This window comes from Muscardinus avellanarius, assembly GCF_963383645.1.
Source record: "Muscardinus avellanarius genome assembly, chromosome: 11".
NCBI lineage: Eukaryota > Metazoa > Chordata > Mammalia > Rodentia > Gliridae > Muscardinus > Muscardinus avellanarius.
The window spans coordinates 94,707,277-94,848,885 of NC_137797.1; the positions used below are offsets into that span (position 1 = coordinate 94,707,277).

The following is a 141,609-nucleotide window of genomic DNA, read 5'->3' on the forward strand; positions in this document are numbered from 1 at the left end:
TGGGCGGGGGGGGGGCCTGTTCCTGCCTCAGTTTCCCCTCTGCTCGTGGCCTTATTCCGCTCGTCCTCCTCGGCATCTGCAAGTCCTGGGGTTCTGCTGAGGACCAGCCTGGCTCATTAGAAACAGACCCCCCTCTCTTCCAGAGAAGAGGTTCTGCTCTCCCAGAGAAGAGGTGGAACTAATCCTTCAGTCTTGCCCGAGCTGAGCTCACTTGGACGGTGAGGCGGTGAGGAAGCCAGGAGGACGGCGCAAGCCCTGGGCCCATGGCGCCAAGCTTTCTGGAGCTTCATGGGGAAGTGGCTTCTGGGACATTGGCTTCTAGGTCCTTCCAGCAATCCCCAGAGTCAGGGACCATCGGCCAGGATGGAGGTGAGCACGGGCCTGGGAGATGATCCAATGGCGGTGAGCTGGATCCCACGCCAGGAGCTGATTTTGTAGAATGTTCTGGAAGGACCCCCTCACCAAAACGGAGGTGGCGCAGGAAGCGAGTCACCGCAGAAGCTGGGGTGGTAGCACCCAGGCACCCAGAGGCAGCAGGAGCAGGAGGGGCGAGGCCGCCGTGTCCGAGGCGCCGCCGCAGTCCTGGGCGTTCTCCTGCAAACCAAGAGCGAGGTGAGAGGGCGGTGGCTGCCTGGGTGGCCCTCCGGGCCCGGGGTCAGGGGCTGAAATGGCCGCCTTCCTTAGGCTCTTTATGGGCAGAGTAGGGGGCTGCACACTGAGCCTTCCACTTCTACCCGTCAGTCGGGAGTGGCTGTAGGGCCTGCCCCTTATAATAACTTCAGGGGAGTCCAAACTCCAACAACTCTGTGTGTGTGTGTGTGTGTGTGTGTGTGTGTGTGTGTGTGTGTGTGTGTTACTGGGAATGGAACCCAGGGGTATTCTACCTCCAAGCTACACCTCAGCCCTATTTTATTTTTATATTAATTTATTAATTTATTATTTTATTTTTTGTGGTACTGGAGATGGAACCCAGGGGCATTCTACCTCAAAGCTACACCCCCAGCCCTGTTTTATTTTTATTTTATTATTATTGTTTCTTTATTTCTTTTTATGGTACTAGGGATGGAACCCAGGGGCAGTCTACCTCCAAGCTATACCCCAGCCCTAATTTATTTTTTAAATTATTTATTTATTTATTTATTCATTCATTCATTTATTTATTTTGTGGTACTGGAGGTGGAATCCAGGGGCATTCTACCTCCAAGCTACACCCCCAGCCCTACTTTTTATTCTTTATTTTGAAGCAGGGTCTCCCTGAGTTGCAGAGGGCCTCACTCAATCCCGGTGCTGTCTACCTGGCGTTAGCATCAGATCCCGCCAGTTGGACGGCTCAGGTCCCCAGACACAGGTCGAGTGTTGAGCCTCAAGTACCAGGAGAGACTGGCTCTAAATTGAGGGTTCCAGGCTCGTTCGACGATTTGCTAGAGCGGCTCACAGCCTCTGGAAGGCACTTTATGTATCAGTACCAGTTTATTATAAAGGATACAACTCGGCAACGGGCACGTGGAGGTGCCGGGCGCACGAGCCCTGTCTGGCCACCACGCTCTCTCAGCACATGGAGCCGTTCGCCAGCCTGGAAGCTCTCTGACCCGTTGCTAGGGCCTTCCCTGGGGTCAGTATGCAGCATAACCGACTGAATCACTGGCTAATGGTGACAATTCCACCTCCAGCTCCCTCCGTCTCCAGAGTAAGGCTGGGCCAAAAGTTCCAGTCCTCTCACCAGGCGACTGGCCCCCATCCTGGAGTCCTGGAGCTGCTGAGGCCCCAGCTTGCAGTCACCTCGTTAGAACACAGAAGGTCACTCTTTTTTCCCCCCCTGGTACTGGGGATGGAACCCAGGGGCTTCTACCTCCGAGTGACACACTCAGCCTTATTTTTTATTTATTCTTTTTTTTTGGGGGGGGGGTCTGGAGATGGACCCAGAGGCTTTCTACCTCCGGGCTATACTCCCAGCCCTATTTTGTATTTTATTTGGAAACAGGGTCTCATTAAGTTGCTGAGAGCCTCCCTAAGTAGCTGAGGCTGGCTTCGAACCTGTGCAATCCTCCTGTCTCAGTCTCCCAAGCGCGGGGATTACAAACATGTGCCACCACACCCGGCTTTTATTCTTTATTTTGAAACAGGGTCTCCCTGAGTTGCAGAGGGCCACACTAAGTAGCTGAGGCTGTCTGCAAACCACAATCCTCCTGTCTCAGCCTCCCGAATGCTGGGATTACAAGTGTGCGCCACCATACCCGGCTAGAAGGTCACTCTTATTCCAAGGGTCTTAGAATTAGTTGTGTCTGGAACCAGGGACTAAGGCCAAATATAACAAAGCATGCTCTCGTCCGCGCCACCCAGGGAGGTACAAGTACAAAGAATATACATTTCTTCTTATGTTGTCATTGCACATGATATAAATGCGAGTGCACGGGTGTGAATGTTTCCCAGTGAGGCGCACACGTACAGTTGTACTCATCAGGGTCCAGACACGCTCACGTCTGCAAAGGGCACTGGCACTGGCAGAGAACTCTGGGTGGAGACCAAGCCCCACCCCGCAGCCCACAGCCACCCCTCACCTCCGGATGGAAGGCGTGGCAGGAATCTGGTCTCCGGCGGGGCTTCTGGGAACGCATCCGGTCACATTTGACAGAGGCATTATGTGCAGAACTCACGGGGTCAAGGTCAAATGCTCAGGACCTCGGCTGATTCTGGGGGCCGAGGTCTGGAAGAGCCTGCTCCTGTGGGACCAGCTGCCTTCCAAGCAGCTGCAGGGGCCGGAGGGGGCTGGAGAACAGACAGCAATGCTGGGGGAGGGGGACAGGGGGTCCGAGCCCCTCCATGAGGCCCCCTCCCTCCACCCCGCACTTCCCGGAGGGTGAGAAGGATATATTTGACTTCAGTGGCCTCCTGCAGGACTGCCGGGAAGACGCTGCAGTCACAGGTGGGGTCCGTCACCAGCAGGATCAGGTTGCTCTTGGGGACCTGCTGCATCACAAACATCCTGCGGCACAGCAGGGCAGGTGTCACGCGCTTCTCCGTGGCAGCCCCAGGAGAAGGCTCTGGGGGAAGAACCCTTGCAGACTGGCCGTGTGACACAGGGGGAGCAGGGGAAGAGGCAGCTCAGACCTGGAGCGCTCCAGGAACGGCCCTGGAAATGGCTCAGTTCTATTGGCTTCCTTTACCACAAGCGCATCTTTCCTAGCAGACTGGAGAAGGCCAGGAAGGAGCTGTTATCAGTATATACAGGACCTAAGCCTCTGTCAGGATGGTCCCAGTAGCAGGAATGGGTGGCTACCCTTGCTTGGGTGTGTGGTGGGGACGGTGCAATACCAGGATGGACCACTAGATGGCACAGTATGCCCGCACAGAGCTCAGGAGCCCCGAGAAGCAGAGGGAGCCAGCCGCCTGTTGGGTGCAGGTCTGGGTGTTACATAACAGCACTTGCTGCTACTTATGGAGTGTTTCCATGGGTGATGTTACACACGCACACACACACACACACACATTTATTTATACATGTGTGCATGCACACTTATAAACATGTATATGTTTAACCTTTACTGCACAATGGAAGGTTGGTGTTCCCATTTTGTATAAGACAAAACAGGCTGGAAGAGGCTCAGTAACTTGCCCAAGTCCCACAGCTACAGTGCAGCAGAACCCGTTTCTAGACTCCAGCCTGCCGGCTCCAGAGCTCTTGCTTTCCGCCATCACCATGGCCTTTGAAATAGGCGGGCAGGTGACAACTCGGCCCAAGAAAGCTGCCTCGCGGGGTTAGGATTTCGCCTTTTGTTACACAGAGAAGAATCCACTGACACAGCTTGCTGGGGGATGGGGGTCTTGGGGACCTCCTGGTGGTCAGCAGACGTCTGCCTAGGGAGCAGCCTGGGAGAGGCCGTTCCTCTGGCCCAGGGCAGAAGTCCATGGGGAATGGGGGCCTCTGAGGTTTGGGGGTGGGAGGCCAGCAGGGAGAACCAAGGTCAGGGCTGGCTGGATTTAGCCAGTCTGATGGGCTCCTGCCCCTAGTCTGCAGCCCGGGACCCTCCGCCAGCGCCGTCCCTGGGAGCACCCCTACACTGCTGCGCTTCTCTGCGCAGGACACTTTCGCCCTAACTTGCTTCTTCTTCTTTTTTTTTTTTTTTTGGTGGTACTGGGGTTCCTGGAAGCCCTTCTGCCTCTGGGATACACTCCCACGGGCTACACTCCCATACCTATTTTTTACTTTTTTATGTGGAAACAGGGTCTCTTAAGCCAGCAAGGCTAGCTCTGAACCAGCTTCTGTCTCCGCCTCCCAAGCACGGGGATTACAAGCCTGCTCCACCATGCCCGGCAACTTGCTTCTTTTTTCAGCTCTGGTGGGCCTTGCACTTGGGGGGGCTGGCTGAGCCTCAGTGTGAGGGGCTACGGGGAGGGGCCTCGGGCTGGGGGAGACTTGCCCACATGGGTTCTGGCCTCTGGACCACCCTTCCTCATTTCCCTAAGGGAGCCCTCAACCTAGTGTTCCCACCTGCCCCCTCCCCTTACTCTGCCCTGCCTGTTGCTGCACTGGGGGGGGGGGGCAGGGAAGGACCAAGGAAGCATGGCCTTTTCCTTACCAGTGCCAGCCCCCCATCTCCCTGGGGCAGAAACCTCCCTGGGGGTGTCAAGCCCTGTCTGCACAGCCGCCTTGCAGGGCAAGAGTGTGCCTGGCTGGGGATGGCTGCGGCCCCGGGGTCTGACCTCTGGCAGGTCCCACACTGGATGAATCCGTTGGCCTCCTGGACGGCCGGCTGGTGCACGAACACGGGGTACTCGGTGTCACAGGGCTGCAGCAGCTCCTGCTTCTTATGCTTGTGGGCTGCGGTGGACGGAGGCACGTGTGAGGAGGGCCGGTCCCCACACCATGGCCTCCTCCTCCCGGCCCACTGTAGACGGCTCCCCTGTTCTCAGGAGCCGGCGTGGTGGTGCATGCTTGTAATCCCAGTACTTGGGAGGCTGAGACAGGAAGATTGCAGGTTTGAGATCAGCCTCAAGAATTTAGTGAGGCTTTCAGCAACCTAGTGAGATCTTGCTTAAAAAAAAAAAAAAAGAAGGAGGGGGACTAGAGGTGTAGGTCAGAGGTAGAATGGCCCTGGGTTCCATCCCCAGTATGAAAGAAAGAGGAAAGGAGAGGAGAGGAAGGAAGGAGGCGTGCTCACTCTCAGGACTGTGCAGAGGGGGAGATCAGAGGATGACTGAAGCAGGGGCGTGTTGGGGCTGGGGTCATGGTGAGCTGGGCTGGCCAGTGCCCATCGCAAAGGCTCCGTCCTGCAGAGCCCCAGGTCTGAGAGAACAGAGGCAGCAGGGCCGGCTTGGTGGGGGACCCAGGCCCCTCTCAGCAGCGCAGATGCTCTGTGAAAGCAGCTTTGGAGAAGCCGGGGCCCATCCTGCCCAGCCCTGTGGCCTGGCCAAGCTCCTCCAGCCCCCGAAGCCATGGCACTGGGGACACAGAGCCCAGGGTTTGGGGCTCTTTGGTGGAAGCCCATTAAGACAAGGGGGGGATGGAATGGCCAGTTCTTAGTAGAAGAAGCTGTTGCCTGAGATGACAGAGCCCAGCAGGCGACTCAGGGTCCAGGGCTTCTCTCAAGCCTGTCCTTTGCTCCCTGCAGCCTAGCTGAGAACTAGGTGGCGGGGATCGCCCGGTCCATACTCCTGGAACCAGAGGTGTGTGACGAGACGTTGCTCCTGGCTTGGGTCACACTAGGGGTCAGTAGGAGGGTGCAGGTCTCAACCTCGGGACCCACAAAGTCCCCTTCAGACCTCAAAGCCAGTCTGCAGGCAGAGTGGGTAAGCTCCCCTCAGTGATAACTGCATCAGGGCCGCGGGCGGCTTCCCCAAGGTCGCAAGGTGGCGCCCACACCCCCAGCTGGGGCCTGGGACTCCAGGAAGCTGCCGCGAGGGAGTGGGGGAGGGGTCCCCAGCCATGTGCCCACCCTGCCATGAGACCCTGGGTCCCTGGGCACAGGAAGCAGGGCCTCTGTGGCTCCAGCTCCTGTCTCCAGTGCCAAGTAACTGAACAGCCCCCAGTGGTCCTGCGATGGCCAGCCAGGCCGTGTCCTAGAGTGGAGGCCAAAGGCCTGGGCCGGCAGGAAGGGAGAGAGCAGGAGCACACTTTTTTTTTTTTTTTGTGGTACTGGGATATTGACCCCAGGGGCATTCTACTTCTGAGCTACTCACCCAATCCTTTTTTTGTGTGTGTGGTACTGGGGTGGAACCCAGAGGCTTTCTACCTCCGGGCTATACTCCCAGACCTTTTTTATATTTTATTTGGAAACAGCTTCTCACTAAGTTGCTGAGAGCCTCACTAAGTAGCTGAGGCTGGCTTCGAACCCGTGTGATCCTCCTGTCTCAGCCTCCCAAGCGCGGGGATTACAAGCATGCGCCACCACGCCCGGCTCACCCAATCCTTTTTTAATTTTAGATTAAAAAAAAATTGTTTTGAAATCAGGTCTTGTTAGGTTGTTGAGGGCCTCGCTAAGTTGCTGAGGCTGGCTTCCAGCTGGGGGTCCGCCTGTCTCAGCCTCCCAAGCATGGGAATTACAGGTGTGCCCACCAGGCCTGGTAAAATTATTCTTTACCAGGAAACCCAGCGCTGAGCAAAGGATGAGGACCAGGGAAGAGCTGCCCACGCCTGGGGAAGTTCCAGAGCCCCATGGGAAAGGACACAGAGTGAAACCAGCTCGAGGGAGGCGGCCTGTGTGGGCTGCTGGGCTTTGTGTCAGGACCTTCTGGTCACATTTCTGCTTTGGGGGAGTCAGTCCTTGGAAAAAGGTCATCTCCCAGCTATACCCTCAACCCAGTTTCTTTCTCTCTCTCTCTCTTTCTTTTTCTTTCTTTTCTTTCTTTCTTTCTTTCTTTCTTTCTTTCTTTCTCTCTTTCCTTTTTCTTTCTTTCTATCTTTTTTTCTTTTTGTAGTACTGGGGATGAAACCCAGGGACATTCTGCCTTTTAGAGACACCCTCAGCCCTAACTTTTTTATTATTTATTTTTGAAACAGGGCCTCACTAAGTAGCTGAAGCTACAAACAGTAATCCTCCAGTCTCAGCCTCCAAAATGCTGGGATTACAAGCGTGGGCCACCACCACGCCTAGCTTGTTCTTTTTTTTTTCCCCCAGTACCCGGGGTGGAACCCAGGGGCATTCTACCTCCGAGTGACACCCCCAGCCTTATTTTATTGTATTCTTTCTTTTGAAACAGGGTCTTTCTGAGTTGCAAAGGGCCTAAGTAACTGAGGCTGTCCGAGAACCATGATCCTCCTTGTCTCAGCCTCCCAAATGTTGGGATTACAAGCGTGCACCACCATGCCCGGCTTTATTCTTTATTTTGAAACAGGGTTTCACTAAGTGGCCGAGGCTAGCTGCGAACCTGCAGTCCTCCTGTCTCAGTCTCCCAAGTACTGGGATTATAAGTGTGCACCACCATGCCCAGCTCAATTGGTGTGTTAAACTGGATGAGGGACTTGGGGTCCCCTGAGTCAGAGGTGTCCCAAAGGAGAAGAACTTGGGCTTCCTCCTGGGATGGAGACGTGAGGGCAGGCCCTTTGCAGCTCCCCAACCCCACAGTGGCCAGCCAGCATCTCCTCAGCCGATGCTACTTACAGTGATGGAAGACAGCTTTGGCTGCCCAGGACGGGAGCCGCACAGGGTGGACACGGCACAGGAAGGGCATGGCGTCACACAAGGGCAGGAGGTCGCAGGGTGGTGGTGAAGTCACATGGAATGGAGGTGGAATGGTGTCACAGAGCCGTGAGGGGGGACAAGGCCAGACAAGGTGAGGTTATGAGCGATGGAGGCCTCGGAGGTCTCCCCCCCCCCCCCGCCATCGCCTGCCCAGGGGAAAGGTTGGTGAGCTGGCTGCCCTGCCGCTGGCTCGGACTCACCCTCTGCCCCTCCGCCGTTCCAGGAGCCCCAGGCACACCATTCCAGCAGGAACCTGTCGGACACCGGACAGTCTCGGGACCAGAGCCCTCCCTTCCTGCCAAGCCCCCAAAGGACCACCCCTCCTCCTGGATGCACGCTCTCCGCTGAGGGCTGGGAGGGGGTCCTCCTAGGATGGAGGTGGGGGTGTGCCAGGCCGCCCAGCCGCCCTCCTTCACGGGGTGGAGGTGGAGGCCTGGCGGCCTCTAGCTGAAAAGCCTTCCATGTGAGCCACCCGGGGGGGGGAGAGGGGGCGTCCTCCTCCCGCCAAGCCACAAGCCCCCACTCACAGCAAGACCTCATTCACCAACCACCGGGTCACCATCAGGAGAACAGAGATGGGCTGGGGACAGAGAGCACACACCTTTGTCGGGTGCCTGGGTCCAAGGTACCTTCTTCCTCCCCCAGGGGCCACCTCCCGCCCCCCTGTGGAGGAGGCGCCCCAAGGCTGGGTGAGCCTGGGAAGGGATTAGACACGGCCTTCCAGACTGGCCAGGTTCCAGCCCTGATGGGCCCAATGTGAGGACCCCTGGCCATCTGAGAGGGGCACTGGGCAGTGAACTTAGGGGCAGTCTGTTCTTCCTGCCCACGGCCCCAGTATCTCTGGGGGGATGAGAAGCACAGGCCTGGGGCTGGGCTGGGCGCCGGGCGCAGGGGCGCAGATAGAACTGGACAGAGTCACAGTGGCCCTGAAGGCGGAAGGCCCACAGCTGGGTGAGACCAGGGCCCAGGTGGCCTCCCTGGAGGGAGGCGGGGGCGACACTCACGCTGACCAGGGGCTGGGCCGCGCTGTGGTGGTGAGCCGGGTTTTTGCACATGGCCTGGTAGTCGTACATGGTCACTCTGAAAACGAGACGTGGGTGTGGCGGGGCCCAGTGCCCTGTCCTGCCCCGCCTGGGTGGGGGCGCTAGCAGGGCTGCTCCTCCAAGACCCACCAGGGCCTGCGAGAGGCAGTGGGCTGGGAGGCGGCTCGTGCCTCCTGGAGAGGCCGCTGTTGTACTGTGAATGGCGCTCTCTGGGCTGGATGGTTTTTCTCCGAGAGCCAACCTGGGGCATGAGGGTCCCTCCCAGGGATGTCCTCATGGCCTGGGCCCTTCCCCCCTCGTGCTGAGGCCCTGGATCCAGGAAGATGGCTTCTGGGGCTCTTTGAGGCTCTTATTGTGGGTTTTGAGTTCCTGGGACCTGCATGGACCATTGGGCAGTTCTGTGTCCCACTTACTGTCTGAACACCCCCATGCTGAGCAGCTGGGCCATGGCAGCGCCGTCCACCTCCCCCAGGAATCTTCCTGTCTGTGAAGAGGGAGAGAAAGGGCAGGCAGGTGAAGATGGCTGAGCTCTTCCACACTGCATGCGAGGTACCTGGGCCTTTACCTGGACCTGCCCTTCCGGGTGATCCTGATAGAGCCCATCCAGGCCGCAGCCGGCCCTAGCCGTGCAGGCTGACCACCTTGGTGCTGCCTTCCTGGGCCTTTGGCAAGGGGGGGTCTTCTAGGTGCCACGGTCTTGGCTGGAAGTGATGGGAAATGCCAGGAGGAGAAAGTCAGGTCAAAAGAAGGTGAGGCTAGGGGGAAGGCGGAGAGCAGGCCATGGAGGGAGCCCTCTGCTGTGCCATCTCCTCCTTGCTCTGGGCCTTGTATATAAATAAAATAATGACATGTGTTCTGACTACCAATGAAACAAACCACTGTGGTGTAGCCACGGAGCCCCAGGCCTGGCCGACCTCAAGAACAGCCAGGTATTGTGTGGAGCCCGCCCAGGGCCTGGGCTGGGCAGCTAAGTAGACTCCAGCAACCTCCCCTAAGGAAACACATTTATTGCAGACAAGGGTGAGTCGGCATGCAGGGCTCCTCGAAGCCTGATTAACAATCCGAGAAGAGATGATGGTGCTGTACTGGACAATTACCCCAGAGATGTTCCCTTAATTTATGATCTGCAAATGAGTGCCACAGGGTGCCAAGTGGGCCCCACCCTGGAATCTGGAATGCAGTAAAGGGAGTCACTTTCTGAACTGGAATTAAATAAGAAAATTTAACCCTTGCACCCTGTAGTATTTCTTTCTCTTCTCCCTCCCTCCTTTCTTCCTCTTCTCCTTCCTCGTTTCCTCCCTTTCTTCCTGTACTGGAGACTGAACTCAGAGGTGCCGCTGAGTTATACCCCTAGTCCTTTTTTATTTCACTTAGAGATGTGGTCTTGCTAAGTTGCCCAGGCTGGCTTTGAACACGCACTCCTCCTGCCTCAGTCTCCCAAGTAGCTGATATTTAGACATGCACCACCCTGCCTGGCTCCTACACTGTTTCTTATGTGGAAATAACTCACTTATAAAGTGTCAAGATGAGAGCTACTAAAAGTAATGGCAACACTGTAACCTCAGAAACTGACGGGCTCATGACAAAAGTAATCGGGAGCTCCAGGTCGCTTTGCCTGAATGCTCTGACCACCAAAAACGAACGTCTAACATCTTTCATTCACAAGACGCTGACTCCATAGGTGAGTACTACGCAAACATGAATGAAACGGACAGTAGTCAAGACTTGGGATGGATTTGGACAGGCGGGAGCACGTTCGCCACCACGCAGGACAGCCGGCGACCAGGGTCTCCAGTGGTGGTATGAACAGGTGGGCCTGATTGCTCAGAAGGCCTGACAGGGCCAGGCTTCGCTGAAGAGGTAGTGGGCAGAGCATGGGACGGCGGGGAGGAGTCAAGGCCACTGCAGGGACCTGTAAGCCCGTGGGAAGGTGCACGGGGCAAACGCTGCTGCTCCTGGGGGCCCAGCCCTAAAGCCACCCGAAATCCTTCCTGATCCTCCAGCTGTGTGATCTTGCTTAGCTGGGATTGTGACGGTGTAGGCATCATCCCTCCATCACAGGATAGCGAGATCCTGACGGCAAAGGCCCCGCCTCTGACCCCCAGCACCCCAGTGTCCTGTTCACATCTGCGGAAGGAATGTGTGAGAGAATGAACGAGTGACAGACGTCTGTGCTCTAGGACGGGGCAGTGGGGTGAGACCAGGCTACACTGAGGCTGGCCCAATCCCCAGGAGCCCATCCTATTCTCTTTCCTAAATTTAGGCATATTCACCAGCCACCCAGTTGTTCAAACACTTGCTTCTGAGAAGAGAGGTCCCTGACAAGTGTATCCTGAATGCAGGAAAAACGTATCCTCCACTGCAAATAAAAAGTCCATTTCCTGCAACATGTCACTCAGCCGCCTGACTTTAACAATGGCAGCGATGTGCTCAGCTAAAGGACTACATTTCCCAGAAGCCCTTGCACCATAGGCAGGCCAAGGACATGCCAACAGAGCAGGACTTTAAGCAGGAATCTGCTTAAAGGGAGAGGACTCTGCTGAGGGGTCCCCAACCAGTTTGTTGTCCTCTGGAAGGGAGGTTGGGAGGTGGCAGAGGGCCTGCGGGGTGCCACCCAGGGGCCTGGAGCAGGAAGCAGATGGGCCCCAGGAAGCTAAGAACGCAGAACTAATTAGATTCCTGCTGGCTGGGCAGTCACCCTGGAGCTGGGCTAATTTGCAGGCTGTGTGAGGCTGTAGCTCAAACATCACCTGTCCCCTGACCCCAGAGAGAAGGAGTGCTCTCAACTCTGGCGACAGAATGAAGCCTCCTTACTAAGGACAGCCTCAGTCTCTTCTCCAAAACTTGGGACTAGCCGTCCTCTTGAGGGATGTAAGGGTCAATCATATGTGATTGACCATATTACCATATTACCATATGTGAAGGCGCCGTGCCTGGCTTCCTCTAGGGATCAGCACCCGTCAGCCCCCTTCTCCTCCAGCTCCTAAACTGAGCTCTAGTCCTTTGACAAGGATTGTAGCTTGTGGTGGAGTCAGGCCGCCCTGGGAGAGCCTGCTGCAGCGGAGGGCGCGGGTTCTACTGCATGCATTTTCTCCTGAAGTACCCCGTGGGGGAGGGCCACTTGGGAAGTCAGGGAGGCACGCGGGGAGACACACTAGAGTGGAGGGGGAAAAGGGCCGGGCGCGCTCGGTGCAGAGAAAGGTGCTGGAAAGAAGAGTCTCATTTTCTAGGCTTTGCTGTCCTGTGAGAATGTGTGTGTGCATGCATGCGGGTGTGTTGGTACTAGGGATTGAACCCATGGTGCTCTACGTCTGAACTACACCTCTGGCCATTTTTATTTTTTTATTTTGAAATGGTCTGCCTGAGCTGGGCATGGTGGCACATGCTTGTAATCCCAGCATTCGGGAGGCTGAGACCATAGGACTTAGTGAAACCCTGTTTCAAAATCAAAATTATAAAAAAGCCGGGCGTGGTGGCGCACGCTTGTAATCCCCGCGCTGGGGAGGCTGAGACAGGAGGATCGCACAGGTTCGAAGCCAGCCTCAGCTACTTAGTGAGGCTTTCAGCAACTAAGTGAGACCCTGTTTCCAAATAAAAATAGAAAATAGGTCTGGGAGTAAGTATAGCCTGGAGGTAGAACAGCCCCTGGGTTCCACCCCCGGTACCACCAAAAAAAAAAAAAAAAAAAGTAAATTAAAGAATACAAAAATAGGGCTGGGGGTGCAGCTCGGAGGTAGAATGGCCCTGGGTTCTAGCCCCAGTACCAAAGAAAAAAAGAAAAGAAAGAAAGAAAGAAAAAAGAAAGAAAAAGAAATGGTCGGCCTTTGTTGCTGAGTCTTGCCACGAACCTTTATTCCTCCTGCCTCAGTTTCCCTGTACTGGGATTACAGGTGGGCACTCACCTTGCCCAGCTCTGAGGACTCCGTGAGTGGTCACCGCCCACAAACAGGTGACAGGAATCAGAATCCCCAGTCCCAGGGTGGCAAATCCACTGCCGCCTAACACTGCAGCGCCCGTGGAGCCGCGGCCCCTCTCGGCCCCATCTCAAGGGCTGTGATCCTGTGCTCGCTCCTTCTTTGTCTATGGGCAAGCCTTGAGCTGCAGGAGAGGCCTATGGGGCCAAGTGTGAAATCAGTAGGCCTGGAGCACACCAGGACCAGGAGAGAGGCAGGCGGCGCCCCGGGCGGGCGGGCTGCAGTGGCTCCCTGGGGCAGGAGCCCTGGCACGAGGAAGGGCAGGGCTTGGGAAGCATCTTTGCATAAGGAGCAGCACTGGTCTCGTTCCCTTGGATGGACCCTGCAGGGAGGAGGAGCAGCCCGCAGCGTCTGCCACTTTACCCAGCAGGAAGGTGGGAGCTTCCACTGAAGTGCGTCCAGACTGGCAGCAAGGGGCAGCAGGGCCTCAGCAGAGGGCCCGGGACGGCCTCGTGCACCCAGTCACTCCCCAGAGGCTGGTTAAAGCACAGGTGGCTGGGACGCCCTCAGAGTTTCTAGTTCCTGGGTCTGGGCGAAGGCCTGGGAACAGCTCCCAGGCGCGGAGGCCCTGTCCTCCACCACACGTGGAGTTCCAGGGACAAGGTGGGCGGGAGGCATGAATGAGGCGCAGGAGCATCACTTCGAGGCCAGGGGTCAAATCGACTCCCATCTTGCTCCTCCTGCAGGCTCCCCTGGGGCTGGCCCACTCTGGGGGTGCCGCTGCCCCGGGGCGGGCATGGCAAAGAATTGAGGTGGCTTCGGGTTAACAGCCCTGGGGGAGCTGACTCTGTTAGATTGCTCAATAGAAAAGAGCAGGTCAGGGTAGATCCGAGGGAGAAAGTTAAGCAGGCTCTCATAAACAATACGGACTCCCTGCCTAGCTGCAGTTAGAGACCGCAGGGACATCGGGAGGCCAAACTCACCACCTGCACAAGCCCTGCAGGGTTCACTTGGCGCCCACAGGAAAAGCCTCCAACACCAAAACAGCGCGGACACACCCAACTGCAGCCCTGGGAGATCTGACCCACCGACCTGCATATGCTCGAGGGGGTAAGGTTTCCAGGCTAAACCAAGCTGGCCTCGATGAACTCGGCAAGGAATGTGCCCCTCTGTTCCATCCCAAGGAAGCGGCCCTTCCTGGGCCCTTTCTCCAAAATCTCACCCCTTTATTGTGGCCATCTCTTATTATTTATTTATTTTATTTGCGGTACTGGGGATGGAACCCAGGGGCATTCTACCTCCGAGCTGCAACCCTAGCCCTATTTTTTTTATTCTTTATTTTGAAACAGGGTCTCACTGACTTGCAAAGGTCCTCACTAAGTAACTGAGGCTGTCTGCGAACTGCCATCCTCCTGTCTCAGTCTCCCGAATGCTGGGATTACAAGCGTGCCCCACCACGCAGTTTGTGGCCATCTCTTAAAGTATACCATCACCTCCTTAAGTAAGCCTCTTTCCTTGTGTGTGTACCTGGTTCTGGGGATTGGACGCAGATGCATTCTACCTCTGAGCTACACTCCCAGCCCTATGGAAACAGTATCTCACAACGTTGCCAAGGGTCTCCTAAATTGCTGATGCTGGCCTCATGCCTGCAATCCTCCTGTCACAGCCTCCTAAAGACTGGGATTACAGGCATGGGCCACCATGTCTGGCTTAAGTAAACCTCTTATGCTTCCCTATTTGTGCTTTCCCTTTGAACTCTTTCTCTCAGAAAAAGCAAGAATCCAGGAAGCCCTCTAACCACCCTATAGCAATTCATTTCTGGGAGAGATTACCACTCATTAACAAGTCCCAAGTAGCTGGGAAGTAGAGCCTTCTCCAGGCAAGCCTTGGGGTGCCTGCTGCTGTGAGGAACCCCAACCCAGACACACTCCGCTATCCAGAACCACCCACACCCAGATTCCTTACCCAGAAGCTGTGAAGCTCGATGGCTCTCACCACTAATTTTGGGGACCTTTGTTATGCAGCAGTAGATAACTGCTACAGAGCTGCTGGATGGGTGAGTTTTAAACACAGAAGAGTGGGTAGACAGACAGATGGTGGGTGGGCAGATGGACAGACAGCTGGACTGCAGCCTTGGCTTCCTACCTGGGCTTCCCATCAGCCCAGTCGGCTCACCCACTGCCATCCTGTGGTCTGGGACTCACGCTGAAGCCCATCAGCTCTCCACACAGGTATCTGCCGCGCCCCGGCCCCGCCGGTGGGGTCTCCGCCCAGATGGTACCGCACCGGTGCCCTCTCACCAGACACAGTTTAGGTCTCAGGGGCACAAGTTGTTCAGAGTGAGGGAAGAGGGACTGAACCGTGTCGTGCCGCTGCCGCTCCAGAGCCTTGGAACCCTGCCCGGGGTGTGAAGATTCCCGGCCCTCGGCTTTCAGGGTCCTGGAGTCTTTGGTCTGAAGTTCATGAGGCTCAGCCAGCTGCAGCAAAGGGAATGAACTCTGCTCCGAGCAGAGCAACGGAAGAGGCCTGGGGCTGGAGGATGGCCGCCCGGGACACTGGGCTTGCAGTCTGCCACACTCTCTCCAGAAAGGCCCTGAGATCACCACGCCTGCCCTACAGATGCTCACATCTTTTTAAATTTTGAAACAGGGTCTTGCTAAATTACTGAGGCTAGCCTTGAACCTGAGATCCTCCTGTCTAAGCCTCCCAATAGCGGGATTACAGGTGTGCACTAGCACACCCGGCTCTGTTGTGATTTTCTTTTTTGCCGTTCTTAGCGTCTGCCAGGTCTGAGGAGACCCCCTCATGCAGGAGGGAAGATGAGGCTGTGCAAGGCAGCTCAGCGCCCCTCTAGCATGCTGAGGCGGGCTTGGCGGCCAAGGTAGAATTTTCATTAAAAGAGGTCCAGAAAGTAAGATAGTGGGGTGGGGAGGTGTGGCCCCTGGGCCATTATGGCAGGAGGGGCGGGACAGGGAGTAGACAGTGGGCAGAGGGGGTCCTTGGAGGTCCCCAGGCCTCTCCTGTGTGTAGTGTGGACTCTCCCTACCAGCCAGCCAGATCAGGTACAGCTAAAATAAAGAAGTAACCTTTTCCCTGACCACTGCAGGTGAAAAGCATTCCACACGTAATCTCGCTCTGTTGACTTTGGCTTCAGGAAAAGTATTTTCTGTAGGCCTTTCTCTTGAATTTTCTGGAAGGGAGGGACGCTTTCTCCTGCCCTCCCTCCCCAGTTACTTACCTCCTGGGACCTCTCCGAGATCAGAATGAAGCCGTTGTTGTCTATGACATAGCAGTCCAGATCCTGGGGAGAGGAGGGAGGTCAAGGCCAGGCCCTGCCATGCCCCCCCTTTCCCCTGCCTGGGAAGGCGGGCCTCCACGTTGGATGAAGGACACCCCCCTTGGGAGCCCAGCGCTGCAGGGAAGGGAAGGAGGGCATTTGAGACTGAGGGGAGCGGGCCCAGGGAGGGCAAGGGCGAGGCCGCGGCCCCCTCTACTGTCCTCTCCACGGGGGCTTACACCGTCCTCGCAGCTCTTTGGGCATGGCCCTCCTGCAGCACCGCACTGCGGGGAAGAAGAGAAACCGTGAGTGGGGTGGGCCCGTGTGCGCGTGTTGTGTGGGGGTGAGTGTGCGTGGATGCGTGTGCGTGGTAGCTATTTCCTGTGAGTGAGCATCGTGTGTGGTTCCTGTGGGGTGAACGGGTTTGGGGGAGTGATGGTCTTGCACTTACAGTATCCTCGTGGCCTGCATGCAACGTGTGTCTGTACGTGTCAATATGTGAAGTATGTGTCTGTATGTGTACAGTATACGTGTGCTGTGTGTTATGTGTAGAGTCTACGCATCGTGTGTGGGAGATGTGAGAGCACAGTGTGTGTGGTACACGTGTGTTGTGTGCGTGTTATATGTGCACGGGTATGTGTCTGCATTATATAGCATGTGCTGGACGTGGGGGAATGCGAGAGCACGTGTGTGTGATATACACGTGGTGAGCATGTGTAATGCAAGTGTACAAGTGGGTGTATCTGTACTATGCAGTGTGTGTGGGAAACACAGCCTTGCTGGCTGCGGCTGCCCAGGCCCCAAGGGCCAGGCCGTGCTGTGGGGCGGGGTGGAGGGTCAGCGGATGGATCCCTGGGAGCCTCCTGGCCTTTCGGGTGGCAGGGGACCCCGTCCCTGGGGGCCTCCCTGCACTCCTGGGGGTCTTCCACCTTCATTCTAGGGCTCCCTAAGGTCAGCCGAGGTGAGGAGGAGATGCACTGCAGGGGAGTTGAGGTGGCCTGACACTGGGGGGGGCCCTGGGAGCAGTCAGGCCCCCCAGGCAGGACGAGGGGAGGCTTTGCCCTGTGTGGTCAGGGCGAGTGGCTGGGGCAGCAGAGGTGGGTGGAGTGTGGCCAGGGCTTGGCTGGGCCCCTCCCCCAGCGCTCGTCCAACGCAGTCACCTACCTGCCTGGTGGCTGCCCAGAATTGGCGCTGCAGGAATTCCACTTTCATCTGAATGCCCACCGCTATGGAGGAGCAGGAAGGACGGCGTGTTTGGGGGGAGGGTGTTGGGAGGAAAAGAGTGAGAAAAGAAAATAGAATGGAGTTAGGGAGAGAGTGAGGCCGCGGCTGAGTCAGAGGCGGGGAGAATCCCAGGCTCCTGGGAGTGGGGGTGGGGCAAGAAGCCAGGCTGGTGGCGTCCATCTTCCCATGGGAAGGACGATACCAGAACTGTCCCAAGGACGATGAGGCCGGAGAGCGGGGAGGACGTTTATCCTCACGTCTCTGGGAGCGCGGGCACCGGCGCAGGCCGGGTCCTTTCTCTCCTTTCCAACAGATGAGGGAAAGGGGCTGTTTGTGCAAGACCATGTGACCCAAAGGGGCCAGCTGAGGCTGGGATTCAGGGCGATGAGAGCGGGCAGCGCATGGGGCCTCTTGAATCTCACTCCTGGTGCGACAACCTTGTTTACATCCAGCTCCTGTCTAGGGTCTTCGCTAAGTCGGAAGAAAACCCTCCGCGCTGGAGGTCATGATTGATTTACCCAGATCTGCAGGCAGTTCCTGGGAAACTACAGATGCCACTAGTGTGCAAATATCGCTCCTGTGATGCCTCTGCTTGCTAGGCCACCCCAGCCTCTCTGGGAATCAGAGACAACCCGAGCAGATGCTTGCTCGCACACGAAGAGAAATCCGGGACAAAGAGCTCCAGGAAAACTTGGGGCCAAAGAATAGAAAGGAAAGGCAGGCTATATTGGACAGAAAAGTACAGCTATATTAGTGCTGTCCCAAATCACAGCGGGGGCACATGTGGCTCCCGAGAACATGAAATGTGGCTAGGGAGACTCAGGCCTTGCATTTTAAAAAATGTTATTTAATTTTAATTAATGTAAACAGCCACATACAGTTGATGGCCAATGTCTTGGGGAGTGTAACTGAGCAGCTGGTCTGAATTTGCAGAAGGAACCAAAGTGCCCCCGCCCGAGTCCCAGGCAATCCCGCCGGCGGCCCTGACTAGTGAGTGGCCTCCTTAGACCACTCTCTTGTGTGGAATGTCTGGGTTCTTTGGGGTCTTCTTTGTTGCCTCAAGGTCCAGGGCCTGAAGGGCTGGAGGTGAAGGAGCCAGGTGGACCACTTGTGGGTTCATGACTAAGATGAGAGATGGAGAGGGGGTCACCTGAGCAGGCGAGCATCTGCTCCCAGCACTGGTGGCCAGGGGCAGCTCACAGGTTTAAGGCTGCAGGTAGCCCATCTGCCTCTGCCTCCTCTTCCTCCTCCTCCTCCTCCTTCTTTTTTGTGGTACTGGGAGTGGAACCCAGGGGCTTTTCTACCTCCAGGCTATACTCCCAGACTTATTTTATACTTTATTTGGAAACAGGGTCTCACTAAGTTGCTGAGAGCCTCGCTAAGTAGCTGAGGCTGGCTTCGAACCTGTGCCATCCTCCTGTCTCAGCCTCCCAAGCACTGGGATTAAAAGCATGCTCCACCACCCCCCTTTTCTTTTTTTTAATTAATTTTTATTGATGCATTGTAATCATACATCACATTGGAATACAAGACTTGAGAGGATATACAAGCACACATCATCCAATTAGCCCTCATCCAGCCCCCATTCTATTCCCTCCCCCTCCCTTGATCCCATGCTTGTTTGGTGATTAACTTTGATACATATGTTTATGTACCTCCTGCTTTTTAAAGAGGCTCCATCCTCCCCTATTCCATACCCTCTGGTTGGTCACCTTAATTGCTTCACTATAGGACCCTTTCTATAGCTCGACCACTTCCTGTTGCCCCTTTCCTCCTAGTTATTGCTGATTAGGGGAAGCATCTGGTTTTAATTTTCTGCGACATTTCTCTGTGCATGCCGCGTTGAAAATACCGATCCCACTCTTGACGGCACCAGTTGTAGCCTGGCTACCCAGTGGACTGATCCAGACCTCTCTGGCTCAAGCAGTGGCCTTGCCTCATGGGAGGCCCCGATTCTGGTCTCGCTGGCCCCGACACCGGCCTAGCCCCTCAGCTGGCTCCGATCCCGGCCTTGGAGGCCCCAGCACCGGCCTTCCTCACGGCAGGCTCCGATGCTAGCCGATGGCCCCGGCATCGGCCTAACCCCTCGGCAGGCTCCAATCCAGGCCTCGGAGGCCTCAGTAGCGGCCTTGCTTCATGGAAGGATCCGATGCCGGCTGCTGGCCCTGGCACTGGCCTAACCCCTCAGCAGGCTCCGATCCCGGCCTCCAAGACCCCAGCACCGGCCTTTCCTCACAGCAGGCTCCGATCCCAACCTCGGAGGCCCCAGCACCAGCCTTGCCTCACGGCAGGCTCCGATGTTGGCCTCGCTAGCTCCAGCACTGGCCTAAACCCTCGGTAGGCTCCGATCCCGTCCTCGGAGGCCTCAATAACGGCCTTGCCTCACGGAAGGCTCCGATGCCGGCCTCTGGCCCCGGCACTGGCCTAACCCCTCAGCAGGCTCTGATCCCGGCCTCGGAGGCCCCAGTACTGGCCTTGCCTCCCGGCCTTGTTGGCCACGGCACTGGCCTAACCCCTCAGCAGGCTCCGATCCCAGCCTCGAAGGCCCCAGCACCGGCATTGCCTCACAACAGGCTCCAATCCCAGCTTTGCTGTGTCTGTCACCGGCCTCACCCCTCGGCAGGCTCTAATCCGAGCACCCTCTTCGCCCAACCATTTGTCCCACGTTCTCGAGGGTGCATGGTGGTGGTAGCATTCTGCCTCTGGGGTCATTACTTTAAAGGTTCCAGGTATAATGCTTCAGATTTCTGCCTCCCCTGAGTACTAGCCACTGCTATTGCCACTGTCTCCACCATTTCAAATCTTTCCCAAGCTCTTTTTCCACTCTGAATGTTGTCCAGTGTTTCTAAGCATGCGCGACAGTAGCATTCGACCTTTGGTGTAATTTCTCAAAAAAAAAAAAAAAATAAGGTTGGTAGGCTCTGATTTCTTCTTTTCCTGAATACAAGTCTCCACCGCCAATGCAGAGACCGCTTTCAGCACCGTCTTTCTCCTTGGTCTCCGCTAAAGTCTCTCTCCTTACAGGTGATGTCCAAGATTCTTAACAATGTAGAGAAGAAGCAGTCCTCCTTAGCGGGGAATTTTTCCAATAATTCCAGTTCATTTGGATAAGTTTTGTCTGCATCTCCAGTATCCTGGCATCCGCCATGACCTCCTTGACCTCTCTCTGATATTTTCCTTTTTTCTTTTTCTTTTCCTTTTTTATAGGTCCCTTCCAGGTGGAAAGGGGTTCGCCTAGGGGTGCCCCACCAGCACCTGCCCACCTGCCCAGGGTCCTTCCAGGTGGGGAGGGGGTCGCCTAGGGGTGCCCCGCCAGCACCTGCCCACCCACCCAGGGTTGGGGCAAGAGGCCAGGATCACAGGGTCTTCCTGGGTGGAAAGGGGGTCGCCTAAGGGTGCCCCGCCAGCGCCTCCCTACCCGCCCAGGGTCGGGGCCAGAGGCCCGGACCACAGGGTCCCCTTTTCTTTTTAAAATAAGATCAGCCTCCATGTTCATTTTGCGTGGTTTCTTTCACCTTTTGAAACAGCCCAAATGAAAGAGGGTGGCCCTCTGGGACATCGCCAGAGGGAATCGCTCGGAACCTTAGGATGTCAGCCTCTGGGATCTGAGGAAGCCATCTGACCCTGACCTTGGCCTCAGTGGTCACAGAGGTCACAGAGGTCTTTGGTTCCTAGAATGAGACTCTGCCATCCTTCTCCGGTAGCTCGGGGTCAAGTCTCATGGAATCATGAGATTTCAGGCTGGCAGAAGTTCTCTGACTCTATCACAGAAAGTATGGTGAAGGTTGGGTTAATTCTTCTCAAATCAAAGTCTGGGTTTGAGGCACTTTGGGTAGCAATGGGGGGAGTAGGGCACAAGCGGGTCTCCCCCCTAGGGCCACCTCACTGGCTGCGCCAGCAGGGCAAGCTCTGGGTCCCCTGAACCTGGTGCCCTTGTAGAACTGGGGACATCCCAACAGCCCGCGCACAGGCATGTCCACTCGGGCCAGCCACGGGCATTTCAAACATACCTTATTTAAAACCAGACTCCACTTGCTGTGCAAGGTGGTGCACACCTGTGATCCCAGTACTAGGGAGGCTGAGACAGGAGGTTTGCAAATTCAAGGACAACATCAGCAATCTAGCCAGGCCCTAAGCCCTTAGTGAGAATCGGCTTCAAAATAAATAACAAAATAGGGCCGGAGGTGTAGCTCAGAGGCAGAATGCCCCTGGGTTCAATCCTCAGTAACCACCCCCCCACACACACACAAATAAAAATAAACAAAAGATTTAAAAATTAAAAATAAAACCAAGCTCTACCCCCCCCAACCCTGACCCTCCTTGAGATGTCTCCATTTCAAGGCACGTTCTCTACCTAATGGGTATCATCTCCTTCACCCCACCCAGGTTCTACAGACCGCGGTTGCAGACTCTGTGACTCTGTCCCCTCTCCCCATGGCCTCTACCCTCAGCCAAGAAGCATCTTCTCTGCCTGGATCAGTGCAATGGTCTCCCTGCTTCCCACCTGCCCAGGAACATCCTCTACAGAAATACTGGACCGATCTTTCTGAAGGTCAAACCTGAAGGTCAGATCATACCACTCTTTTGCTTAAATGTCTCCCCATTGTCCTTAGAACAAAATCTAACTTCCTTTGTAATACCACCCACAAGCCCCCGCCCGAGTGGGCCGTGGCCTCGCGGTGTCTCCGATCTTAGCCTGATCCTCTTTCTCCCTCAGACTTGTCAAGCTCATTCCCACCTCAGGGCATTTGCATCAGCTGTTCTCTCTTCCCAGAATGCTCCTCCCTGAGAATGCTCCATGGCTGGCTCCATCTCATCATCAGATCTCAGCTCCAACATCATCTCCTGGCAAAGCCTTCCGCCCTCCTCAGATCCGCGGCCCCCTCACCATGCATTTTTCACCTGACCACTTTGTATTGTCAAAGTGGCATGATTTGCTTATTTGATTTCTTAATGTACTGTCTGTCTTCTCCCTTTGGAATGGAGCCAATAGCAGGCAGAAAGCCTGAGTTCTCCTTCTTAGTATCTAGAACAGTACCGATTACAGAGTGGGCTCAATACATATTTCTTTTTTTTTTTTTTTTGCGGTCTGGGGATGGAACCCAGCGGCATTTGACGTCCAAGCTACACCCCCTGCCCTATTTTTTATTCTTTATTTTGAAACCGGGTCTCACTGAGTTGCAGAGGGCCTCACTAAGTACCTGAGGCTGTCTGCAAACCGCGATCCTCCGGTCTCAGCCTCCCGAATGCTGGGATTACAAGCGTGCGCTACCCCGCCCAGCTTCAATATTTCTTGGTGCACACCTGTAATCCCAGTAGCTGAGACAGGAGGATTGCAGAGCTGAGGCTAGCCTCAGTAATTTAACAAGATCTGCAGCAACCTAGCAAAATAAAAAGGGCTGGCGGTGGCCCGTGGTAGCTAGCTGTGAATGCCTGTAATACCAGTACTTGGGAAGCTGAGACAGGAGGATCTGACAGGTTCGAGGCCAGCCTCAGCTACTTAGTGAGGCTCTCTGCAATTTAGTAAGACCCTGTTTCAAAATAAAGAATAAAAGATAGGGCTGGGGCTATAGTTCAGAGGTAGAACACCCCTGAGCTCAATCCCAATTATCCCTCCGCCCCAACTATTTCTTGGGCAAAATAGGTAAAATCGATTCTAGGCAGCTATTGGCTGGGAAGCACAGTTCTACGAGGCCTCACTGTCCCTGACCCCTGAGCCTCAGGGCCTCCCTGACACCGTTCCTCCCTATTAAGTCTGGCCCTATTGCTGATACTGGACTTGTCATCTTGGAGGTTTAGCTGGGCTCAGGTTTCTTGAAAACCTTTGAGGCAATCCACTAAGAAATAGATTTAAGTGAGATACAAAGAAGAACTTCCTCTGGCAAGAATGATGAGATGCCAAGGCAGGCTGGGAGGAGGCAGGTGAGGAAGGGAGGGGGCGCGCCTCTGCCCTGCCCGGGCCGAACCCCTCGCCTTTCAGATTTCAAATCCTCTGTTCAATTCTCGGTCCACATCCTGCATTACCGTCCCCGCCATGGAGGGAGTTAGGCCCTTTGTCCCAGGGTCCCTGCTCTGCTGGGACAGCCACAGAAGCCACCCAGGAACCTCGGGCTTTGTCATACTGTGTGTAGACTAGCTGGGAAAACTGGGAGCCTGAGACCCCACCCTCTGCTTCCCCCCGGGAGAAGGTGGTGGGAAGAGGGGGACACAGAAGGCATGCATCTCTTGGAATGTCACTATGACGGACAGTCACAATGTGCCAATAAAAGCATCTATAAGCAAAAGAGACCTCCCTCCTGCCTGTGCCTGGTGGGCCCCGCTTTAGACCTTGACCTCAGTTCCCCGGGGATGCATCTCAGCCAGCCTTCCTCCTGCGGCCCGTCTGCCCTCCTGGTCTCTCCACAGTGATCTGAGATCTCTCCCACAGTGAGAGAACTCCTCAGACCACCCGACAGAGCACAGGCCCCAGGCCCCAGAGGCCTTTCAACACGCACATCTTCCTCTTCCCTCCACACGCACACACACGCACCGGATACACTCACGCACACACAAAAGTGACCCGGTGGGGGCTGAGGTCTCCAGGAGTCAGACACGCACTCTTTTTTTTTTTTTTTGGTGGTACTGGGGTTCCTGGAAACCCTTCTACCTCTGGGCTACACTCCCAGACCTATTTTATATTTTATTTGGAAACAGGGTGTCTTAAGCCAGCGCGGCTGGCTTCAAACTGGCGGGATCCTCCTGTCTCTGCCTCCTAAACCCGGGATTACAAGCGTGTACCACCAGGCCCTGCAGAGACAGGCTTTTTCCTCCTTGGCCCTTCATCTGCTTGGATTCCTCCTCTGCCACCCAGCCCTGTGTGGTTAACCGAGCTCTGCCTGCAGGGTAGGAGGGGCCGCCAGGTGCTTGTGTCCTGGAAGGCCAGGGCCGAGGAGGCCGCCTCAATCCACCTGCTCATTCTACAGCCGGAAACTGAGAAACTGAGCGAGACCTGGGACTGCCGAGCTAATTACCTAGCTAATAGCTACTTGAGAGGCAATAGAATTAAGACTCAATTGAAGGCGCTGGGGCACGGAGGATGTGCCGAGGGAGGCAGGGACCCTCTTACAGCTCATGGGAAGGAAAGAAGGAACCGTGCCACTGAAGGTTCTCCGTGGCAAGAGCCACAGAGGTGACCCAGAGAAAATGCCACAGACTGTGAAGGTCGAGCCCTGTGAGATAAGCAGGGACACTTTGTAACAGAGCTGACATTCTGGCTGAGGCTGTAAGGAAAAAGAACTGTGTCTTAGGGAAAGACCTGCTCTCATGAGCTGGGCAGAGGAAGGCTTGGGAGACTTGTGTGCTTGAGGGACGGGGTTCTGGGCCTTCTGTGCAGGGTGGGAGGCAGAGGTGAAGGATGTTGTCACCTCCTCCGGGAACCGTGGTCCCACATCCACTGCTCTGGCCACCTAGCAGAGAGGACAGAAGAGAGGGTGCGCCAGGGGCACTCCCATTCAAGGGGTTCCTTAACTCCCTGCCCCAGTCCTAATGGTGAAATGAAAGAGGACACTAGTGTTGCCTGCTGAGCACCTGCCTGCCAGGCTCTCAGAGCTGGAAAGGAAGCATCATTAGGGGGTCTATGCTCCCAGCAGGGACCTGGGGTTCCTGGCACCTCTTCTTTCTTTTTATCTTGTGGAGGGGCTGGCCTCAAACCTCCCGGCCTCCGCCTCAGCCTCCTGAGTACCGTCCTTTGCTGCCCGGCTTCCTGGCTCCTCCTGTGGCTTAGCCCTGGCTCACTTTGTCTTTGGACCAGCCACTTCCCATCTCTTGAACATCCTTTCTCGGCTTGCTTTGTCCTGATTGGCTAGGAAAGAGGCCTCTGAGTTCTTGAATGACTGTCTCCCCTTTGCAGCCTCCCCGATAGATAGGAGCAGGAGCTGGAGGAGCTGGCGGGGGAGGGGCCTTGGGGACACTCTGGGAGCTCCCCCGCTGGCCCGGTCCCCAGGACCCTCGCCCGGCTGCTCTAGCACAATCCTGGCCTGGGGTGGCCGCACCTCGAGGCTTGGCGGCCTCCGTTGGCCATGTGGCCTCGCTGGCTTTGGGCGGCGTAGAGCCCCTTTGTGGAAGCCCCCTCACCCCTCCGCGCCCCCTGCCCCGCGCTGGTCCTCGCTCAGGATGAGTCAGCCTTCAAGAGAAAGGCTGGATTTTCCGCTGCCCTGCAGGACTTTGAAACAGGAGACAGACCCGGCTTCCCAGGCGGGCCTGGACCGGGGCCAGCCCGCCGCCGCCGGTGGTCTGGGTCCTGTCCCTCTTTCTCCCTTTGGAAGCGGAGAGAGGAGAGAAAGGCGGCGGCCCGGGGCGACCGAGGGCGGCGGGCGGGGCGGCTGGGAAGGAAAATGGAGGTCCGCGGGAAGGCAGCCTCCTCCCTGGAGTCGGAGCGCGAGTCCACGGGCGCGTGTCCCCCCGCAGGCTGGGCCCGCCGGGCGCGCGCCTGAGTGTGCGCCTGGTCCTCCCCCCGCGCGGGCTCCGGCCGCCCGCCCCTCCCTCCTCCTTCCCAGGGTGTTATTGACCCAGCAGCCCCGGCCCCTCAGCAGAGCCCGGGCACCCCGCCCCCAGCCCGCCCGCCTCCCGCGGCCGGGAGCGGGTCGGAGCCGCGCTCGCTCCGCGCGGGCGCATCCCGGTCTCGGGCTCGCGAGGGGAGGTGAGTGAGAGCGGCCGGTGGGGAGGGCGGCTGGAGGGGCTCGGCGGCCGGGACGCGGGGCCGGGGCCGTCGTGGTGGTCTTTGGGTCTGCAGGGCCAGCAGCGGCGCCTCCTGCCTGGGGCACTTGCTGGCGCTGGACCGGACACCTGGACATCACAAAGGTACAGGACCCTGGGAACTCTGACCCCGCGGTGCTGGGGACAGGAGGGTGCATCCGGCTGGGGAGGGGGCGGGGAGGGAGGAGGAGGAGGGCAGGTTGGTCCCAGATGACAGCTCCGGGTGACATAGAAACCGGGTCCCTGCAGCGCCAGGCGCAGCCTTGTGCTGCCTTCATGCCCAGCTCCGCGCAGGCAGCCCGAGGAACTTGGGTGCTCTGGGAAGCGGGTGGGCGGCACATCGGTCCTGCAGCTGGCGCTGGTGGCAGGGCTGAGGTGGGGTGGCAGGTCGAAGGGCCACCCTGAGCAGGGCATGGGAAGGGAGCGCGGGGCCTGCGCCTGGTCCAGGCTGGCCCGGGGCTGGGCTGCTGGCCTTCAGGTGGCCGTCCTTGTCAAGGCGCAGAGGAGTCTTTCCCTCCCCGGTACCCACACGTGCAGCCTCCCTCGTGGGGGTGTGGCCTGGAGAGGACTGGGGACTGGAGTCCTGCAGCTTTTTGCTAGAAGCCCCGGCTCAGCTTCTACCCCCCACCCCCAAGAGGGCAGCCGGACAGGTGAGCCGGGCTGTGAGAACCTGGGGGGGCCTGCGGCTGCACACCCAGCCTTTGCTGCAGAGGCTCAGGGACCTCCGCAAGGGTGTGCACTTAGCTTAGGAGGGTGGTGTGCATGGGCCTGGTCTACCTGGCTGCCCTGACCCGCAGGGGCGGGGACACCCCGACTTGCAGCTGGACAGTGGCCTTCAGCTACCCTCCCCGCCCCCCAGCTCATGTCAACTGTGCTTCTGACCAGGAATGCCGGTCACATTCCTGCTTGGGGCTGGGTTCCACCCCAGCTGTCTGCATTTGGGGGGGTGGTGGTGGTGGTGGTGGTGGTGGCGATGTTGGCACCAGGCTGTCAGGGCTCGTCGGGCATTGCCTCCTGTGACTCAGATTGACAGGCCTGCAGCTTAGATAACTACAGCAGGTGGGGGAGGGGAGGGAGCTGAGCACGTGGTGAGGGGCGGGGAAGTCCAGCTGGTAGGGAAACCCAACAGCGGCTTCCAAGCTGCCAAGAAGAGCGCAGCTCCTCCCACCCCACCTCCCCACCAGAAGTCTCGGTACTGCCAAAGAGGGGGGCCAGGAAAGCCAGGCTGGGGGTGGCGGGAGAAGGAAGGAGGCTTCTTAAGCAACTGGTCGGCTTCCTCCTGGGTTTGGCCAGGCACCAGGGCCAAGGGGCCACAGCCGGGCTGCAGGGAGGGGTGCTTATGCAATGCTGCGGGTTTCTAGGAGCTCTGGGCCTGGGGAGAGAAGGAAGGAGTCCGGAGAGAGGCAGGGTGTCCCCTCTCTCGTCTCCCTCCTTCTAACCCCCTACAGGGGGCCCAGGCACTGGCCCAGAAAGGCTCTGGCTCTTGATGGGCCCCTCCGCAGCCCTGCGCAGGTGACTTAGGGGTTCTCCAGTTCTGCTTCCCAGGGGGTCTGTTTGGGATGGGGACTATCTGACCAGGAGCTGAGAGCCGGCAGGTGTTCTGAAATGAACCAGTAGGGTATGTGTCTGTTCCAAGTACAAATAGAGAGACTGTTTTAGAACCTGCTTCCTTGCTGCCTGGGCAGTGGGTGCTACGGGGGTGACTGGAGAGAGCTGGAATGTTTCCTAGAAGGGCCTGGTGGCCAGACAGTCTGCAGCAGCGTGAGAGACTCTGGCAGCCTCCCTGCAGCCCCAGCCCTGTAAAATCCTGAACTGCTTCTGCACAGGGGGTGGGAGGCTCAGGTCTCCTTCCAGCCTTCAGGTGGGGAGTAGAGGCTGGAGAGTGCTGCCCCTGCAGGCCCACGGCCCTGTCTCTGTCTCTGTCTCTCTCTCTGCAGAATGCAGGTTGTCATGGAGTAGACTACAAAGGCCCCCTTTGCTCCCCACTTCCGTGGGTCTTCTCTTCTGGAGCAGGTGTAGGGGTCTTTGACCCCTGACCCAGGGGAGCTCCCAGGGTGGGGAGGGAGTGCACAACAAGGCCCATGAGCCTGGCCCAGAGATCAGGAGGCCTGATGGGTTCTGATGTTACATGGCTTGGACACTCCACTTGAGGGTTGACGACAGAAATGCTCACAGGAAGAGGCACCAGGCCTGGGGGGAGCTTGTTGGTTTCTAGCTGGAGTGTGAGCCAACCCCTCACCAAGAGGTACTCTCTGTGGGCAGGAGAACTGGAAGGGCAGGTGCACCCTGCTGCTCCAAGCAGGGTTGGGGGGCTGGCGCAGGCTCTGGGGAAGCAGCTCCTGCTCCCGAGGCTCCAGGGGTGCAGTGGCCACTGGGTCGCGGGAGTGCATGGAGCCTTCTGCTCCTCCAGCTGCCTCTGGTGCCATCCCGACCTCCCCCTGTGCCAGGAGGTGCCCCGAGCTCCCTCCCTTAGCACTCAACCCCAGCCAGCCAGAGAGTGCCCTCTTTAGAGAGATCCTGGCCTCCCAGCACCGCCACCAGCACCCCTGAGTCACTACTGGAGGAGTGGAGGCTGGGAGGGGCCGCCTGGCTGGCACTGGGATGCAAGTCACAAGGACCGTTCATTTGGGTGGGGGTAAGAACAGCTGTCACATCAGCTCCTCTGAGAAAACAGATGGGAAAATTTGGTGTAAACTGTAAAATTGTAAACCAGAAAAAGGTTGGGGCTCCCGGTCCTGCTCTGCTCTGGCAGGGGCCCCACCCCGTGCGAGCAGCCTGGGAACAGGATGGTCCTAGGAGCTTACAAGCCAACTGTGTCAGGGTCAGTGTTGCCAGGCAGCTCGGGTTCAGAGCTGTATTCTCCCTTGGCCTAAGCTCAAGCAATTTCCCATGCCTCAGTTTCCCTATCTGCAAAATGGTGTAAGTAAGAAGAACCTCAGATAGCCTTAGGAGCACTCAGAATGCCACGTAGGTACTTGTGGTCACGGTTTCTCACCAGGCCAAGGCTTCTCCAAGGAGGTGCTAACATCAGTGTGCTTGCCCTGCCCAGGTCACGGGCAGCTGCCCCGGGGTCCTCGGGGCTCACTCAGGCACACATTGTTTCCTGGCTGGTCCCAGACTCAGAACAGCAGAGCTCCCTAGTGGCTGTTTGTTCCTGTCTGGGAGATGACAGCTAAGAACTCCTCAAACTTGAATACGCATAAAAATTGTCTGGGATCTTGTTAAGATGTAGATTCTGATTCTACTAGACCTGAGAGTGCTTATTTCTAAAAGGCTGCCAGGTTAGACCAGTGCTGCTGGTCCACGGACCATACTTTGAGTAGCAAGGTTTATAGTCAAAGCCCTGTGTTTCTGGTTCTAGGGGTAAAGGGGGTTCCCAGTTGACTTTTTTTCCCTAGCTCCTCAGCCCATTCTCCAATCAGAAGCTCAGTGAGGGAGGCCTGGGGACGCTGCCAGAGGCCAGCACCTTCTCTAGGGTCTCCCTGTCTCTGAGATAAAATCCAGGTGAACAGTAAGAGCGGGTCTAGTATTCAGAGACAAGGAGGCTTGGGGACTGCGAGAGAGGGGATCTCCTGGCAGCACCCCCTGACTCTTTTCTGTCCCCCACCCACATAGGGACTCCTCTCATGCAGACTGAGAATTTATTCCAGCAGCTGGCCAGCGCCTGCAGTCACCGCTATTCTCCATCTCCCCAAAATAGGTCACCCCTTTCTGGAGGAGTCTCTGCTCTTCTGGGCACGGGAAAGGGTCTTGAGTTTAGAATTAGTTGTGTGGGTGGGCAGAGGGCCAAGGGACCAGGAAGTGCTGGTTTCCCCTACATCTCCTTGAGAGTCAGCAAGGCTCTGATACCTTAAAGAGAGCCCTGGGGACCCATGGAGGCAGGATCAGGCATCCAGAGAGCACAGGGGTGTCTTCATGGTCTTGGGACCTTGCTTTTTTTTTTTTTTTTTTCCGGTACTGGGGATGGAACCCAGGGTCATTCTACTTCCAAGCTACACTCCCAGCCCAATGTTTTTATTCTTTATTTTGAAACAGGGTCTCATGGAGTTGCAAAGGGCCTCACTAGTAGCTGAGGCTGTCTGTGAACAGTGATCCTCCTGTCTCAGCCTCCCAAATGCTGGGATTACAAGCGTGCATCACCACTCCCGGCTGGGACCTGCCTGGGTCTGTGTCTCAGGGCCTGGTCCGCACTGTTGCACGCGTGTGGGACATCCTATTCCAGGCTGAGGACGGGTGTCAGCGCCGCACACCATGCCCCTCTCCACTCAGTGGCTGCTTGCTGGCTAGTCCCTGGCTCAGGAGTGGGGTGACGCTGAGGGCAGCGGGAGGGAAAGGGAAGCTTGCTCAGGGCTGGAGGCAGGGGCGTCAGGTGGCAGGCAGGCCTGCAGGAAGCTGCATTTGTTCTAGCCCCCAAATTGCCAGAGCACAGCCAGGCTGGAAGTGTCCCTGTGATCTGTCTGCTGGGGCCACCTGGGGAGGCGTCTCACTCCGCCGCCTGTGTGCTGGCGTCTGACAACGGTTGGCATGCCGCCAGCAAGGCCTGTGTGCGTGCGGCCCTGCATGTGTGTGCACGTGTGCGTGTGCGTGTGCCAGCACATGCCTAGCTGCACAGCCCTCTGTGAGTGTGTGTTTGCATCGCGTGCTGAGTACGGAGCTCCAAGCACGTGTCTGGGAGGCCCGTGGGTGCACAGCCCACTCTGTGCACACACAAGCGTCTCCCGAAAGGGCCACTGCTGGGTGACGTCGCCAGGGAGTGCATGAGCGGTCTGACTCAGAAGCCTGCTTCTCCAGTGACCCCAGGCGGGTTGGTCACTGTCTCTGCACTTTGGGTGGCTGGTGACCTGCCTACTCTTTGGCAGATGCTACTGCCAAGCTCTTGATGTGAAGGTCACTGAGAGATGTCCTAGAGGTCAGGGCTTGAGGGACCTGGTGAGAGCGTTCCCTGGGAGGCTGCGAGTAAGGGGCAGAAATGCACCACGCACAGTGAGCATCCCGTGCTGTCCACAGACCAGCGGCAAGCTCAGGTCCCTGCGCTCAGGAATGGGAAGCGACCCCATGAACGAGGTTGCTGGGGCCAGGGAAGAGGGAGGTCATGCAGACCTGTTGCTGAGCCCTCCGGAGCCGAGAGGGACTGGCGACCTCTCATGGGCTCAAAGGTAGGGGCGTCCGTCTACATTTCTAAGGCCACATCTAATTAGTACACATTTACTCGCCGAGTCCACCCATTAAACTCCAAAGTCTTCACTTTTTGAGATACCAAAGGTGAGGCCCGTAGAGGTTTTGTTTTATTTTATTTTGTACTGAGATTAAACCTAGGGGCATTCTACCTCTGAGCTTCCCCAGCTCTTTTAAAAATGTTTTACTTTGAAACAGGGTCTTGCTAAATTGCTAACAGTCTTTTGAAGTTGCTAAGGATGGCCTCAAATCTGAGATCCTCCAGTCTCAGCCTCCTGGGATTACAGGTGTGTGACCACACCCACCTCGCAGCCCTTTTTATATCTTATTTTGAACAAGGGTCTTGCTAAATTGCTGAGGGTCTAAGTTCCTGAGGCTACCTTCAAACCTGCGATCCTCCTGTCTCAGCTTCCCAAGTACTGGGATTACAGGAATGTGCCTCTTGCACCTGGCTGAGGCCTACAGAATTTAAGCAGCTTGTTTGCAGGAGTCGCCAGACAGGGTTCAAAGTCAGAGCCTTCCTGCCCGTGCATCTGAGCCAGGAGCCAGGGGCCTGGCACCCAAGAGAGCAGGTGGTCAACATCAGCTGGGCTGCTCTACCTGCAGCTACGGTGGGCCACCCTGGCAGCCCCTGCGGGCTTTGCACACTGGTCCTTACATGTAGGAAGTGGGGAAGGAAGATGGGAGACAGACAGATGGATGCTCGCTCCTGCGCAGGCTGCTATGAGGAACACCAGAGTGGAGGAGGCTCGGGAGTGGGGGAGAGAAGCTGGGGGTCAAGGTGGGGCACCAGGAGCCTCAGTAGGATGCTAATGCCTGCAGGGGAGCCCACAGGCGCTGCTCCATCCACCTCCTCAGCTGTCAGCTCCCCTCCGCCTAGGGCTCCTGGAATCCAACAGGCCTACAGGAGGCGGGAGGGGGAGGCTGCAACAGGAATCACCAGGCAGCCTAGGAAGGTCAAACTCTGGGAGCCAGCTGGGAGTGGTGGGCTGGCAGAATTGTGCCCTTTGGGTGCCAGGAGGGAGCTGGGGTGTCCCCACAGTCATCCCTGGCCCCATCCGGCTTCCCACCTCCCCTGGGGAACCGCAGCCATGGTGCCTGCCTCTCTGATGGGATTGGCAGGTGGAGGCTCTGGCGGCCCATATAATAGCTCGTGGCCACATCTGGAAGGAAGCAGGGCCCCAGAGGAGGCCTGAATCACGTTTAGGAGCCTGAGTTGGGGCAGACCCTAGAAAGGGTGCGTGCCTCCTCTTGCTCCGCAGCCTGCCCCCCCATCCCGCCGTCTCACCCTCTGCTCTATACCCCTGTCTACCCTGCGCCAGCAGCTGCTGCAGCATGAACCTCTGAGCTGATGAGTCTTATTACAGACCGGCTGGCGGAAGACGGAGCGCTGCGGTTCACCTCCAGGGCAACTGTGGAGGCGGAGGCGGGCGGCCACCCGGTGCTGGCTCGTACCCCACGTGAAGGACCTGGCCTCTGGCTCCCTGGGGCCATGGTAAGCAGCAGGGGACCCCTGGGACTGGGCGGGGTGGGGGGTCACACAGGTGAGCCAGGCAGGCTCCGACCTCACTCTGCTTATCTAAGGGAGACGTGCCTCAATTTCCCTACCTGTGAGGTGGGAATGCCTGGACAGACCAGACCACATTGCAACAAGAGCATTTTCGAGATCACCATTCCAGAGCAGCAGGAAGAAGAGGCTGGGAGAGGTTGGGCAGTGACATACTAAACTCGGCTGGCCATGCCCGCATCCTCCAGCCCAGAGCCTGCCCCCAGGGCTCTTGCAGTCTGAGGCTGGAGGTCTCCCAATTCTTCCTCCCACCCAGGGAACTGTAGCTGAGAGGAACAGGAGAGGGAACAGAAGTGTAAAGAGACACCTGGGCCCTCTCCCTAACCCCGGGGTGGACAGGGCCTTAAATGCCCACCTCCCTCCTGCTCTTGCTCTCTAGGACTGACAGACCGTGCAGACCGAGGGACCGCACTCTCCCAGGAGCTGCAGGGCTTGGAGAGCCTCAGGGGGCACCATGCTGGCGCCAGGCAGCAGCTCTGAGCAGAGGACCAGGCTCGTCCTGCAGTGGAGGCAGGTGTCCTGTGAGTATGCCCCTTGGTCGCAGGGTGTGGGCGAGCGTGGCACCGAAGGATGCTTCTCAGGCTGCAGATACATCTTCCTGGGTGCCTGAGACCTTGGTCTGAGAAAGCAGGCTCATGCCCTGATAGACACCCAGAGAGACCAAAGGAGGAGCTGCTGCTGGGCTTGCATGGGCAGACCAGGAGCTGGAGGCCTGGACGGCTGTTCTTTCTCCCTCGGCAAGGCTGTCACGCCCTCCCCAGTGCATTGGCTTCCCCGATAGCAAACAGGAGAGGCGTTCTGCTGGAGAACACTCAGGCTTTCTGAGTTTTGAATAGCAGTCATAGCATCTGAATGTCCAGCCTGTGTCTAGCAGGCTGTGTGCCTGGAGCCCTCGTCTACCCAGCAGGCCCAGCTCAGGCTGAGCACCGAGGTCTAGTGGGTCCTCCTGTCTCATTTCAGCCATCAGCTGGACGAGCCTGGGGAGGCCTTTAGGCTCTTTGTGCCTCAGTCTCCCCAACTCAAATTAGAGCAACTCTGGGCTCTTGGGTATGGCGTTGGAAGGGACATTGGGGACTGGCTTCATCCCTCCTAGACGTGGGACACTGAGGTTGGTGGTGGCACCTTGTAGTTTGTCAGGGCAAAAGAAGCCCTGAGCATTCCCTTCATCTGAGGGAGAGGGACAAGGGCCACGCAGGCTGATTTGCCCAAGGCGACACGGTGAGAAGTAAGAGGTGGCCCTAAGGGACATGATCTGCCTGACTCTTGCCGGCCTTGGTCTGCCTGTGATCCAGCTGCCATAACATGAGCAGCCTGAATTATTCACCAGGCGAGAGTGGCCGATCCCCGAGCACCCCGGCTCCCATTTCAGCCTCATCCCAGGCTCACTCAACACCTCGCAATACACGATATGTTTTCTCATCGCCGGAGCTTTGATGCCGCCCTGGATTTCTGGGGTGGAGGGGAAGGAAAGGGATTGCTCATTTCAAAACACTCCCACCTGGTCCTGCTGTCACGTTCTCCTCTGGGATGGGGAGATCTTTTGAGGGGGAAGCTGGATAGGTTGAAAACATTTTTTTCCTTCCAGAGAAAGTAAATTCTGAAGGATGTTGATGCTCAGATGGCACGGTGAGGGCGGGGGTAGGGTGGGGGACAGGTGGCCCTGGCAGCAGCTGGGCTCTGGGAGGTGGGCGGTGACCCCAGCCAGTGGGGACACGGCTCCAGGGCTTCCATGACCAAACCTGTGCTCATTTTCCGCAGAGGGCAGAGGCTCAGGTATCATCCTGACAGTGAGTCTCTGCCGACATCGATCCTCCAGGCAGGGGCGGGGATGTCATCCTGCTCCTTTGAGCCCTGCCCTTTGGGACACTGGATGACCAGACACCTACAGACAGAGACTCAAGACTGTCCCTCTCAGGCACCCAGGCTGTGGCCCTCGGGTGGGGCCCCCTGGGTCTGAACTTCGCTGCTTCTCTAGCTGGGGTCTTCTGCTGGCTCGGAGGAGCTGACTGAGTGGGGCACAGCTATTTTGGGCTCGTCCTTTTCCCCTTCACAGTGAACAGGTTTCGCTGATATTCGGGAGGACAGTTAGGGCGTGCTCAAGGTCACTATTGGGAAGGTCTGATCCGCAGCAGAAGCAGCTGCTCTGTGTGATTGTCCTCTGAGGCTTGGTTCTCCCAGTCCTTCTACAGTCTGAACCCCGTATGTGCCACTTACAGGGGTTTTGGGCAAAAGATGGGACCAGGAAAATAATTCAGTGAGTTGCTCCTTCACGCAGAACACTGCCCTGCAGCCCCTGCGAGCAGCGGCCCAGGCTAAGAGCGCTGATGGCTTTGGGATGAGACTCAGGATGCAACTTGTCCTGGGCCCCGTGACTTATCAATACCAGAGTGGAGCGATGCCTCTTATCTGTATGGTAACCATAGTGATCTCTGGAGCAGGACCCTAGGCGGGCCTGGGCCCCCAGTCCTCATATTAAGCCACTGGCCTCATCTTGGATATGGGACTCAGGTACATGGGGCAGAATTTGGGAAGTTGTAGGGGGCAGAGCTGGGGTGTTAGTTTGTAATCTCTTCTTCCCATACACAGCATGTTTTTTTGTTTCTTTTTTTTTTGGTTGCGCTGGGGGTAGAACCCAGAGGCTTTCTACCTCCGGGCTATACTCCCAGACCTATTTTTTTAAAAATTTGGAAACAGGGTCTCACTAAGTTGCTGAAAGCCTCACTAAGAAGCTGAGGCTGGCTTTGAACCTGTGCGATCCTCCTGTCTCAGCCTCCCCAGCGCGGGGATTACAAGCCTGCGCCACCACACCTGGCTCACAGCATGTCTTAACCTCCTGAGGTTCCAGGTGGGGATGCGGTGCAGGGGGAGAACCCAGCAGGATGGCCATCCATTGTCTTTTGAAAAGAGGGACTCTTTTGGTAGGGAAGGGACATGGGAGCTTGTGGCTGTGCTCGCATCCTTCATTTTGCCAATGTCTCTGGTATCAGGGGGCCAGCTCCCGAGGAGACCGGCCACAGGAGGGCCCGTGAGCAGGGATGTCATTGGGGGGCCACGTAGCTTGTCCCCTGGGCTCAGGCCCGAGAACCCGGCACGTCATGTGCGTGGAGTGGTTCCTTTAGTCTGGGGCGCAGCGAGGCAAAGACCCCGCAGGCACCGCGCGCCGTCCATTAACACAGAAGTGTCTTTGGACTTGTTAGTGACCTTTTTTTGTGCAGTTAACAAATGTCGCTACATTGATGGTGGCTGTGCCAGGGAGATAAAGCCAAGAGGCCGTAGCGATGTGGACGAGGAGGGAGGGTGGGCGAGCGGGTGGCGTGTCCCTGGCCTGCTGCTGCTTCACGCCTGTCTGTCCCCTTCCCCGAAGGGGTCACCTGCTGGATCGCGCTCTGTGCTGTGGAGGCACTCCCCACCTGCCCTTTCTCCTGCAAGTGTGACAGCCGCAGCCTGGAGGTGGACTGCAGCGGCCTGGGCCTCACCGCCGTGCCCCCGGATGTGCCCGCTGCCACCCGGACCCTCTTGCTCTTGAACAATAGGCTGAGCACCCTGCCGAACTGGGCTTTTGCCAATCTGTCCAGCCTGCAGCGGCTGGACCTATCCAACAACTTCCTGGACCAGCTGCCCGGCTCCATCTTCGAGGACCTGTCGAATCTGACGGAGCTGCAGCTACGCAACAACAGCATCAGGACCCTGGACAGGGCCCTGCTGCAGCACGCGCCCGGGCTCCGCCACCTGGACCTGTCCATCAACGGCCTGGCCCAACTGCCCCCGGGGCTTTTCGACGGACTCCCGGCCCTGCGCTCCCTGTCCCTTCGCTCCAACCGCCTGCAGCACCTGGACAGGCTGACGTTCGAGCCCCTCGCGAGGCTGCAGCTGCTGCAGGTTGGGGACAACCCCTGGGAGTGTGACTGCAACCTGCGTGAGTTCAAGCACTGGATGGAGTGGTTCTCCTACCGAGGTGAGGGGAGCCCCAGCCCCTTCCCTGGTGGCTGGGATGAGGTCAGAGGGGGAAGAGAGCTGGCAGGCACCTCCCTGCCAGCTAGGCAAGGGGAGTCTCCCTCACCCCCAAACGATGAGCCATCACCCTTCCTACCAGCGAGTAAGAGCTGGGTGCTGTCCCCTCCTGCCCTCTCAGGCTGGCCTCCCCCTTGCAATCCTCCTGCCTCAGCCTCCTGAGGAGCTGAGACTATAGGGTTGTGCCACCACGCCTGGTTTGATCTCACTTTTGTAGATTTAATAAGAGAACTTAAAGACACAGGATGCTTTTTTTCTGAGCTTCCCCGAGAGGGTAGAAGGGGAAGAAAAACCACCCTTCTGAATAAATACCTGTGTCTTATGTGTCCACCCTTATTGGAGGGAGAACTGTAATTGAAATTTCTAGACATAACCAAATTTTTTTTTGCCAGGTTTCCCTCCCAAGAGGCATTGTTACTAAAACTGTTAATAAGGAGCAAAACAGGAGGGGGCTGGTGCAGCTTAGTGGTAGAGTGCTTAGTGGTAGAGCCTCGTATGCTCAGACCCCGGGTTCCATCCCAGCATTAAAAAAAAAAAAAAGCCAAATGTTTTTAGTTTTACTTTCTTTCCCTTCCCCTTTCTTTAACCTGAGAAAGTTCTGCAATGATCTAGGAAAGGATCAGAAAGGGGAGAGCAAATAGGTAAGCACGGTGGTTACAAGTGCCAGACCTGGTTTTGAATTTCAACCCTGCCACCCACGAGCTGTGTGACCTTGAGAAAGTTGGTTAACCTCTCTTCAGGGCAGTGCATCAGCTGGAAAATAGGGGGGTAAAGCCGGGCGTGGTGGCGCACGCTTGTGATCCCAGTGCTTGGGAGGCTGAGATAGGAAGATCACAGGTTCAGTGCCAGCCTCAACCACTTAGTGAGGCCCTCTACAACTTAGTGAGATCCTGTTTCAAAATCAAAATTAAAAAAAATAAAATAGGGCTGGGGGGTGTAGCTCGGAGGTAGAATTCTCTGGGTTCAAACCCCAGCACCAAAAAAAAAAAAAAAAAAGAGAGAAAATAAAGGAGGGAAAGGCAGTACTAATCTTATAGAATCGTTGTATTAAATATAGTAATGCATATAAAAGGTCTTGAAAAGTGCCCTGCATAAAGCAAGCCCTAAATAAAACACCCGTTTACTTATCTGCCTGTAGTACTCATAAAATCAAGCCCGTTGGATAAGATACAGTTGGGTGCCCAGCACAAAGTAGATGCTCAATGAATAATTCTGAATGAATCAACTTTGAGAGTGTGTAAAAAATAACGCTAACACTTCTCATCAGCCTTGCTACCTTTGTTCCTCAGCCAGCCACTAACTCAATTATCTCCATGCTATTTGGGTGTGTTATTTAATTGAAAACATTTTTACAAACTCTAAAGTGCTATCAAATGTTAGTCACTATGATAATTTCTTCCTTTTTTGAGTGAAGAAGTAATGATTAATACTATTGTATAGTTTCCAGTTTACAAATATCTTTCCATGCACATTATCTATTTTAATCCCTCTAGCAGCTAATGGAGGTAGACATTCTTATTTTACAGCTAAGAAATCTAAGGCTCAGAAGTAATTAAATAAGTTAAGTAATTTTCACGAGATGACGCAGCTGAATTTCAACCTCGGGCTCCTGCGCAGGAAAATGAGGTCGCCGGTCCCTCCGTGCCCAGCTCTCTGTGTGCACAAGGCCATGTATCATGGCGGCACTGGCAACCGTGTTCATTGGACTTGAGTCTCGCCGCAGGCCACGCAGGTGGTCAGCGGCACAGGGGAGCTAGAGACAGGTGTCTGCACATCCAGGCCAGTGTGGTACCTTAGCAGACATCCTTGGTTTTTCACAGAGTAGTCAGGACCTGAACTCCAGCACAGAAGGACATGGGATGGGATTGGGCATCTTTTAGAGCTTTGCAATAGTAGGCATGTTTTTAAACTTAAAAAAAGAAGAATCCTGGGATGTTTTGGTTAGCATCCTAGGGTGAGGATGATGTCTGTTGCACGAGGAGAGCGGCGACCACGGGGCAGTGATGGAGCGGCTGGAGCCGAGTCCGTTCGGCAGGGTGCGCACTGCCTGCATCTGGATTTCACTGGAAGCTGGAAAAGGCTCAAATCCAACTTTCGCGGCCTCGGGGATGTCGAGGCAGCGTCTTGTCCTTAGCTACAGTCGCTCTTGTCCCACCTAGTTCTGCATCTGGGTTCCTCGTGGTCCTGCCTGGCTTCACCATCACCATGGAGATGGTGTGGCACATCTCCCCGGGCCCTGTTCTCCTCTCTGTGGGATTCCCTCTCGAGATACCTTTGCACTGGCGTCACTGCAGTGGGGACACTGATGAGACCACTGGGTTGTTCCTAATGAGGAACTGGAAGAATCTCTTGCCTGACCCCCCCCCCCACTCTAAGGAGGTGTTCCCAGACAACCAGACATCCTGCAGGGAGGAGCAGGGCTGTCCTTTTTGGGTGTGGGAGGAAGTCTGGAGAGATAAGATACTGTGGTGAGAACAGGGTCGGGGTTCACAGATGGGCGATGGGCAGGTGGATTCAGGGCAGAGAGAGCGCCAGCGAGCGCAGAGCTGGAATCTGGGCAAGGGTACCGGCTGTCTGCGGCACGGACAGCTCTTTCCTGGGCATCTTCCCCACAGCCATCCACATGTGGGTCAGTCTGACCCTGGAGAAGGCAAGCTTGGCTGATCAGAATAATAATACTCATTTTCCATAACTTCTGCTGGTAAAATAAATGGCATGAAGGTTATACTCCACCTACCATAACTGATGCTGGCTCTCCCCCCCCCCCCACTTTTTCTCTTTCTTTCTCTCTTTTGGTACTAGGGATTGAACCCAGGGGCATTCTATCTCTGAGCTGCACCACCAGCCCTTTTTATTTTCTGTTTTGAGACAAAGTCTCACAAAGTTGCTAAGGGTCTCACTGCATGGCTGAGGCTGGCCTTGAGCCTGTGATCCTCCCGTCTTAGCCTCCCGAGTAGTGGCAATACAAGTGTGCAGTGCCAGCCCCACATTCTCTTCCACTTCTATAGACAGTGACTCCAGTACTGCTTGAGAGAGCCACATATCTTGGGCCTTTCATTCTGGGGAGCAGGGAGAAGAACCCAGGTTCTGCACACCTCAATTCCTTTTTCCTTTCTCCTGGCCGCAGGTGGACGCCTGGACCAGCTCGCCTGCACCCTGCCCAAGGAGCTGAGGGGGAAAGACATGCGCACGGTACCCATGGAGATGTTCAACTACTGCTCCCAGCTGGAGGACGAGAGCAGCTCAGCCGGCCTGGATGCTCCTGGGCCGCCCTGCACGAAGGCCAGCCCCGAACCTGCTAAGCCCAAGCCTGGGGCCGAGCCCGAGCCCGAGCCCAGCACGGCCTGCCCCCAGAAGCAGAGATACCGGCCGGTGAGCGTGCGGCGCGCCATCGGCACGGTGATCATCGCGGGCGTGGTCTGCGGCATCGTGTGCATCATGATGGTGGTGGCTGCTGCCTACGGCTGCATCTACGCCTCCCTCATGGCTAAGTACCACCGGGAGCTCAAGAAGCGCCAGCCCCTGATGGGGGACCCCGAGGGCGAACCCGAAGACCAAAAGCAGATCTCTTCTGTAGCTTGAGAGCCCACCCCGCCTGGCCAGGTAGGAAGGACGGGGGAGCACCCTGGGGCCCACTCTGGAAAGGGCCGGCCCTTCTTCCCGTCACAGTCCCTGCTCGGCCTGGGATTGGCCACTGCATCCCCTGGTCCTCCTCTCCTTCCAGCCCTACGGCACAGTGGCCACGGCACGGCCATCTCCTTGAGGTTCCAAGGCTCCCTGGAAGCCGCGATGATGAAGGCCATTGAGCATGCGCCTCTCTTTGAAACACTGGGCCTTTCCTGAAGCTCCTGACTACCAGGAAGAAAGGACACGAGTGCAAGAGGGGGCTTCCGGAGCGAGCCCTGCCAGCCACCCTGCCTGCCCTGGGGTCCGCAGAACTGGCCCATAATCCTCCCCTCTAGCTCATCCCCACCTCATCTGCATTTAGGGGGAGAGGGCCGTGACTCTTTCCGAAGCCAGATAGGTATTCTTACCTCCCATGGCGTGGAAGCTGAGTCCAGCTGTCAGTGGCTGGTCCCAACACCGGCCCTGTGATCTGGACGCGGCTCTCAGAAGCACAGCGCCCTGGTTACAGCCTCATCCCACGGCGGAGGCCATCCCGTCCCAGTGTCTGCTCTAGATCACCCGAACCAACTGCCCTCAGACACCGATCCATCCATGCGTCCTCAGCATCATCACCAGCACAACCTCACAGAAGAAATCTCACACACACACACACACACACACACACACACACACACACACACATACACACACACACACAGTCAAGTGGAGGCAGAGGCTGAAACCTCTGGGTCACAAGCCCTGAGCCCACAGAGCCTCTTGCTGGCCGACTGTAGTCTTCTCATGTCAACAGGAGGGAGGAACCCAAACCCATGACACAGGATTCCTTTGAGATCCCCTAAAGTGGGCCAAAGTGGTGCTGCTGGATGAGCCTGCCCGTCACTATGGCAACCCACTCACACCTCTCCTGCTGGGTTTTCCAGGGACCTCAGCCCAGAGGCCTGGAGCTGCTGGGGGTGTGGATGGCAGCCTCCTGAGAGCCCAGCCACACGCCACTGGGTGTTTCCGTGAGAATTCTGAGTGCATCCTTACTGCTAGGCCCACGGAGACACCTGCCAATTCCACACCCGCAGCATGAGGGGGCCTTGCACCCCTCCACCCTCTGGACCCCTCCCTCCCCAGCATCTTCTGCCCTGAGCCTGGGGCTGGGACGGGCTGTGCTCTGGGATTGTGGGTCCCTCTCGGGGAGGCGGGGCAGTGCAGTGAGCTCACGAGGCTCACTGGCAGCCAGTGCATCCTTAACAGACTCTGGGAGCAGGACCGGACAGCACCTTCTGCTCGGAGCCCTTGCTTGTCGGGCCTTCCTTTCCCACGGGTCTGTCTGCTTAGTACGGATCCCTGGAGCTTTTAATGGCACCTGGACTGGGGTCCAAATCAGAGTGGGCCAGGGGTCCTGTCTGGGACAGAGACACCTGCCTCCGGGTGTGCGGGGTTCAGGGTCACTGTCTCCCTGTCAAGGCTGCCCCCCTCCCTCGGGAGCCTGAGGTCTGGTGGGCCCCGGGGTCTCCTGCTGCTGGACGCAGGCCCGGGGCTGCCACGCTGGCTCTGTGATGGGGCCCTGGGTGTTGGGCACAGGAAGAGGCCCTCCAGAACACTGGAAGAAGGGAGGACACAGCAGGAGGGCGCCTACTCGAAGAGTGTGGTGGGTGGGGTGTGGAGAACCTTCCAGAAGGTCATTCTCCAGCAGGCAGGTGGAGGGCACCAGCTGCTTATGGGGTCACATGTTTCCCCTAGGTGGGGATCCAGTCTTCCTTCCTTTTCTGGCTTGTGGACAGATGCCAGAGCTGGGAATTCTAAAGGGATTGGGGGGAGGGGAGGGTGTTGTCAATGCCGGTATCTTTAGCCTGAGGCAGAAGATTTTTAAAGGCAAAATTATATTTCTGGTTTGTTGTTTCAGAAGACCAATAAAGACTGTATTTTCCTATGTACTTCCTGGTTTCCTTGGGTGGGAAGGGGACGTGGGTGCTGGGAGACATGTTTCCGGTCCCCAGGCAGCAGGGCGAGGTGCACAGGGACGTCACCCCGATGCACAGAGCTGCATGGACAGATGGGGGCCTCCCCGGGCCTCAGGGATCGCCAGGAGAGAAGAGGAGGCAGTGTCCTGGATTAGGATAGGGCCTGTGGCTGAGCGCAGCCAGCTCGGGGCACCGCCGAGCTGTGATTTTAAACCTGCCCACGCTCTGGCCTGCCGGTCTGGAAACGAGGGCCTCAGGGTGCTTTCTGCAGCTGGAGATGCACCCTGGCCCCACACCCTGGGGTGCTCAGCCACCCTGACTTGACGGAATCCAACCTGGCAGTTAAGGGCAGATGGGCTCACGTGGCGAGAGGCCTGTGTTCGCCCAGGGTCCCAGGAGGTAGGGAGGGCAGTTTGAGGGGCTTCTCCGCTGACTGGGTTTTGTTGACTCTCCTAAGGGTTGACGGCGTTTATTGGAGCCCCGTTTAACCCATTACCATCTTGGCCTTTCAACAGCCAGGCTTTTTTTTTTTTTTTTTTTTAATGGTGTTGGGGATTGAACCGGGGATCTCACGCATATGTGCTGGGCAAGCGCTTTATCACTGAGCCACACCCCCTGGCCCGCCATCTTGGCCTTTCAAGACTGATGCTCGGCAGGAGCCGACCACACTGGGAGCTTACAAGCAGGATATCGCCCTTGGCCCAGCAGGTGGAGGGGAGAGCAGGGGACCGAGGAGAGGCCGCAGGAACAGGGTCACTGCGGCCGGCCACCTCTGGGGCCCAGCTGTGCGCTTCATCGGTCTTCAGGGACAAAGCAGGTGCCTTCTCCTCCCGGGAGCTTTCATGTGGGCGAGGGGCCAGCCAGGAGCAAACTCCAGCTAGAAGGGAGCCATTGGGTTCCCTTTCTTGTAGTTTAGCTCAATATTATGGCAGGAAAGGGTGGTCCACCTGAACTGGAGGCAATCAGCCCTAATCTTTGTAATGGCCAAAGAGAGGTCTTCTCCAAGCTGGATTGGATTGCACACCCTTCCCCCTCAGCCCCTGTGGTTCCCCCACAGGTCTTTGTAATGCATATATGTGTTGTTTAAATGTCATTATTCCCCCTCCTCTGCCAGGCCAGCTATGCAAACCTGTAATCCCGGTACTTGGGAGGCTGAGGCAGGAGGATCATAAATTTGAGGCCAGCCTTAGCAACTTAGTGAGACCCTGTCTCAAAATGAAAAACAAAATGGACGGGGGTTGTAGGAGTATAGCACTCCTGGGTTCAATCCCCAGTACCCCCTCAAAAAAAAAAAAAAAGTCATGGTTCCCAGAGGGAGCAACGCAAAGGCCTGAAGGCTGGGCCTGTACCGGGCAGACCCTCTCAGGACAGCAGGAAAGGCCTCTGTGCTGGGGCATGGACATCTTACAGGACTTGCTGGAGACCCAGCAGCTAGAGAAACACATTCTGCTTCTGAGAAGCACCCCGTTGTCATGATGCTTGACCGTATTTCTCAGCCAGGGACTGGAGGATGTGGAGAATCATGGATGCCGACCAAAAAGTTGTCCTTCTAGACATTCTGAATAAGCTATTAAAAATCCCCTGCGGGGGCATCGCAAGGACCCCCTGCCCACCTGTTCTGCGTAAGCGGCGGTGTGGTGCACGTCACCTACAGGGAGCGTGAAGCTGCATCTGTCTGAGGCCCAGGGTCTCCTTTCATCTGCCCCCTCGCTCAGTACACCGTGTCAGCCTGCCTCACAGACCCCGTACGCCCCCACGCCCAGAGCGCACACGCACACGGGGCCCCCAGTCTCCAGGGACAGTGAGCACTCCACCTTCTCCTCCTCGAGCTACAGGCCCCAGCATCCCAGGATCAGGGAGGCTGAGCCACAGGTCAGGGAGAGGAAATTACAAAATGAGATTAAAAGAAAAAAAATTTTTGCCGTGTCAGGTCTGCAGTGCCACATTCTTTTCCTGTCACATCCGCGCGCGCGCGCCCCGGAGCGTCAGAGCGATTGTCTGCAGCGAGTTAAACCAGAAGCACTGGGACATGGTTTCTATGGCAACCCCTCACGGCTCTAATTCAGCCCTGAGTTAAAAATGATATCAAATAATTGGAGAGTGCGGGAAAGCACAGCCGGCAGCCTGGCCCGTGTCCCTTTTCCTCCCCGGGCCTTCAGGAGCCGAGAGGGCTACAGTGGGGCAGGAGGGCAGGGCAGGTTTGGCCCCCGCTCGGTCCACAGGGTGGCCTTTAGGGCTTGGGGTTTGGCCTGGGAATGCGCCTGGGATTAGCGCGCCATGGGCTGCAGGAAGAAAGGCGTGTCTTAAGTCCTTCTGGGCGCCTGGCTGGCTCCAGCTTGCAGAGGATGCAAGACTTCCTATTGATGGTGCGGAGCAGCACCAGACAGGGCCCCTGTCTCCACCTCTCAGCCCAGAGCAGAAGCAGCCGACCTGCGCTTCTCTGGGGCCAGAAGACTGAGCCCAGCCCGCTTCTCCCACCTTCTGCCCGAGTTGCTCAGCCTGAGGATGTGCCCAGCCCTGCCTGTGCGGTCCCAGCCTGGCCACTGGAGGCCTCCCACCTGGCCAGGGCCTGGGGTACGGGACAGGCGACCCACGGCCAGGCTGATGGACCACGAGGGCTGAGTGCCCAGGAGATCCACAACTGTTCAGAGCACAGCTGGGTCAGGAACACCAAAGACAACACCAGGAGGCTTTATCACAGAGGTCTCAGAGTTCTCAGACGAGGCAGAAGTACCAAGGATGATTTTAGGCACCAAGAAACGACAGTTAGGGGAACTTCTGAAGGTCACTAGGTGCTTTCAATCTACAAGCTGGGGCAAACCATGGCAACAGCGACCCTGGGCTTTAAAGAGAGGCGGTCTCAATTCAAATTCTAACTTTATTAATTATTATCTATGACACTTTGGGCAATTAACTTTTCTGTGCCTCAGTTTGCTCATCTGTGAAATGGAGCCCAGTGTTTTCATTAGGTCGCTCCAGGACTAGTTGGGAAAGTGCTTGGGGGACGTTTCCACAGTGCCCCCTAGAGGCTGGACACACACACTGCGCTTTAGAGAGCCCAGTCACAAGTCCCTTTCAGAGCCCCAGGCCACAGAAGGAAGAGGGAAGCCAGGCCTGAGTTGCAGCTTCTGCTGTATAACCTTGAGTAAACCTCTCAACCTCTCTGGGCTTCATTTTGCTTGCTTCATGAATTCTTTTAGATCTAAGTATTTCTTCTGTTTTATAAACAAAATGGCTTTGAAAGATTCCACTTCTCTCCTCCTCATGTTTCACCTGAGAAAACTTACAGCTGGGGTGCTGTGCCCTGGCCGGCCACACGCAGGGTCCTCCTGCTCTCAACAGGTGCTAATTCTGGCCCCTGGCTCCCTACTTCCCGGCGGCGGCACGCACGGCTGCTCCTACCTGCGGCAATGGCTGTCTTCTCGTCCACTGTCACTGCTACGGCCGTGCTCGCTGTGACCGCCACCGGCTCACCCGGATTGTCTGGGGAAATGAAAACGAGATCGTCACTTTCTCAGCACCTGGGGAAGATCAGTGCTTGGAGCAGGCTGAGCCCTGCTCCCTTCTTGGACTAGAAAAATGAATATAAATATGGTGCCGAGAAGGCGGTGGGGGTGTGTGTGCACGCTTGTAATCCCAGCATTTGGGAGGCTGAGATAGGAGGATGGTGGTTTGCGGACAGCCTCAGCTACTTAGTGAGGCCCTTTGCAACTCAGTGAGCCCCTGTTTCAAAATAAAGAATAAAAAATAGGGCTGGAGGTGTAGCTCGGAGGTAGAATGCTCCTGGGTTCCATCCCCAGTACTGGGGGGAAAAAAAAGGGTGATACTCCTTGACTAATGCAGGCGGGAGGGCAGGGTCCTGTGGTCACCTCACTGCATCCCCTGGCGCCGCAGCAGATGCCTCTTCTGAGTGGAGGGACAGCCCGCGCTCCAGGACTGGGTGCTGGGGACCGTGGGTTGCTATTTATGGGTCATCATGAGTCAGACGTGACACTAACAGCCCCATTCAGGACCAGCCACCCAGAAGGCTAGACAGCGTCTGACACATCCAGGTGCCTCATAAATCCTAACTGGTGGTGGCCAAGCCGCCCTCGCCACCTCCGCTGCCTGTCTTGTTTCTGCACTTCTGGAACATTCTGCCAGCCTCCTGAAGGCGAGAGGGCTGCCTTGAGTTGCTTTACCCACTTCTTGCAGGAGAATCGGGTCACCGGCAGTGCAGGGTTTAGAGTGATTGCAGCTCTATGTTAAAACAGAACTTCTGGCTCTGGGGTGGAGGTAGGCTACTCTATGACCTTGGGCTTCTTAATTTCCGTCCGTCCTTGGATGGCCCTGGATTCCCTTTTCAAAGCACTCTCGTCTCCAGGTCTAATGCCGTTACTAAGAACCCAGAACAGAGGCAAAACGCGTGCTGTCCTGTGTTGTCAGAAGCCGCTGGCGGCCTACGCCACCTCAAACCAACAGCCCCTGGCAAGCCGGCGTGGAGATTGTCACCAAACACTGTCAGTCTGATGCGACTTAACCACTGGTTTCTTATGTCGGCTCGATCCTTGCAATTACCCATCAACCTCGCTGTCATCAACTATCTCACGGAAATCTAAAATTACACCCGGATTCTAGGAACGGTCCTCGACTCTGGAGATTCATGATGTTCAAGTTGGAGGCTGCAGGAGACAGAAGCCAGCCTCCCCATCTTGCTTCTAGAGCTGTCTAGGAGATGCCAATGTGCCGGCTCCCTGGAGCATCCCGGGCGCTGCAGCTGGCTTTGCAGGACAAAGCTGCTGGGCGTGGGCTCCAGCCTGCCATTGCTTGTGGGAAACACTGCATGCGGCGTTGGGGGCCCTCCTGACACGGTCTCTGGGGCCAATATCAGTTCTGAGAACCCCCCCAGCTCAGAGGCTCAGGTCACAATGGGCGCCTGGCCCCGCAACTGGGGTGGATGAGCAGGGCACGAGTGCTGGCGGATGGGTGCAGAGGTTGTGGTAGGAGGAGGGGCGGCCAGAGCCACCGGGGCATCTGCTGGGCGCTGGGGTTTCCTCAGGTGCTCACTGCAAAAGGCAGTTCGGTAGGTTGGGCCGAGCGCCAGCCTCCGCTGGGAGAGACAGGAGCCCCGCCCCTCCACCGCCTTCTCAGGGTCCCTCCCCATTAGAGCGAAAGCCTTGTTTTCTATCTTTTGGGGGTGGATGGGCCTGCACAGAGGTCCACGTGGCCTGAGTTTGTGCTGAACTGAGCAAGGCAGCGGGTGTGGGACGCTCCTCCTCCTCCCGCAAGCCTCCTCTCTTCCCCTTCCTTCTCCCCCAGCAGGCCCCAGCAAGCCCAGAGCCTGTCACCATCACAGGGGGCAATAAGCAGGCCTCCATCAGAGAACATCCCCAGGGCCCCGGGGACATTCCTAAGGGACCCATCTGTACAAGCTAGGGAGGAGGAGCTGGCTTCTCTGCCTCTGAGTGGGCCGTGTGGGAAGGGGACCCTGGCTTGTGACGGGAATAAGAACGGCTCTTTCCTCTCTCTTCTTCCCACCTCAGTGTGGGAAAACAGCCTGAACTAGAGCGAGGCGACCCTGGTTCTGGTCTGCTTTGTGGCCCCCTTTGCTGTGAGATCTTGGGCCAGCACCTCTCTGAGCCTGGGATTTTCCTGCGTAAGATGAGGGGTGATGACACTTATCTCAAGGAGTCATGCAGTCTGAATGAGTTATCCAGCTGCTCTGTAAAGCACGTTAGTTATTGGTGGCGAGGACCTGCAGGGGAGCGAGCGGCGGCTGCGGGCAGCTCTCCACCATCAAGCCTGCGATGGTTTTGGCAGAAGTGCTGGTTGGAAGCCTTCGGTAGAAGGGACCCTGGAAGGGGTGGTCCAAGCGCCTTCTTAGCAAGTCGACCCCCAGTCTGCCGCTCCTGCCACCTCCCGCCTGCCCCATCCACACTGTGGCTTCTTTCTGGGCCTTCAGCTCCTTGGTCCTGGGCTGGGTTTTCCCATCCAGAGCTGGTGTAGAGCTGGGTCTGCCATATACACTTGGAGCCCCAGATGGGCCCCTCACCTGCTCTGGGTCATAGTGATTCCAAGTGAAGTCAAAGGGTAGGAAGCAGTGTTATGCAAGGTCCCTCTTGATTCTAACCATGTGTGATTCCCTCAGAGCTCAGAGAGACTCCCTTAATTTGCCTTTTCTTAGCCATTTTCCTGAGTGGGACCTTGGGCTGGGAACTGGGCCCGGTGCTGGGAGTCCTGGTCCTAGTCCTTGTAGGGCTTTAGTGGCTGGCTCCTGCCTGCCTTCCTCACACCTGGGCGCCTTGCTCCCAGGGGGGCAGAGACCAGGTTGTGTTCTTTCCGTTTGGAAAGAGCTACAGTGGGCCCAGCGACAGCCATGCTCCAACAAGAGGAAGTCTGGTACTTTCTTTCCTTTTGGGTGGTTTAAGAAACTTTCAAAGACACTCAGATTTTAAGAAATAGAAGAATCTTAGTGAGTGACCCTTCTGATTTCATATTTGGAATTTGGGCTAGTATCCTGTTCTCTTGACTTTGGGGTTCAATCTTTTTCCTTTATTCTGTGCTGGAGTCTTTAATGCCAACTTTTTTTTTTTTTTTTTTTTCAGTGCTAGGGATGGAATCCCGGGACATTCTACCTCTGAGCTACGCCCTCAGTCCTAGTTTTTATTCTTTATTTTGAAACAGGTCTCACTGAGTTGCAGAGGGCCTCGCTAAGTTGCTGAGGCTGTCCGCGAACCATAATCCTCCTGTCTCAGCCTCCCAAATGCTGGGATTACAAGTGGGTACCACCACACCCGGCTTTCAATACCAACTTTGATTGTTGGTACATAAAATGACCAGCCCTACACTCTTCACAAGGACCGTGGCGTGGGAAGGAGCTTTCTCAGTGGCTAATGTGGGCCAGGAGGGACGGTCGGGAGGGAAGCCTGGGCTCAGGATGGTCTGACCCATACGCATCCCCATTTCCCACCAAGGGCGTGGTAGGAGGAGGAGCACCCCACCCCGCCCGGCCCCAGAGAACGGGGGTGTGGGTTACCTGGCCCCTCTGCCCAGCGCAGGTTGAAGACGAAGCTGCCAGCGGGCTGCTCAGAGGCCTGGCGATACCACAGAGGGAAGCGGTCCATGGTGAACACGCTGGCCTCGTCTTCGGGGGTCAGAAACTTTCTGCAAAGAGAAAGATGGCACCTCCTCCAAATCTGGGGACATAGAAGGTCATCTTGGCTGAGCCAGGCGAGCCAGTCCCTCCTGTTTTGGTGACGTTGCTGATAAGTAGATAGAAAGAAGCAGTCCCTCAACACTGTCACCCCAGACACTGCTCCCAGCTATGTCTACTTTTTCTAGAAGTGATGTTGCATCTGACAGCCCATTAGCAGCTGGAAGAGGCATCAGGTCTCTGCTAGGAGGGAGTATGCAGGCCCTCGTGCCCGCAGGCTTTCTTTCTTTTGGGTGTGGCCTAATTTTTTCTTGTCTGGCTCCCTGGCATGACTGAACAAGGAAATTATAGCCAATTCAATCACTGTACTAATAGAGGGGCACAAATTGCCCCCCACGTGGTGACTCCAAAAGCCGACGCCTGTAGGTTCTAGGATTGCCTCTAGGCTCTCCTTTGAGCAGCTCTACCTTGCTAATTATGGTTTTGCATTCCCTCAACGGCCCAGCAGCCCACAGAAGGAGTGTTGGTCCAGAAGCCGGCTGCGAGGCAGGGAGAAGCTGGGTGGGGGTGGGAGATTACACAAAGGCTGTGGCTCATCTCCAGAGATTTGATTTGGAGAGTGATGGGTTTGCATATTCCAGAAGCTGACCTGGCTCACTGCACAATTCCTGGGCTGCCAATCACATCGGGATCTGGGTGGAGGGAGCCTTCCGGGGCTGCACGGTGCACCTGCGGCCAGGAACGGCAGCTGTGGCTGGGGAGGCAGAGGCCCGGGGAGGTCCAGGGAGGGCACCCGTCCTCAGAGGCCTTCGAGGGGTGCTGGCGTCATCGAGGCAGCCAGCCATTCCCTTCTTTCTCCCTCTCTCAGGACAGAGGGGGAGTGGGAAGAGGAGGAAGGAGGAAGGGAGGAGAGGGAAGAGCAACTTCTTCTGTTTTCCTAGAAAGCCTCAGCTTTGCTTAGCAAGTGTGGATTTGTCAGAGTCCTGGAAGAAGCTCAAAGATGGCGCTCCGTGCCTGGGTGTGCTTGGATTTGGCAAGAGGAGTAGCGAGTGGGTGGGAGACGAGGACGGTGAGGTCAAGTCCAAGCGGCCCCTCTGCCGCTCTCCAGGCACCTGGGGGCTCCCACCTGCCTCTCTGAATCTAGGGTGCAGCAGGTGGCCCTGCCCCCTCGCCTGCCCCTCCTCTGGCTCCTGCCCTCCCTCGGCAGCAGCACCCAGGGGGAAGGTATGGGGGGGCAGTACCCAGTCCCCAACACACTTCTCTCAGGATCTGGCTTTTGCTTAGGGCAGGGTTTCTCAACGCCACACTAGCGGAATTGGGGACCAGATCATCATCGTGGGTGCCGTCCTGTGCATCGTGGGGTGTTCAGCAGCGCCTCCAGCTTCGGTCGACTGTGCAGCAGCACCCTCGCCTCCCCCAGTGGTCACACCCAAACGACCTCTGCATGGTCCATGCTCCCTGGGAGGGGTCAGAGGGAGCCGCTGACGTAGACACCCTAGCCTCCCGAGCCCCGTGGGGATGGGCCTGGCATACTATCAGATTTGAGAGAGAATTACCAACCCACGAGAAGCTAGGGAGCGGGTTGTTCATAACGCTGCCCTGGGGAGAAGCCTGTGGATGGAGCCCCAGGAAGCCCGTGCCCCTCTCCCCCAGGGCGGTGGCGACATGTCTACCAAGGAGGGGTCTTGGCCCATCACACAGCTGGACCTAGAGAGGAAAGCAAGTTCGGGGTTCCCGCCTAGGCCCTCCCCAAGATCTCGGCTGCTCTCCTCCCTGCCCAGCCCAGCTTCTGTCCTCTCTCGGGGACACCTCCAGGACGTGTCTAAGCCAGGATGGAACGGATATTTCTTTTATTTTCAGTGTGTGAACTCAACTCTCCTGCCCCCTCCGGACTCTCAGGATCCAGTGCACGGAGCCCCAGTCTCTGTCCAACCACGTGCCACAGTAACGCCGAGGGTCCCGCCCTTCCCCGCCCTGCAGTGGCCAGCAGGACTCACCTGTCAGAGACCTTCTCGGAGCCCACGAATAAGCTGCTTCTGAGGAGGCCGGCCCGGGTGCCCAGGAAGGCCATGTCCACTCCATGCTCTGGCTCACTGAGGCAGACAAAGCAGAAGCTGTGACCACAACGGGAACACGGCAGGTCCCTGAGTGGCTCACAGAGCGCTTGAGGGAGACTGCAGAACTTTTTAGGCCTCTCCCAGCTTGTGGCCAACTTGGTTTAGGGGAAACTTCTTCCCTCCCTTTCTTTCTCTTCCTCCTTCCTTCCTTCCCTCTCTCCCTCTCTCCCTCCCTACCTCTTTTCCTCCCTTTCTCCCTCCCTTGGATTGAACCAAGGGGCGTTCTACCTGCAAGCTACATCCCTAACCCTTAAAAGTTGTGTGTGTGTTTTTTTTAATTTTGAAACAAGTTCTCACTAAGTTGCTGAGGCTGACCTTGAACCTGGGATGCTCCTGTCTCGGCCTCTCAAGTACTGGGATTACAAGAATGGCCCACTGCATCCAGCTCAGGGGAAACTTTTAGGCAAGCCAAGGTCTAAGGCAGTTGCATGAATATATTGGGCACCCCTTGTTACACGAGGTCCCCCAGCTTCTAGGCAGCGCCTTTCCTCTTTACGTGGGCTCCGGGGCCCCTGCCTGTCTGCTCCGTCAGGTCTAGCCTCTCATTTGTTCCTCTGGCTTTGGGGGAAGTTGGGTGTGGAAGGGAGAGAAAGAGGAAAGGCAGATTATGTCCCGGGACCCGTGGACGGGTCACTTCTTGTGACCAGCGTGTCCGTATCTTCAGTTACAAGATGCTTCCCACTCATTTCCCTGTGATGGGGAGGTGGGAGGTGGGGGCACTGTCTGCATCCACCTGAGACAAGCCCCAGCAGGCTTCACTCCTGGCCCACAAGTTTTAAAAGAAGAAAAGTCAATTAGGTGACTATAGTGGAATCCGTTTTCTTTCTTTTCTCAACGCCATCGGCTGTGAGCATGGCGGCAGGAGCTTGGCAGGGCGTTCTACCTCCGAGCAACACCCCCAGTCCTATTTTTTATTTTTTATTTTTATTTATTTTTTTGTGGTACTAGGGATGGAACCCAGGGACCTTCTACCTTTGGGCTACACTCCCAGACCTGTTTTATATTTTATTTGAAAACAGGGTCTCACTAAGTTGCTGAGAGCCTCACTAAGTAGCTGAGGCTGGCTTCGAACCCGTGTGATTCTCCTGTCTCAGCCTCCCAAGTGTGGGGGTTACAAGCATGTGCCACCACGCCCAGCTTATTTTTATTTTGAAACAGGTCCCACTGAGTTGCAGAGGGCCTTACTAAGTGCTTGAGGCTGTCCGAGAACCTCAATCCTCCCTCCAGTCTCAGCCTCCCGAATGCTGGGATTACAAGGGTGTGCCACCACACCTGGCTAGGGCGTGGCTTCTGACTCTGCTACCATTCTAGTCCTTTGCTCAGTTTCTGGAAGGCTGCTACCCAGTCTCTTTTGGTGTCTGGGTCTGTGGGGTTCCATGAGTAAAGGTGGGTGGCATTAAAACCTCTCCAAGGGCCATAATAATAATAATAATAATAATAATAATAATAATAATAAATAGTTTTGGTATTAGGGATTGAACCCAGGGGCTTTATACCTTTGAGCTACACCCCTAGCCTCATTTTATTTCTTATTTTAAAACATGGTCTTGCTAAGGGTCTCACTAAGTTGTTAAAGCTGGCTGCGAACCTGTCTCAGCCTCCCAAGTATTGGGATTACAGGTGTCCGCCATCACACCCGGCTAGGGGCATTTTTGATCCTGGTGAAGGGGCTGTGGAGGCTGTGGCACCGGGCAGTGTCCAAGTGTGGAACTGGACCTGGACTAATCGCTGGATCTCAAGCCTGAAAAGTCACTGGGGAAAAAGTCTGGAAACTCCAGTAGCCCCCTTCCCCCAACTCCAGGGCTATAGAGGTGAACCACAAGCTGGGCACTGTATCACAAGGGGCTCAAACACATCATGGATGCCAGCACCCTGCAAAAGACCCACTGAGTCAGACCTAGAGGGAGGACCTCAGCGCCTGCGTAGCTCTAAAAGGCATCCTGGCCCAATTCTCTATTCATAAGTCCAATGAGCTCTTTACCATATTTCCGCTTTAAGGGTAACCATGCCATGCCAGTCCTGTTTTATGTATAGCCTCCTAGATTATTTTAAAGCAAGTCCCAGACATTTCATCAGCAAATAATTTAATTTGTATCATTAAAATATGAGGGTGTATCAGCCAGGCATGGTGGTGCTAGCCTGTTATTCCAGTACTTGGGAGATAGGAGGATCTCAGGTTCAAGCCAGCCTTAGCAACAAAATCAGACTCTCAGCAACCTAGTGAGACCTTGTTTCAGAAAAAAAAAAAAAAGAAAAAAAAAGAATTGTGGGTATAGCTTGGAGGTAGAATGCTCCTGGATCCATTCCCTAGTACTGTGTGTGTGTGTGTGTGTGTGTGTGTGTGTGTGCACATGCGTGTATGAAAAAATTTTTTAAACCTTCAATGCCATTATCAGATCTTTTAAAAAGCCCATAATTCTTTAATAACATCAGATAATCCAGTTGCCTCATAAGTTTTTTTGTTTGGTTGGTTGGAACAGACTCTAATGTCTATATATTGCAACTGGCCGATATCTCTCCTCAATCTGTCTTCTCTGACTTTATCAAGATATCACTCACAGGCCACGCGATTCACCTAGTGAAAGTGTGTCATTAATAGTTTTTAGTGTCTGCACTGCGTTGCCCAACCATGGCCACCGTGAGCTTGCCAGTATTATCAGCCCCAGAAGAAGCTCCCGAGCCAGGTGCAGCCATTAGTGTTTCTCACCCTAATTCCTTTTCTCTCTCCTCCCTTCTCTTTTCCTAGCAATTTATTTGCTGAACAAACTAGGTCATTTGTCCTGTGGAGTTTCTCACACTCTGGATCTGGCTGATTGTGACGCTTTGGTGTTCTTTAGCACATGCTTTTGTCCACTGTATTTCTTATACATTGGCACATGGCACTATGGACCTGATTAGATTTAGGCTTGAAATTTTCAAGTGGCTATGGTTTGGCTGAATCTCTCTCAGAGGCCCATAAGTTAAAGGCCTGGTCCCCATGGGGGTACTATTGGGAGGCACTGGGCCTTTAAGAGGTGGGGCCTAGTGGGGAGTTTTTAGGTCTTTGGGGGTGTGCCTTTAAAGGGGACCGTGGGACCCTGGTGTGTCTCTTTCTTTCTGTCTCTGTCTCCTTCTGTGGTTTGCTCTGCTATGATGTCCTGCCCTTGCCAGAGGCCCAAAGCCATGTAGCTCTCTGAGGTTGAACTGGGACCTCTAAAATGGCGAGCCAAATAAACCTTTTCTCTTCATAAATTAATGGCCTCAGGTATTTTATTACAGTAATGTAAAGGTGACTAATACACAGATGGCAATTTCCTCCTCAAGAGGCATGAGCTGATTGATCGGGGTTGCAAAATAGGTACATTCCTTTATTTCTTTTATATTGTATCTTATTCTTATTTATTTTGTATTTTTTGCAGGACTTTGAATAGAACCAAGGGCCTCATGCATACTAAGCAAGCACTGTACCAATAAGCTACATCCCCAGCCTACAACTTATTTTTATCTGAAATAAAAGAATAAACGTTCTGTTGTCAATATTTGGTTATCCTGTGATACAATTTGCACAGGAGAAACAGGATAAAAAAGTCACACTTTTTTTATGTACCAGTTTTTTAGAATGCATTTTTTCTTTCTTTCTTTCTTACTTTTTTTCCAGTACTGGGTATGGAACCCAGAAGCATTCTACCTCCAAGCTACACACCCAGCCCTGTTTTTTAGTCTTTATTTTGAAACAAGGTCTCACTGAGTTGCAGAGGACCTCACTAAGTAGCTGAGGCTGTCCATGAACTGCGATACTCCTGTCTCAGCCTCCCAAATGCTGGGATTACAAGCGTGCGCCACCATGCCCAGCTAGAATGCATTTTTTCTTAACATCTTCAAAGACGACTGAGAGGTTCTTTCTCTTCCTAGTATGACTCGGCAGCCAGGATCTGAACATGTTCAGCATGTTTTGGCCTGTCATACCCATTTCTTTTCCTTCTCTCATGATCCCAACCTTGAAAGCCCCTTCAGGTTGGCTCTGGGATCACTTTGGCACAGTCTCATTAGTGTTTAGTATAGTTTCACTTCCTAGAATGACCAGATGTTTCAGGTTTGTGCATTTCCTGCTACTGTCTTGGAATCACACATTTCTCCAAGGGGCATGGGCTCATCCTATGAGGACCAGCACTGAAAGTGCACACTTTAACCAGGTGTGTGTGGTGGCACAAGCCTGTAATCCCAGTACTTGGGAGGCTGAGACAGGAGGATTGAAGGTTTGAAGCCAGCCTTAGCAACACTGTGAGGCTCTCAGCAACTTGGTGAGACCCTATTTCCAAATAAAATAATAAAATGGGCTGGGGTATAGCTTGGAGATGCAATGTCCCTGGGCTTAATCACTAGCAACACACACACACACACACACACACACACACACACACACACAGCTTGGCCTGGGCTGTTCACTAAGGCCAGTCTTCTCAGTGGAAAAAGCTTTATATAAGTACTTCAGTTAAGTATGATTCTGTGAGTTTTAAAAGATTATTCATTCCAGCTGAGCATGGTGGTGCACGCTTGTAATCCCAGCATTCGGGAGGCTGAGACTGGTGGACGCGGTTCGCGGACAGCCTCAGCTACTTAGTGAGGCCCTCTGCAACTCAGTGAGACCCGGTTTCAAAATAAAGAATAAAAAATTGGGCAGGGGGTGTAGCTCGGAGGTCAAATGCCCTTGGGTTCCAGACCCGCCCTCCCCCCAAAAAAGATTATTCATTCCAAACACCCAGTGTAGTGCCTGAATCTCAAAAGAGAATCATTATCTTGTGTGCACTAAGATGGCTACTAAAACAAACAAACAAAAAACAAGGCACAAAAAACAAAGGTGGGAGGGATGTGGAGAAATTGAAATCCTAGTGCATTGCTGTTGGGAAAATGGTATGGCTGCTTGGAAAACAGTGTGGCAATTTGTCAAGAAATGAAGAACAAGCCGGGCGTGGTGGCGCATGCTTGTAATCCCCATACTTGGGAGGCTGAGACAGGAGGATCACAGGTTCCAGGTCAGCCCAGCTACTGTGAGGCTCTCAGCAACTTAGTGAGATCCTGTTTCCAAATAAAAAATAAAATAAGTAGAGGTAGAGGCCCCTGGGTTCCATCCCAGTACCACAAAAAATGTGTACATATATGTATATATAATATATATATATGTAAGTAATTATGACAATATATTTTATTTCTTCCTTTTAGATAAACAATAGGGGTCATAGACACTTTCCTCTGTTACTAGAGATAATTTCATAGCAGGATATATAGATATTTCTCATTCTTACAACCGTATAATATTCCATTGTGTAGCTCTACCATGGTTTATTTAACTAGCCTCCTCCTGATAGGCATTTAGTTTCCAATTCTTAGAGTTAGAAATGGTGATGAACAGCTTGTGTATATATCTCTTCATATTTTTGTCAGTGCATTTTTGGGATAGATTCCTGTATCCCTGGGATCGATAGGTTATAAAGTAAATGCGTATCTAGTTTTGCCAAATATCAACAGTCCCTGCTGACAAACTTGAATGGTTATTCACTGGATGGGCGAGAAATACAACTTCGGTATAGTTTTAATGAGCATTTCTTTTTTATGGGCTAGGCTGATCATATGTTTAAAAATGCAAGTATATAATATGCATTATATACTTGCATTTTTCTCTCCAAACTATCCATATCTTTTAATCACTTTTCATATACAGTGGTTGGTCTTTGTTTTTAAAATTATTTATCACGAATATATAACCCAAGAGGTAGTAATCCTTTATTTTATCATTGCAAACATTTTTCCCATTTGTCTTTTGTCTTTCCACCCTGATATTTTCTTTTTGCCATGTTAACATTTTTTTTTTTTCAGTCCTGGGGATGGAACCCGGGGGCATTCGACCTCTGGGCTACACCCCCAGCCCTATTTTTTATTCAGGGTCTCACTGAGTTGCGGAGGGCCTCACTAAGTAGCTGAGGCTGTCCGCGAACCGTGATCCTCTGGTCTCAGCCTCCCGAATGCTGGGAATGCTGGGAATGCTGGGAATGCTGCGTTACAAGCGTGCACCACCAAGTCCGGCTTGCAAACATTTTTATATTGTTAAATTTATCAGTCATTCCTTTGTTGCTTTTGAATTTTGAGTCATGGTGGGAAAGGTCTCTCTGCTCTTAGATTTTAGAACAACTGGCTCATGTTTTCTTTTGGTACTTACATGGTTTCAGGTTTTTTTTTTTTTTTACATTTGAATCTCTGAGTCACTTGGATTTTATCCAGGTGTGTGGTGCAAGGAGAGAACACAGTTTCATCACTCTCCAGATGGCTCTCCAACCAGTCGTTCAAAGGTCCATCTTCCCCTCCCTGATGCGCCGCGAGGCTTTGTCAGAGACCAAGGCTCCGCACACGTGTAGGTGAGCATCTTTTCCCCTGTTCTGTTTCCTGCGCCCGCCCTTCATTTCACGTGCCAGGACCATGCCCCGTGAATTGCAGCGGTTTTGGGATACGTCTTCATGTCTTGGTTGGGCCATCCCTGCTTCATTGCTTCTGTTTTCTAGAGATTTTTACCTACTTTTGCTCGCTCTTCTGAGTAAACTTTAACCAATTTATCAGGGTGCAAGAGGATACAACTGCACTAGGTTGATAGGCTAACTCAGGGAGGATTAATGTGGCTGTGATGTTCGTCCTGTACGAAGCACCGTATGTCTCCCCATGTGCTCAAGGCTACTTATGTGTCTTCCGAGTGTGTTTCGTAATTTCCCTATATAGGTTTTTGGACAGTTCTTATAGTGTATTCCTTGTATATTTGTAATAGTCTTATAACTTTAATATATTTTATTTTTACTACTTTAAATAAACCTGCCTTTTATATTCTTTCTTTCTTTCTTTCTTTCTTTCTTTCTTTCTTTCTTTCTTTCTTTCTTTCTTTCTCCCTCTCTCTCTCTCTTTCTTTCTTTCTTCTTCTTTGTTTCTTTTTATTTTTTGCAGTACTGGGGATGGAACCCAGGGGCATTCTACCTTCGACCTACACCCCCAGCCCTATTTTTTATTCTTTATTTTGAAACAGGGTCTCACTGAGTTGCAAAGGGCCTCACTAAGTAGCTGAGGCTGTCCTCGAACCTGCAATCCTTCTGTCTCAGCCTCCTAAATGCTGGGATTACAAGGGTACATCACCATGCCTGGCTACTTCTTTTATTTATTTATTTATTTATTTATTTATTTATTTATTTATTTATTTATTTTTGTGGTACTGGGGATAGAAATTATGGGCATTCTACCCCTGAGCTGCACCTTCAGCCCTACTTTTATTTATTTATTTGTTGTTGTTGGTACTGGGGTCCCTGGAAACCCTTCTACCTCCGGGCTACACTCCCAGACCGATTTTTATACTTTTTTATTTGGAAACAGGGTCTCTTAAGCCAGCACGGCTGGCTTCGAACCTGCAAGATCCTCCTGTCTCCACCTCTCAAGTGTGGGGATTACTAGTGTGCACTACTATGCCCAGCCCTAATTTAAAAAAAAAATTTTTTTTAAACAGGGTCTCACTGAGTTGCAAAGGGCCTAAGTAGCTGAGGCTGCCCTTGAACCATGATCCCCTGTCTCAGCCTCCTGAATGCTGAAATTACAAGCTTGCGTCACCATGCCCGGCTTCTTTTTTATCTTTGAATGTTGATATTATAAACTACTACTTTACTAAATTCTCTTAGTATATTAGCAGTTTTCCTGTTAGATATTTTTGGAGTTTCTAAGCATATAATTGTGTCTTATTTATTTATTTAGTGATGCTGGGGATTGAACCCAGGGGCATTCTATCTCCAAGCTACACCCCAGCTCTGTTTTACTTTTATTTTGAAACAGGGTCTCGCTAGGTGGATGGGAGTCTCTCTACTTGTTGATTTGATTTTTGAACCTGTGGTCCTCCTTTCTCAGTCTCCCAAGTCCTGGGATTACAGATATATGCCACCATGCCCTGCCTGGGTCATTTCCTCCTCCTCCTCCTCCTCCTCCTCCTCCTCCTCCTCCTCCTCCTCCTCCTTTTCTCCTCCTCCTCCTCCTCCTCCTCCTCCCTTTTTTGTGGTACTGGGGATGGAACCCAGGGGCATTCTACCTTCGAGCTACACCCCTGGTCCTACTTTTTAGTCTTTATATTTTAATGTTTATATATATATATATATATATATATATATATTTTTTTTTTTTTTTTTTTTTTTTTTTGGTGGTACTGGGGTTCCTGGAAGCCCTTCTACCTCCGGGATACACTCCCACGGGCTACACTCCCAGACCTATTTTTTAACATTTTTATGTGGAAACAGAGTCTCTTAAGCCAGCGAGGCTGGCTCCGAACCAGCTGGATCCTCCTGTCTCCGCCTCCCAAGCGCGGGGATTACAAGCGTGCGCCACCACGCCCGGCTAATGTTATATTTTAATGTCCTCTAGTTTCATCCATATCATTGCAAATGACAGGATCTCATTCTTTAGCGCTGAAACAGGGTCTCACTTAGTTGCAAAGGGCCTCACTAAGTAGCTGAGGCTGCCCACAAACCGTGATCCCCCGGTTTCCGCCTCCTGCATGCTGGGATTACAAGCGTGCGCCACCACACCTGGCGGGTCATCTTTCCTAATGCACACCCTGGTTAAAAACATTTGCTCTTCAGTATTAAAAAGACTCTGTGGTTCATCTCCGAACTTGAGGAGAGGAAGACGGCGGCTCCTCTCCCAGCCAGTCGTCCAGCTCTCTGCAGGAGGGTCGGGTTACGGGCTGGACTCTGGCTTCCAGCTCAGTTGCTTGTGAGGCAAATAAGCTCGGGCAAGCAGAGATCATCTGTCTCACTACGCCCGCAAAACAGGAGTGGCGAGAGCTGTAAGGCAGGTTGCTGTGAGCAGCAAATGGGTGAAGACGCTCCGCGCCGAGAGCAGTGCCTGCTGCTGGATCCCGCCCGCTCTCCCTTCCTGCCTTTCTTTCCTTCAGGTTTGTTTAATTTTGTACAGGTTCTGTATTTACATAGTTCAAAACAGTACCAGGAGGTTGTACAGTGAGGAATGTCCTTTCCAGCCAGGTTTCAGAAACCCATTTTCTACCTGGACCCTAAGGGTCCCTGCCACACTGAGGTCGAGACTGGCGTTGGGACTTTGGCTAGGGGGTTTCGTGCCCAGAGCCTGGCTCAGCTAGTGGGGTTCTGGGAAAGGGGCTGTCCTGGGTAGGGAGCAGGACCTGGGCCGGGGACTGCCCTTGACCTTGTTTCTAAGCGAGGAGCAGGCAGCGTGGTGGGCTGGGTGTGCAAGGTTAGCAGCCCCGGCTTCCACCCCCACCACCCCATGCGTCCCAGTCCTAGTCATCCTTCCCCTTCATCTTAGGCCAGAGCACGTGGGTGGTCTCCTGAGCTGCCCGCCAGGTGGTAGGAGGGACCCTGAGTCAGCCCAGAATGCGGGGAGCCAGTCTAGGCCAGCTGCTCCCCAGCCATCGCCCCGCCTAGCACCTACGTGGACTTGTTGAGAGCCAGCGCTGTCCAGTAGGCTTCCAGGGGCGCTGTCACCACTGCATCGAACAGCACCTCCCGCACCAGCTCCTCATCACCTGGGCCAAAAGCAAAGGACACCCAGTCACTGCTGCCCCCGATTATGGCCACAGTCTCTCCTCCTCCTCCTCCTCCTCCTCCTCCTCCTCCTCCTCCTCCTCCTCTTCCTCCTCCTCCTCCTCCTCTTCCTCCTCCTCTTTATTTGGTGGTACTAGAGATTACACCCAGAATTGCTCTACCACTGAGCTACAACCCCAGCCTTTTTTATTTTGTATTTTGAAACAAGATCTCACTAAATTGCCAAGGTTGGCCTTGACCCTGTGATCCTCCTATCTCAGCCCCCCAGGTACTGGGATTATGGGCATATGCCACTATACCCAGCTCACCCACTCTTTCTAGATTCAGGGATGAGGTGTGCCTGGGTCATGAAAAGCCATTGCGTGGCTTAAGGACATCAAGCCGCCTCTGTCGGCTGCTGTGTCCTCAACTCCAGGACAGGTGTGAGCAGAGCGGGGTGATATCTAAGCTTCTTTCCACGTCTCCTCTCTGTGAAGGGAGGTGATGCTCTGAAGGACTCCAGCCCCAATCTGCCGGGCCTGCCTCCCCCATCTCGGCCGGCCCACCTCTCAGCTCTGTGAATTTGGCCTGCCTCCATGCCTTTAAACACGCTGCTCCCTGCCTCAGGTTGCTTTCCACTCTCTTTGCATGGGCTGTCTGCCCCTCCCCGCCCCTCCTCCTCCCTCTCCTCCTCTCCCCCCCTCCTCTCCTCTCCCCTCCTCTCCTCTCCCCTCCTCTCCTCTCCTCTTCTCTTCTCTCCTCTCCTCCCCTCCCCTCCCCTCCCCTCTCCTATCCTCTCCTCTGGGCACTCTACCACTGAGTTACACCACTGGTCCTTTTTTTTTTTTTTTTTTCCATTTTGAAACAGGGTCTCCTTAAGTTGCCAAGGCTCATCTTGAACTTGAGATCCTCCTGCTTCAGTCCCTGGAGTCACTGGGGTTACAGATAATGTGCCACCATGACCCCACTTTCAAAGTCCTTCTTTTTTTTTTCTGGTGGTACTGGGGATTGAACTCAGGGGCATTCTACCTCTGAGCTATACCCCCAGCCCTATTTTATTCTTTTTACTTTGAAACAGGGTCTTATTAAGTTGCTGACACTGTCAGCAAACCTGTGATCCTCCTGTCTCAGCCTCCCAAGTCCTGGGATTACAATCATGCACCTCCACACCTGGCTTCAGAGTCCTTTATTTTTACTGAAGTAAAGTTCAAACGGCACAAAATGAACCTGTTTACAGTACAAAATTCAGTGCTGTTTAATATGCTCACTCTGGGCATAGTGGTGTACATCTGTAATCCCAATACTTGGAGACCGAGACAGGAGGGTCACAGGTTCAGGGCCAGCCTCAGCAACATAGTGACACCCCGTTTGGAAATAAATAATAATATAGGCCTGGGTATGTAGCTTAGAGGTAGCATGCCCCTGGATTCAATCCCCAGTACCACAAAAACAATGATAATGATAATAGTAGTAATAATACGCTTAAAATGTTGTAAATCACCACCTCTCACTAGTTCAAAGGAGATTCTATCAAGACCCCTGGGCTCGTTCTCATCCTTACCTTTTTTTTTTTTTTTTTTGGTACTGGGTTCCTGGAAGCCCTTCTACGTCCGGGCTACACTCCCAGACCTATTTTTACTTGGAAACAGGGTCTCCTAAGCCAGCGCGTGCAGCTGGCTTTGAACCTGCGCGATCCTCCTGTCTCTGCCTCCCAAGCGCGGGGATGACAAGCGTGCGCCCAGCATCATCCTTAGCTTAATGACACTGCACACAGGTGGCCTGTCTTGCTCGTCATTCACACATGCCCAGCTCTGTCCACACCACACCTTACTCGAGGCACTTCGTCACGGTGGCCACCACCTGCATCTCCACGGTGTGTGTCCTTGTCTACTGTCTGGTTTCTCCCCTAGATCACGAGGGTGGATCTGGGTTGTCTTTAGTACCCACCCAGGGCCTGGCACTAACACAGGCTCAGCTCAGATATGTGGATGGAGCGCATGAATGCATGAACAAACAAACAAAGAAACGAGTGTCCTGTGGGCGGGCTCCAGAGGCAGTCCTCTGGAGGATGACAGCTAGCGGGCAATGACCAAGGAGGAGGGGCGTGGCCCCGGGAGCGAGCTGGGACCTGGTGAGGGGAGCTGCAGGTAGCTCTGAGCTGGTTTAAAAGACACTGGCAGCCAGGCTTTAAGAGCCTGCAGGGCTGAGGACTTCTGCGTGCCCAGTGTCAGCTACATGCTGTTCCAGCCTGGCCCTGTCCTTTCCTTGGAGGCTGTCCCTAAGTCCTCATGTGTGCCGGGAACAGGCCTGGGGGCAGCCGCCCTCTTCTCTCAGCCCTGAGTACAGGCTCGCAGAGGCCCAGCTGGCCTCCCGAGGCGCTGACGCTACACTCACACTCCAGGTCTGGGTCCTCCCCGGTCAAGAAGCGGACCATGGCCTCCAGCTGGCTCAGCTTCCGGTGGTCTGGGTCGATATCGGTGATGCAGTAGATCCTAGAACCCAGGAGAGTCCATGTTACCACAAACAAATAAACAAACAAACAAACAGACAGACAGAAACTCCTAAACTAAAAAGCCCACCTGTCTCCTCCCTGCTTACCAGTCGCTGGCCAGGGTCAGATCAGGGTGAAGCAGGTCATGCAGCCCTGAAACCAGAGAACTCTCAGAAGGATGCTCCATTGTCAAGGGGTATGAACACGGGGTGCTCAAAATGACCGCCTGAGCCAGGCGTGGTGGCGCACACTTGTAATCCCAGTACTTGGGAGGTTGAGACAGGAGGATCACAGGTTTGCAGTCAGCTACTTAGTGAGGCCCTTTGCAACTTAGTGAGACCTTGTTTCAAAATAAAGAATAAAAAATAGGGCTGAGGGTGTCGCTCAGAGATAGAATGCCCCTGGGTTCCATCCCCAGCACCAAAAAAAGAAAAAAAAAAAGAAAAAAAAAAAAACGGCCCTGTAATCTTCTGAGTACTTGAGAGGCTGAGGTAAGAGGGTCGTAGGTTTGAGACTAGCCTCAGCAACTTAGAAGGACCCTGCTATAAAAAGGGCTTGGGGTGTAATTCTGAGACTGGGTTCAATTCCCAATACCCCCCCCAACCCCTTGGGACAAAGTTCAGAGAAAGAAAGGGGCAGAGAGACCACAGTGGTTGTCCAGGGGAGAGAGGACGATGAGAACATGCCAAGACATCCTGCTGCCTCGGCATCTATGTGTTGAGACCCCCACTCCACATAGTTTATCGGCAGAACGCCCCGAGAAAGAGGTATCGTCTCTGGCCAAAATATCCCCCACTTTTACCCTTCATGACTATTAATATTTCCTTTAACTTTCTACACGAATTGCTCCAGTGATGTGAAATCAGGACTATAAATAGAAATTGAGTCCGTGGATATAAATTTTCTAATAATTTGTATAAATGTCCTTGGCTTTGCTCAATAGTAAGGAAAAAACTGGCCAGAACTCAGATGCTGTGATAAGCATTCCAGCTGCAGCAATCACAAAGGGTCTCCGATCCTCACTCCTATCACTAGGTTAAGCTATTAACTCCGGTAACCGATAGCTCAGTTTAAGGAAACTTTGTTTACCCTTGAGATCCTGCCTAGAGACAGAGAAGATAAAATTTTGTGTGTGACTTCGAAGCAATTTAGTTGATGAACAACTTAGTTGCCAAAATACAATAGAGCCAAGGAGAAAGATTGTTGACCTTCACGCCCAGTGTGAGCGTTCCCCGAAACAGGGAGAATGCCGCATGGCTAGAAATGAAAATGACAAAATAAAGGACAGATATTCTAAATATATATGTATGAAGGAAAGGAAATACCGTAAGAGTAAGAAAGCACTTTTTCATGAAGAAGAGCTTATCATAAGAACGTCCCGACTGGGAAAGAAAGGAATTAGAAAGTTAGAAGCAGGTTGCAGAGGGTTTGTGATAAGGAAATGGATTATTAGAGACCAATAGGCCTTTAATAGGCTTTTTGTCTAAAAAAGAGTGTTCAGCAGTCAAGGAAATACATCTGACAACTAAATCCAAGAACTTCACAGTGTTATTTGTGGTGTCTTATTTGCCAAGCTGTGTTGTGAGTTTTTGTAAGCTTTCAGACTTCAGAAGGCAAAGCGGATGAGATCTGAGAGACGCCCATCGCATCTCCCTGGACCGCCACAGCTCCCCATGCTTGTCATATGTATATAGATGGAAACTTCAAAAAAGAAAGAAAAAGAAGATTCCATGAGAAGGCGTATTCTCTAAGCCCTGGGCCTTGGGCGTGCCTGTATTGCCTTTGGAATTTACCTTTGGACCTGCCCTGCTGCAATATCGGAAGAAAGATCCGGAGCTTATCTCCTAAATGCTGGACTAGTCATTTACTTTGTTTATATGTAATTTACTATTGTTTTGCTGTGATTGCCCCCCTTCCCTTTCTTTTTTTTTCTCCTATAATTAATCTCACTGGTGAAGGGTATAAATTTCTCTGGGTTCCTGTAATAAATTGTCATTGGCTCAAGAAGCCTTTGTCCACCTCAAATTCTTTCCCAAGCGCCGTACCTAAAAACTTAGGGAATTCATAGAGGGAAAGAATTGCTGCAGATAAGTCTCTGCAGAACTCCACCTGCCTTTTGCCCCATCTTTCTGAGGCTCCCGGTCGCGAGTGGACTTGCCCCCACAGGACTGAGCCAGTCGGTAACAAGAACATCATGTCTGGATGATGGAACGACGGATGTGTTAGATCATAAAGGAAGAGTGGGCGGGTTGTGGGTGAACACAGACCTCTGCCCACGTCCTCCAAGGGCTCCCTGGGCCCCTGGGCAAGATTTGCTCTTCCAAGGAGCCCAAGTGGCTGCGGATCACAGCAGGTCTGGGTAGGGAGTGCGGGGTCCTTCGCTGCCTCCCTCCTGTAAGTTTCCTGCCATCTTTCCGGGATTCACCCCCCCCCCCCAACACTGTAAGCTCCCTATTATGGTTGAATTGGGTTCCCCAAACAATATGCTGAAGTCCTGACCCCTGGTACCTGTGTGTGTGACCTGCTGAGAAGGGGTGTTGGCAGGTGTAATCAGGAAAGACAGATCATTAGGAGGCCCTCTTCCCTGTGACTGGTGGGGCAGGCCTGTGCTGCCCAGACCTGGGAGGAGCACAAAAGTCCTCCCGGAGATTGCCTTTCCAGCCTCCTTACTTACAGAGCATTTGTTACAGCAGCCTCAGCTAACACATACAGATCTGCTGCCTTGCTCTTTTTTTTTTTTTTTTTTTTTTGAAAGAGTCTTAGCTAAGTTGCTGAGGCTGGTCTCGAACTCTCAATCCTTCCCGCTCAGCCTCCTGAGCAGCTGGGATTACAGGTGTGCTCCACATACCCAGATTCCTCCCTCCCTCTTCCCAGTCTCTGTTCTCATCCCTCTGTGCCCTCTTCTGACAGACAGAATGCAGTTTTGTTCAAAGATATACACTGGGCGGCCCTCCTCAGCCTCTGCTCCAGGAAGGCCTCTTCAGATCTGACAGTACATAACTGGCTGGCCTTTGGCTTTGATGGTTTGATGACCGACTGGCAGATCTTGCATGCCCTGGACACCAGGGACACACAGGCCCCTCCCCACCCCAGGGATAGGGAGACCGTCAGACTGGCTCCGTTTTGGGATTGGCCCTGCCCAGTGTTCTAGAATCTATTTTTTTCCCATGAGTACCTTGTCTGACCCACCTTCTTCCACAGACGTGTTCCCCAGGAGGATGTATTGACCATGGCCCCGGGACAGCACCACTCCCAAGCTGGGGAGAGAAGAGACAGCACAGAGCCGTGCACGCAGTCAGTGCCTGCTCTACCTGCCTGGCTGTCACCTGCGCCAGGATCTTTGCGCACCAGCCTGGCCTCTGCAGCTGAGTCAGCGCTGCTGGGTTTTATCAGCCTTTCTTCCTGAGAAGGGTCCTGGAAATTCCATGGACCAGGAGCCCTCAGATCCTATTTATTTATTTATTTATTTATTTATTTATTTATTTATTTATTTATAGGTACTGGGGATTGAACCCAGGGGCATTCTACCTCTGAGTATACCCCCAGCCCTTTTTTTTTTTTGTTTTAAATTACTTGTTTGTTTTTGAAACATGATCTAAGTTGCAGAGGCCTCACTAAGTAGCTGAGGCTGGCTGCAAACCTGCGATCCTCTCTCAGCCTCCTAAGTACTGGGATTACAAGCGTGCACCACCACGCCCGGTCAGATCCTATTTTAATGAAGGCCCATCTTGAATCTTGCAAGGACCCCTTGAAAGTTAGAAAGGTCTGTCACGTTACTGTCCCACAAATAGGAGATTCCATGCCTCGCTGGTGAATCCTAGCGGGCCTTCTCTCCTGTCTTCCTCTCCTGGAAGAACATCAGATTTGAATCTCAAGAGCTTTGAAAGATCAATGCCTGGGTTCCCCCCCAGAAACTCCGATTCCATTGGCTTACATGGGGCCCGGGCACTGGCAGCTCTGCAGAATTCCTTGGGTATTCTAATGAGCAGCCAGGGCAGGGAGCCAGGACTTTATTGAGAAACGAGGACCATTTGTTTCCCAATTAGTATAATGCTTAGAGTCAAATATTTGTACAGTGGGAGGGAACCTGAGAGATATTCCAACTTGATTCCTTCATCTTAGAAAAAGATGCTGCTCTGAGATCCTTTAAGGAGAGCATGCCACTCCATCCTTACACCACTGCCAAGAAGTGGCTACTGTTATTATCCTCATTTTACGGATGAGGCAGCAAAGACACAGAGAGGGTGAATAAACTGACCGGGGTCACACAGCTTGCAAGTGGTGGAGCTGGGATTCAAACCAGAGTTGGACCGCAGAGGCAGCACGTTTGGCTACGCTGGCAAAGCAGGTCTAGACTTTGTTTCCTGGATGATGACCTGGGTCTTTTGCTGTTAACCACACAACTGCCAACTCCATACGGAGAAAACCCAGCCCCCGCCCCCTACACCTGGATGTTTTGTCCTGAGTGTATTATTGAAGTTCTGCCCCCCCCCCACGACTAAGGTGTGGTCCCTCACCTGAAAGGTGTGTCGCTGATGCCCGTGAAGAAGTAATCATTGGTCAGGAAAAGAACTCGCTTCTGAAAGAGCAGAACAGAGGGGTGCTCTCTGGAGAGGAGTGTGGCCCCTTGGGGTCTGCGCCACGTCTCCGCCTCCCTCACCTCCCACTCCCCAACCTCCACTGCATTCTCCATCTTCCTCCATAGGCAGAAGGATCTCAAGGCCCAGAAAACTGGGGCCCTTTGTGGGGTGGGGGCCTGGGTTTAGGTCCCCAAGGTCTAGGCCCTGCCCAGTCCATCACAGTAGCCTCCGGCCACACGGCTACTGACCACTTGAAATGTGAAACCAGTGAACGGAATATGTAAGTTTTAGTTAATTTTAATGAACATCAGTTTAAATTTGGGTGGCCATTGGCTACCACATTGGGCAATGCAGATGGACAATGAACGGTGACTCTAGATTCCTGTGGGTACACGTGTCCAGAATCCACTTACAACCTTCCTCTTTTTTTTTTTTTTTTTTGGTATGGGGATGGAACCTGTACCAGTATTGGGAATGGCCTAGGAAGATTTGAGAAAGCTCTGATCAACATATTTCGAAAATTGGTGAAGGGACTTGGTTTCTGCCCAAAAAAAGCAGGCAACTATTCCAATGTAAATTAACCTAGCTAAAGGTAATTAGCAAGTCTGTAGGAGAGGGGAACTAGGACTTCCTCATCCTCATTCTAAAGACAGGTTTACATCATAATTGGATAATCTAGCTAGGATGGGAGGAGGGGTCGACCTTCATGAAAGGAGACACCTTGCTGGGGGAGGAACCTTACAGGGACCCTTACTACCCTTACTACGTCAGAATTACATAAACAAGATGGAGGTCATGGGTATAAAAGGTCTGGTCCACATGTTGTATCTTTGGTGGGGCATTCACTCGAACCATCCCCCTATGCCACTCTTGAATGGCACGGGGCTGTAACTATTTTCTGTATTTCTATCTTTTTAATAAACTTCTTTAAATCTTCGGCAAGAGTCCGGGCTATTGTACACTTATCCTTACCTCAGGACAAGAACCCATGGTTTTTCTGTTTTGGGTTTTTTTTGTGTTTTGAGGGAAATTGTGTCAGAAACCTTAACAGGGGTCCTTGGGGACAGTTTCCCCAAAACCATAACATATTCTCAAACCGTAACAGAACCTAGGGGCATTCTACCTTTGAGCTACACCCCCAGCCCTATTTTTTATTCTTTATTTTGAAACAGGGTCTCACTGAGTTGCAAAGGGCCTCACTAAGCAGCTGAGGCTGTCCACGAACCGCGAACCGCGATCCTCCTGTCTCAGCCTCCCATAGGCTGGGATTCCAAGCGTGCACCCCCACACCCGGCTTCTACGTGCAGGAGGAAGAACGGGGGACCCTCCTTTTCACTGCACCCCTCACCAGCCACGTCCCTGCACAGCTCTGTTTTCCTTCCCCAGCTGCCTTCTTCTAGGCTGCAGTTTAATGTGTGCAGTTTGGTAGAGCGCTTGGAGGCCGGGGTGCGGGCGGCCGAGGCAGCCTGCGTTCAAGTCCAGCCTGGCTGCTCCCCGCCACGGGCCGTGACTGCATCGCTTGGCATCGCGGTTCTCGCTGTGGACCATGAGTGGTGGTGTGCCTCTTGTGTGGGGCTGCCATGAGGTGGTGCTCCGGGCTCTGGAGCTCTGGGGGTTGTTCTGTCCTTGGGCACAAGTTCATGTCACTGCGAAGGCCATGTTTTGCTGTTTGCTCAGTATCTGTTCTATTTTCTTCATAGTGTGTGTGTGTGTGTGTGTGTGTGTGTGTGTGTGTGTGTGTTGGTGCTGAGGATTGAGAGGACTGAACCCAGGGCCATTCTACCTCCTAGCCACACCCCCAGCTCCTTTTATTTTGATTTTGAAACAGGGTCTCATTAAGATGCTGAGTTTGGCCTTGAACCTGGGACCCTCCTGTCTCAGCCTCCCAAGAACTGGGAACACAGGCGGCATTCCTGCATCTGACTTCCCTTCCTTCTTTCTGACATTTCTTCCTTCACTTTGGAAACTGGAGCGAGAGGTTGGAAGTGACACAGAGGAGAGAGATACCAAAAAGAAAAAGAGAAGTTGGCTTTGGGTGGGACCTGGCTTTAGAGCAAGCAGAGGAGCGGTCCTCTAGCCTAGACTCCTTCCGGAGCCTCCTCCCACCCCCCCCCCCACCCCCCCCCCCCCCCCCCCCCCGCGCAGGCGATGGCCCATCCAGAACTGGGCTCCAGCACAGCAGCAGTGGGGGTGCGCTGGGAGGTGGCCTGGGGTCCACAACGGGGACCAGCGTGGGGGTCCACTCTCTGCCTTTGTTTTGTTTTCTTGCTCTATTACTGGCTAAGAGTAAGCAAGTTAAGGTGCCCGTTGAATAGGAGAGCAGTGCTCGCCACCTTCCCAGCTTACGGCAGGAGTGTGCAGTGTTCGTCAGATTGAGGAAGTTCCCTGCTTAAAGTGTGTCCGGTAATTTTTTCTTTTTTGGCATCTATGAATGACTTTTTTCCTTTATCCTGTTAATGTAATGAATGGCATTAATTTTTTTTTTTTCATTGTCAATTTAGCCTTACATTCTTGGGCTAGTCCACTATAGGCTATTGTTTTTTTATTTATTTATCTTTTTGGTGGTACTGGGTTTCCTGAAAGCCCTTCTACCTCCGGGCTACACTCCCAGACCTATTTTATATTTTTATTTGGAAATAGGGTCTCTTAAGCCAGCGAGGCTGGCTCCGAACCAGCGTGATCCTCCTGTCTCTGCCTCCCAAGCGCGGGGATTACAGCGTGCGCCACCATGCCTGGCCGCTATAGGCTATTGTTTATTGGTGGTACTGGAGATGGGACCCAGGGGCCTTCTACTTCCCGGCTACACTCCCAGACCTATTTTATATTTTATTTGGAAACAGGGTCTCTTAAGCCAGCCTGAGCTGGTTTCAAACCTGTGCGATCCTCCTGTCTCAGCTTCCCAAACCCAGGGATTATGAACATGCGCCACCATGCCCGGCACCAGACACTTCTTTTGAGAATTTAATTGCCCTTTTTTTTTTTTTTTTTTTGCAGTACCGGAGATTGAACCCAGGATCATTGTACTTCTGAGCTACACCCCCAGCCTTATATTTTAGTCTTTTTATTTTTGAAACAGGGTCTCATTGAGTTGCAAAGGGCCTTGCTAAGTAGCTGAGGCTGTCTACAAACCGCGATTCTCCAGTCTCAGCCTCCCGAATGCTGGGATTACAAGTGTGCGCCATCACGCCTGGCTCTGCCCATTTCTTGACTGAGTTATTTGTTTTGATTTTTCTTTTTTTGTACTAGGGATTGAACCCAGGGGGCATTCAACCTCCAAGCTATACCCCATCCCTTTTCGTTTCTTTTAAATTTTGAAGCAGGGTCTTACTAAATTGCTGAGGGTCTCAATAAGTTTCTGAGGGTCTCACTAAGCTGCTGAGGTGGGTCTCGAACCTCTGATCCTCCTGTCTCTGCCTTTCAAGTTTAGAGAAGTGCAACACCATACCTAGATGGGTCTTTTTTTTAAGCTTTTTTATTTTTAGTGTTAAGTTTTTAAAGTTTTAAAGTTTTTTATATATTCTGGATATTAGTTCCCTATCAAAAGAGTAACTGGTATTTTCTTCCACTCTGTAGGCTCTCTCTTCAGACTCCTGTTTATTTCCTTTTTAATTGAATGCCATCCCATTTACTGATCCTCCATTTTATTTCCTGAGCTTTGGGGGGGTCTTCTTGGGGAGCTTCTCTCTACCAGTGCCTATGTGTTGGGGAGTTGGTCCTACATTTTCTTCTAGAAATGCTTGAACCTCATTGTGAGCTGTAGTGACAGTGCACCAGTGAAAGTAGATTAACAATACTTGTTGCTGGGCGTGGTGCGCACACTTGTAATCCCAGCATTCGGGAGGCTGAGAACAAAGGATCGCGGTTCACGGCCAGCCTCAGCTACTTAGTGAGGCCCTCTGCAACTCAGTGAGACCCTGTTTCAAAATAAAGAATAAAAAAAGAGGGCAGGGGATGTAGCTTGGAGGTCGAATGCCCCTGGGTTCCATCCCCATACCTGCAAAAAAAACCAAACCAAAACAAAAATGTGTCTTTGTGGACAGCCTCAGCTACTTAGTGAGGGCCTTGCAACTCAGTGAGACCCTGTTTTGAAATAAAGAATAAAAAAGATCTGGGCATGGTGGCACACGCTTGTAATCCCAGCATTTGGGAGGCTGAGACAGGAGGATCGTGGTTCGTGGACAGCCTCGGCTACTTAGTGAGGCCCTCTGCAAATTAGTGAGACCCTGTTTCAAAATAAAAAATAAAAATAGGGCTGGGGGTGTAGCTCGGGGGTTGAATGCCCCTGGGTTCTATCTCCAGACCCGAAAAAAAAAATAGGGCTGGGGGTGTACCTCGGAGGTAGAATGCCCCTGGGTTCCATCCCCAGTACCCCCCAAAAAGAAAAGAAAGTTGTCTTTTGAGAAGTGAGAGGACAACAGGAGTAGTCTTACTGCACCGCCTGGCGTCTCCAGTGCGGTCGTCTCTCCCGTCTGTCTCACCTGCGTCTGGCCTCATTGCTCTTTGAATTTCCTGCAGCCCTTCCTGCAGTGTGGGTCTCAGAGTGATCAAGCCTGTTTTTGTTTTTTTCTTTTTTTGGTACTGGGGATTGAACCCAGGGGTATTCTACCTCTAAGTGACACCCCCAGCTTTATTTTATTCTTTATCTTGAAACAGGGTCTTACTCAATTGCAGAGGGCCGCACAAGGTAGCTGAGGCCGGCCACCAGCCTGCCATGGATCCTCCCGTCTCGGGGTCCCAAGGACTGGGGTTACACGCGTGTGCCCCCATGACCAGCAAGCCTCTGCTTTCTTTATCTGAAAACATCTTTATTTTACCCTCTTTTTGAGACTATTTTCTCTACATATAGAAATGTGGGTTGGCAGCCTCCTCTCCCCCACTTTATCACCCTGAGGATGTTATTTTTTTGTTCTTGAATGAGAAGTTAGCACTCTTATTGTTTTCCGGTATCTAGCGCATCTTTTTTTTGTTTTCCTTTGACTTTCTTTGAAAATTGTCTTTTATCTGTGATTTCAGTAGCGGGACCCTCTTGTGGTTTTCTTTTGACCCTGTGAATCGTTTACTGAAATTATAGGATCAGTCTGTTGATGTTTTTACCAAATGTGGGCGAGTTTGGGCCATTGGTTTCCCCAACGCTGCTCTCCCCTCTCCTCTCTCTCCCTGCTGGGACTCCAGGAGCACCATCATGGTCCTGTCCCACAGTACCAAGGTCCCTTTTCTTCCTCCTTCCTTCCATCCCCCGTTCTCCACATTGGAGGCTTCCTGCTGACCCATCTTCAAGGTTCACTGTCCTTTTTTTCTCTCCAATTTGCTGGCAAGCTCACCCAATAAAATTTCTCTTTGGTTACTAGACTTCATGGCTTTAAAGTTTCTATTTAGCACAAGCCACAAAAGCAAAAATAAGTAAGTGGGATCACAGTGTTCCCTTCAGCACAGCAAAGGGAACAGTCAACAAAATAAAAAGGCAACCTACAGCCTAGGAGAAAAAATTCCTAAGTTATATATTTGATAAGGGGCTAATACCCAAATATATAAAGAATTCACACGACTCAGCATCAAAACCCGAAATAATCCAACTGAATGGGAGAAGGGCCTGAAGAGGTATTTCTCAAAAGAAGATATAAACATGTCAACAGGCACATGAAAAGGTACTCATTGTCACCAATCATCAGGGAAATGCAAATCAAAATCACAGTGAGCCAGGTGAGGTGGGTTAAGCCTGCAATTCCAGTACTTAAGAGACGGGCTGAGACAGGAGGATTGCAGGTCGGGGCCAGCCTCAGCAACTTAGTGATGTGACGTGACAGGATATTATTCAGCGCTAAGGACTGAGATCCTGTCATTTGCAATGACATGGATGAAACTAGAGGACATTATGTTAAATGAAATAAGCTAGACACGGAAAGACAAATACTGTGTGATCTCAACGGAATCATACAAATCTTTTTTTTTTTTTTTTTTTTTTTTTTTTTGGTGGTACTGGGGATGGAACCCTTCTGGGCTACGGTCCCAGAACTAGTTTTTATATTTTATTTGGAAACAGCGTCTCTTAAGCCAGCGAGGCTGGCTTCGAACCTGCGCGATCCTCCTGTCTCCGCCTCCCCAGCACGCGGACTATAAGCGTGCACCACCATGCCTGGTGAATCATACAAATCTTAAAACAAAAAATCAAATATATTTAAACAGAGAGTATAATGGTAGTTATTAGGGGCAGGGAGATGGGTAGGCAGAAAATAAGGAGAAGTAGGTGAAAAAGTACAAACTTATAGTTATGCAGTGACTAAATCTAGAGACCAATTATTATTATTATCATTTTACTATTTTTATTATACTGGGGATGGAACTCAGGGCCATTCTACCTCCAAGCTACACTTCCAGCCCCCTTTTTTATTTTGAAACCAGGTCTTGCTAAGTTACTGAGGTTGCCACTAAGTTGCTGAGGCTGGCCTTGAACCCACGATCCTCTGAAGTGGGCTCCTGACAAATTTGATTTCCCAGATGTTGGCCCAGGCTGCTATTTTGGCATTTTGGGGATTTTTCAGCCATATTTTAAATTGGATTTTTAGCAGTGTCCTTCAGACAGCATCTACCCTCCGGTTTCCCAGGCCTGACACTTCTCCCATTCATGTTTCTTAGTGTGATGTGTTTGGCACCGCGGGAGTTTGCAAGCCCTGCTCTGAGTGGTGCTGGGGTTGCTGCCGCTGTCCTTGGCAAAGCCACCATGGAGGCCTGTCTGGAGATGAGAAAGGTCTGAATTGATCTGTGGGAAGTAAAGGCGCCTGTAAAGTCCCCTGGAGAAAATAACAGAACAGGTGAGCAGATGCCAGGAGGATGGCTTGAATGAAAACAAGTACCCTGCATGGCTTGAGGAGGCCGTCCTTGGCCAGACCTGAACTGAAGTTTGTTGTGTGGTGTAACAAGCTTGTAAGCTGAGGTGTGGCCCAGCAGGCTGGCCTGGCAGCGCAGACACAGTGACCCTGGCTGGCGGCTCTGGCTCCGTGAGTAGGAGAAGGCGAGGGGCAGGCTGCAGGCTGCAGGTGGCGGCCAGCACTGTGCAGCGACACCAGGGGAGTATGGTCGTAGCAGGTGAGTGCACTTAGAGGCTGGGGCCATTGTGCTGGTCTCATACTGAAGTGGGCTCAGGAGTGCCGGCCATGGAGGGAAGGATAAAAAATTAAAGAGGCATAGCGAGATCCTCTTTTAAAATAAAATTAAAAAGGGCTGGGGTGTGGTACAGAAGTAGAATGCCCCTGGGTTCATTCCCCAGTGATACACACACAGGCAGAGACACACACGATTAAAAGATTAAAAAGGGCTGAGTGAGGTCTAATGGTATAGAGGGAGAGGAGAAGACGGTGAATTTTTTTTTCAGGTCTCATGCACGCTGGGCAAGTACTCCACCACCGACCTACATCCTCAGTCCCCAAGATGGTGGAGTTTCTTTGGTGGGGGTACTGGGAATTGAACCCAAGGGCATCTACTCCTGAGCTACAACCCTAACCTTTTTATTTTTTATTTCAAAACAGGGGCTTGCTTCTTTGCTGAGGGTCCCACTAAGTTGCTGAGGCTGGACTCCAGCCTGAGATCCTCCTGTCTCAGCCTCCCAAGTGCTGGGATTACAGGCGTGTGCCACCAGGCCTGGCTCAAGACCGTAGATTTGAAAGATTTGGATGCTCTCCCACAGAGACCGGGGAAACGTTTAAGGCTGAAGAGATGAGAATTCGGGGCCAGTCTTTCAGGAAGACTCTTATGCAGTGATGGCTAGGTGGTATACGGTTTAAATTTATAATGTATCTTCTGGGTGACCCCAGACAAGTTCTGCGCCTCCTTGAAGCTTTAAAATGGGGCTAGGATAGTACCTGCTTCCTAGGGTTGTATAGATTAAGTAAATAAACTGGGCTTCTTCTCAGCCCAGTTTCTAAGATGTAGGCTGCCATTATTATTAGTAGTAGTAGCAGTAGTAAGACATGAACACCTATGGGCTATGAAATGCCCATCATCCTATTTTGTGTTGAAGCACCCACGTATCGGGAAACCTTTGTTAAACTGCAAATGTGCAGCCAGATGGTTTATTAGCAGAAATGATGGGCAGAGGTTTTTGAAGTGTGGATTGCTGCGTAGGTTAGGGCTCCGCCTCAGTGGCTTGGAGCAGTGTGCAGGCAGCTTGAGGCGGTTGAACACTGAGAGAAAAGAGTGGAAGACACACTACCCACTGCTTCAGATGTTGTGTATGAGATGTAGCATGGCCAAGCCAGGTGCGCCAGCGCACACCTGTAATCCCAGTACTTGGGGAGGCTGAGACAGGAAGATTGCAGGTTTGAGGTCAGCTTCAGCTACTCGGTGAGACTCTGTTTCAAAATAAAAAATAAAAAGGGCTGGGGGTAGAGGGTGTGGTGACGCAGGCTTGTAATCCCAGTACTTGGGAGGCTGAGACAGGTGGATGCAGGTTCATAGCCAGCCTCAGCTACTTAGTGAGGGCCTCCTCAAATTAGTGAGACCCTGTGTCAAAATTAAAAGAGTAAAGCCAGGCGTGGTGGCGCACGCTTGTAATCCCAGCATTCGGGAGACTGAGACAGAAAGATGGTGGTTCGCAGGCAGCCTCAGCTACTTAGTGAGGCCCTTTGCAACTCAGTGAGACCCTGTTTCAAAATAAAGAATAAAAAATAGGGTTAGAGGTGTAGCTCGGACGTAGAATGCTCCTGGGTCCCATCCTCAGTACCACACACAAAAAAATTAAAAGAATAAAAAAAGGGGCGGCGGCTAGGGTATAATAGTTCAGCAGTAGAATGGCCCTGGGCCCTAGGTTCATTTCCTAGTACAAACAAGAAAAAAACTTCCATCACAGATGAAATAGTCTGGCAGGCCCAGACTAGGTGTGAGCCTTGTGCACCTACGTGAGTGTGGGTCTCCTTTGATAACAGTGGGAGTGCAAGGAAGGAACTCAAGTGCTCTGGGTCAGGAGAAGGCACAGTCATCATAGGTGGTCTGACAGCACTGATATTACCTTGGCTGCCCAAGGGACGGCCGGCTCAGCTCTGAGTTTATAAAAAACAAAACAAAACAAAACAAAACAAAACAACAACAACAACAACAACAACAACAACAACAAAACGGGCAATGCCGCAGAAATCAGATAGTGGTCCCAAGGAAAACCCTGCACTGGTCTAGAAGCGAGGCTCGCCTCGCCTGTCCTTCCCAGTGTCTTCTGTTTGGCCTCCGTGGGGGCCTGTGTTTGTGGAAGAGCTTGGGTCTAATTGTTGCAGACAGATGCTGTGTTCTCTCAGCTGAGGCAGATGGGCAGCGGGAGGAGGAGGTGTGGGTGTGAGTGGGAGGAGGTGACATTTGTAAATATGTCAAGGGACGATGCAGATTCGGTGGATGCTTGGGAACCTTTTAAAAGTGAGAAGATAAAATGCACATCTAAAGGATGTGCAGGCCTGTGAGGGTAGTCATGGCAAGTGAGGGTATCGATTCTTGACTCTCAGTGGTGAAACGGGATGAAAATCAGCCATGCGGAGTAGTGAACATTTTCAGCCTCTTCCCATACAACATGTTCCCAGCAGAGCTGGCGACAATTCGCAAAATTAACTGTCACATTTCCCCTTTCCATCATAAACAACCAAAGGGCCAAATAGCAGGCAGCAGAAGGAGGAGAGAAGAGCTGAGAGTGACGGCGCCAACCTACCTTGCTCAGCTGTCTCCAAAGAGCACAGCGTTGACATGAGCATCCTTGACCAGGGTGTTTCAGGGGCTGCTGCCCCTGCCACAACAAGCACCCAGGTCCTAAGCCCTGATTCAGCAAAGTCCAAGTCAAACCTCAAGCTTTTCTTTGATTTTCATAATTCTGCCTCTGCTCTCACCCCTTACCTCTTTGTCCAGTGGAACCTTTACATCCATAGAGAAAGAGCCTGTCTCCCCATTGATCATGGCTGTTCTGAGCTTCAGGAGGAAAGACGATAGTGTTAGTTCCTTGGTTCACACTGGAGGGGTGACAACACTGAGCTTGACTGGTCAGACCACGGTGGAACTGTTATATTTTGGATTTAGAATGACCCCCAGACCACACAGAGATAAGGCAGCCATGTTTGAGGTGGGGCTTGGTTGCTGAGGAGGGGTCCCTGGGGCTGTGGCCTTGGGGATTATATCCCTCTCATCCCTTTGTTCTTATGTTTTTGCTTCCCGCCTCCATGATGTGAGAGAAGAACCCTTGTGTGTGTGCTCTCTCTGCTCCCTGTGTCATGTCCTGAGGTCTGCCAACTTCACCTGGCCTAACATGGACTGAACCCCTGAAATCTTCAGAATTGTGAGCAAATAAATCCCCTTCTTCTAAGTTGTGGTGGTCATGTATTTTGGATTTCAGCAGTGAGAATGCTGGCTGAAACATGGTCTCTTGGGACACTTGCTTCTTCCTTTTTTCCACTGAGTGGGATGCTGGGAGGGAGGATAGACCTGACTCTAGATGCCCTTTAGCTTTGACTTTGCACATCTACCCAGGCAGTGCTCCAGAAGGGACCGGTCCATGGGTGCAAGGCGGCACGTCACTGAGACATGATTCCCGTAGGATGTGATACCAAGCCCCAAAGCTAGGCTAAGACGTGAGGGAAAGTCAAACTTTGGCTTACAGGTGCAATTCCATTCAGCCTCAGTCATCCTTATTACTCGGGAGGATGTTATGTTTTCATGACAGTATCTTGAAGGATGTGAGCACTACAAGAATTGCTTCTGGCTTGGGCTTGGAAAGGCTCTGAGAATGAACCTCTCTGTGTGTGAGGAACAGAGCAACCTCAAAGCTTGCGGCCACACATATGTCGGCCAAAGAGCTAAATGAACCAGGTTCTCCTTCCCCACTCACGATTTCAGCTCGGTCTTCCCACTCCACTTCGGAGAGATCCACACTATTGTAGTTGGGTTTGGGTTTCAGCTTCTTCCCCTCTCGGTACTGGAGTACGTCGGTCAGGAAGAAAAACATGAGGTTAGCATATGACCCTGCTCCTGTTTCTTCCCGCCTCTAAAGCCTTCTGGGTATATTCATAAAATCAAAACATCTCAGTGATTCCTTAAATTTACCTGGACCGCACATCCACCCAATGACAAGCTTCCCTTGCCAACATCTGCGACAGAAGATCTCAGGGCCTCTGGTGCATGTGTCCCCAGATGGGAAGCTCTCTGTTTCGAGAGTCAGCTTGTCAGAGTTTGGACAGTTCTTCCTCCTACAGAGTTGAAATCTGTCTCCCTGTAACTTTCACCCATTGATCTTAGTTCTTTCCCCTGAAGCCACACAGATGGCATCCTCCCGACAACCCCTGAGGCTTTCGGAGACTTCTCCAGGCATTCCCAGGTGGCAGAGCCTCGGCTCCCGGTGACTCTGCTTTACTTTGCTCCCATAGTGGACTTCTCAGGACAAGTCAGTATTTCGCTTGGACCTGACCAGGGCGGTGTGGGTCAGTGTCACAGTTGTGACTGCCGCGGAGGGTTCTGCTGGGCTTCCTGGACAGCGACACCGCATCCGCAGCTCCGATGGTGACTGCAGCCAGTAAGCCCCCCTCCGTCTTCCTCTCACTGCACACTGTTAAATTACATCTCCACGGTCATAGGCTTGGGCATTGTGCATTTTGAGAGCTTTCTAAGTAACCATGATATATTTAATCACCTTCATTTTGGCTCACTGTTTGAGAAGAATACTAATTTTTTCACTTAATGTATTAGCCTTACATTCTAGACTTCCTGGCATCTGCCTCCTGCACTTTCATCTTGATAGAATTATTGAATGGGAGCCACCATCATATCTGCAATGCTGAATAATGACCTCTCTTCAACATGACACAGAGTCATTGATCAACACTCTTGAGTGCCATCATTATTTTCTGGAGTGACGATCTCCCTCTCCCTCTCCCTCTCCTTCTCTCTCTCTCTTTCTGTTTCTCTCATGCCAAGACAGGCATTGTCAAGTTGTCTGCTATCAGATGTTCAGCACTTCCCAGCTTTAGTTTAGTTCCAGCAAATAAAGGATAGAGCTAGTTTATCACCAGAGTCAATTAAAAATCAGAGTGCTGACTGTCGTCAAATGAGGCACGTAGCAGACGCCTGGGTGGTTGAAGTTTCTGTCACTGTGTATCTTGCTTCTGCCAGTATTTTTTCCTTGTTTACTCATTTTTCCCCCAGGAAAGCACCATTTTGGTCTCTTGCTTGTCCAGCACATCTTCCACAATGGTGCCCCTTTAATTCTTCCCTCGCCCATGCCTGCACAGGGCTCCCATTCTTGGCCCGATCAAGGTCAGTTTTCATGAAACAGCCCTGTCCCACCATCTTCTCCATGTGGGGGATCTGTTTCTCTTCTTTTCTCTTCTTTTTTATTTTTTTAATTTTCTGGCACTGGGAATTGAACCCAAGGACAAACTTTGAGCTACAACCCCACCCCTATTTTGTTGTTGAGGATTGAACTACTCAGGGGCATTCTACCTCAGAGCCATACCTCAACCTTTTTTTTTTGTTTGTTTTAAATTTTTTTTGTGTGTGTGTGGGTCTGGGGATGGAACCCAGGGGCATTTGACCTCCGAGCTACACCCCTGCCTTAATTTTTATTATTTATTTTGAAACAGGGTCTCACTGAGTTGCAAAGGATCTCACTAAGTAGCTGAGGCTGGCTTCGAACCGCGATCCTCTAGTCTCAGCCTCCTGAATGCTGGCATTACAAGCGTGCGCCACCACGCCCAGCTTTGTTTATAATTTTTAAAGAAGGTCTCACTAGATTGCTGAAAATCTTCTATTGCTGAGGCTGGTCTCAAACCTGCGATCCTCCTGTCTCAGCATCCCAAGTACTGCAGTCACAGGCATGTGCCACTGGGCCCAGCTCCATGGGATCTGTTTCTTTGGCAACATTCCGTTGCTGTTTTCTGAATCTGGATGACCTATAACACCATCTTTAGTGCCTCATACTAAAACTATAATTCCACCTTGGTAAGGTCACTGACATAGAAAGACTCCAGGCCAAGACCTGTAATTGACCTTTGTGTAATTTGTTACTGGAGACTATCCATTATTTTCCTGATGATGCCTTCCCTAAGAGATTTCATGTCATTGGCTTCACCACACACTTTGTTATGTAATCGTGTCCCATGTGGTATCATTCCCTGTTCCATTTTATACCTCTTATTTCCTTAATTAGATCTACATTTCTTCTGTTTCTAGTGTTCTTTGAAGGCCAGGCACATAGTAGGTCTCCAATACAACCCGATTGGTGAAAAACTTGCTTACATTGATCTTGTTTACATTGATGGGGACAGGCGGGTTTCTCACCAGTGCCCTTAGTTCTACCAGTCAGCGACAGGATCCACACATGTACCGCTCCCCTGGTGAATCTTTTTTTTTTTTTTGGTGGTGTTACTGGGGTTCCTGGAAGCCCTTCTACCTCTGGGCTACACTCCCAGACCTATTTTATATATTTATATATTTTATTTGGAAACAGGGTCTCTTAAGCCAGCGCAGCTGGCTTCGAACCTGCGTGATCCTCCTATCTGTCTCCGCCTCCCAAGCGCGGGGATTACAAGTGTGCGCCACCATGCCCGGCTGTTTAACTATTTTTATGAACTACCCCCAACTCCATGTCAATAAGGTCTGTACCTACCAAGGGTCGGAGGTCAGGATGCGAGAGGATGTAGCCGTTGTTAGTGTTCAGAAAGGCATAGCCATGTACCCCGAGCTGCCAAGGTCAGGGGTGGGAGAGCGTTAGACAGCTGTCTGTGTCAGTGATGGGGCTGCAGGATGGTCAAAGACGGCGGCTCACAGGAGCCCGGGTCTCAGACGGGAGTGCGGCTGAGCCCGGCACGCCTCCAGCCACCCCGTCAGAAGTCCTCTCCAAACGCTGCTGTGAGCGCAGCCGTGACCTTGGGCATTACCATCTGCTCTTTCCCACCACATTATCTAGGTGCTCTGAGGGCATCTACTCACTCTCAAAACAGGACTGTGAGGCACGGAGGAACAGATTGAGAAACTGATGCACCAGGTAGGGAAGGAGCTTGCTGAAGGCCACCGAGCAGGTCGCAGCTAGTGGTGGCAAGGGGTGCCAGAAGGACCAGCTGCCACTGCCATGGCTTGTCTGGGCCCTGAATGGAAGCGCCCCGCCCAGCTCAGGGCTTGGGTGCCAAGTCTGGCGAAAGGCTACTAGGACTGGGGGCGGCTCCCGGGGAGCTTGTGCCCACCCTGTTATAGTTCGGATCGTACGTGTTGCCCTAACGCCCATTACTGAAGGCTTGGTCCCAGCCCCTGGTGCTATGGAAGGCTGTGGACCCTGTAGAAGGTGGAGCCCCATGGAAGGAAGTTAGGTCGTTGGGAGTGTGCCCTTGGAGGGGATATCAGGACCCCGGCCCCTTCCTGTCTCTCTTTGCTTCCTGGCTACTACCAGGTGAATGTTCTCCCCCTGCCACATGCTTCTGCTGTGATACATTGCCTCACCGCAGGCCCCAAAGTGACAGGCTAAGCATTCACGGATTGAAACCTCTGAAACCTTGGGCCTAACTAACCTTTCCTTTGTATAAATTGATTTTCTCAGGTAATTTGTCACAGCAATGGAAAGTGAACTAACACGCCCCCTCGGGGCCCTGACCCAGGCTCACCTTGTACCTCGGTGCCAGCTTCATCAGCTCTCTCAGGGTCACATCAGACCCCACCACACCCAGGAGAATGCCGTGGGAGCGCTGGGAGGAAAAATGCAAGGGTCAAGGGGAGACGGGCCTCCCTGTGCACAAGGCCAGACTGGACCAGGCCTTTCCAGAGCTCAGGAGAGGAAGCCGCTTATGCCTCAAGTGGACCTTCCTCTGCTGTTAAGATTTTAGGCTGAGGGCATTGGAATGAAAAGTTAGAACTTATCAGAAAAGGCCCCAGGCGCCATCTCAGCTGCTGGGAAGATTAATGTCCAGCATTAATATTTAAGTGGTAATATTTAAACGAAATAAAAAGTTGAATGAACCATTAATCTTCGCAGCAGAGGCTGAAGTAGAGGATCCTGGGGACCATAACTCATAGGTGCTCTGCAGCACACGGGGCAGGAAGGAAGCAGCCCCTGACCACACAGGACAGAGGCTCCAGAATTTCCTCGCTGAGGCCTTTACGAGCAGAGTCTGCCCTGCCTGCGGCCTGTGTGGTTTTGCTGGAAGGCCAGCAGAAGTCCTGTATCCCAATGTGGTGGTCCCAAGGGTGGACCAAGGAACTGACCCCAAGTGGCTGAGTAGGGCTTCTGGGGGAGCTGTGGGAAAGCACAGATGCAGCCCCACCCTTGACCAAGAGGTTCTGATGTGGCTGGTGTGGCGGGGCTGGGGATCTGTGCCGACACCCCTGGGGTGGCTCTGGTGTTCCGCGGTCAGGAACAGCTGGTCTAAAGACGCCAGCCCGAGGCCGGGGTCCTCAGCCCTCTGCCGGGGTCCTCAGCCCTCTGCCACCTCCTGGGGACCAGGCACTCACCGTTTCGTTCTTTTTGCTGAAGACAGGCATGGCTACCGTAGTGAGGAGCATCAGACTCTGCGCCTTCGAGGTAAAGAGCTACCCGGGAGGAAAGGGCGGAGCTGAGGGAGCAGAGGGCCCAGCCTGCCCCTTGCAGCATGGGGACCACAGGCCAGGGTTTCTCTCAGGGGGGAGGACAGCTCAGAGGGGAGCAGGAGGACGGGGTGGTGAGTGCAGGGGAGTCAGGGAGAGAGGTAGCTGCCGGGAGGACGGGGTCAGGTCACTTGGCAAAGTCCTGAGCCCACAGCACGGTCACTAGGCAACCTCATCTCAGCCAGGCCAAGGACAGGCCCATTTGGGGCCTGCTCGGAAGCGAAGAGGTTTAGCAAATCTTGACTTTTCTAGAAACTTTTGGTAGTAACCTGAGGCAGCTACAGCCCAGGGTGGTTAAGGGGAAGAAGGATGCTGGCCCAGAGGCGGCCCCAAACAGAGGAGCGTGTAGGAGGAGCCTGGTGTGGATGTGCCGCAGCCGTCCTCTGCCTCCGGTCACTCCGGCACACCCGAACAGACCCAACAGCTCTGTCCACTCGGAGCCGCTGTTGTGCCCAGGCCCAGAGGTGGCTCCTGCCCGGTCCCTCATCTGACTACACGGCTCCCGTTACCTTGACAGGGCTCTGCGTGCGTGCCCTACTCTGTAACAAAGATGAACCCTCTCCTGAGCTGACCTTGGTTCAGATCCACCCAAGAAGGGCACTGAGTTATACATATCTACACTAGACTTTCTTGGAAAAGGAAGAACTTTTGACCATCACCTCTCTCCCCCAATACCTTATCTGATTTTTTTTTTTTGCAAAAAAAATTTCATTCATTTTTCATTCATTTTCATTTTAGATGGAACCCTGGGTTCCATCCAAACTACACCCCAGCCCTATTTTTTATTTTGAACCAGGGCCTCATGGAGTTGCAAAGGGCCTCCCTCACTAAATAGTAGCTGAGGCTGTCCACAAAGCACGATCCTCCTGTCTCAGCCTTCCAAACACTGGGAATACAAGTGTGTGCCACCACGCCCAGCTCCTATCTAATTTTTTAACGCAGAGTTTGGAAGTGAGGTTTTCTGGTGGTACTGGGGTTCCTGGAAGCCCTTCTACCTCCGGGCTACTCTCCCATACCTATTTTATACTTTTTTAAAATGTGGAAACCGGGTCTCTTAAGCCAGCGTGGCTGGCTTCGAACCTGCGCGATCCTCCTGTCTCCGCTTCCCAAGTGCGGAAATTACAAGGGTGCGCCACCACACCCGGCTCGTAAGTGATGTTTTCTAAAGCAAATCACACTGAGGCTAAGTGTCCTGCACTCAGGCACATCTCTGGGCGCATGGCATCTTTCAAGTCTCGCTCCGTTGCAGGTTACTGGTGCTGCTACAGGGAAGCAGGTCTGGGCAGCTCCTTCCTGCCGCACCCTCCTTCAGGAAAACTCAAGCTTGAAGCTCACAGCTGCCCCTGTGCTCTTGTATCTGGACAGTGGCACCAGGTTGGGACACCTGCCCACTCAGTGGACAAACACTCTCCCCTCAGAAGCTTCAGAAATGGACCCAGGAGAGTGCAGGGAGCCCTTGATTTCTGGACTCCAAAGTCCAGGAGGAGAAGCGGGAAGAGGAAGACAGAGGAGATGCGTGACAAGGGGCTTCTAACCAAGGGAATAGGTACCGTGGCCTATTTTTGGTGTTTGAGATTGAACCTAGGGGCATTCTACTTCTGAGCTACACCCCCAGCCTTATTTTGTTGTTGTTGTTGTTTTATTAAATTTGAAACAGGGTCTTGTTAAGTTGCTGAGGCTACCTTGAACCTGCGCTCTTCCTGTCTCAGCCTCCCAAGTAGCTGGGATTAAAAATGAGCTTGACCATGTTGACCATGTGCGTAACAGGTTTTTTTTTTTTTTTTTTTTTTTTTTTGTACTAGGGATTGAACCCAGGTTTTTTTTTTTTTTTTTTTTAACTCTGAGGTACAATCTTACCCCCTTTAAACATTTTTTGTTTCTTTTTTGAAACAGGGTCTTCCTAAGTTGCTGAGGCTGCCCTCGAACCTACTATCCTCCTGTCTCAGCCTTCCAAGTACTGGGATTACAGGCGTGTGCCACCGAGCCCGGCTGGTATCATTGTTTAAAAACAAAAAAAGATGGAACCGTGACTTTGTGTGTGGCCCGGGAGTGAAGAAGAGACCCTGAAGGTCAGGTTGTCTTGCCCGAAGGATGGCCTGGCACAACCCTTTGGCAGCCATTTTCACATGTTCACAGGGAAGCAAGGTTTTGCCTCTGCACACCTTCCTTCTTCTTACTCTCCAAGCACACACCCAAACGCTACCACCCCAGATGTGCCGCCATTATCCGAGTCAGGCTGACCTCACTGGAAGTTGGGGTTCTGAAGGCTTGCCCTGTGCCAGCTTCCTTACCCACCAGCGGAGCGCACCTCACGTGCACTGGGGAGGCTGCGCAGCCAGCCACGTGTGCCAAGCTTGGCACGCCCCCTGCCCTTCGCTCGTCCCTCCCCTCCGCCTGTCTCCTGTTTCCCTCGGGGACCTTGGACAGATGGGCCCAGTGAATGGTGGCCACCTGGACAATGGTGGGCTGAACCTACCTCCGTGAACGACTCCCTTCCCACCGCCCTCATGCCTGGAGTTGGGTTTCAGTGAGTTCCACTAGCACTGGCCAGGAGGACGGGGCCACTTGCAGGGACCAGCTAAGGCAGCTGCAGGAAGGACCTGGGTCCCCGATGGCTCCGAGAGGTTCATCTCCAAGCCTCTTTAGCTTCTGTCTTATTTAAGACTATTTTCAGGTCTTTCTTTTTTTGATACTAGGGATTGGCCAGGGACATTCTACCTCTGAGCTGCACCCCCCCTTTGCTTTTTTTTTTTTTTTTTTTTTTTTCCTGAAACAGGGTCTCACTAAGTTGCTGAAGCTGGCCTCGAACCTGTGATTCTCCTGTCTCAGCCTCCCATCTACTAGGATCACACACATGTGCAACTGGGCCCGGTTTCGGGTCTCTTAATCCTACTCTGATGTGTGATCCCTGTTGCTGGTGGCTGCATGTGTGTGTGACTTGAGAAGGGGCCGGAAGGTCCCCCTTCCCCAAACATCTCACCTGACGCTCTACCTCTGACATTTATCACTTTGTGTGAGACATTGCTTCCAAAGCCTTCTTTGAAATGTTCGCAGGGATCCCAGGAGGGATCGTATGTGACAAAGCTGTAGGATGATGAGTTACTGGTGTGAGTAAGAGGCGGGCCACAAGGACATGGAGGGATCACCGGGCAGTGGTCCTGCCAGTGGGCTGAGGGCCACCAGGGATGGGCGGGATGCACGAAGGCGCTTATTCACTTTTTTGGGGGGGTGCTGGGATTGGGATTGAGCTCAGGGGCATTCTACCTTTTGAGCTATACCCCCAAACCTTTTTTTTTTTTGGTGGTACTGGGGTTCCTGGAAACCCTTCTACTTCTGAGCTACACTCCCAGACCTATTATATATTTTTTATTTGGAAACAGGGTCTCTTAAACCAACAAGGCTGGCTTAGAATCTGTGTGATCCTCTTGTCTCCTCCTCCCAAGCGCGGGGATTACAAGCGTGCGCCACCACGCCTGGCTACCCCCAATCCTTTTTAATTTTTTAATTTTGAAACAGACCCTCACTAAATTGCAAAGGCTGGCCTTGAACCTGCAACCCTCCCATCTCAGCCTCCCAAGTTCTAGGATTACAGGCGGGTGCCAGGCGCCCAGCCTTTGGTCACCTTCCATAATTCTTCCTCAGGAGCTGATATGCTCACCCCCACCCTGAGCCAGGACCGACAGTGTCTCTGCAGCCCCGGGCTGGAGCGCCGTGGCGCCCACCTTGCTGTCCATGTAGGCCTCTGTCCAGATGATGTCGTGGTCGTGGTTAATGACCATGGGCCGGCTGAGTACGTGCAGATACTCCATCACGTTCTCCTGGGTGTCGGCCAGCGTGGAGATCTGTGTGTAGTAGCCTGGGGAGGGGGCGGGCGCACAGTTATGGAAGGGGAGACGCCATGCAGAGTCCCTGGCCGCACCCAGGCATCTTCCCCTAGGAAGCCGCCTCCCCAAGGTCACGCCCGTCCCCAAGGCCAGAGGTGAGTGGGAGACAAAGGCCCGTGCAACGACAACTGGGACCTGGGCCGCCTCCCTGCTACCTGTGACTCTGTCTTAGGGTCTGTTCTCCGGAATCATCTTCCCTACCCCACAGCCTCGTAGCTTCCCTGATCACTGTCCTTCCTCGGGTTACAGGATGGGCCGCTGCAGCCTCTTCCCTGCGGCCACAGTGACATTTGCAAGAGCAAATGGCTCATAAGGTTATGAATGATTTAGTGCCTTGTTTATATCTCTGGTCCCCTTGCCCGCTGCCTCCTGCAAAGCAGTCATTCCACCCGCCAGGAAAAAGGGGCAGCTTTCCGTTCCCAGCACGCCTCTTGTCCTGGATCCTTGAACATACTATCCCCTGTGTCTGGAACACCCTTCTCTGCCACCCTCCAAACCCAGCAAAGTGCCTCTCCACCCCCAGCGGCCTGATCAGTCCCAGTCTCTGGCACCAGAGACCTGCCAGGTCACGTCACAATCGAGGGTTCCCGGGCTGAGCAGGACCCAGAGCAAGACGGCCCCGAGTCCACCCCGAGCGCTCTGGGCTCCCTAGCACCTGGCAGAACGGCCCCAGGTGCCTAAGGACGTTCAACAAGCACCTGGCAAGTCGACAGCGCCGCCGCGCCGCCGCGCCGCCCAGGGCTTGGGTTCTGGTCAGAGAAAGAGGAGGGCGGTTTGCACACGACACGCCCGTCCAAAGACAACGGTGACCCTCTGCTTTTTCACTGGACCAGAGTCAATGGCTTAATTTGCAGCGATAGGAACTGTGCTGGAACCCGGCAGAGAGCTGACCTTGAAAGCGCGGGGCTCCCCCTGCCTTCCACCCTGTGCTTTCGGGTACGGATTTAGCTGAAGACAGTTTGCTCTTGTGCCGACCCTGGGCGGATGGCCTCAGCTTTGCATTTCAGGTGACTGTATAACTTAGAGTCCCTGCAGGACTAGGGAGCCGCCACTCAAGGCCTTATGGAGAGATTGGAGAGATCAGTCTCCTTCCTCGCTTGTTCCAACTAGAGGAAGGCGGGAGGAGGCCGTCCTCAGCGGTGCAGGCCTCTCCCTCCCTCGGAGCCGCGTGGGCACCTCGGGTGACTAGTGCTGCGCCCCTGGGCTCAGGCACGGGCTGTGAGGCGCTTACCTTTATTGTTGCAGGCAATCCACTTCATGCGGTCAGCAAAAGTCACCTCTCTCCCAATGAGGTAAGTGAAAACTCGGACCTAAGCCACAGACAGGTGGACTCAGCCGTACGTCTCATCAGCACCGTGTACTATGAGAGGCTTAGATGTCGTGTCCAGCCATCTTGGTTCAGGGCTCTAGTCACACTGCAGCCCAGGGCCGTGTGTTCATGGAGCAGGTTCAGGACTAAGCAGCCTGGCTGTTATCATGTCTCAAAACCATTTCTGGTCTTTTACCTCTTAAACCACCATACCAGTCCTCTGAGCCCTTGGGTCACCATAATTTTGAAATATCCAATTAAGACATATCTGAATTGGTTTTTTTTTTGGGGGGGGGGAGTTACTGGGAATTAAACTAGGGGCATCCCGCCTCTGAGCTACACACCCAGCCCTTTTTGTTTTTAATTATTTTGAAGGAGGGTTCATTAAATTGCTGAGGCTGGACTCAAGCCTGTGATCCTGTTTCAGCCTCCCAAGTACTAGATTTCAGGTGTGCACCAGCACACCTGGATAAGACATATCTGGATTTATGACCGGCCCTCCCACCACTGTCCTCTCCAGGGTGGTAGAAGTACTTTCCCCCTGGCAGTGGGACAAGACGCCCCCGCCATAACCTCCGGCAGGAGGCTCACCTTGCGGTCTGGCCAGTTGTACTCCTCAAACACCGGCTCGTAGCCCTCGACGGCCCCGTCAGTGATCAGCATGATAGCCTGGTTGCAGATACTTCCTCGCTTGGCCTCCTGGAACTGTGTGGGCCGGGAGGGCTCTGTCACCCTTGGCCACGCCTGTCCCCCTCGCCCCTCCTGCCCCCTCTGTGGTCCGGGCCCTGTGGCTGCAGGTACCTGCTTCAGGATCCGGAAGGCCTCGCGCAGGGCCTGGTCCACGATCCCCACGCCTTTGACCACCAGCTCCTCCACCAGCTGTTTGAAATGCTGTCGGGGTAAACACGGGGGCAAGCTCAGTGGATTGAGTGGGCCAGGGAACCCCCATCCCCGATCTTAAGGGAGGAGGCTGCAGGGAACGACTGCCAGACGGCAGGACCGTCTCCTGCATGCTGCTGGCTGCATGGGCTGGTCCCCGATGAAAGATAAACTGAGGGGGCGGGGATGGCTTGGGACAACCCCATGTCCCTCCAGGAAGGAAGCGCTGACCTCGAGGCCGGCCAGAGGGAGGACAGTCCAGAGATGGAGGTGACGGATGACCAGAGCACCCAGCCCTTAACTCAGTAGCGAGCATTTCTCCTTTCTCTTCCTCCCTCCATCTTCCCTCCTTCCTTTCTTCCCTTCATCCTGAGAACTGAACCCAAGAACATTCTACCACTGAGCTATACTTCCAGACATTTTATATTTTGAAACGGGGTCTGAGTTGCCGAGGGTCTGGCTAACTTGCTGAGGCTGTCCTCCAACCTGTGATCCTCCTGTCTCAGCCTCCCTAGCACTTGGACGATAGGCATGCACCACTGGGCTCAGCTAGTGGTCAGCATTTCACGGGCGACTCTGCGGAGGCACCAGGGCCTGAGGCCTGGGTTTGAGAGGAAGCTAAACGTAGACCCCCCTTGATCACATATGAATGTGAAAAATTTCCCTTGTAAAAATTAGCACCACATCCTCTTATCTTTGGTCTTTCATAAGATAAAAGAAAGCTGCTTATGGAGACTAATAGGGTGGGAAAATCCCATGGGAGAGACAAAAAGGGAAACCGAGTCCTGGATCCTCCACGGAGTGAAAGACGAGTCCCGAGGAAGTGGGACCCTGCAGATGTGGGGTCTGCTGCTCACTATTTTCTCTGATAAGCAGCAGCATATATTTTTGTGTGTGTGGTACTAGGGAATGAACCTAGGGCTGCTCTATCTCTGAACTATACCCCCATCCCGATTTTATTTTGAAAGAGGGTCTTGCTCTAAGTTGCTAAGAGTCTCGCTAAGTAGCTGAGGGTGGCCTCGAACCTGCGACCCTCCTGTCTCAGCCTCCCAAGTACTGGGATTAGAGTCATGTGCCATGCACCAGACCAGCAGCAGCCTATTAATGAGGGTGACTTTCAGGGTCTTTGCAGAGTCTGCCTGGCTCTTTTCAAGCGCCATGGGGGTAGGCAAAAGCAGTCACGGAGCAGCGCACGCACACCCTGCCCGTGGACACTCACCTCTCTATTGTCTCGATCTGCCTGGACCAGGATCCCTTTAAAACAAGGCTCGATATAATGCACATAGTCGTTGTACTGCCGCGGCGGTGAGCAGAGCAGGGGGAGAACAGACAGAGATGTGCAAAGTCAAGGCTCAGCAGCGGGCTCGGGCAGTGCCCAGAGTGCCAGGGCGTATTATCCTGGGATATCCTATGCTTTTCACAATTTTCCCAGCCAGGGCCTTGGCTTTAAAAATTCTCTCTTAAACTTTGGTCCTGGCTGCCTACCTTCTAGAACATACAAAGAACTTGAAGTTACTGAGAGAATTCCCCTGTTCTCTGCCCCCAAGACCAGATGAGGCGTGGGTCTTCCCTCAGACCCCGAGAGCCCGCCGTGTGCAGCCAGGGCCTCCTTGGCAGGCCTGGGCGAGCGGATCAGACCCTGCTCTTTTTCTCTTAGCCCTGAAGATATAAAGAGCGTCCTTCAGCTATCAACGGGGGCAGGAGAAGGAGTTTTGTGAATTACGACTGCCCTCTTTTCTTAATCACTCTGCCTCCCCATCGCTGAACTACAAATCCTAGAGGTGTCCCCAGTCCCCCCGCTGCTCGTGTAAGAGGGGAGAGAAGGAGACTGGGGTGACGTGGGGGAGCTGCCATGGGGATGGAGGGAGAGAAGGCTTCCCTTAGCAGTCACCACCTGCCGGCGGCAGGGGAAGCAGGCAAGGAAGTGGCAGACTCCAAGGGGCACCCCTGCTGGCCCTCTTGTGGTGTGTGGAACCTGTGTTCTGTGGCCATCCTCTTGTGGTTGCAGGGCTGGGCTGGGAGGAGGCCAATGCAGGGGTGGTGGGTGGTACTAGGAGTGATACAGTGGCTAAGCTGAGGCCTCAGGGACTGGGGGGCATTCTCCCACCCCAGAATGGTCACTGTGAAGTCACACAATTTTGCCTTGGCTTTTCTCTCTCTCTCTCTCTCTCTCTCTCTCTCTCTCTCTCTCTCTCTCGTGCACACTGAAGATTGAACTTGTTCTATCTCGGAGCTACAACCCTAGCCCTTTGTTATTTTGAAGCAGGGTCTTGCTATGTTGATGAGGGTCTCACTAAGTTGCTGAGGCTGGCTTGAGACTGCGATCCTCCTGCCTCAGCCTCCCATAAACTGGGATTACAGGCACGAGCCACCACGCCCACCTTCTTGGCATTTCTTTACTAGGAAAACTTCACTAAAGAAATGTCAGCTGGGCGTGGTGGCGCACGCTTGCAATCCCAGCATTCAGGAGGCGGAGACCAGAGGATCCAGGTTTGTGGACAGCCTCAGCTACTTAGTGAGGCCCTTCGCAACTCAGTGAGACCCAGTTTCAAAATAAAGAATAAAAACAGGGCTGGGGGTGTATCTCAGAGGTACAATGCCCCTGGGTTCCATTTCCAGTACTGCCAGAGGAAAAAAAAAACAAATGCCAGGAATGCGGCAGTCCCATGGGGGAGGGCTTGGGGCCGATGGCCTTTTACATGATAGGCCACAGTGGCTGCCCGTTCCCCGCAGGGCGGGCTGAGCCTGCCACCCTTCGGCTGGAGTGTTAAAGCATTCTTCTTACTTGGCTCTCCCCCTTTCTTTCCTTTCTGTTCTTTTTTGTTCAATGAGGCTGGACTTGGGTGAGATAAAAGAAGCGGGAGAACTGGAACCCTCAAGGCAAGGACCGGGGATCATTCGCCCCACAGTGGAATAGAGAGGTCACTTGGTGACCGGTGTCCATCGGGAGCACATGGTGGGGACAAGGCACATGTCATTTGGGGCCAGAGGCACTTTTAAAAGTTTTTGTTACTGGGGATCAGACCCAGGGGCATTCCGCCTCTGAGCTATACCCCCAGCCCTATTTTTTTAAAAAATTTGAAACAGGGTCTAAGTTGCAGAGGGCCTCGCTAAATTGCTGACTGTGAACCTGCCATCCTCCTGTCTCAGCCTCCCAAGTACTGGGATTACAGGCATGCGCCACCATATACCCAGCCCAGTGGCTCTCAACCTGCATTAGATTCATACTCCTCTGAGAGACCGATGAAAGATACGGGCTCAGAAAGGGGATGTGTACATTGTACATGTAATTTCAGAAGCTTTATGGACCTCTCAATGCCTATCATTAGGCAGGCCACAGGCCCTAGGTTAGGAGCCCAGGCTGAGAGGAGAGAGTGGGTCTGCAGCAGGAGGCAGCCACCGGCTGCAAGCATAGGTCCTGATACAGAGGGGAGGAGGTTTTTCTACAGCGAGGAAGAGCTGCTTTGGAACGGGAAGCCACACTCACTGCGATGATGTTGACAAAGTCGTTCTCCCCCAGGGTGTCCAAGATGGTGGTAATGGTGTGCTTGGCAATCGCCATCCGCAGCCCCTTCATGCTTCCGCTCATGTCTACCACAATCACGATGTCCTTGGGAGAAGTGGCGGCTTGTATGTACCTTTGGAAGAAATCAAGGGACAGGCCGAGGATGGGAGAACCCAAACCTGGACAAACCACCTGACCAAGGCTGCCAGTCGTTTCTGTTCAGATCCTGCCCCAGGGGGACCCCAAGTTCAGGCCAAGCCCCATTGGTGCCAGGCTTTACCAAGTCCCACGGCCACTGCACCCTGTTCTGAAGCCATTTGGGGTACCAATAATTGGGAACGCGCCCACCACTAAAGGAGGCTGGTCAAGTCCCGGGGTGACTCTTGTCCTGACAGAAGGAAAGGAGACAGCTGGCTTCTAGCCTCGATTAGCTACAGGTCTGCCAGATAAGGAGAATCGAGGGGGAGGAGAGCCCAGCGGAGGGTTGGGCTGGAGACAGCACCGGGTCCTGGAGACTTTGGGGTGGAAGAGACAATTGGATCGGTCCCGGAGTATGCGCAGTCGTGCATGGGAGAGTGCAGTGGGTCACTCTTCTGCTCTTGTGCTGGGTGAAGGCACTACACATCAAGGCCCTTGGGAGGGGCAGGGAGTGGAGGAGAACTAGACACGGCTCATGGGCCATGAGATGAAGGCCCGGACAGAGACACGGCCCCTGTGCGTTCTTACCAGCCGCGGTTTCGGCAGTCGAAGGTGACAACTCCATTCTCGTCGGGTGTCCACTTGATACCTGGGGACATCGAGGCTGGTCTTACTAGCTCAGCAAGGCTGCCCCAGGGCCTTGACTACCAGGAGAGCCATCACTCCCAGGGCAGGTCCTACTTTGTACAGCGACAGCCCAGTGGGGATCGGGTAACCATATTCTATAAATTGAGGCAGCTGGCAAGGAGGGAGGCCACCTCTGTGGAGAGACACCTGCCATCCAAAATGCCCCATGCCAGCGTTGAGGGCAATTTCACAGGTAGGAAGGACTCAGATATGTGGTGCCTGGGACTCGTTTGTGAGGCTCGACTTCCTATCAGATAGTGGAAGGGGAAGCTTTGGAGAGGTAAGACTCAACACCTATCACCAGCCAGCAAAGCAAGGGTGGAGGGACGAGCGGGGACCTGCAGCCTCTCTCACGCTAAGCTCATCAGTGCTACTGAGCCTTCCTGGCGGGGAGAAACGCTTTGCTATGTGACCGTACGCCAGCTCAAGTCAGGGATTCCTGGCGCCGAGCAGAGTAGAGATGCCAAAAAAAGGCTGTTACTGAATGAATGAACGAACGAATGAATGAATGAACGAACGAATGAATGGTTTTGAAGGGTCTTGACCCACTAGCAGAATGCTGGGGGTAGGTTTTGTCCCACTCATGTAATCAGCATTTGGAGAGATGCACAGAAAACGCTAACTTGCTCCACAATAGAACATCTATTTGAAAGGACTCCCGTGATTGGGAGTGGTGCTGACACATGCCTATAACCCCAGTACTCAGGAGGCTGAAGCAGGAGGATCACAGTTTAAGGTCAGCCTCAGCAACTTGGCAAGAACCTGTTTCAAAATGAAAAGGGCTGGGCATGTAGCTCAGAGGTGGAACTTCCCTGGGTTCGATCCCCAGTACCAAAAACAAGAGCAGAATAATATTTAAAATAGTGATTAAAAGCCAGGCGTGGTGGCGCACGCTTGTAATCCCCGCGCCTGGGAGCCGGAGACAGGAGGATCGCGCTGGTTCGGAGCCAGCCTCGCTGGCTTAAGAGACCCTATTTCCAAATAAAATATAAAATAGGTCTGGGAGTGTAGCCCAGAGGTAGAAGGGCTTCCAGGAACCCTAGTACCACCAAAAAATAAAAATAAAAAATAAAAATGTAAAAAAAATAGTGATTAAAATTGTAAAATGTTGTGTTTGGGTTAGAAAAGAAAGTGTAGCGTGTCATGAATGTCCAGAAGCTCCAGGTGACGCTCTGGCTCCAGACACGTGTGAGCGTGGACGAGGTGAGAGGTGCCTTCAAGGCACTGCTGGTCTCCCAAGGGAGGGCGGGCTCTGGGCCGTGCCCCTAAAACCAAACACTTGAGAAGGTAGTTCCAAGGGGAGGGGATGCATGCGGGAGCAGGAGCAGGGCTGTGGGTGGGTTGCTATCCCGGGAGCTTGAGCATCCTGGTCCTGGCCTGGACCAGCATCCCCAGGCAGTGCGGCCTCCTGAGGCTGCATCCTCACAGCAACGTGGCCATGGGGAATTTGATCAAAAACAGCGATGGGGAGAAGAAGCTGAGTCTGAGGTTCTCGGCTCTGAATTAAAGCCTTTGGAGATCCTGGAGGAGAGAACCCTCAAGTCCAAGCAGAAACAGGAAGGAATCCTCTCGAAGATTCCCACAGATTCCAAGCCACTCCAGTCTCACAAGAGAGATCGCCAGACACACAGGGAGCAGGTGGCCCCTGGAGAGACAGAGCAGGCGGAACCGAGAGCCGGCAGGTTTATCCTCCCGAGGATGCCGGATAGGGGACTGGCCAAGTACAAAATATATGATAAATATGTTTGAGGAATCACAAAGCATATACAATAAGAAAACATAAGAAATAAACCATCTTAGAAATATGGGACTTTTAAAAATAAAAAAAGTTTAGGTTCAAAAAATTAATTATATGGCTAGTGAATCACTCATAGGCAAAGAGAAAATTCATACATTTGAAGAAATTACCCAGAATCCTTTTTGGGCTGGGATGAGGAGGACCAAGTGGATTATCTGATTAGAGACACAGAAAAAGATAAGGGAGAGCATCAAGGAAGACAGTGGTTAGAGAGATAATGTTGGCAAATGTTCTGAAACTGATAAACACCACTCCACAGGTTCAGGGCATTTGTCTGAGTACCAAGCAGGACAAATAAAAAGTTGTGCACGTGTGCAGACAGAGTGGGGAAGCTGTAGGACTCAAGGGCAAATTAATACCTGCTGCAATAGTAGCCAGAAAGACCAAAACACCTAGAGAGAACAGCAATCAAACCTGTAGCACATGTTCTCAACACCAGAAGACAGTAAAAACAAAGCAAACAAAAAGACGGACTTGAGAGGTAGAAGTCAGACCCGGTGGCACATGCCTGTAATCCCAATACCTAGGAGGCTGCAACAGGAGGATTGCAGGTTCAAGGCCAGCCTCAGCAACTTAGCAAGACCCTGTTTCAAAATAAAAAGTAAAAAAGGGCGAGGGGTGTAGCTTGGAGGTAGAATGTCCCTGGGTTCAATCTCTAGTACCAAGAAAGAAAAAAAAAGAAAGAAGGAAATCCTATAGAGGAGCAAACAAGACAACCTAAAGGAGGAGAAAGGAGGGGGGGGGAGGAAAATCTTTAAAGCACACAATGTACTTAAACATGTCAAAGTCAACCACTAAGCCAAGCAAGGGAAGGAGGGATGGGGAGGGAATGGGGTGGGAATTGGGTAGGGGTTGAATCAGTGATGTGTACATATACGTACACACAAGTTTCTTACCCCAATATGATGTATGAATATAATGCACCAATAAAAAATTAAAAAAAGAAAAAAATAAAGTCAGATGGGCTCAACACAAAAAAAGAAAAAAAAGAAGAAAGAAAAAAATAAGAAAAATTTAAAAAGTAGAGAAAAGAACTGCTGAGTTAGAAGTGTGCTCCCAGCAAAAGCATCATTCGAGAATGAGGACAGGAAGCAGCTGAGGATAAACAGGCTGGAACTGAGCCCCCAGCGAAGGGGCTTCTGCAGGATTTACTACTAGAAGGAAAATGACTGGGGAAAGACAGCCGGGGACACGAGGGAGCGTGAACAAAGGCGGTGGTGACCGAGGACAGCTCCAGTAGTCGATGTGGATGTCAAGTCCAGTCATTTGTGGGCATGAAAAATTTGAAATATTAGGTGGAGACCAAATGAAAGTCAGGATGAAACACAAAATTCTAACCTCGCTCTTATTTATTTATTCATTCGTTCATTTTTGAGAGCAAGAAGTCCCTTTGGGGAGGAGAATACAAATATTATCTACTATTTTTTAAAACATTTTTTGTATTAAATATGTCTGAAAAGATTTCAGGGGTAATGACCAAGAGAGTGGAAATATGGGGATGATTTCAAAACGGATAAAGTGAAATAAGGGAAAATAATAAGAAAGAAAGATTTATTGAAAAGTTCGATCCTGTCAGGCGTGGTAGCGCACACTTGTAATACCAGTGCTTGGGAGGCTGAGACGGGGGATCACACAGGTTCGAAGCCAACCTCAGCTACTTAGTGAGGCTCTCAGCAACTCAGTGAGACCCTGTTTCCAAATAAAGTATAAAATAGGTCTGGGAGTATAGCCCGTAGGTAGAAAGCCCCTGGGTTCCACCCCAGACCACAAACACACAAAAAAATTAAGAAGTTTGACCCTGGCCCATCATGGTAGTACACACCTGAAATCCCAATACTTGGGAGGCTGAGAAAGGAGGATTGCAAGTTCAAGGACATCCTCAGCAAGTAGTGAGACTCTGAGCAACCTAGCAAGAACAGGTTTCAAAATAAAAATAAAATAGGGTTGGGAGAGTGTAGCTGAGAGGCAGAATGCCTCGGGTTCAACCTCAGTGCCACAAAAATTAAAAGAAAAACAAGAAAGTTTGGCCCTGACAACCATGGAAGAAGCACCACACTCCCTCCCCTTGAGTGTGTGTCCTGCTTCCTTGAATAAGTGTCTTTACTTTCTTACATCTCAGCTAGAGGGTGGCTTTTTGTGTATGTGTGTGTGTGTGGGGGGGTGCTGGGGATGGAACCCAGGGGCATTCTACCTCTGAGCCACACCCCCAGCCTGATTTTTTTATTCTTTATTTTGAAACAGGGTCTCACTGAGTTGCAGAGGACCTCACTAAGTAGCTGAGGCTGGCCATGAACTGCGATCCTCCTGTCTCAGTCTCCCAAGTACTGGGAGAACCATGTGCCACCATGGAACCATGGAACCATGTTCCACTGGGAAACATGTGCCACCATGCCCAGCTAGGGGGTGGCTTTTTTTTTTTTTTTTTTTTGTACTATGGATGGAACCCTTCTACCTCCGGGCTACATTTCCAGACCTATTTTATATTTTTATTTGGAAACAGGATCTCTTAAACCAGTGAGGCTGGATTCAAACCTGCGTGATCCTCCTGTCTCTGCCTCCCAAACGCAGGGATTACAAGCATGTGCCACCATGCCCGGCCTGGGGTGGCTTATTTTAAAAGTAACATTTCTTTTCCTTTTGTGTTCAAGGTTGCATGGAAGTTTGTTATTTTAGTTAGTCCTAGCTAGATTATAGACAGCTGTAAATAAACTTTTACACTTATTTGAGACTGAAATCAAAGGAAAAACTGTCTCTTTATTTTATTTATTTTATTTTATTTTTATTTAGAGACAGGGTCTCTTAAGCCAGCACGGCTGGCTTCGAACCTGCACAATCCTCCTGTCTCCGCCTCCCAAGCGTGGGAATTACAAGCACGTGCCACCCGCCCGGGTATGTTTTTTTTTTTTTTTTTTTTGGTGGTACTGGGGTTGAACCCAGGGTCTTTTCTACCTCTGGGCTATACTCCCAGACCTATTTTATATTTTATTTGGAAACAGGGTCTCACTAGGTTGCTGAGAGCCTCACTAAGTAGCTGAGGCTGGTTTTGAACCTGTGTGATCCTCCTGTCTCAGCCACGCCTGGCAACTGTGTCTCTTTAAAATCCAAAGCACCATAAGATTTAAACAGATGGATGATCTTAATTTGTTTCTTGTTTTGGTATAAAATATAAATTAGATTTCTCTCTCTTTCTCTCTCTCTCTCTCTCTCTCTCTCTCTCTCTCTCTCTCTTATTCGAATAAGATTGAGGAAAGACAATCTTATCTGAATACAAAAATTTTGTAAGGATTGTTTCAAAATTCAAGACAGGAATTAAAGCCGAAAAGAACCAGTATGTAGAAATGAGAGATGTGGAGGAAGTGCATGAGTGTGAGGATATATTTTTGGTAAGAAAGATTAAAGAGAAAAGAGAATATGTTGGGGATAAAAAAAGGATCTTGAATGGTAAAATAAGATTTTGTCCTAAAGTCCCAAAATGAAAAAACGGGGGGGGGGGGGAAGATATGGGCAAAATCAGAAGACTAAGCAAAGTACTACAGAGAGTTTTTTTATTTGTTTGTTTGTTTGTTTGATTGATTTGGTACTAGGGGATTGAACTTAGAAACATTCTACCACTGAGCTACATGTGTACCCCAGCCATATATATTATATATATATATATATATATATATATATATATATATATATATATAGCGATACTGGTAATGGAACCCAAGGGCATTCTACCTCCAAGTTACACCCCCAGCCCTATTTTTTATTCTTTATTTTGAAACAGGGTCTCACTGAATTGCAAAGGGCCTCACTAAGTAGCAGAGGCTGGCCATGAACCTGGATCCTCCTGTCTCAGCCTCCCGAATGCTGGGATTACAAGCATGTGCCACCACACCTGTCTGCCCTATATATATATATATATATATATATATATATATATATATATTTTTTTTTTTTTTAACAAGGTCTCACTAGGTTGTAGAGGCTGGCCATCAACCTGTGTCCCACCTGTTTCAGCCTCCCAAGTACTGGAATTAAAAGCATGGGCCACCACACCTGGCTTGGGAGTCACTTTCAACAAGTCTAGAGGTAGAGTTTCCCAAAATAAAGAGTTCTGGAGATGGCTTGTGTTGATGGTTGTACAAAATGAGAACTTAGGCTTTAAAAAGTGCACTTAAAATGTAAAAGAGAGTAAATTTTATGTTATACATATTTTACGTCAATTAAAATTAAAAACCTTACAAACTTGCTACCAGTTAAAACTTGCAAGATGCAACAGAAGTGGACTGGCAGGGTATGTAGCCTTAAAACCAATTTTGGAAACACAGAAAAAAGCTAGAAATTAAACCACGTGTCTGTTTAAGAAGTTAGGAGGAGGAACTGCAGAAAAAGTCCAAAAAAAGGGAGGGAGGAGAACATAACAGACAAGTGATTCCTAAAAAGACTAAAAATACAGAGGCCAATGGAAATGAAATAAAAAGCAATAATGCTACAAAGAACAGAACACAATTATAGACATAGTAAAGATTTAAAAGATAATGGGGGAATAAAAAATTCATATAAATAAAACTGGAAACTCAGATGAAATGGATGGATTCCAAAAAAAAATAATTCCATTATATTTTAAGAATAGAAAACCATATTAGTATTTCAAGTGTTAAATAAATTGAACTAGTAATTTTATATCCTGGTGTGTGTGTGTGTGTGTGTGTTTGTGTGTGTGTGTGTGTGTGTGTGTGTGTGTGTGTGTGTGTGTACTGGGGATTATTATTTTTTTTTTGGTGGTACTGGGGTTCCTGGAAGCCCTTCTACCTCTGGGCTACACTCCCAGACCTATTTTGTATTTTTTTATTTGGAAACAGGGTCTCTTAAGCCAGCGAGGCTGGCTTCGAACCAGTGTGATCCTCCTGTCTCCGCCTCCCAAGCGCGGGGATTACAAGCGTGCGCCACCACGTCCGGCGTGTACTGGGGATTGAACTCTACCTCCAAGCTACACCCTTATCCCTTATTGTTGTTTTTTAACAGGGTCTTTCTAAGCTGCGGAGAGTCTCATTGTGTTGCTGAGGCTGCAGTAGAATCTCTGATTCTCTTATCTCAGCCTCCCAAGTACTGGGATTACGAGTGTGTGGCCACCATGGCCAGTTTGCTAACAATTTATTAAGAAAGGATTTTAAAGTTTAACAATACAAAGAGCTAAAGAAAATGTGGGCCAAGAGAATCTGCTCCTTCTTGCTTATTGGAATACAATTGGTGCCAGTATTTTAGTTTCTTATCCAAGATGAGCATCATATGTCTTATGACTTAGCAATTTTATTCCTGTGTATATAGCTAAGCCAAGGGGAACCCTCACAATCTAGCAACACCGTTTATAAAAATGAAAAACAAAAATTAGACACAACCCGGATGGGATCAAGAGGGTGGCTAAACTGTCTCCAAGAAGACCGGACAACACAGATGAGCACTGAATGCAAAGCAAGCCCTAAAGGCAAACTAAACCAGTTTTATAAAGTTCAACAGACAAGCAAAGCCGAGGAGGCTTCTGGGAAGACCGCAGAGTAGGCAGCACCAGGAAGCTGCGCCCCACGTGGAGAACAGGAACCCTAGCCATTTTTATTGTACCTCCCCCAATTTTGTAAGCCCCTCTTCCTCTAACTGAAATTACTTCGGGGGGTGTAAGGAGAAAGTGTCCCCTTTCTCCCCTTTGCTCTTCTGTTTTGTCCCTTTTGGGAGCCACACATTACAGACTAGAACACTTGACAACAACCGCACATGGAGAAAGTCATAACGTGACCACGCACGTCCAGGGAAACGCTCAGAGAGACCTGAGGAGACCTTGTCTTTAGGCTGAACACATCAGGCTGTTCTTTAGCATAGAGACAGCCTAAATTAAAAACAGTAGCAAAACCCAACAAATCCTTGCCAAAGGCTGATTTTCAGAATTACCACAGCATTAGAGTTAAATGTCCATATTTCAGTTTAAAAAATCACAAGACATGCCAAAAAAGAAGAAGAAGAAGAAGGAGGAGGAGGAGGAGGAGGAGGAGGAGGAGGAAAGAAATAATAATAATAATAATAATAATAATAATAATAAAGAAGAAGAAGAAGAAGAATGAGGAGGAGGAAATAAAGAAGAAGAAGGAGGAGAAGGAGGAAGAAGAAAGAGGAGGAGGAGGAGGAAAGTATGGCTCAATCAAGGGAAAAAGAAGGTCAGTAGAAAGTGTCTCTGAGGGGACTTCCGGGAAGATGGCGACCTAGAAAAGCGGGGCTTAAGAGCCCCGCTAACAACCAATCTCCATTACCACAAAATCAGCGCCTTTCATAGCCAGAAAACACCATCACCAGAGAAACAAAAAAATCACCAGGCTCCAGAGAGAAAGTGGACTGAGAACAGACCTCAGAGCCACAGAGGAGATACACCAGCCTCACGACCGAGGACGCGGCAGCAGCGCCATACTGCCAGCGGCAGCGGCGAATTCACCGGATGGCTACAGCAAGCCGAGGTGAGCTGCTACGGAACAGCCAGGCAGGATTTCTGCGCGCAGGGAGCATCTAAAGCTCCCAGTGGCTGAGCTCAGCACACGCTGCAGGGACTCAGAGTGGAAATCAAAACCAAGAAGAAATAAGCCAGCCTCACGGCTGAGGGCGTAGCAGTAGCGCCATATTGCCACCGACGGCAGCAGCAGCGAATTCACTGAGTCCAGTACAGCTACATCTGCGAACTCAGAACAGTGAGTCAAATTGCGGGCCACAGAGGAGAAATCCCAGTACTGTACTCCCTGGGACTTGACCCAGTGGGGGCGTGGCGGTGGCAGAGATATCACACCATAGGAGAACGTGCAACCTGGCACCCCCCATAGTCTTAAGCAGCCTCTATCGACTCCCTGGGTCGGAGACTCTGTGATACAACCCAGTAAAGGAGTAGTGGGGTCAGAGATACTACAGACTCGAGATCCAGAACACCTTAAGTGAAGCCATAGTGACCCAGGGAAGAACCCAGAGAAGGCACAAACTTCCGAAATCATGGGAAAGAGGAATAACACTGGAGCAATGAATGCCCACAACCCCACAACATCAGAACCCGATAAAACAGAAAATCAGAGATTTCTAGAAGATCAAATCAGGAAAATAACTGTAGAAATAATAGAGATAAAGGATGCAATTAAAGAAGTAAAGGCCTCAATTCAAAGCACAAACAACCGATTAGACCACATGGAGAACAGAATCTCGCTCTTAGAAGATGATCATTCCAAAAATGAATGCATAGTTTATAATCTAGAAAAAAATATCCAACAGCAGGAATCTGACATTGAAGAAATATGGGCCCATTTTAAGAGAGCTAACCTAAGAATAATTGGAATAGAGGAGGGAAAAGAAAGTGAAACCAAAGGGATCAACAATCTCTTCAAGGAAGTAATAGCAGAAAATTTTCCAAACATAGAGCAAGAGGTTGATACACAGATCCAGGAAACTTATAGAACTCCCTTTAGACAGGATCGGAGAAGAGGATCCCCACACCACATAATTGTCAAAATGACCAATGTGGAAGCCAAGCAGAGAATCTTAAAGGCAACAAAAACAAAGGGCCAAGTGACATTCAGAGGCAAACCAATTAGAATCACTCCAGACTTCCCAAACCAAGTCATGAGAGCCAGAAGGGCTTGGAGTAACATATTCCAAACTCTGAAAGAAAACAACTTCCAGCCAAAAATTTCCTACCCAGCAAAACTTTCTATCAAATTAGATGGAGAAATAAAAAGCTTCCATGACAAACAGAAACTGAAGGAATTTGTCTTTAAAACCAGCGCTAGAGAAAATACTCAAAGAGATTAACTACAAAGAAGAAATAGGTAACACACACCAGAACCAGAGAAACAAGAGTTTCCATCCAACAGACAACTAAGATTGGTTATCTGTGGAGATTCATTATTTATGACAAGAACCTGCTTCTGCCTGAACAGTGCAAACAATCCCCTGGCCAGCTCCCTCTCTTCAGTATCAACCCTGAGCGTCCACACAATGAACTGTGCAGCCAGCAGCCGGCCCATGGGACTGAAAGCTCTTAGGATCCCGCCCTGATCTTCACCCCAGCCTCTGTGGCCACAGAGTGTCCTCGTTCAGGATTCATTCTTCACCACACCCCTTGTGTGGCCTGCCTACTTTTCAAAATAAAACCTCTCCGTTAGCCCTAGGAAGCTTTGCCTTGTATAACACACACACACACAAAAAAAAAAAAAAAAAAAAAGAAAGTGTCTCTGAAAAATACCAGATGGCAGATCTATCAGACAACTAATTTATAACTGTTTTTAAGATGTTCAAAGAACTAAAAGAAGATGTGGAGAAATCCAAGAAACAATAAATATATGAATAAAATGGAGATATCAATAAAGAAACAGGAAACCTAAAAAAAATAGAAATCTTGGGACTGAAAATACAATACATAAAACGAAAAGTTCACTAGAAGAATTCAAAGATGGATTTGAGCAGGCAGAAAGTGGAATCAGCAAGATTGAAGTCAGGACAATGAAATTTATCGACTCTGAGGGACAGAAAGAAAAAAGGATTAGAGAAAAGTTGACAGAGCCCAAGGTCCGGTAGTACACCATCAAGTTGACCAACATATGCATTAAGGGAGATCCAGAAAAAGAAGAGTGAGAGAAAGGGGAGGAACAAAGAGTTGAATAAATATTTGGTGGGCATATTTATGGGTGAGAGCAGGGGAGGGGCCAGTTCACAGAGGACCTAATTTAGAACTAGTATGAATACATGCTGACTAGTTCAAACTGGTCCAGTTTTCAACCCTTCATTAGCATATTGGGTCATCAGGTGACAGTTTGTAGTTGGAACAATGCAAAAAAAAAAAAAGTGTTAGGCACTTTCCTGTTAGGGTCTGGTGGAAAGCACTGGTTATAGTATAGAAAGGTTTGTTCTTAGTGGTTTTCCTGTTGCATTAGCTCAGAGAAAGAAAAATTCTAGCAGGCTACCTCCTACACTGAAAACTTCCCAAGTTTGCTGGAAGACATTAAAATAAACACCCAATCTCAAGAAACTCCAAGTAAGCTGAACTCAAAGACAGTAATGCTAAGACACATTATAATTAAACTTCCAAAAGGCAAAGACAAAGAAAGACTTTTAAAAGCAGCGAGAGAGAAGGGACTCATTATACACAAGGGATCGTCAATGAGATAATCAGTAGATTTCTCATTAGAATGTAGGAGGGTAAAAGTCAGTGGGCTGATATCTTCAAAGTGCTGAAAATAACAACAACAACAACAACAACAACACAACAACAACAAATCAAACAGAAAACTCTGTTGACCAAGATTCCTATATCTGGCAAAAGTGTCCTTTAAAAATAAAAGAGAATGCTTGTAATCCCCGTGCTTGGGAGGCTGAGACAGGAGGATTGTACAGGTTCAAAGCCAGCCCCAGCTACTTAGTGAGCCTCTCAGCAACTTAGTGAGACCCTGCTTCCAAATAAAAATATAAAAATAGGTCTGGAAGCATAGCCCGGAGGTAGAAAGTCCACCCCCAGTGCCGCCAATAAATAAATAAATAAATGAGAAAATAAGAGATTCCTATTAAAAACAATAGCTGAGGCCATCTGCCTGCAAGAAATGCTCAAGAGGGTCCTGGAGGGTAAATTAAAGGATATTGGACAGTAACTTGCAGCCATATGGAGAAATAAGGATATTGAAAAAGGTAAATTCATGGGCAATTATAAAAGCTTGTATTCAACACTGGCTTAAGCTGTCCTTTTTGTTTTCTGCATGATTTAAAAGATCATACAATAAAAATTATTAGACTAAAACTAGTAATATTGTAACTTTGGTAACTCAACATTTTATTTTATTTTATTTTATTTTATTTTATTTTATTTATTTATTTTTTTTTTGTGGTACTGGGGTTCCTGGAAGCCCTTCTATCTCCGGGCTACACTCCCAGACCTATTTTTACATTTTTATTTGGAAACAGGGTCTCCTAAGCCAGCTCGGGCGGCTGGCTTCGAACCTGTGCGATCCTCCTGTCTCTGCCTCCCAAGCGCGGGGATTACAAGCGTGTGCCACCACGCCCGGCCTCAACATTTTATTTTATACATAATTTAAGAGAGTAATTCCTTTAAAAGAAGTATCTGAGCAGAGTATGGTGGTCCGCACCTGTAATCCTAAAACTTGGGAGGCTGAGACAGGAGCATCGCAAGTTTAAGGCCAACTGAGTAACTTAGAGAGACACTGTTTCAAAGTAAAAAATAAAAAAAGGACCAGGGATTCATCTCAGAGGTAGAATGCTCCTGGGTTCAATTCCCAGTTTAAAAAAAAAAAAAAAAAAAAAAAAGGAAAAACATTTTTTTAGGCATACAATGTATAAAGATATAATTTTTGTGACATTGACAACCAAAAAGAGTGGAGATGGAACTGTAAATAATCAAAGTCTTAGATGTTACTGAAATTAACCTGGCATAAATTAAAATCAGAGTTATAAGTTTAAGATGTGCCAGGCATAATGGCAAAGCCTATAACCCCATTTCTCGGGAGGCTGAGACAGGAAGATTGCAGGTTTGTGGCCAGCCTCAGCAATCTAGCAAAGCTCTCTACAACATAGCAAGACCCTGTTTCAGAATAAAAAATGTTGGCCAGGCATGGTGGCATACATTTGTCATCCCAGCACTTGGGAGGCTGAGGCAGGAGGATTGCAGGTTGTGGGCAGCCTCAGCAACTTAGGCCCTCTGCAACTTAGTGATACCTTGTTTCCTAATAAAAATAATAAAATAAGGCTGGAGGTGTAGCTCAAAGGTTGAATGCTCATGAGTTCCACCCCCAGCACCCCCAACACACAAACAATAAAATAATTAAAAATTTAAAAACAGCCCAGAGATAGAATGCCTCTGGGTTTAATTCTGAGTAACACACACACACACACACACACACACACACACACACACACACACGAAAAATTAAGATGCGAAGTGTAATCCCATTCATAACCACAAATAAAATGGTTATAGAAAATAAACAAAAATAAGACTAGAATTGAAAGTCGGGCATGGTGGCGCATGCTTGTTATCCCAGCATTTGGGATGCTGAGACAGGAGGATCGTAGTTCGCAGACAGCCTCAGCTACTTAGTGAGGCCCTCTGCAACTTAGTGAGACCCTGTTTCAAAATAAAAAATAAAAAAAAAATAGGACTTGTGGTATACCTCGGAGGTAGAATGCCCCTGGGTTCTGTCCCCAGTACTGCAAAAAAAAAAAAAAAAAAAGAATTTAAACATTCCACCAAAAAATAAAAAAATAAAAAAATAAACACAAAACAAGATAGTAATGCAGAAAATGACAGAAAAAGATATAAGGAATATGGAAATCAAATAGCAAAATGACAGAAGTATCCCACCTTTCCAGTAATTACTTTAAATATAAATGGATTAAACTCTCCAACCAAAAGAGAGAACAGAATGGATGAGAACACAAGATCCAACTATATGCTGCCTACAAGAAGAGTCTCACTTTAAAGCCAAAGACACAAATAGGTTAAAAATTAAAGGATAAAAAAAGACATTCCATAAAAAATAGTAACCAAAAAAGAGCAAAATTGGTATACTAATATTAAACAAAATAGACTTTAAAGTTCATAAGAGGCAAATAATAACATTATATATTAATAAAAGGTTTACAAATAAAGAGAAATAGACAGTTCTACAATAATATTTAAGACCTCAATACCCAACTACACAGAAGATAAATAAAAAAATAGAGGACTTAAATAACATAATAATCAACTCTATCTGACAAATACAGAATCCTGTACCCAACAACACACTCTTCTCAAGTGCAAATGGGACACGTCCCAGTATACACTATATGTTAGGCCACAGATTTAGTCTTAATAGATTTTAAAAGATAGATATTATACAAGGTATTCTCTTTCTATCACAATGGGGTAGAGTTAGAAATTATAATAGAAACTGGGCGTGGTGGCACATGCTTGTAATCCCTGCGCTTGGGAGGCTGAGACAGGAGGATTGCACAGGTTCCAAACCAGCCTCAGCTACTGAGTGAGGCTTTCAGCAACTTAGTGAGACCCTGTTTCCAAATAAAATATAAAATAGGACTGGGAGGATATCCCGGAGGTAGAAAGCCCCTGGGTTATACCCCCAGTATCACCAAAAACAAAAATTATAACAGAACACTAGGAAATTTGAATGTTTGTGGAAATGATGTTTCATTTCATACTCTTCTTTTGGGGGCTCAACTGGAGATTGAACCCAGGGGTACTCTATTGCTGAGCTCTTTTTATTTTTAAACAGGATCTACTAAGTTGCTCAGGCTGGTCTCTAACCTGCAATCCTTCTGTCTCAGTCTCCCAAGTACTGGGATTATATGTGTGCTCTGGTACCAAGTAAAACATAATACTCTTAAACCGCCAATGGAGCAAATAAGAAATCAGAGAGGATATTAGAATATACTTAGTTATGAATAAAAATTAAAATATAATGCATTAAAGTTTATGGGACACAGTGAAGGCATCTCTAGCAATGAAATGTATAGCTAAATATGCCTACATTAAAAAAAACAAAAAACAGTCTCGAGAGCCAGGCATGGAGGCGCACGCTTGTAATCCCAGCATTTGGGATGCTGAGACAGGAGGATGGAGGTTTGACGACAGCCTCAGCTACTTAGTGAGGCCCTTTGCAACTCAGTGAGACTGTGTTTCAAAAATAAAAAATAAAAACTAGGGCTGGGGGTATAGCTTGAAGGTAGAATGCCCCTGGATTTCATCCCCAGTACCACACACACAAAAAATAAATAAATAAAAATTTAAAAAAGTTCTCAAAGCCGGACGTGGTGGTATGTGCTTATAATCCCAGTACTTTGGAGGCTGAGACAGGATGGGCATGTAGGTTCGAAGCCTGTTCCTGGGTTCAATCTCCAGTACAGCCGTCTCCCCCCCAAAAAAAAAGTCAAGTCAAATAAATAAAAAGTATTTCCCATAGCCAGGCGTGGTGGCGCACGCTTGTAATCCCCGCGCTTGGGAGGTGGAGACAGGAGGATCGCACAGGTTCGAAGCCAGCCTCAGCTACTTAGTGAGGCTCTCAGCAACTTAGTGAGAGCCTGTTTCCAAATAAAATATATAAAATAGGTCTGGGAGTGTAGCTGTAGGTAGAAGGCCCCTGGGTTTCATCCCCAGTGTCTCTGTCTGTCTCTGTCTCTGTCTCTCTCTCTCTCTCTCTTACACACACACACACACACACACACACACACACACACACACACGGTCTCAACTTAACAAACTAACTTTAAAAACCTAGAAAAAGAAGATTCTAAATCCAAAGCTAGAAGAAGAAAGGAAATCAAGATTGGGGCCGAAATAAGTAAAACAGAGAACAGAAAAACAAAGAAAATAAGTGACATCAAAAATTGATTCTTTGAAAAGCTCAACAAAAGCGATGAAGCTTCAGTTAATGAGATAGACTAAGAAAAAAAGACTCAAATTGCTAACCTTAGAAATAAAAGTGGGAGATGTTACTACTGATTCTGTATAAATAAGAAAGATTATAAGAGGACTGTACATAATTGTATACAACAAATTGGATAACCTAGATGAAACAGACAAATTCCTAAAAGCAGAATATCTACTAAGACTAAATCTTAAAGAAACAGAAAATCTGAATTGATCTGTAACTAATGAGAAGCTGAATCGGCACTCTCCCAACAGAGCAAAGCCCTGGACCCAATGGCTTCACTGGTGGATGCTACCAAACATTTAAGGAAAAACTCAAAACTATCCTCAATTTTTTTCAAAAAATTTAAAAGGAGTGAATATTTCTCAACTGATTTGGAGGCCAGTATCACCTAGATACCAAAGCCAAACAAAGATGGTATCAGGAAGGAAACTACAGACGAATATCTCATAAACATGGGTGTAAAAATCCCCCCAAAAATGCTGAAAAACAAAATTCAGTAGCATATTAAAAGAATTATACCTGTTGGAATTTATTCCTAGAATAAAATATTTCTCAACATATAAAAATTGATCAATGTAATATACCACATTAACAGAATAATGAAAAAACTCCTCACATGATCATCTCAATTGATACAGAAAAAGCATTTGACAAAATCCACCATTCTTCATGATAAAAGACCCAACAAACTAGTAATAGATGAAAACTACCTCAAAATAATAAAAACTCACACGGCTGTCAGCATACTCAATGGTAAAAAAAAGCTTTTCTATAAGACCATGTATAAAACAAATAATTCCACATTTGCTACTTCTGTTCAACCTGGTACTGGACATTCTAACCAAAGCAATTAGACAAGAAAAAGAAATAGAAAGGATTTAGTGTGGAAAGAAAGAAGCAAAATTATCTCTGTTTACAGATTATATGATCTTCTTTCTTTTTCTTTTTCTTTTTTTTTTTTTTGCGGGTCTGGAGGTGGAACCCAGGGACATTTGACCTCCGAGGTATACCCCCTGCCCTGTTTTTTTATTCTTTATTTTTTAAATTTTTAAAATTTTTTATTTTTGGTGGTACTGGGGTTCCTGGAAGCCCTTCTCCCTCCGGGCTACACTCCCAGACCTATTTTTATTTTTGGAAACAGGGTCTCTTAAGCCAGCGCGGCTGGCTTTGAACCTGTGCGATCCTCCTGTCTCCACCTCCCAAGTGCGGGGATTACAAGCGTGTGCCACCATGCCCGGCTTATTCTTTATTTTGAAATCGGGTCTCACTGAGTTGCAGAGGGCCTCACTAAGTAGCTGAGGCTGTCCTTGAACCACGATCCTCCGGTCTCAGCCTACTAAATGCTGGGATTACAAGCGTGCGCCACCACGCCTGGCGATTATATGATCTTATGTGTAGAAAACCCTAAAGATAACACCTACACACACACACACACACACACACACACACACACACACACACACAGAATTAAAACTAATAGATGAATTCAGCAAAGTAGCAGAATACAAACAAAATCAGTTGAATTTATATTAACATTGAACAATCTGAAAAGAAAATTACCAAAACATTTCAATCTATAATAGCACTGAAAAGAATAAAAAAAAAACACTTAGGAATTAACCAAGGAGGTTACAGATTTCATTTTGTACAATGAAAACTATAAAATATTGCTGAAAGAAATTAAAGATTTATAAAAAAGTGGAAACACAGCCGGGCGTGGTGGCGCACGCTTGTAATCCCCGCGCTTAGGAGGCAGAGACAGGAGGATCGCGCAGGTTCGAAGCCAGCCACACGTGCTGGCTTAGGAGACCCTGTTTCCAAATAAAAATGTAAAAATAGGTCTGGGAGTGTAGCCTGGAGGTAGCAGGGCTTCCAGGAATCCCAGTACCACACAAAAAAAGTGGAAACACATTCCCTGTTCACAGATTAGAATACTTAATATATTAAAATGTCAGTAGTATTCAAATTGAGCTACTGATTCGGTACAATATCTACCAAAATCTCAATGATTTTTTTGCAGAAATAGAAAAACCCATCCCAAAATTCATATGGAATTTCAAGGGATTCCAAATAGCTGAAAGAATTTTGAAAAAGAGAAACAATGCTGAAGAATCAGATTTCCTGAATTTTAAAACTTACTACAAGGCTACAGTAATCACAACAGCGTGTTACTAGAATACAGGCAGACATATAGTCGAATGAAATAGAATAGAGGGCCTAGAAGCAAACTCTTGCATGTATGATCAAATACTTTTTGACAAGGAACTAAGATCATTCAATGTGGAAGCCAATGGTACCAGAAAAAACTGGGTACCCACATGCAAAAGAATGAAGTAGGACCTTTAACTAATACCATAAGAAAAAAACAACTCATTAACAAACACAAATCAAAACCACAGTGAGATACCATCTCACACCCATTAGGATGGCTACTGCGTGTGTGTGTGGTACCAAAATAAAAAGAAGAAGAAAAAATGTAAAATTCTGAAAATTATTTGTATCTTCCTTTGCAAATTTCACAGCGCTTTCCAAGGACTGGAGCTCAAGGCAGGCTGGTTGCCATGGTATTTAGTGACCTCACGCATTCGCTCATTTAACAGGTTTTTATAGAATATGCACGTGGCGTGTTGTGAGCAGGTGAAATGTGGGTTGGGGCGCCTCTGAATAGGAAGACCCCCGGCCACTGGACGGTGAGGGCCAGGGTCCACCTTCAATTCCCTGTTGCCTTATTCCCAGAAAACAAGCTCAGGGGACGGTCCGGGTGTCACCAGGGCCCTCACCGGGATAGATCCGGAAGAATCCAGTTGAGCTGCCAAAATACTGCCAGGTCAGTGTAGGGTCTCTCTGGAAGTTCTCCACAAAGACAGGGTTCAGGGCTTCAGACATGTAGACTCCATTTAAAATGTCTGGGTCTGAGGGTTAGATCACAGAGGGGGCTTCAGGAGACACTAAATAGGAGGCAAGGGTGTTCACATTCAAGTGAAACACAGACACAACACACACACACACACACACACACACACACACACACCTGCAGTGGCATAGTTTATTTAATCATTTATTGGCACTGGGGATTCAACCCTCCAAGCTATCCTCCCAGGCATGTACTGTTATTATTATATTATTATATTTTATTTTGAAACAAGCTCTTGCCAAACTGCTGAGGCTGGCCTCACACCTGAGGCCTCAGCCTCCCAAGTGTTGGGATTACAGGCCTGCCGCGCCGTGCCTGGCTCCACAGTGACGGAGCTTAGCGCCTCCTTCTCTGTCTCACATGGGTGGCCACACTCACGCCCTCTACTCCGGAGGCGCTGAGTGTTCTTCCAGCCCACGAGCGATGGTTTGGATATGGTTTGAGCATAACTCAAAGGTTCATGTGTGGAAGTCTGGTCCCCCGTGATGGGAACTGAGCCTGTACTGATTGTGAATAAGAGCTGTATTAATGGCCAATAAGAATAAGCTTTCATACTTAGGTAAAACAATAAAACCCTTTTCTCTGCTTCTAAGCTGTCAGCCAAGAGCTGCAGCCAATACTGACCTCGGTCAGGTAGAAGCTAGCTCTTAGCCCAGCTAAATATGGAATGCTAAAACAAACACTAAATTCTCACAGAAGTTTAAAATTAAGAGGACATATACCATGTGAGCCCTGATCTTGTTAACCAAGTAACAAACACATCTTGGTCATAACAAAGGCTTGCACTACAGCTAATGGGTGGGCCTGCACCTGCATTAGGTCGGGGGAGGTAATAAGACTATTTTAACCAATAGGAATGGATGGAAGATAATGAATCTTCATAATCATGATAAGGGCTTGCACCTGCATTAGGTTAAGCAGGATGGGAGATAATAAATCCTTATAAAAACTGTTCTGTGTTCAAAACCCCAGTGCCTCACTTTCAAGGCACTCCATTGCGTCCTCTCTGATGCAGTGCTTTGTTCTGTCCCTTCTTTTTTTTTTTTTTTTTTTTGGTGTTACTGGGGGTGGAACCCAGGGACCTTCTACCTCCGGGCTACACTCCCAGAACTATTTTATACTTAATTTGGAAATAGGATCTCACTAAGTTGCTGAGAGCCTCACTAAAGCTGAGGCTGGCTTTGAACCTACGCAATCCTCCTGTCTCAGCCTCCCAAGCGCTGGGATTACAAGCATGCGCCACCACGCCCGGCTCGGTCCCTTCTTTCTACCTTTGTGATAAAAGAATTTGCTTAAGCTTGCAGCAGTATAATTCTTGCTATTTTTTCTAAACCAGCTAAGAACAAGAACCCACGTCAACATCTCAAACCGTTATACCCCATGTGGAGGGAGACGAGAGAGGTGGTGGAGCCTAGCTGGAGGTGACTGGGTCAGCGTGGGCACTGCCCCGGGAAGGAACTTTTCTGGTTCTTATGGGGACCCTGGATATTTCTCCTGAAGGGCTGTTGTAAAAGAGCGAGCCTGGTCCCCCTTCATTCTCCAGCTTCCTGTCTCACTAGTGATGACACTCCCACCATGACGCCATCTGTCACGAAAGATGCAGCCCGGGGCCTCCCCAGAGCTGCTGTGCTGTTTGGACTTGAAGCCTCCAAAGTCACGAGCTAGCTAAACCTTTTTTCTTTATAAGTAACTCAACCTCAGGTATTTTGTCGTACCAGAAGGAAACAGACTAATAGGCCATGCTTGTCTAGAATAATTTCTTTACTCATCCTTAGTCAAGGAGGTAGGAGAGACAGTTTATGACCCTGGAGTGCATCTCAGAAGAGTGGAGGTAAATTCATCAAAATCATCCAGCATCACCCCTACCCCCATGACTACCAAAAGGGTTCTAAGAGCAGGATAGGCCACAGCGCGGCCGCACACCTTTGTTGTACACGTTGGTGGGCAGCTGCACGTTGCTGATGGAGGTGTTCACCCTCAGGTTGCTGAAGTGCGCGTTCGGCTCCAGGACAAACTCGGCTCCCAGCTCCACGTACTGGCCCTTCTCGTCCCTCTCGTTGATCAGGACTGAATTGTAGTAGTCAAACTGGGGACAGAGGGTGTGACCCCAGGGACAGAGAGAGAGAGAGAGAAAGAGAGAGAGAGAGGGAGGGAGGGAGAGAGAGAGGGAGAGAGAGAGAGGAGGGAGGGAGAGAGAGGAGGGAGGGGGAGAGAGGGAGGGAGAAAGGGAGGAAGAGAGGGTGGAGGGAGAGGAGGGAGGGAGGGGGGAGAAAGGGAGGGAGAGGGAGAGGGAGGAAGAGGGAGAGAGAGAGGGAAGGTAAGGGAGAGAGGGAAGAAGAAAGGGGGAGGGAGAGAGGGAGGGAAAGGGGAAGAGAGAGAGGGAGAGGGAGAGAGGGAGGGAGAGAGAGGGAAGGTAAGGGAGAGAGGGAAGAAGAAAGGGGGAGAGAGAGAGGGAGAGAGGGAGGGAAAGGGGAAGAGAGAGAGGGAGGGAGAGAGAGGGAAAGAGGGAGAGGAAGGGAGGGAGGGAGAGAGGGAAAGGAAGGGAGGGAGGGAGAGAGGGAGGAAGAGGGGGAGAGAGGGAGAGAGGGAGAGGAAGGGAGGGAGGGAGAGAGGGAGGAAGAGGGGGAGAGAGGGAGAGAGGGAGGGAGAGGGAGGGAGAGGGAGAGAGGGAGAGAGAGAGGGAGGGAGAGGGAGAGGGAGAGAGAGAGAGAGAGGGAGAGAGGGAGGGAGAGGGAGAGGGAGAGAGAGAGGGGGGGGGAGAGGGAGGGGAGAGGGAGGGAGAGGGGGAGAGGGAAGAAGAAAGGGGGAGAGAGGGGGAGGGGGAAGAAGAAAGGGGGAGAGAGGGGGAGGGGGAAGAAGAAAGGGGGAGAGAGGGGGAGGGGGAGAGGGGGAGAGAGAGGCAGATCAAAGGACACTGCTGCGAGGAGAAGTGGGAAGGACAAGCTGCACCTGGAGAATCCAGGTGAGGTTCAGCTGCATTGTGTGTGGGCTCAGTCAATTGGATTTTAGTATAAATTGTCCCATTTCCTTCCCTCCCTCCCTTTCTTTCTCCCTTCCTCCTTCCTTCCTTTTTCTTTTTGTAGTGGGGATTGAACCCAGAGGCATTCTACTCTGAGCTACACTCCCAGCCCTTTTTATTTTATAATTTGAAACAGGGTCCAGCTAAGTTGCTGCAAGTCTTGCTAAGTTGCTGAGGCTGGCCTCGAAACTTCCATCCTCCAGTCTCAGCCTGCCACGTACTAGGTTTACAGGCACGCATCACTGTGCCTGGCCCGATTATGGCTTCGCTTCCCTGCTTGCTTTAGCGTGTGCAGACATAGCTAGAATTGGGAGGCAGAGACGGGCACAGACTCAAAGTGAGATGGAGACGAAGCCCTCATCAGCGCCATCAGTTCCCTCAGGATGGGGGGTGCTGGGCGCCCAGAACGGCACCCAGGGTCCCTGTGCCCACAGCCTCAGCGTTGGACTATGGCTCCCCTGTCCCACTCTGAGGAGCAGCAGTCATTTCTCTGTCCTTCCCACACAGTGGAGGGTCTGCTTGGGCTACTAGGTGTCCCTAACCAGCTCCAGGAGAGGACTCACCACCAGAGATGCGTTGAATTCATGGTTCAGGTCGGCCTCCTCCGCTACCTCCACCAGACTCTGAGGATGGGTAAAGGAGGCCGTGGGGCTGCAGTCAGTCACCGTGGGACCCAGAAGTTCCACTCCTAGCTCCATCCCCAACGCCAAGCACCCTTTCTCTTTCTCCTCTCCCTTCCCCTCACCCCTTTGGCCACGAGGAACCTTCCTGGTCCCCAAGTGCTCCGAAGGCCGCCTGGGCTCATGCCGATGGGCCCATGCTCAGGTGGCCTGGTCACTGGGCATCTAGCAAGCCTGGCTGGGCCAGGGAGGAACGAACGTGTCCCTTTCTCTGACAGGAAGTGACCTGGTTGGTGTAACCTGTAGACGCAGTGTGGTCTGAGTGTCACAGTCCCCACGTCAGCCAGCCAGGAATCAGACCATCCAAGACCACTGTGGTCCCCGAGAGGTCTCAAGACCAGCACAGCCCTCGGGGAGCCGAGGGCGAGGAGCGGAGGTGGGCGGCGCCTCCCGTACCTTGACGGCCTCCACTTTCCTGCGTAGCATGTTCTCCATGTCTTCTGAGAACTTCCTCACCAGCGCCAGGCCGTCCACCTCCTGGATCTTCAGGCTGGGCTCCACATCCTTGTATTTCTGATCAGGAGCAATGGACGGGCTTCGTGTTAGACCAGGACGCTCACACCTGATTCCACCTGGCCACTGTTCTCCTGGCAAACACATTCTCTCAACCTCCTCTTTGAATAATCACCCCAATAATGATAATAGCTGTCACTTTTCAAATGACCTCTGTGTTCTGGGGGCTCTAGACACATTGTAGTTAAGACCCTCATCCGGGAGCTGACCAAGGCTCAAGGTCAGTGACTTGACCAAGGTCAACGGCCAGCCCTGTGGGCAGTCCCATGCCCTGTGGGCAGAGCCTGCTACTACCCGCTCACACCCACAGTGAATCCACCCAAAGCCCAGCACACTGCAAGCTGCCCGTGAGAGCGTGTGCCCTGCGCACGCCGTGTAGACCTCAAGTCCCACAGTCCGAACACAGCCCAGCACCCCAGGGTGCTGAGGATGGCCGCCTGGCAAACGGCCAGAGAGCACGGGCGCTGGCTTCAGGTCCACTCTGCAGGCCCAGGGAGACCATACACATGACCACGTGAGTCGTCAATGCCCATTGACCCAGCTCTGCAGCCTCAGGGCCGTCCTCCCCTGTGAGACGAGATGTTCATACAGCTGTAGAGGATACTCTAGAGCGTATCTGCTCTGCGGAATGCTTTACCCCAACCCCACACGCTCACTTCTCTGCCTTCCTCGCCTGGCTTGGGAGGGTGCAACCGGGAAAAGTAAATGAGACTTGAGCCGGCTGCGGCTGCAGCACAGGGTGCGTCCTGAGCTGGCCATCAATGGGCAGTGTGAGGAGTGGCTCCACCCCAGCGCCTTCCGCCTTCTCCAGTCAGGACTGGGCTGTGGGGAGCTGCGGGGAGTCCTGCTGTTGGGGTCACGCACCCACTCAGAAGCTGAGATTTGGCCCCATTTATAAGATGGAGAAGATGCTTCTGGGGTTATGGTGAGGAATGTATCATGAGTATAAAGCTCTTAGTGCATGGAATAATAGGTCAGGGTGAGCTGTTATTACTATTAGTAATGTTGTTATTCTTATGATACTGGGAATTGAACCCAGGATCGCTCTACTTCTGAGTTATACCCTCAGTGCTATTTTGTTGTTTTATTTTGAAGAAAAGTCTTCCTACGTTGTTGAGGCTGGCCTTATCCCTGGGATCCTCCTGTGTCAGCCTCCCAAGTACTAGGATCAGGGCTCTGCCACCACGCTCCACTAAAGACAAGCTATTATTAAAACTGCTCTGGGAGTTATAACTACTAGAGAAAAACGAAGTTGCTTAATATCTAGTACAAGGACAGGCAGCCATTAATCTGTACACAGAGCATTTCATGAATAAAAGGGTGGAGATGCTGGAGCATGGCCTCGCTGTCAGCGTCCTCCTGCCCTGAGGAGGTGGTGACCATGTGGGCGCTCCCGCCATGGCTGGAGGGCCTGGGACGGAGGGCAGGCCAGCCCTCTCTGCATGGAGGCCTCTGTCCTCCCTCCTGCCTCTCCCTGGGGCCTGGGGGTCCCGGCCCTCTCCTGTCTGCCCTTCCCATGGTGGGTGTTGGGCTCACACCCCATCTGCCGGTCCCTCTGCTCCTCTTTATTTTTCACAGAACCCTCTCCTGCCCACCCAACAAATCCCTCCCGGGTCTCATTCCATCTGTGCACCGCCTTCCCGAGCGGCTGAACGACACGGCACTCCTGCCAGGCCACCGACCGCCCCTCTGACTCGCTCCACCTGCCTTCCTGGGCCTCATTTTCCCCATCTGAAAACCAGAAGTTTGGAAGAGGTGGTCTCTAAGGCCCCTCGAAGAATTGATATTGGGAGATTCCTCTTTTCCGCAAAGAAGGACACCACAGTCGATCCTCAAACCTTCCTGGGGGCCCCTGCGGGGGTCACTGACCTTCTGTAGCAAGAGGGAGCCTGAGTATTTGGTCACCGTGCCGTACAGATCCCTGCCGAAGGTCTCTGCCCACAGCTTCACTCTGAAGGGGATGAGAGCACGTGTGTAGACACACACACACACACACACACACACACACACACACACTCCAATACATGCACATGCAAAGCAAGTGTGTCCCACGGATACCCACTGAGATGCACACACAAACACAGAGACATATACATACAGAAGCCCACTCACTAATAGGGGCCACACATGCACACATGCACATACACACTAGCGTAGACCCTGAAACCCACACATGAAGATGCAGCCCTAGCCAGGGCAGGAGGACCAGGGCACCCACCAGCTGAAGGCTTAGCAACTGCCCTGGGGCTCAGCGGCCCCCTCTGCTGCGTCTTCTGCTAAAGGCCAGGGGCTGATGAGCCCTGGACCAAGCTTGACCCAAGCCCTCAAGGGCTCTGGCTTTGGGTGGAGACAGGAAAGGAGTGGGGGAGGCGCGGGGCAGGTCCAGGCCAGGGCAAGGAAGAGGCCAGCATGGAAATGGACCGCCTGGGCCACTGCTGCAGGACTCACTGAGCTGCTCCCTGTGTCCCTACTCAAGGCCAGAGGAGGCTGCACCTGGGCCTCAGAAGAGGCAGGATAGGGAGGAAGCCCTGACCTCCTTCTCACCCCCAGAGGCGCACTGGGACCCGGCCCCGGGGAGGGCCCTGGGGCGCGGGGTGGGCACACGGGGCCCCAGGTGCAGCAGCAGGATGGCTCCAAGATCAGCGTTCATTCAGTTGCTCGGCCAGTTTCATTGGGGTTGTATTACGTGACAGGCATTCAGCCGCACTCGGCACCTCCCTCAAGGATGCCTGGCTTCGTGGTCCAACAGAGGGTGTCCCCGTAAAAACGAGGCCAGGCTGACTGGGATTCAAGTGCGCTGGCCTTGTGAACTCGGAGGACTCAGCTAACCTCTCTGGGCCTTTGTTTCCTCAACTGCAGAATAGGAGTAATCTCACCACCTCCCTGGCTTGCTGAGTGGACTACAGACAGGTGTCTCGGGCAAAGCAGCCAGCACAGTGCTGGGAACCAGGGGGTTGATGTCGCTCACTGGGAACCCGACCTGCCCAAACACACCACTCCTCAAAAGAAAACGCAAGCACTGTGCGTATCTGGGCTCCCCATCCCGTCTCTGTTGGGACGGGGAGTTGGCCGTTGGCTCCACTGGTAGCCTGGCCATCACCCTGGGCTCTGGTGGCCGGACTTAGATAAGGACTGAGCAGGTAGTCCCTTTCGTCCAGAATGCTCTGCTCCCCTGTATATTAGAAATTCCTTAAATAGGGCCAACTTGAGTCTGGGACTGAACACCCCAGGAGGTGGCACAGTAATTTATACCAAGGCATAAATGACTGGTACCAGGTTCTTTCTGTAGCTGGTATCAATGGTGGGTTATAGAATATAGGCCCGGAAGGAGGCAGAAGGGCATAGAAAACAAGAAGGAGGCCACTGAGATCCAGTTCTGCCAAGCTCCTGGACAAGTCACCTTCAACCACTCAGAACTGCTTTACCCTTTCAGAATGACAAAATACACACTTCTTAACAAGGCCCCTGGAGAGTGCGACGGTCACCTTCAGAGCCAGCGCAGCCCCCTCCAAGCTGGCCGAGCAATTATCCTGGAAAGGGCATCGGCCCCGCGGGTGCTGGACAGGCGGCTCTGCGCCCACTAGGAGAGCGCGCCCCAAAGGTCAGTCCTGCTTACAGCCATCGGCTCTGGGAGGAGGCAGGCAGGACGACAAAACAGGCAGAGATTTGGGGAGGAGAGGAAGCCGGGGAGAAAAGACAGTGGGCAGCCCCCAGGGAAGGCCCCGAGGGGGAGCAGAGGATGGAGATACACCCGGTGCAACTAGGGGCCACCGAAGAGGGTTGACCGAGTGAGGCTTACGTTTCCAGAGGAATCTTGTTCTGACCCCGGGCAGGGGACAGGGAGGTGCTGGACAGCAACAGCCACAGGATGACCGTGCTCTTCTGCAGGAAGGCCCAGGCCCCGGGCCACGGGAGGTAGGGCACGCCGCTGTGGGAGCCAGGGCTGGGGTCAACCCTGAGGGGTCCGGGCATGTCTCTTCTGTTGGGCTCAGGGCAGGGGGACAGGGCAGAGCAGCTGCAGCCCATGAGCCCACTGGCTCAGGGCCGCCAGAGCTCCCTGCCGCAGAGCACTGGCCAGCCTGGGGGTTCCCAGCCTTCAGCTGGGTCCTGCAGGTTGGGGAGGCTGCTCTGTCCCTCTGAGGCTTCCAGAGAGCGGGAGGGGTTGTAACAAAATGAACCCCACTAATCCATGCCTGTCCTCTAATCCCTGCCTGACAGCAGAGAGGAGGGGTGCCAGGAGGTGGGCAGTGACCTCAGCAGGATTACCCTGATTCCAGCTCCTTCCATCAGCGCAGCCTTCTGCGTTAAAGAGGCAGGCCTATGTGGACAGAAGGCCCCTGCATCCAAGGAGATGAGGACCTGGGATGGGGCCCATGCAGCTGTGCTCTGATTGGCTATCACAGACCCTCCTGGAGGAGGGAGGGTCTGTTTGAGGCTTGAGGCTGGGGGAAGGGCCAGAGCCCCGGCTTCCAGGCTCACCAGCTCACTGTGGTTCGAGGACATGTTTGCTGCTGAGTCAGTGACCCCCCAACCCAGCTCACCCCGCGTGGCTTCTTCCCTTTCCTGAGAGTTCCTAGGGCCAAGTGTCTTTGTAAAATGTGCCTAAGTTGGCTCTTTTACAGTTGGTTAAGACCTCTGTCTCTGAGCAGCCTGACATCTCTTTCTGATTGTCCCCTGGTTGTCCTGTTGGAGCAGCTCACAAGAGGTTGAGTTGGGGAAGCACTTCATTTGGGCATAGTGGGATTTATGCAGGTCACCCACAGTACCTTGAATCGCCCTGCGAACGTGTCCAACAGCGCCCACCACTGGCCTTATGTGGTAGAGCATGAAAATAAGGCCCCCAGTTCCCTGAGCCCCCGTGGTGTGTGTGTGTGTGTGTGTGTGTGTGTGTGTGTTCTTTCAAAGGTCAAATAATATCAAAGTCAGCAGAGGACCTAGCTCTCACCGAGGCCTGGCTCGCACAGGAGTTCTCTCCTGTTAGGAAAATAGTTGATACTGAATGAATATAATTACGATCACGCCGTGTATTGGTTTCTTTTCTGATGGGAAGTACCCCAAATAGACTCGATCAGCTTTGTGGTGTTTGCCGGCACATGCTGATAGTGGTACCACGTGAGTCCTCTGTGAATGAAGCCACGGGCCTGCCGCGTCCCCTGAATCAGATTGCTTCTTAGTGGGATGGATGCGTCTTGTCTTGAGGAAATCTGGTGGCTCCGGCAAAATGGCACGCAAGATTGCCACCAACGCGGAGAACGCTCGGAGAAGCGAGTGTTCCAGGGACAAAACTCCTACACACATTCTTCAGAAAGTCAACGCCGTAGTACCAGCGCGCTCTGGGTACACAGTCGTGTGGCTCAGCGCAACGTGGCGGCGGTGCTGGAAGCATTTGAATCGTTCCCACGAATGCCTTCGCTTCAGATCAGTGTTGTAGAAAGAACACCAGACATCTCCAGGCGACAGGTCATGCACCGTCAGCCGAAACACTACGGGGCTGTGTGGGGAGGCACACACATAAAAAGATATGTCATGTGTGGGGCATTCATCGGCTTCTCAAGGTTTGTAATTTGGAATGATTTTTAAATTCTTATACCTTCACTTTAAAAATTTTTCCCTTATTTTAGAACAACATCCAGAGCATAAAATTTTCCATTACTAACCCCTTTTAAGTGTGCAGTACAATATTATAAATACGTTAGGCTGGGTATAGCAGCACACACCTGTAATTCCAGTACTTGGGAGGCTGAGATTGGAGGATCACAGGTTTGCAGCCAGCCTTAGCAACTCTGTGAAACCCTCTGCTACTTAGTGAGAACCTTTTTCAAAATAAAAAATAAAATAGGGCTGAGGGTCTAGCTCAGAGGTAGGATGCCCCTGAGTTCTATCCCCAGTACCACAAAATAAAATACATACATACATACATACATACATACATAATAGTGTATAACCATCACTACCATCCATCTCTAGAACTCTCTCCATCTTATAAGAATGAAAATATAATCTTCTATATATGTGTACATATGTTTGTACACACACACACACACACACACACACACACACACACACTCAGAGGCAGGCTCTCTGTCCACTAGGCTGCTATTTTTAAGTATAATCCCACTATCAATTAGCATATGAGTTTTACTGTTCCATGCAAAACTGAAACTATATTCTATTAAACAATAATTCCCCATTCACACATTCCCTGCGAGCTCCTTTCTGTCTCTTATATTGGCTACTTATATAAGTGACTGGCTCACTTTACTTGGCATAATACCTATAAGGTTCGTGCATTCTGCAGCACGTGTCTGAATTCGGCTCCCTTTTAAGGCTGTATAATAGTCCATTTTGCTTGCATGCCACAGTCGGCTCCTCTGTTCATCCCTCAGTGCATACTCGGTCCACCTTCACTTGGTCCAAAGCACCCTGATTTCTTCCCTGGATTATGGCAGCAGCCCTCCATTGCCTAAACTGGGAGGGCTTCTGCTTGCTCCCTGGGTTCAGGCTGCCCTCTGTGCTTGCGGAGGCTTGTCTGCACGGGCCACCGCTTGGAGTCTACTGCACTCTGACTTCCATTGAGCTCAGCTGACAGGGAGGCCTGGCAGGAGCCTAGACAGAGGGCTTTGAGTGTGGCCACCTCCCCTGGCCGTGTCCCTGGACCCAACAGCGCTGTTCCCTTCCAGAGGCGACCTCTGCACCCCTTCCTCCCTTTAGCCTCCGGCAGCTCCTTCCTTCCCTTGACCCGGGCTGATGAGGACGCAGTGGCTGCTGGGCCGGGCTCTCTACCGCTTTTTCCTCCATCCACACCTTCCAAGCAGCTCCTGCCTGGGCCAGCTTTGCCCAAATCGTCCACCGCGAGAGTCCCACTTCTTTCCTGCAGGCCCCTGTCTCAGCTGGGCTCCCTTCCCCCGTTGCCCCTCATCAGGCTGTTTTTCAATGCAGCGGCTAAGGGATCCCTTGGAAATATGAAGCCCCGTGGCTCTTCTGCTCCGAGGTGCCAGTGGCTGCCTACCTGACTTACGGGAAAAGACAAAGATTTTTACCATGACCTAAAAATTCTCACACCAGCCAAACTGGCGTCCTCCCTGACCTGGTCTCCTGCAACCTGCCCTGCCACACGCCGTCGCCTCGGTGGCTCCTCGATGCCCGTGGGCATGCCCAGCGTGCTCCAGCTCAGGACCTTGACCTCAAAGCTTGCAGGGCCCTGCTTCCCCCTGCAGAGCGGCTCCCCCATTTCCCTGGTATCTGTAGGTCAGGCTCTGCCTTGGTCCATTTTCTGTTGCTCTAACAGAACACCTGAGACTGGGTAGTTTATCAGGAAGAGAGTTTTGTTTTGGCTTCTAGGTCCAGAGGCTGGGAAGTCCCAGAGCACAGTTCTGGCACCTGCTTGGCCTCGTGCTGCTTTAACTCGTGCGGAGAGCAGAAGGGAAGTGGGGTACGTGAGACACTGAGGGGGTACCTGGCTTCACAGCAGCCCACTCTCGGCTAGCTAACCCCCTGTAAGCATGAGAGCTCACTCCACTCAGGAGGCCCTGTGCACATGACCCCCATTAACACCTCCCACCAAGCCTTGTCCCTTCCCAATTAAGGACATGGGGCATGGGTTTGGGGGACAAATTACATTCAAACCATAGCTAAGTCCCTGCAGGAAGAGACTTGGGTAGTGTAACTGGAAAGGCATTTAAGAGAGGGACTATTTATAAAGATGAGGGCCGGGGCCTGCGTGTCCAGGAGCCACCCCTAGACCTGCAGGACAGGGAGCGGAAGGCCGCTGAACCCTGGGAAAGCGGGCCACGCCAACAGGACTGGTCCAGGGATGGCGGTCCCATGGAAGGAGCTGGAGGGTGAGCGCCCTGCCATGGTTGGGTGTGAAATGTCCCCTGGTCTGTGCTGCTGTTGGAGGTGGTGGAGTCTCTAAGAGGGGGACCTAGCGGGAGAATGTTAGGTCACTGGGGGCTCACCTGTGAAGAGGATATTGGAACCCTGGTCCCCTCCTGTCTCTCTCTTTGCTTCTCAATTACCATGAGGTGAGCAGCTGCTCCACCACGCACCCGCCATGACGCTCTGCCTCACTACAGCCCAAAGCAACGGGGCCAAGTGAACATGGACCGAAGCCTCTGAGACCATGAGCCCAAACAAGCCTTCTCGCCTTTTTAATTGATTCTCTCAAGTTTTTTGTCATAGCAACAGAGAGCTGACTAATGCAGGTCCCCACTCCTACTCTGGCTCCCTCTGCCTTTCCTCTGCTCTATTCTATTGCCCCATTCACCCCTGTCACTGTGGCCGCTCAAGGCAGACTCCCAGGGCATGTGGAGGAGCATAAGGTCTTTACCCAGAGATAAAAAAAAATCCTTGAATTAGACAGTGATGATGGAGCACAACTTAGTAAATATTCAAGAAACCACTGGATTGCACGCTCTAACGTGGCAACTTTTATACTAACTGAATTACTTTTCTTGTCGTGTGTGTGTGTGTGTGTGTGTGTGTGTGTGTGTGTTTTACTGGGGATTGAAACCACAGGTATTCTAGTTCTGAGCTACACTCCCAGGCCCCCATTTTACTGTTTATTTAGGGTTCAATATAATGATATATCTGAGCTATACCCTTAGCCCTTTTTTATTTTGAAACTGGGTCTTGCTAAGTTGCCGAGGGTCTCACTAGTTGCTGAGGCTAGACTTGAACCTGCAATCCTCTGTCTCAGTCTCCCAAGTCCTGGGAATACAGGTGTGTGTCCCCACACTCAGCTTAATGTTTCTCTCTCTCTCTCTCTCTCTCTCTCTCTCTCTCTCTCTCTTTCTCTCTCTCTCTCTTTCTCTCTCTCTCTCTCTGGTACTGGAGATGGAACCCAGGGGCTTTCTACCCTCAGGCTACACTCCGAGACCTATTTTTATATTTTATTTGGAAACAGGGTCTCACTAAGTTGCTGAGAGCCTCACTAAGTAGCTGAGGCTGGCTTCGAACCTGTGCGATCCTCCTGTCTCAGCCTCCCAAGCGCTGGGATTACAAGTGTGTGCCACCACGCTTGGCTTAATGTTTTATTTTCAAAACAAGGTCTCACTAGGTTACTGAGACTGGCCTCAAACATGCAATCCTCCTGTTTGAAAAAAACTTTTAAGCTTGTATTTAAAAATAAATAAAAAGCTTCAAAGTCACATTTCTTTGTGTGTGTGTGTGTGTGTGTGTGTGTGTGTGTGTGTTACTGGGGATGGAACCCAGAGGCATTCTACCTCCGAACTACACTCCCAGCCCTATTTTTCTTTATTTTGAAACAGGGTCTCACTAAATTGAGGAGGGCCTCACAAGTTGCTGAGGATGGCCACGGACCTGTGCTCCTCCTGTCTCAGCCTTCCAATTACTGGCATTACAAGCGTGCGCCACCATGCCTGGCTAAAGTCACATTTCTAGTGAGTAAAACCTTCCCTGACCACAAGATGTAAAATTCTACCCACCCTGACTCCATATTCTTCTTCCCAGCATCTTAGATGCCTCCTCATCAGACACGCCCTCTGGTACGTTGTGTAGGCCTTGGGCTCACTTGCGGGCTCCTTCACTAGAGTCTGACCTTCACAAGGGGCAGGGACTCTGCTCTGTCTTGTCCCTGGCTGCACTTCCAGCTCCTCCTGGAATGATGCCCAGCACAAGTAGGTAACTATGTATGAAATGAGCCAGGCATGGAAAGCTAGCTGCTCTGGTTGGAGGCTTTGAACAGGTGTCCCAGGACTCTGGAAAACTGGAAACTGCCAGGTGGTCATGTGAATGCATTGGTTTCTTTTCTTTTATATTCTTTTCTCCTCCTCCTCCTCCTGCTCCTGCTGCTCCTCTTCCTCCTGCTCCTCCTCCTCCTTACTGGGATCACAGGTGTGCAGCCCTGCACTCAGCGCTGACTTCCTCTTGCAACACCTGGAACATTACAGAGGGCACCTACAGTATTTGTACATCCGTGTCCATTCAGCCTTATTCACAACAGATAACGGAAGAAAGCCAAGGGTCCCTCATGGATCCAAGTGTCAATTGATGAAGTATAGTAAAGGGTGAAAGTTCCTTATGTGAAACGTTTGGGACTAAAAGTGTTTTGGGTTTCAGTTTTTATTATTCAGCTATGTTTTCATAGACTTTTCTGGTTGAGTATCCTTAATCAGAAAATTTAAAATCTAAAATGTTATGAAATCCAGGAGTCTTTGATCTTGGGCCATCATTTCCAATTCTAATTTTGGGACTAGATTCACCCTTAAAAAGGTATCCAGACCAGAGGTGGTAGCATAGGCCTATAATTCCAGTACTTGGCAGGCTGAGACAGGAGGATCACAGGTTGACAGCCAGCCTCAGCTACTCAGTGAGGACCTCCACAACTTAGTGAGACCCTGTTTCAAAATAATAAAAAATAGGGCTGGGGGTGTAGCTCAGAGGTAGAATGCCCCTGGGTTCAATCCCCAGTACAAGAAAGAAAGAAAGAAAGAAAGAAGAGAGAAAGGAAAGAAAGAGAGAGAGAAGGCAGGCAGGCTAGTGGTGTAGTTCAAAAGTAGAACAACCCTGTGTTCAATCACTCGTACTGCCAAGAGGGTGGGGGTGGGGGGAAAAGAAGGAAAAGTGGCAGGAAATCTTTTCTTCTGCGACAGCACAGATGAACCTTGAGGGCATTTTGGTGGGTAAAGTAAGCTAATCACAGATAGATTAATACTGCCTGGTTCCTCTTAGGTACCAGGGCCGTCCTAAGCACAGGGATAGAAATCAGAAGGGCTACGGTGTGTGTGTGTGTGTGTGTGTGTGTGTGTGTGTGTGTGTGTGTGTGTGCGCGCGTGTGTTAATGGGCAGAGTTTCAGTTTGGCAAGATGAAAGGTGTACTGGAGATGGACTGCCGAGATGCTCGCAACACAGTGTGACTATTTACTATCTCTGAGCTGAACACTTAAAAAATGGCTTCGATATACATTTCATGTCATGTGTATTTGCAATTTTTTTTTAAGTGTGAAAAACCAGGGAGGGCACAGACAGCCCCCAGGAGCCCGGCCCTGCCGCAGCCCCGAGGAGCTCCCCGGTTTGCAGACACCCATCAGGGCAAAATGCTAGTTCTGCCAGATTCCAGACTTTGAAAGGAAGAGCACGTTTCCAGAGTCCTAACCCCTTTAAATCATGGCGCTGCCAATTTTCACTCTTGACAAAGGATAAGGAAGGGGCAAAAAAGGGTGTGAAGCCAAACACCCCGTCCGCTCCAGCCTGGCCTCCCTACGAGGGCCGCAGCGCCGCCCGGATCCAGGTAAGAAACAAGCAGTCCCTGCCATCAGCCTAGATCTGCGGGCGGGCACAGGCCGCGGACAGCAGCCTCTGGCTTGTCCCTTCTACCCGCGAGTCTGAGGCACCCGGAGGCCCCGGAGCAGAGGGCGGCGGGCTAATTAGAGGTAGAGGCGGCCCAGGCAGGAAGCAGCTGGAGCAGAGGCTGTCTGCCAAGCGCGCTCCCCGCGGGGACTGCAGGGCTATAAATACCTGGAAGGTAACCTGTTAGAGGAAAGGGGCGCGCATGCGCACCTGGGAAGAACCCGGAGAGACCGAGGCCGGAGCAGTGGAGGGAGGCGGCCCTGGGGGAGTAAGGAGGCGGGGGCGGCCCCAGTGAACTTCCACAGAGCTCTGCTGGGAGGCAGGAGCAGGGAAGCCAGCCTCCAGCCTCCAGCCTCCGAGGAAAGGCTTTGAGAGGGAAGACAGAAATGGGATGTGGAGACACACGCCTGTAATCCCAGCACTTGGGAGGCTGAGACAGGAGGATCGCACAGTTTCGAAGCCAGCCTCAGCTACTGAGTGATGTTCTCAGCAACTTAGTGAGATCCTGTTTCCAAATAAAATGTCATGGCCTTCTTTTACACCGTGCCCCACTCCCCTAAAGAAACCTCCATATCCCCCTATTTGTGCTTTCTATTTGAATACCTTCTCTACAAAAAGGAATTGAGGAAGAGATTCCCATCCCATAATTTATTTTTAGGACAGATGACCACCCTGTCACAAACCCACAAGTGAGCCACCATGTGGCCCAGGCATTGAGCTGTGTCACCTGGGGCCCCAGGACCAGACTCAGACTGGGCAAGGGATGTTGGCCATGCCCAAGACCAACCCACAACTCCTCCGTGGTGCATGGGTGATGGCAAGGCTCCTGCCTGACCATGTGGGCTGAGCCGCAGGGCAGTGGAGGGCAGAGAGCCTTGGCCCCTGAGGGCGGCTGGCATCAGCTGTGTGACTCTGGGCAGGACACGCCCCCCTCTGGGCCCGGCTTCCTCGGAGGGCTGGGTGGTCAGAAGTCTAGGCACAGGACCTTGGCAAATGCGCCCACTGCAGGCAGCCTGCACCTAAGAGGCCTTTGTGTTCGCCTGACTCTGCTGAGTCACGGTCTGCCTCCTACCCCCTGGTGCGGGGGACCCACACAAGTGGCCACTGTGGCCACACAGGACATCAGCGGACAGTCAGCCATGCGAAGAGGAATCTTGGCTCTCATCAGTTAGCCTTTTAACTGGGATAACTAGGGTAAGCATGCCGGGTAAACGAGGATCCACATTCGCCTTGCAATCTTACTCATGTTAGAAGTTTGCTTGACACACGGCAGAAAATCTGAGCGCTGGGGCTGCGTATGGAGTGGTGGAAGCCATGTTGGTTCCTAGAAAACAAACTAACTGTCCCCAGGCAGCTCTTCCTGTGGAGCTGGGATCACTCCTGGCTGAGAAAGGGGGATCCGAGAGGACCAGGGAGCCCTCTGGGCCCCCAATGGGGCAGGAAGGAGAAGGAATCCTGGGAGAGTCCTCTGGAAACCGGAAGACCCGCCAACTTCCCTCTGGCTCCCTAGTTCACCTTAAGCTTGTGCCTTTACAGCCACATAAGGTGAGAACCCCAAGGAGATGGGGGCACCGCCTGGGACAGTCCCTGCAGTAATGTCGGGGTGAGCTGCTGGCCAGGCCGCCAGGACCCAAGGAAAGTCAGTCCACAGGCCACACCTCTGCCTGGGCCTGAAAGATGGCACAAATAAACACAGACTCATCCAGCCATATCCTGGCGGTGTGATTCTCAAAGCTCAGGCTTTATCATTAAAAATGCCAAAGCCGAGCCGGGCATGGTGGCGCACGCTTGTAATCCCAGTATTTGGGAGGCGGAGACCAGAGGATTGCGGTTCACGGGCAGCCTCAGCTACTTAGTGAGGCCTTGTTTCAAAATAAAGAATAAAAAATAGGGCTGGGGGTGTAGCTCAGAGGTTGAATGCCCATGGGTTCCATCCCCAGACCTGCAAAAAGATAAAGAAAAAATGCCAAAGCCATAGTTGAGTGTGGTGGCATGTGTCTGTAACCCTGGTACTTGTGAGGCTGAGACAGGAGGAGCACAGGTTTGAGGCCATCCTCAGCAACTCAGTGAGACCCTCAACAACTTAGCAAGACCCTGTTTCAAAAGAAAAAGGGATGGAGGTGTAGCCCAGGTGTAGATTGCTTTTGAGTTCAACCCCTAGTACTACACAAACAAATATACAGACAGACACACACACACACACACACACGCACACACACGCACACACACACACACACACGCACGCACACACTTGTAAATAAATGAATGAAAAGATGCTGGGGGTGGGGTAGAAGCTGGAAGTTGTGGCACATGTCTATTATTCCAGCACTTGGGAGGCTGAGATAGGAGGATCACATGTTCATGGTCAATCTCAGCAATTTTTTTTTTTTTTTTTTTTTTTTTTGGTGTTACTGAGGGTAGAACCCAGGGCTTTCTACCTCCAGGCTACACTCCCAGACCTATTTTATATTTTATTTGGAAACAGGGTCTCACAAAGTTACCGAGAGCCTCACTAAGTAGCTGAGAGTGCTGGGATTACAAGCGTGCGCCACTACGCCCGGCTCAACCTCAGCAATTTAAGTGAGGCTCTTAGCAACTTTGTGAGAGCCTGTTTCAAAAAATTTTTCTTTAATTTTTTATTGGTGCATTGCAGCACTGCAGTCATATATCTTTTTTTTTTTTTTTTTTTTTTGGTGGTGGTGGTACTGGGGTTCCTGGAAGCCCTTCTATCTCCGGGCTACACTCCAAGACCTATTTTATATTTTTTTATTTGGAAACAGGGTCTCTTAGGCCAGCACGGCTTGCTTCGAACCTGCATGATCCTCCTGACTCCGCCTCCCAAGCGGGGATTACAAGTGTGTGCCACCGCACCCGGCCAGTCATATATCTTAATGGAGTACAAGATGGTGGAGGCATACATGCACACATCACCCAACTAGCCAGACCCTACCCAATTCCCACCCACTTTCTTCCCCCTCCTTCCTTCTCATGTTTGGCTTAGTGATTGATCTGATAAGTCTGTGAATGTACATCATGTACATTAGGGAATGTCCCTCTTCTTCCCTCCCATTCCCCTCGGGTTGCCTTATTTGCTCATCTATGGTTTCTCCTTCTTTATCTAAAGTTCCTCTTATGATCCTTTTTCTCCCTGGCTTCTGCATATCAGGGAAAGCATCCGATTTCTCACTTTTTGTGACTAATTTCACTTAGCATAACGTTCTCCAGTTCCATCAATTTCCCTGTAAATGACGTAATTTTGTTCTCCTTTATGGCTGAGTAAAATTCCATTGTGTACATATAGTTTTGTAATCCATTATAAAATATATGTAATTGATCTATTGACAGACATCTTGGCTGGTTCCTTAGTCTGGCAATGGTGAATTGTGCAGCTCTGAACATAGATAGGCATGCATTAGTTTGGTAGTTTGGTTTCCATTCTTTTGGGTAGATACCCAGAGGTGGTATTGCTGGATATATACTGTCGGTGTCAGCTGGTATAAACAAGGGCAAGTTGTGTTGTATTCAGTGGTGACGGCTGAGTGAGGAGGAAGGTGGTGAAGTAGTCAATGCCAGAAGAGGGTCAAGTAGCAGATAGGAGATTGAACACAACGAGCGTTGGAGTTTAGTAAGGTAATCTATAGTAGAGGTTAGAGAAGTTAGAGATAGTAAATATGTAATAGAATTCCAGTAACCAACGTAGAGTATTTACATTGATAAGAAGGAGATTTAAAATAAGACAAGAAAAAAAAAAGAAAAAGAAAAGGGATGGAGAGAAGAGAGTAGACACGTAGACGGGAAGAAGCTTGTGAAAGGGTTGGGGAAGAAAGTAAACAACAGGCACGCACACACAAATAACAAAAACAAAATAAAACATCTTTTCAAGTCGTTGGTTTTAGCTGGGGGTCTGGAGGCCGCAGGCCGGCAGTCCAATGCGGCCAGGCAAGATGACGCCGCCAAGGTGCTGGCGGCCACGGCCATTGGCGGTGGGCAGTGCTTTTCTGCTCTCTGATCTGCCTTCTAGCCTTATTTCCAATGCCTTTCAATTCTTGGTGCTCTGTTCAAACTTATGTTGCTTTCTTTCTTTTTTCAAGACGCTGTTATCACAGCAATAGAGATCAAATGTCTGCAGGACTGATGTGTGCTGCTCCTCTCAGTTGCCATCTTCCTGGAAGTCCTGTTTCAAAATTTAAAAAGAAAAATAAAAGGGCTTGGCATGTAGCTTGGAGGAACAATGCTGCTGGGTTCAATCCCCAGCATGCATGCACGTGCGTACACACACACACACACACACACACACACACACACACACGCAGTCTAACCCAGTGGCCATAGGGTGTTGTCATGCCCAAGGATGTGGTTAGGCCCTGACACTTATTCCTGGTGTGATCTTGGGCCTGACACAGTCAGTCTCTCCAGTCAGGATTCAAGGGAGAGGCTGCAGACAGGACTCCCAGTCTACCCGGGACGCTGTGGTTCCCCTGATCTGGGGCTGTATATATATATATATTCTCTTTCTTGATACTACATTATTTTTGTGCTTTTAATTAATATTGTTTCACCACCTCGGGTGCAGAGAATTCCCTGGGATGTGTTACTTTAATATTACGGATTTCGTACGTTGAGGTTGGATTTTCTTGCGTTTCAATTATTTTCACATATTAAACCGTCTTGTACTTTTGATTGTGTGAGGGGTTCTGTTTCACCCGAGGATCAGAACCCGCTCGGCAGGACACCCTTTGATCTGCTTCCTCCAGCTGCGCTCTGCCGGCCTCCATTCAGATGATTCAACTACTGACGACATTAGAACCTCCATGATTGATATTTCACCTTCAGGCCGCGTCGCATTGCCTGAGGTTGTGGGGGACATCGCAGATCCAAGCCACGACACAGGGTGAGTGTGTAAGAAAAGGACAGTCACGTGGGGAAGGGCGCTGGGCTCCAGGGGAACTTGTGTGCTCATTTTGAAGGAAGCAGGTAGATGCACTCCCTGGAGTATTATACAGTGATGACAAATAACAGGTTAGATATATGTGTGGCAGCAGGGATAAAAATTGAAAATGTGTTATTTGGTGAGGGAAAAACAGAATCAGATTCATAACACAATGCCATTGACACAAATTAAAATGTATACTTGGGGCCAGACAAAGATTTCTTTTTAAAAATTTTTTTGGTGGTACTGGGGGTGGAACCCAGGGGCTTTCTACCTCCGGGCTATACTCCCAGACCTATTTTATATTTTATTTGGAAATAGTGTCTCACTAAGTTACTGAGAGCCTCACTAAGTAGCTGAGGCTGGCTTCGAACCTGTGTGATCCTCCTGTCTCAGCCTCCCAAGTACAGGGATTACAAGCGTGTGGCACCATGCCCGGCGACAAAGATTTTTTAAAATGCAAAAACTACTACTAATAAGGGGAAATAGTAGCTTCCACTTCAATAAAATGAAGAACATTTGTAATAGTGTCAGAAGACACTTTATTTTGTGTGTGTGGTGCTGGGTTTTGAACTCAGGGACATTTTACTTCTGAGCTACACCTCCAGCCCAATTTTTTATTCTTTATCTTGAAACAGGGTCTCACTAAGTTGCAGAGGGTATCACTAAGTAGCTAAAGCTGGCCACAAACCCAGATCCTCCTGTCTTGGCCTCCCAAGTACTAGTATTACAAGCATGCACCACCACACCTGGCAGGAGACACTATTAAGAGACTGAAAAGGCCAAGCTGGGTGTGGTGGTGCACACTTTTAATACCAGTATACTTGGGAGACTGAAACAGGATCATGGGTTTAAGGCTAGCCTCAGAAATTTAGCTAGGCGCTTCACAATTTAGTGAGATACTGTTTCAAAATAAGGAAATAAAAAATAGGCCTGGGGGTGTAGCTCAGAGGTAGAATGCCCCTGGGTTCCATTCACAGTACTGCAAAAACATAAAAAATAAAAATAAAAATAAAATATAATGCTCCTGGGTCAATCCCTAGTATCACAAAGAGAGAGCCAGAGAGCCAGAGACAGAGAGAGAAAAAGAGAGAGATAGAGACAGACAGAGAGAGAAAGGAAAAGACAAAAAGTACATAGAAATAAGGTATTGCTCCTGGTAGTCAAAAAATGATTCATGTGATAATATAAAAAGCACTAAAAATATAAATATAGTAAAGCAAATACCTCAGTTTTAAAATGGGCAAGAGCCGTCGTGGTGGCGCACACTTGTAATCCCCGTGCTTGGGAGGCTGAGACAGGAGGATTGCACAGGTTCAAAGTCAGCCGCGCTGGCTTAAGAGACCCTGTTTCCAAATAAAAATATATATAAAAAAATAGGTCTGGGAGTGTAGCCCGGAGGTAGAAGGGCTTCCAGGAACCCCAGAACCACCAAAATATAAAAATAAAAAAAATAAAATGGGCAAAAAACTTGACCAGACATTTCACAGAAGACCATCTATGAATAACCAAAATACACATCTATAGAATACACGCTCAACAACTTTCGTTATAAGAAGAGTGCAGATGAAGATCATAGTGAAGCCCTCCTACCACCAAGATGGATACAACGTAAAAGGCTCAGACTATCTTGCTTGGCAAGGATGCATCTCCTTGGAACCCACGATTTTCCTGGAGGGATTATCAAATGGCACCACAGGAGCATGTGAGGGAGGGGAGATGTCTGTTACCCCTTGACTCCTGGAAATAAAGCAACTAAACATTTTGAGGTGCGTGCCTGCGGGGCCGTCTGAGCTTCTCTCTCAGGGGTGTGAACCCACAAGGAGAACTGCGAGTTGTGGGGTGAAGAAATAAATAAAGAAAGAAAGAAAATTTAAAAAGGTCCTTGTCCAAAACAATGACAAAGGTTTGTATGAACTAAGAAGTATAATTAACTCAACTTCTGTGTACTCAAGGTGGGGGAACAAAAGAGCAATAGTGGCAGAATAGTGGGGGTGGAAGCTAAGGCAGAAAGCACACGGCTCTCGGGACTTGAACCAAAAGAGCAGAGAGGGTCCGTGGCTCACATCCCGCCCCTCGCCCTCAGCCCGCGTATCCGTCAGTTTCACATCACTGTAATGAAATGCCCGACACGAGCTACTTATAAAGTAAAGATGGGTTATTCTGGTTTGTGGTTCTGGCTGTTCAAGTTCAAGCACGACGGGGCTGTTGGTTTGGGCCTCCCTCTGGTGAGGGTGGACACCATGGCAAGAGCACAGGTCAGAGCAAGTTCACATCGCCAGCAGGAGGCAGAGAGAGATGGAGGCCTCAGCCCTCCAGGGAACCTCCGTGACCTAAGGACCTGCCGCTAGGCTTAGTCCGCTTTTCCATCCCTGTAACCAAAATACCCAAGTCAGCAACACAGAGGAGGAAAGGTTTATCTGGGCTCAGTTTCAGAGGTTTGTGACAGGCTGACGTCGTGGTGGCTCAGCATGTGTGGAGGAGAGCAGCTCATCTCATGAGAGCCAGAGCGAGAGAGAGGGAGAGAAGGGACCAGGGGCAGATGTCCTCCCAAGCCACGCCTCATCTGCCTAAGTTACTACCCAGCAGATCCATCAGAATTAGTCATTCTTTAGCTGGGCGTGGTGGCACACACTTGTAATCCCAGTGCTTGGGAGACTGAAACAAGAGGATCACAGGTTTGCAGCCTGTCTCAGCTGCTTGGACCCTGTTTCAAAATAAAAAAGAACAGGGCCATAGCTCAGAGGGAATATCCCTGGGTTCTCTCCCTAGGTCTCCCCTCACATATAATTGATTAATTCTTCAGAGGATTTATCCACTGGTGAGACTAGAACCTTCATGGTTCAGTTATTTCACCTCTGAACATGTTTATATTGCCAAACACGAGCTTTTTCAGAGGACCTTTCATATCCAAACCAGAACCACATACAGGGGACACACATTCAGACCGTAGCAGCCCATTACCGAGAGCAGGCTCAGAGTCAAGATGGAATCTATGAGAGTGACAAGTGAAAATAACTGTTTCCAAGTCTGACCATTCAAAGTCAAAGCTTCTCACTCTGCCAAAGACCCGACACTTAACCCAAACTAAACCATGTCCATGCATTTATAGTTACCCTCACCCCCAAGTCCAGCTTGGAAGACACTCACGCAGCCAACTTCAAGTGCCGTTTGGATTCTCCAGGTAAGAACCTGTTGTCACTGGCCAATGGGTCAGAATCCTGATGTCTGTTCAGAAACATTCTTGCGTACCACCAGCGACAGTCCCCAGGGGGACAACTGTTGGTCCAGAAGGGACCTCACTTTGTGGGATTTCAGTAACATAGTTGTTTTGAGTAGAATTGTGTGCCCTCTCCCATTCATACGTTGGAGTCCTGGCCTCTGGGACCTAAAAATGTGACCATATTTGGAAACAGGGTCCTTGGAGATGCCATTAGTCTAGTTGGATGGGTCTCTCATCCAAGATGACTGGTGACCTCACAGGGGAAGTCTGGACACAGCACAGAGGGAGAGCAGCATGTGGAGAGGAAGGCAGAGATTGGGGCCAATGCTTTGCCAAGCCAAGAACTGTCAAAGATCACCAGCCACAGTCAGGCATGGTGGCACACACCTGTAATTCCAGTAACTGGGAGGACCACAGGTTCAAGCCAGTCCCAGCAACTTAGTGAGCCCCTCAGTGACTTAGTGAGACCCTGTTTCAAAATAAAAAAGTATATATGAAGGGCTGAGGGTATAGCTTGGAGGAAGAATGCCCCTGGGTTCAATCCCTAATAGCCCCCCAACAAACCCCAGGAAACCCCAGCCACTAGGACAGAGACTTGGAGCAGGTTCTGCTTCTCCGGCCTCAAATGGAACCCACCTGGCTAACACCTCCATCTTGGACTTCCGGCATCCAGAACTGGGAGACAGTCGGTTTCTGTTGTTTAAGGCCCAGCTGGTGGCACTTTTGGGAGCTTCCCCAGGAAAGTGAGGTCCTGAATTGCCTCCTTTCTTGGCAACAGCCCTCCCTTTCAGGAGGAAAAAGTCCAGGGTTGTTCTCTGCAGCATGGAGGTGGCTTCCAGGGAGCAAGCAGAATACTTGGAATTGCTTTACAGAACTGAAGTGGACAGCAGTGGTGTGGGGCGGGTCACGCGAGGTGATGCAGTGAGGCCGTCTCTCTGGCGGCAGAGCATCCGGGTGGGCACAGCTGGCAGGAGCCCCAGGGGACGAGGCTCAGGGGGCTCCAGGTGGAGTCAGCAGAGGCTGCCCAGAAGATGCCAGGCTCTTGGAAGCAGGCTGTGAAGTGTGTGTCTTAGTGTGCACATGTGCAAGTGTGTGTGAATGAGGCCAAATATGTGCACAAATGTGTGTTTGTGTTTGTTCTAAAGAGACTGAGAAATTAAAAAGAAAGGAAGGAAGGAAGGAAGGAAGGAAGGAAGGAAGGAAGGAAGGAAGGAAGAAAGGGAAAGAAAAAGAAAGGAGAGAGACCAGGGGCAGGGGGTAACTGGTCCTTTAATGAATCCCTCAACTCCTCCTTCCTCCCCTCCTGGGCTTGCTGTGAACCTTCCTTAATTAATGCCTGTGGAACGCTTTCAGATGCTGGGAGGAGAAGCAACATCTTTATAAATAAACACAGACTTCTGGAGGTTGACTAATGTCTTAGCCCTGGGGAGGGCGGTGAGCTGAGCTGTGCTGGGGGAAGGGACACTGGGTGGAAGGAGGCAGCTACCAGAGAGACTTCCGGGTTTGGGGCCTGGGTCCGCCTTAACCAGTTGCCTCTCAGCCAGGTTCCCGGCTGTCTCTGGGCCTGTCTCCATTAGCGAGCTAGATGCGTTGGGTCTTGGCCTGGTGGGTTCCTCTCTCGGGCTCACATTTCACGTATGCCTTTGGTTCAGGCCGTAGAGTTGAGTCAGGCTGGGCACAAAAGGGCATTTGAGGGAAGTGGGCAGTCGCCATGCTGCAGCTCCTCACCGGAGATGCGCTTCTCAGCCTAGAACCAGCCGTGCTGTGTCGATGTGGAGGTGGAAAGTGGAAAGCCGCACTGCTGGGCTGTACCTGTCAGCAGGTGGTGGAGACAGAAAGCAATAGCCATTCTCTTGGGACTGATGGCCACCTTTGGCAGTGACTTCCTGACCTCACATCTTAATCAAAAAGCAAGGACCCAGAAGGAGAAATGGGGCTGGGTGTTGAAACTGGAAGAAAGCATATCTGGCACAGCCTTGATTATACAGAGGAAATCCTGGCTCAGAGCGTTGACGTAACTTGGCTGTCCTCACATGCAGCAGTCGTGACCGAGCCGACCCCAGAACACTGGCTCCTGGCTTAAGGGAGAGCTACTTTTCTGCAGCCTGATTTCTTTTAGGTGCTTAGTCTACACCCCTGGGCAGAATGTTTGGCTGGATGGTCACAGTGATATATGTAATGACCATGTGCCCCATGTCATGGTTTGGGTATACAGTATCCCCTGAAAAAGCTCATGTACTGGCAACACAAAAGTGTTCAGAGTGAAAGAATTGGATCAAGTGGACTCTCACCTCATCAGTGGGTGCATCCATGATGGTGAGTAACTCAAATGACTTGCTGGGTGGCTCTATAGGCAGGTAGGGGGAGGCAGGAGGACGTAGGTCACTGGAGGTGTGGCCTTGGGGGCTACGTGTGCCCCTCAACCCATCCCTTGCTCCCTCTCTCTGCTCTGGCCTTCATGATGTGAGAGCAGCGCCCGTCCTGTGATGTCACTGTCATCTTTGCTTTGGAGCTGGCCCTGTGGCTGAAGCCCCTGGGACCGTGAGCCCCAATAAACCTTTAAGTTGTTCTTGCCTGGTATTTTGGTCACAGTAATGGGAAAGCTGACCAAAAGACCCTATTTTTCAAGGACAGTCCAAGTTTATCTTATTGTCTGGAGGAATTACTAACAATTCACATTCAGAAGTTAGGATGAATTATGTGGTCATCAAACTGATGGACAACAGACAGGATGGCATTGAGAAACAGGTCTTGAATCTCCGGCACCCCTGACTTGTAGAATGGAAAAGACCTCTATTCACTGCAAAATCCCTTCAAAATTGTTCAGTAGGCTTCAGCTGAAAATCATGCTGTAGAGAAAATAAATTGTTTTTTGGCCATACCTCAGCCCTTTTTATTTTGAAACAGGGTCTAAGTCACTGAGGCTGGCCTCGAATCTACAGTCCTACCCTCTCAGTCCAAGTACTGCCTGGGCATACAGGGATTCAACAGCTATGTTGGTCTTGTGAACCCTTAAGTTGTGTAAGTACTAGGTGTGTTGTGAAAAGACAAGCCTAGCATGGCCTTGCAGACAGGTGGCAGGGGGTGAGAACGAGTCTCAGGAGCTAAGCTTCTGGATGGTGAATGCACCCTGTACTCAGCTGTACGGGGGCCATGTAGACTCTGTCGTGGGACCTATAGGCTTCCTAGACTTGTTACTCAGCATCTCTAAAGCTGGGGCTCCCGCCGCTCTCCCCACGTGTCCCTTTCAGAGTCTGCCTAGCTCCCAGCTCTACCTTGACTTTCCCCCAGATACTTGGTCCCCAGACTACCAGGGAAATTCATAGATTTTGGCTTACATCTCTGGGTCCCCACCCCAATTCTTTTGCCTGTTTAGAACATCTTTTACTTCCTTCCTGCCGTGCCCTTAGCCAACTGGTTACGGTTTGGGTTTCTTATGTTTCCTTTCTTCAGCATCTCTGGGGGCTTGGCTCAAGCTATGCTCAGAGCTGGCTCCGAGCCAATGCACCATCTACCCTGCCCAGCCCCCGGAGAACATTAGTTACCAACTGAGATCTGCTTTTCGCCTCCCCTCTGATGTTTTAAAAACACATTCTGCACGCGCAGTTTTTATTTGTGTACTTTTCTCAAAGCCCTGAGCTGCTGGGAGGCATTACTCATAACTCAATTTGGTGAAACTCTATCTGGATACCCAAGACTGAGTTAAATATACCAAGGATTTGTATCTGCCTCTCTCACTCCCCTAATTGTAAAAGGGAGTGGGGAGCAGCATTGGGAATCTGGAAATCAAGTATTCAGCAAAATGCTGGGGAGGCTCACCAATATGTGCAAGCAGCCAGCTCCACATGATGAGGCGTTGCTACAACCTGCTGGCTGCAAATGATAAATTTAACCTCAGCCATGACTCGACATTCTGAAGCTGGGAGGAAACTGATTGCTTTGAAAAGAGGGAAAGAGGCGATGTCCGGCTAGGGCAGGCACCGTTGGAAAAACAGGTTCTCACTCTAAGTAGGATTGAGCAGCCTCTTTATCCATGCAGTCTGGAGACCTCATTCCTAAGCCTTCCTCTCCCCTCCCCTCCCCCTGCACACAAAGAGCTGTCCTTACAGCTCAGTTCCAAGTGACTTACCTTCCTCGCCTCTGCACTGACATATGGTTGAACTAAAGTGAAGCCTGATGCTCAGAGTACTTTTCCTTCTTTCTTTCTTTCTTTCTTTTTCTTTCTTTTTCTTTCTTTCTTTTTTCTTCTTTCTTTCCCTCCCTTCCTTCCTTCCTCCCTTCCCTCCTTCCTTCTTTCTTTCCTTCCTTCCTTTCTTTCTTTCTCTTTCTTTTTCCCATGGTGCTGGGGATGGAACCCAGGGGCATTCTACCTCCGAGCTAAACCCCCAGCCCAATTTTTTATTCTTTATTTTGAAACAGGGTCACACTAAGTTGCAGAGGGCCTTCTTAGGTAGCTGAGGTTGTCCGTGAGCTGTGATTACGAGCATGCGCCACTACGCCCTGCTCAGAGTACTTGTTTCTGACACGGGGCCTCCCATCCTTAGTATCACACTCACCAGGGAAATGGGCGAAGGCCCTTGAGTGTCTGTGTCAGAGTCAGCCTGCTCAGTGGGACACGCTACCTCAACTTTTCCTAGAAAAGTCACCCTAGAAAATAACAAGCTGGTGAGAGAATGTGGAGAGATCGCAACCCTTGTGCACTGCAGGTGGAAGGTAAAATGGTAATGGTGCAGCTGCTAGGGCAATTTCTCAAAAAACTACGTTGGGATTACCATATGATCCAGCAATTTGCCTTTTGAGTACATACTCCAAATAATTCAAAGCAGGGTCTCAAAGTGCTATGTGTATACCTACCTCCATAGAAGTATTATTCACAACAGTCAAAAGCGGAAGCAACCCAAGTGTAACTGGTGGGTGAATGATACAAAATGTAATACATACATATGAGAACTGAGAGACAGGCTGCAACATGGATGGTGGGGCATTGTGCTGTTTTCTTTGTAGCACCCAAGAGGCCTAATGTACTCAATAGCTGTTATTTCTTTAGGAGGAGAGGCACTTTCTTCTCTAATTTGCACCCTTCCTGTTCCAGGGTAAAAAAGCAGAGTCCTGTCTGTCATGGGCAATAAAAAGAGCAGGGAAACCTAGCCTAGTAGTGCGTGCCTGTAGTCCAAGTACTTGGTAGGCTGAACCAGAATGATCGCAAGTTCTAGGCCAGCCTCAGCAACTTAGCAAGACCCTTGGAAACTTAGTGGGACCCTGTTTCAAAATATAAATAAAAAGGTCTCAATAGTAGAATGATCCTGGGTTCATTCCTCAGTACTTAAAGGGGGAATAAAAAGCAGGGATGAGGTTGAAGAAATTTACCAGCTGCAACAATTTGTGCCCTCATGGGAGACCCTGCAGCCTGGCAATATTGTGCCTTGGGCCTATCTCTTGAAAGGGCTTGAAGAAGTCAGTTTTAGGTGGCTGAGTTTTTGCAGGGCTAAGTATACACAAGGCAGTTCTTGAAGAAGCTAACAAGTTTCTCTAATGGTGCGATGATTGTCATGCCTGAGCTTCTAAATGGGGAGACTGAGGGAGACCGAGCAGTGTGTGTCTCCAGAACAAGGTTCTACAAGTCCTATTGAGTAGCACTGCCTTCTCTGGCTTTGTAAATAAAATGGTGCTTGCCGAAGTTTAGACCTTTTTTTGTGTGTGTGTATGTGGTACTGGGGATG

At 51.4% G+C, this 141,609-nt stretch overlaps 2 protein-coding genes across 2 annotated transcripts; one reads left to right on the forward strand and one right to left on the reverse strand.

Annotated features, from left to right (window-relative positions):
* Positions 1 to 489: 489 nt before the first annotated feature.
* CACNA2D4 (calcium voltage-gated channel auxiliary subunit alpha2delta 4) lies at positions 490 to 120,398 on the reverse strand (the record flags this gene model as incomplete). The annotated part of the gene is made up of 38 exons (XM_080704954.1): positions 490 to 594; positions 2,559 to 2,639; positions 2,869 to 2,983; positions 4,702 to 4,819; positions 7,599 to 7,619; positions 7,880 to 7,932; positions 8,207 to 8,259; positions 8,684 to 8,759; positions 9,136 to 9,206; positions 15,875 to 15,937; positions 16,153 to 16,197; positions 17,078 to 17,139; positions 45,605 to 45,685; positions 49,218 to 49,345; positions 51,332 to 51,427; positions 60,908 to 61,001; positions 63,394 to 63,491; positions 63,598 to 63,643; positions 66,680 to 66,747; positions 68,008 to 68,069; positions 77,935 to 78,006; positions 78,920 to 79,006; positions 81,692 to 81,766; positions 82,680 to 82,760; positions 83,524 to 83,601; positions 87,378 to 87,511; positions 88,771 to 88,849; positions 89,440 to 89,553; positions 89,650 to 89,739; positions 90,947 to 91,021; positions 93,215 to 93,365; positions 93,959 to 94,019; positions 112,081 to 112,212; positions 114,138 to 114,300; positions 115,797 to 115,856; positions 116,310 to 116,426; positions 118,296 to 118,377; positions 120,226 to 120,398. 38 exons carry the CDS (start codon positions 120,396 to 120,398, stop codon positions 490 to 492), a joined length of 3,360 nt encoding a protein of 1,119 aa, XP_080561080.1.
* On the forward strand, positions 32,997 to 40,205 carry LRTM2 (leucine rich repeats and transmembrane domains 2; the record flags this gene model as incomplete). The annotated part of the gene is made up of 3 exons (XM_080705270.1): positions 32,997 to 33,133; positions 35,977 to 36,567; positions 39,751 to 40,205. The coding sequence occupies exons 1-3, from the start codon at positions 33,067 to 33,069 to the stop codon at positions 40,203 to 40,205; spliced, it is 1,113 nt and encodes a 370-aa protein (XP_080561396.1). The 5' UTR covers positions 32,997 to 33,066.
* Positions 120,399 to 141,609: the final 21,211 nt, after the last annotated feature.